The sequence below is a fragment of the Ruditapes philippinarum genome, unplaced genomic scaffold, assembly GCF_026571515.1.
Source record: "Ruditapes philippinarum isolate M1 unplaced genomic scaffold, ASM2657151v2 ctg75_1_1_1_1, whole genome shotgun sequence".
Classification (NCBI taxonomy): domain Eukaryota; kingdom Metazoa; phylum Mollusca; class Bivalvia; order Venerida; family Veneridae; genus Ruditapes; species Ruditapes philippinarum.
The window spans coordinates 2,961-125,975 of record NW_026859947.1 but is presented as its reverse complement, the minus strand read 5'-3'; the positions used below and the strand labels follow the sequence as shown (position 1 = coordinate 125,975).

The following is a 123,015-nucleotide window of genomic DNA, read 5'->3' as shown; positions in this document are numbered from 1 at the left end:
GAAATACTTAATTTATAAAATAGAGCAAGTACAAAGATCAGCTGCTAGATACATTTTTAATGATTATGACTATATAAGTAGTGTCTCAAAAATGATAAATGATCTAAATTGGCAAACCCTTGAACAGCGTCGAAACATCAGTGCTGTAACATGTAGTCCAAAAGGCATTTAATATTTAAAGACGAAATACCTTAAAGAACCTTAAAGAACCTATTCTTGAAGTCCACTATTCTCATCATGGACTATTGGAATTTTGGAGATTTAAAAAGGACATCCCGATCATCAATAAATAATGGATAATACGTCGTATATATAACGTCATGGTAACAAATGGGTTCAACATGGTAATTAAATGGACATCACATTTTAACTAATGGGTATAACATGGTAATAAAATGGGTATCACATGGTAATACAATTGATATCACATGGTAATTAAATTGATATCACATCTGAACTTATGGGTATAATATCGTAACAAAAGGATAATAAACATCGTAACAAATGGATACTTAAATGAAAAAGTTCTTAAAATTTAAATAAGCCCGCTAAGCAATACTGCACTTCAGTTCTATATGACTTATTTCATAGGTCAAATTTACATTTTTCTTACGATTTTCTTGAAATATATTGGCTTACCTGGAGGCATGCCGTCATTTTTATTAGTTAAAAACAATAACTGTTCATTGCTATTGTGAAAATGAATCATTTAACTTTTTGTTTTAAAAGTTCCTTTAAATAATGTAATTCCAGGTATCCTGGCCATCATTATATATAATGTGACGGATTCCTTCATTATGACCCTTAAATGACAGTTTTACATTGTTCCACCCTGGAAAGTTCAGTATAAATGAAATAATCAGTGGACGTCAAGACAAACATTGAATAATTATAGCACTATGACGGTCTGACAACCTCATGTACAAATAGTACATAAAAAGGGAATGCTAGAAATCTCATCTGATAAAGTGTGTCGTTCATTTTTTAGTCATGAGACAAAAAGTCATTTTGACATTGTGGTCAACAAAATAATGAAGAATGTGGATATCCGCACTCAACTCGTTTATATAAGTGACGCAATCAGGTCAACTAATGAATTCAAATATACCGCTTGCCGCTCATAACTGTCGGTTCGAATCCCGCCGGGGACTTTCGATTTTTTTTCATATGAGGAAGCTATCCAGCTAGGTTACGGAACGGCTGTGGTTCAACCCAGATGCCCTGAAATAATGCTTGGAAGGACACCTTATAATTAGGTCTCTCTCCGCCGGTAAAGCTGGAAAGTCACCGCATGGCCTTTACTTTGCTGTGCGACGTTAAACCTAACCACAAGCATAAATAATTAGATCATATAACAAATAATTATTACTTTATAAATAATGTCAACTTTATGAATAAAAAGACCAGCATAATTATAGAAAATCACATGTGCCGAGTGCTCAAATGACTCCCCTTAAAAATAACCTACTAATGATATCATGTTAGTAACAAGAAAATAACATATGTATGTGTATGTTTCAATAGGTTTTCACGAATGATATTCGTAACTATTGAAATTGTTATCATGTATATATGAAATAGCTCTAACTGATCAAAAAGTCTTGGGTATTTGCATAGATAACAACTTAAAATGGCACTTGCAAATTGACAATGTTTGTAAAAAACTTAACGGAAAAATTGTCTTATTGAAAAAAATATCGCATTTTTTGCACTTTGATATGAAATTATTGTTTTACAATGCATATATATTGCCCATTATGGACTGTTGTTGTATTATATGGGGTAAAGGAAACACAAACTACATAAATAATGTTTGTAAGTTACAGAAACGAATTGCTAAAATCATTTTACAGCAACCTCAAAGATCTCCGTCAACACATCTATTCGAAACTCTTAATTGGTTACCGTTCCTTGACAGATGTAAATACCACACGGCGGTGCTTGTTTTTAAAACTTTAAATAACATGGCACCGACTTATATGACAGAACTGATGACTTTATCTGACAACAAAATATATAACTTATAAGATCTAGGTCACGGAAAGATATTGTATTATGGACAAGACCTAAAACAAATTATATTAAAGACACATTTTCTTATTATGGCATGAACATTTGGAACAATATACCTTTAAATATTCGTAATGTTAATAACCTTAAATGTTTTAAAGAAAAATACAAAGCATATCTTGATGTTCATATGAATGAATGAGTGAGTGAATGAATGAATGAATAAATATATGAACGAACGAATGAGGCAATATACATATATGTTTAAACAAAAATTGTTGAGTGTCAGTCGAAAGTATATGAGTTGTATTATTCTAAAAATTACATATTATACATTCATTTTTCTACCTATGCATGTCCTGTTGTTGTTGTTGTTGTTGTTGTTTTCTATTTCAGAAGGCCACTTTGGAAATAAGATATATATGATTGTTATTGTATGTTCTTAATGTGTAACCTTCTTTAAATAAAGATATTATTATTATTATATTATTATTATTATATCTAGTTGGTAATTGTGTAAGGCCGTTTTTGTGTGTGTGGTTTTTGTTGTTGTTTTTTTTTTGTCTCGTATTAACAACAATTAACACACACATACTAATATTGAACTCTGCTATCCGAAACTTTATTTTCATATCACGTAGTACAAAACATGTTAAAGTATTATTTTGTACAAAATTCCTAAACATATTAATACTTAACAATATATTACAAATTGTAATGTAAAAATCAATATTCTTAACAAATATATACAATCAATATTCTTTTCAAATATACGAAATTAAATTGTAAGTACAGTTTGTTCTATCATATATGAAATAACAATTCATTAGCAGAATAATTTTAATTAGTGCTCGCCAATTTTTTTAAGCCAATCACCGACGAGGATTTTTCAAATTTTCAGGTTTCAAATCTTAATAGAACAGATTTTATATAAACTGGACGTTTTATATTATAAAACGCAAGTGGGCGGAGCACTAAGCCGGTTAGAGTGCATATTGGATGTTCTTCGTAAATAAGAAAGCTACAGTCGCTTCGCAAGCTCCGCTCCTTTTTAGCTTTCTTATTTACGAAGAACACCCAATATGCACTCTAACCTATACATAAATCATAACTATCCAAATACTAGTACTCTATGTATTTCTAAGAAAATACGAATACATGTGCACAAAAATAATGAACAATACGATTGTTTTCTTTTTACCTCGTTCTTGGTAAAAAGAAAATTTTGGCGTTAGTTATTTTGTTTAGTAGACCTACATAATCGTGAATAGTGACCAATTTTCCCGCAGAAATGAAATTACATGTTGCGTGTTTAGCTCTACATGTTTTTTTCTGTTTGTACAAGAAGTATACCACAGCAAATGCGTATATATGATAATGTTGAATTTGTATACCCTTGAGATTACTCTGAAGTACAAAATTCTGAGGCGGAACATTTTGCGAATGATAATTGTAGTTATTGTAATAATCATCATGTTGTGGATAATAATTTTGTTGTAGATAATTTCTAAGGAAATTTGGTCTGCTATATTGTACATATGATTTTTATTATCTCTATACCTGTAACCATCTTGCCAGCTTATATCTTTTCTAGGATTATGTTGCATTTGTAATTGTTCTTCATTACTATTTGTACGAGAAACTGCATTAATTGATGCGATTTCTCTCTTTAATGCTTGTATTTCAGCCACCATTGTTTCTTTTAAGATTTCAATAGTGGTTCATGCTTGTGTTGCCAAATTTGTTTTTCTGCGTCTTAATTCTCCCGTCACCGTCGAATTTGTCTCCTTCGGTGTATATTATAACGTTGGTTGGATCTCCGCGAAATTACATGTTCGGGATTCAAATTGTCAGTACCGTTGGTCCTCGTTGTAGAAGTTGTTAGTTGAGTGGAGACGATTGTTACCCCTCCCGTTGTACTTGTGGACGCAATACTGTACTTCTTGGTAAACTTCTTGGTGTAGTTAAAACGTCTATTGTTGGATTGGATACTCCCCTTGGAGAAAACGTCAAGTTGCCGACCGGTCGTAACTCTGGCGGAGGCTTAGTTCTGTTTCCGACAAGTAGTTAACTGGTGTTGACATAGCAGTAATAAAAAAAAGTCCTATCCTCTAAGAATAATGGTTCTCTCCGAGTTTCTGGTTGTTTTTATTTTTGTTGTTTGTAGTTTTTAATAATACACTCTATATTGTTGTGCTGGCTCTTAATTTGAGTTTATTATTTAAGGGAATAACTCGGGATCTGATTCTTAGAGAAGACTGGCATATATTCTGAAATTAGAACAAAATATTGAACTCTCCTATCCGAAACTTTATTTTCATATCATGTAGTACAAAACATATTATATTTTTATGTTGTACAAAATTCCTGAACATGTTAATACTTATCTATATAGCATAAATTGTAATGAAAAGTTAATATTCTTATGAAAAATATAAAAGTAATATTCTTTTTCAAAATATACGAACGTTAATTGTAAATATAGTTTGTTATATGAAATTATAGCAAAATATTTTTTAAATAAATCATAACTATCCAAATACTAGTACTGTGTGTATTTCTAAGAAAAAAATGAATACATTAAAATAATAAACAATATGAACAGATTTTTAATTTCCCCACTTATAAATTTTGAAGAAGAATTTTAGTTTACCTGAAATAAGAACAAAGTATTGAACTCCACTATCCGAAACTGCGGTTTGCGGGAAGCGGGTTCAATTTATACGTTTTCCGAATCTTGGTGAAACATGAATCCTAATTTGGGGGAAACGTTTGTATTACTTGACCAATGGTCAGGTACTTCATGCTCTTAGAAATGTATACAATATCTTGGTTATTATGTCCAGTTTGTATGTCGATTTATTATTAGTAATAGGTCAGCGTGTAAAAGAAACATCATTTATGAATGAAACCTGTGCGGGTCTTGAACTTCTGACAATTTTTACTTATAATAACAGAGAGGAAGGAACAATATGTTTATCAGAAAATTGGCCTGATATGCAAGATTCTGTATTCAATATTTCAGCACCACAGATGTTTTTACATTGTAACAAGTTTATAATCAGCAGTGTACATGTACTTCTATTCTGTCCAGGGACAATAGTTCTTTTAAATCTCGAAAGGATTTAACGACCATAAAGTCTATTTAAAATTTTAAAAATTCTTGTATCAACATTTTTTGTTTGCTTTTTCACTTCACCAGTCCTGATTATATGATTATTTAGGGTCAATTTATGAAAGAATAAAACATTTTGGAGGGAAACTTATTTATACAAATATGATCTGGCATTTAGGAACGCGGTCTGTCTGCCTAAAGAAAGAAAAAAAGAAAGCTTCTATTTATGGAATAATTGTCAATTTTGGAGCATGAATTTGAGATACAAATCAAACTATAACAGAGAGTATAAATGCACGCGAAGCACAAGTTGGCGGGAAAACGGGAGGCATTCTTTTCTTTAATACAAAGTAAATACACTTGAACAAATTAAGTACATCGGCTTTACCAGTCTTTATCTTTGTACAAATTAGATACTGTAAATACTAGTATCCGGGGAGTCACCCTGATATAATCACTAATCAGAGATTAGTTGTTACTTTGGATTGCAAAGGAGAAAATATGACCGCCAAAACAACTTCATAACCTTGTATAGGAAGCTTAAAATTCCGTTCTGTAGTAGTCAAACCAAGTGCACATATGAAATAACAAAAAAGGTGAGAAATGCGAACCATGGCATCTATCTTAAAGCAACATAGCTAATTTTCATGAAAATTTGAATATATATACTTTAAAGAGTAAAATATTGGGAAGTGAACAAAATGAAGTGAACAAATGAAGTAATTTACACACATTACAGACGGCACTTATTATCTACATATAATAGATTACAAAAAAAAAAAAAGAGGTAAAATATGTAAAAATAGGCCTCACAGCGTTTGTCACGCAATAGAAATAAGGTGATAAGTATACGAGCAAAAATTAGTCATTTAAGTTTCATTTTGGTGTACGTAACAAATGGAACAATACAAGCATACGTTAACTCTGTCACTGGATGCGTCTAGAATCTTCGTATATAATAGAGGAGTAACCGCTTTGTATTGTGTATATTCTAGGGTTCACGAAACAAGTGTGTGGGTGGGGTTTCCAAATATAGTTTTAACCGTAATAAGTATAGTTGTAAATATAATAATGATTTTTGGGTTTTAAAGAAAATGGATTGTTCAGTTGAGATTTGATAAAGTACTGTTATATCTTCAGTTCTCCACTTACAGCCAGAGTAAATTTTGTTGATTTATCTGATGTTTATTGTAATATCATGAATATTTTGTGAATCAACTTAAGCAGAATCCATTTGTTCATTTTGGGTGTGTAAAATCAAAGACGTTAATTATGTCTCTGGTGAAAATTGTGTAAAAAGAATAATTTGAACATAATATAGTGATAGAAATATAATGTTAGCAGAAAAAAGAAATTTAATTTAATCTTAAAGAAAGTTGGTATGCTTTACTTTAGGTCGCGTCTACACCTATGCAAGTATCATATTCTCTTGTATTGCATAGTGTAGACACCCTACTTGAATGATTTTTAAAGAGAGGTTACGTGACATCCATGAAGATAGTTCCTTGCAAGAAAATTTCACGTTCTATTTTTTCTATAAGTTTGTGGCTGTCAAGGTTTGACACAAAATATGTGCCCCGAAGTTGTGATAGTGCTGTTATTTTTATTATTTTCTTGATTCAGTGTACATGACCTGTGCATTTCAGAAAATGTTTACAATGTCTCGTCAAAACACTGATAACAAAAAGAAGAGCAAAAAAAAAAAAATCAAAAAAAAATCTGTTTTTCAAAAGTAGAATCAAAATGGATTTTAAATGATCTTGTTCATTTAGTTAATAACTTTCATGAAATAAAGAATTTGCATCAATTTATAAGCTCAAAATATTTTTTTTCTTACATTTTCCACTTTTTAAAAAGAATGTACATGTTTCATTTACTTAATTGCATCATTTTCCCGCTTTTTTATTCACTCAATTTTCAGAAACATGATAGTATTGCAAAGACAAAGGTATAAATCCTGGGCAGTCTTTAGTAAGACATTTCAGTAAAAACTGTGCCTGATTATATGTTGAAAGGGCATGCATTTATATAGCTTATCTAAATGTGACATCTAAGAAACTCTGCGGCCTAAGTTGAATAAGAACTAATCTTTTGTAAATAGGAAAATGCACTGTATCCCTTTACAAGGTGAAACTAAATACAAAGCCTACCTGATAAATTAATTTGTTATAAATCTTTTCTACAAACACAGAGAACTGATAAGATAATGTTATCACAAACAGTCAACGCTTCTAATGCTGCGATAAATATATAAAGCGTAGTAGTGAATAACTTCTAATATGAATCCTTGTAGTGTATATATTCCTGTGCTCTGATAATCTGTTTATTTAATAAAAGTTGTACTGCTTTCAGGCCGGTTTTGTTTTATAATCATAATCGTGAAATGTCCTGTTTTCTATACAAAAAACGTGGCATATAATGTTTTTCTATGCAAAAATGTGACATGTTTTTTTTGTAAAAAACGTGACATGTAATGTTTTCTATGCAAACAAGCAACATGTTTTCAATTTAAAAAGGTGCCATATCGCATCGTTTACGTATATAAACACTGTGGACGCCATCAGCAAGATTTTAGACAGGACATTCAATCAGATACGCATGCTATTCTATTGCTTAATAATACATAAAACATATTTAAAATGTGATATAAATTTAATGCACTTCAGTTTCATTGAGATAACACAAAATGGACTGATTGAAGCGGCTCGCGCAAGGCCTACACACGCAAAACCTACCCCCACTGGAGATGGCTGGATGTAGGACAGTTTCTGAGATAAGATATGATGATATAAACTTATGACATCAATATAAACGATTTTTGCGACAGAAAGGCATTCAGGCGCGCATGAAGCTATATATCGTACAGAGAAATTAAACCAAGCGTTTTCAGACGAAATAACACGCAAATTTGGTCCAGTGAAAGATAAACATGTCAGGATATATTGAAAATTGTTCACACAATGCCCTCAATGAAAAATGCATATCATTGAATCATATTGCATTTATTTTCTTTTAGACGGGTATTACAACATCCTACCCGAACACTTGGCATTCATGTCCGTCGCATTCAGTGCCTACATCACTTTGCTTTTTTGTACTGTTTTGTTAATTGGTTAGAATGAATTTATCTTGAGTGTCAAATCCACCAATAAATATACCATAATAACCCATTAATTAGAAGTGCATTTCATTGTAGATATGAGAACAAGGCACCGGAGAGGTTGTTAAAATTAATAGGCAATAAAGTGCAGATATTTTCCCCAAACTGTATCTTTGTATCTCTTAATCAGGGACAGTAAAAACAATTTTGATATACGATTTCTTTAGGACAGCTTGGAAATATCATTTTACTTATGCCAATTTTCTATACAATGTGTGATATTTTGCAGTAATATTAATGAATACGTCATTTGAAAGAGTACTTTAAATTACATTTTTTGTACTTGAGAAAAAGGTTGAAATCAGCGAATTTCGCCTGATCCTGTATATTTCAGTACAGGAATTGACATCATTTCATATCAAAAATCAATGAACTGCATAGGCTATTGTCTGATCTTTTTTAAAGTTTTTGGTCATATTAAATTGATACTGGTACCCAAAGCCCAAGTTATTTCCTCAATCAGTTTATTTATTATTGGCTGTATGGATAGATTGACTATTGGTAAAGGTGTCTGCCTCTCAATCCAGGTATCATGGGCTCGAGCTCTACTGATATCATGACCATGTTTCCTCATAGCTTATTCGAGGAACCTGCCTAGTGTATGGTTACAAGAAGCGCTCATCTTTTCATCATTATCAAGCTATAAATATATGCATAAACTTACCATTGACTGTAAAAGAATCTATTATACTAAGGTATATACAAAACCATATCAAAAACAAATTTGTTAAATCAAGATTCAGTATGACGATAAAAAGAAAACAACAGTGTTGACAAAATCATTTTTTTTATTTTTGTCTTTGTTTGCAGCATGGTCTGATCACCCTTGTGCTTTGGCCCCCAGTCATATATGTACAAGGTAATCAGCGTAATGGCAGAGCAGTCTACCACAGCTCTGAGCCGTGCCAGAGGCGAACACCCGGGTATCACAAGATATGCTGTACAAAAATAGGACAGTCACAATCGCATACACAATCATCTAATACAATCTGTATAGACTAAAAACCAACAGTTTTGAGTTGAGCTAACAGAACGAGGAGAGACAACTCTTACATGGTAAGTCAAATAAATACACTCATCATACACAGAGTTGTCTCCCCTGGTTTCTGCTGAAAAAGCTCCAAAAATGTCTTACAAAGTATTATCACAACTTTAACAATGACAAGAGAGAACAAGATTAATTTCCCCTGAAACGTGATCTACTTCACACATGTTATGTTTAACCATATGGCTAAATGCTCCATTATGTTTGTAAGCTCAATACAATAGACAAAAAAATAATAATTAGAGAAGAAGAAAAATACATAGTGTGTACGAAATATTTCAGTCAGCAACAATAATAGAAGAACTTCGAGGAAAACAATGAATTAAAGCTACCAAGTTCAAAAAAAAAAAATATTCTAGAAGCTCTTGCGTCAATTATCGTCACACATTGGAATGTTTACTACTTGGATATATATGGAAGCCTTGAATTGCTCATGAAAATATATCGGTTCATATTTTTAACTCATTTCATCTTTTTTAAAAAATATTTTACAATAAAGCACTCGTTATTTTATCTATTTAACAATTGGAATATTTTCCACAAATATTATCAATACAAATATTCTCTACATCTGTACAAAAATCTATCAAAACATTGATAATTTGCATTATTGCACATTGTATCAAATCACATGTTCATAAAGGCCATATATTTGTTATACAGTGTTGATGATTATTAATTCCCTCATATACAGTTCTAGTCTTCATGTCTAGTATATATATAATTATATATATATATATATATGTAACATTAAAACCAGAAGCACCTTGACAAATCTCATATATCAATACATTACAATAAAACTTGAGGAAAGAAAAAAACAAGAGTAAGAAAAAGATCTTTCTCATTCTTTTCTATTAAAGTGTTGGTACACCGATTTTCGTTTTTTTTGTACTCGACAAAAGTCCCTCAAAAATCAAGATATAAGCAAATGTGGGGATGACTTCACACTTGGGTAATTGTACAGGCAAAAACAGGATTGGAAGGAGAAATTGAATATAAAGATGTTCCTTGAATACCAAATAACTACTGTAGAAACTTGCCCTTGTCGCAAGTATTAAGCCTAGCAAGCCTACAACCCCCCATGAAATCTTACTGGACTCTAATACTGTCCACTGCCAGATTTAATTAGCACTTTGATATAAATACACTCATATTAACAATGGAGACTTCCAAATTTAACCCTTAACTTTCTGAATCCAAAACGAGATTAGCCTTTGCCACTGGTCTCGTGCCGGGCCAGCCTGCACCTCAGTGTAGCCTGCCCTGGCTCTTTTATTGTTGGTTAATTAGCTTCAGAGTCTCATCTTAATATCCCCGAAATTGAAAACAGACAATTCCAAAAATAGAAACTGGACAAGTCCATTTATGTAAATCAGCAGGCTATGGTTTTAACAATGGATAATTCCAATTTAAACACAAAGCAAGTCCATTTTTGTAAATTTAACATGGTAAGAAAGGGTTCAAGAATCATTCAGCAGGGTAAAGAGACAGAGGGGAGAAAATATCAGATCTTTTGACTGTCAATCATTTTCACATCAACCTAGAGACTTCAGTAAATACAATAATATAACAGGGTGTTAAATATATAAAATCTAAAATGTACAAAGTACACTCTGCCATATCATCATATAAACTTCAAGTCTCAAAGTTTTGAGCACCAATAATTACCAATTATACAGGGACCCGCTACATTTACATCTCCCTAATCATTCTTTCCTATGAGGTATCCATTTTCTTATATTGTAGAGATTTAAAACACCTCAAAATTTATACCAATGTTATTATTATTCATTACTCCCCCTAACACCCACCCCCATCTTCTATCTTCAATTACAAGTAATATCTGCATTGTGAATAAGCTATAGGGTATAGAGCTATAAACTAGTGAAATATCCAAAATAATTTTTCAAAAGCTGGCAAAAATCACATTTTCAAATAGTGTTTAGAAAAAAGAATAAGCACATGAATTGTAAATGTTTGCTTATTTGTATATCCTACAGCATAGCATGTTTTAGTAATTTAGCAATGATTTTACACATACACATCCAGTTTTATCTGAATTTTTCATTAATTATTTTTTTACCACGTTATTTTGAGATGATTTCCGTCGTAGTACAATTATTTTTCCCCATTATAGCTTTATCCACATTAAAGGAAGTTTTTGGCAATTTTAATCGTGTACATGTGAATTTTATACATTTTTGTAAAGTCTGACTCTGAAACTGCATAAGTTACAGAATCACTAAATTATATATCTTTAAATGTACTTATTAGTAGCCTAACCCAAAACCTGCTGGAACCATGTGGTTAGCCTAGGCTAGCCTTACAGTGTCAGGCCAGTCTGAACATCACTGCTCTATACTATTGTTAGCTCAATTTTTGTATTTAAATATTGAAGTCCCTAAATTTTCAAAATGGTTTGTTCCAAATTCAAAGCACCATTCCACAAATATAGTAGGTGAAGAGGTTTAAAAATATAGACTGTATTTTTTCTCAGGCCCATGATTTTATTTTCTTGTCTCGTGACTTACAGGTTTTGGTGTGAAGCTGCAATTGAAACAAGAACAAAGGGGAAAAAAGGTTTGGTTTGATTTATCACATGACAGGAAAACGACATGGAAAAATATCCCAGTTAACAGGTCATGAACTTATCAAGAGTAAAGCAAAATAGACTGTCATGAAAGTTTCAACTACAAATATCAAAAATCTACAATCAGAATACCCTGAAGAAAAAAAAAGACAACAATATGACAATATAAAAAAACCTTTCATTTTCTTGTTCTAATGAAGACAATTTATAAATAAAATTTTCAAAGATATTAATTTTCAAAGATATTCCCTCATTTACTGCTGAATAAAACGCAATTTGCATAGCAATCTTGGTCAACAGTTTACGTTAACAGAAACTATAGTAACAAGTTCATATACATTTTTGTCTGCACTGTCAACATAATTATAATGTCATTACAAAGGTATTTATAAACAATTAAACTGTCAACGGAGGTGACAGAAGAATCATAGGCGCTATTCCATGACTAGCTACAGATATTCCTTCGGGAACAAAACGTTCAGATATTTCCAAGTTATTCGTGTGATTCAAATGGATTGATGAGAAATAATAGCCATGCTTTTATTGCACTTGGAATAAAAAATGCATTTTACGATGGTAAATAACTGGAAATATCCGAATATTCAGATTCTTTCTGACCTACTTCTATAACACTTCTAAATAGTTCATACTTTGTTCATTAGCAACACTAACTTCTGTCAATTCTTTTACAATCTTTGCTAAGTCATCATCGTAAAAAAAAAAGAATTAAAAGAATTTTTTTTCCAGATATATCACTAAAAAAAACAAAAAAACAACATTTTGTAGTATTTCAAGTAACAACGTTCAATTAAAAAAAGATCCATTTTGGTTGTGTTAGACAACAGTTACTCAGGTTGCTTACTGACAAAATAAAATATTGCTGGCAATATAAACTTAACAAAATCTACCAGAGAGGTTTTACCCTATCACAATCTTGAAACAATTACACATGACATGTGAACAGAAACAAACTGAACAAGTTTATTATATAATAATTATATAGAAGTAGGGTTGGGGGAAGAGTAGAACAGGACTAGATTTTGTAGCTGGAGTACTTCTAAAATAGGTCTAACATACATTATCTGTATATATTTAATATATAGATAGTTCTCTGAATGCTGGTTCCCATTCTGGCAGCACTATTTTTGATAACCGGTTATTTATGCAATATTAAATGATAGTCTCTCCTTGACAGAGACAGTCTCTGCAGTACGTCATGAAAAGCATACACCTTCGTATATATATTTCGTCAGCTAACACAATTATCAGTCACACTTCAACACTGTATAAAATACTGTTAGTAGATGAGTTGTCTCGGACCAGAGTTTCCTTTATTGAGATCATGCCATTCAAGCCTCCACGTTGTATGAATAAATGCTTTCCCGGTTTTTTTACACAAAATGTTATCACGTCTACTCGACACGAAAAAATTTCAGTAGAATGTGGATCGTAATTTATATTCCTCTCCTCTTTGAAAAACACTCAATTCACACAACTCGATCCTGTCTGGCAAAAGTAGCTCTGGTGATTTAAAGACTTAGCCATAATGTACTATTTGACCAACACAATGGGCGTCTATGAAATAACAACAGCATTGATAGCTTTTGAATGATGAACAAAATATTTCTCGTGACATTATTTTTGGCAATCATTTGAGGTAAAAAAAAAATTTAAACAAAACAAAAAAGGGAAAAAAATACCAAAAAGAAGTGTCATATGCAAGAAGATCTAGAGTATTTCTTTTGATTTGTTATTATCAGTAAAGTTATCCTGGAGCAAACAGGTTCTTGCTCAGTTTTAGCCAACAGTGAAAATATGAGCAAGGCACTTGAGATTCTATATGTTCATTAAATATCGCACAGTAAGTGCCGTCACAAACAATGGAGCATCTAGTCAAACTTCAAACCAGTGCCCAATTCAGATGACTAACTTTTATGTATTAGAAGGTCACTGTTGCCATATTGTTCCCTAATGTTTAAAATCCACTGAAGTTAAAAATACGTCTTTTATTTCCCCCATATAACACCATGGTTTTGTAAAGGCTTCAATTCTAGCCGTGATTCAATTTAAAAAGGTCAAGAATTCAAGCTTTTTCACAACTCAGATCACAGTATCAAGTCAAGCACACTGATTGGTTGGGATGGATAATTCCCATGACAACAGAACAAAAATGTGAGCACAAATAGAATGCAGGTGTGTGTGTAGATCACTATGGTAACCATGTCTCCCTGCCGTCAATCACACCAAGTGTCACCCAGCAGTGATAACACTTTTCAATTTTGTAGGTTGGCACTCATAGTGCCTATATAGATCTTTTAGTCAATTCAAGTCCCGATCTTCCAAATACCGGTATTCAAATGTAAACCCTTCCTTTTTCCTTTGGCCCCATTTCTCATAGTCAAAATAAATATATGTGCCCTGAAAAAGAAAACGAAATTTATTCAATTTGCCAACAGAAACAAATTTGCAAACTTGTTGATTTAAGAATTTATTAAAAATTGTGTCCCTTAAAACAATGGAAATAAGCATGAAGTACGCATGTATTTTTTAATTTTTTTTTAAAATACAAAAATGAAGTTAGAAAAAAATGATATGAGATATATTTAAGGAAAACACTTAACAGATTTTCATTTAATTCTGTTCAGACTTGTCTCTGATTTCTGTTCAGATTTCTCTAAAAAATGTCACCCATCAATTCAGTGCAAAAACTGATGCTACAGATAAATAGAAAAGCTGTCCTATCGAGTCAGAAATAATTACACAATGCCATTCTTGTGCTTAAATCATGCATGTGTAAAAAATAAGCCAAAAATCTCACTTAAACTGGGTTTTCTGTGTCATAGAAGAGGCATTTTTCTTATAATAATATAATTGATCAGTTTAAAAATGAAGTAAATGCCACAAATACCTGTTCATAATCTTCATTTATTGTCTTTGGTTCTTCATGTCGTTGAAACCACATCATATATTTAGTATGAAATCGCCATGACTGTTTTTTCAATGCTTTTGCTGCCAAATATTGAGCCTTGGTACCCTGGAATATTAAATTTCATTTACTAACTCTTAAATTTTATATACATTTATTGGTGTACCTGTAAGTATTATGGAATCAGATATATATTTAGCTGATCTGCTTCATTAAGTTTTTCCAAGTTGCAAGCAAAAATGTTCCAGTAATATTGTTTTTAAGCTTTACCTTTAAAAGTCAATCAGAAGTGTCTATGAGCTTAATTTTAGAAACAAGTAGGAACAACTACCTCCAGTAAGCTTACTTGACAGCTTCCACAGGTGCAATTATGAAATTGACAAAACTTAATTTAAACCCACAGTAATTAGTGGGCATTAAACAAGATGAGTTTTACCATAAAGCCATTTCAGTACATGACTCAACAACACTAGATAAAGTAGATATCATATAACAACCAGCTACAAACAGCGTCATACTTCCTGCTAATTTAAAAGCATAAAGTTAACTAATCCGATGTTATTGTTCAAGTTTTTACTTACCTCCATATAATAAAAGATAAAAAACAGAGTTTCAGTTGATAATCTTTGAAAGAATTCCACTGAATCTGCATGTGGTGGAGGTAACTGAGGATAATACGGTGGTGTGGGACACGGGTTTCTCGGCAAATAGTGCCTGAAAATATACAACATAGTCTATTAAACAATTGGAAACAATCTGATCAATCCCGTGAGCATGATTATATTAAAAATTAATTACAATAATCTCAGCAATTTGATCCAGATTTTATATAAGAATATTTCCAATGTTTTCAGTTCATTACTCAAAATTTTTCAGGCACAAGTGGGCACATGAGTAGAACCACAAATGTCCTTTTCACTAGCTGGATAGCTCCTGACATAAAGATATCAAAAGTTTCTGACAGGTTTCAAATCAACAGCAGTGAGAGGCAAGTTGTTCAAAATGAATAAAGTCAAGAATATCAATTTACAGCATTTGTCAATAAGTTATCTCTTTACTAAACTTACCGTAATCTTTCAGAATCTGACGGATGTGGCAGGTGATGGAATGCTGCCTCTCCCATGGTAAGCTGATATACATGTTCTTTCACTAGAGGAACGGGACCAAGCGGCGCCACACCAAGTAACCGATTGAGGTGTATCGTCGTGGTCTGTGGCAAAGGTTGACTTGATAAACTTCCGTCCTGAGAACCGGGACTCGGTTGAGGTGACAACTGCGACACTGAACTGTTGAATGGCACTACAAGATAAACAGATATAAAGTTACTACATATGGTATCAAGTCATATTGTCACCAAGTATATTGTCTTTGAAAAATATAGGCAGACTTTTGGAAAGGGCCAAAAAGACTGTCTGACAATGCATGTAATCAAAGGAAATTTTTTTATTAAAAATCTTAAGTGCCTGGTGTTATTATTATTATTTATGTTGATTCTATTGTGTATAAATATTTTTAACAGAAACTTTCATACATGTTTTCAAAACAAGTATCATGTAAAAGTCTGCATATGCCTGGTAAAGAGCTCACAAAGCTCAGATACAAAAACCTATCACACTCCATACTGAAATAATCAAGCAGACTAACATTGTTGTCAATCACTTTTTAGGCTCATGATCGAGTTGTGCAGCCTAACTCAAGTAATGTATAACATTTGGGGTTGAATGTTACCTTTTGTGTCGGATGACGTTGAGTCTGTAGATGATGGTATTTGGTCTTCAAGACCTGCGTTCATCACAGCCTGCTGTGCGATTGATTTTAAGGATGACATTTCTTCTGATAACACATCCTGAATGAAGAACATTTCTATTAACAAGAGAAATCATTGATAACTTTATTTCATACCTTATTAAATGAAACCAATCATGTGATCTCTAACCATAAATCATTTTTGGCTCCAATCTTAGCATCATTTTCCTTTTTCTGAGACCAAACAATTCCCATCAAAGCACTATTGTACTCAAACTAGCCTTATTTTCTTTCTTCCAAGTACAAAAAAAAACAAGAACTGCCACTATCATGGCGTGAATACCCCGCATACCACTTTGTCAGAATCAACAGTGGCCATTTAGAACTCAAGGACAACCTCCCTGCCAAATCTGAGGTTACTAAGCCAGTGCATTGCTAAGTTATGTATTCTACATGCTTCAAATGTGAAAATGTCAAAATCAATACACTCTGGACAGGCATTCTGAAGCAATTGAGGTGGAAAGCTTTATTTTGACAAGGTCCCTGTGACCTTTGACCCAGTGACCTCAAAATCAATACGGATCATTTACTAATCATGACTAACCTCCATGCCAAATATGAAGACTGTGGGTCATAGGAACCTTAAGTTATTGGGCGGACAAGCTTTTTGAAGTCAAGGCCCCTGTGACCTTGACCTTTGACCTGGTGACCTCAAATCAATAGGGGTCATCTACTAATCATGACTAACCTCCATGCCAAATATGAAGACTGTGGGTCAAAGGAATCTTAAGTTATTGGGCGGACAAGCTTTTCGAAGTCAAGGCCCCCGTGGCCTTGACCTTTTGCCTGGTGACCTCAAAATCGATAGGGGTCATCTACTAATCACGACTAACCTCCATGCCAAATATGAAGACTGTGGGTCATAGGAATCTTAAGTTATTGGGTGGAAAAGCTTTTTGATGTCAAGGCCCCTGTGACCTTGACCTTTGACCTAGTGACCTCAAAATCAATAGGGGTCATCTACTTATCACAACTAACCTCCATGCCAAATATGAAGACTGTGGGTCATAGGAATCTTAAGTTATTGGGCGGAAAAGCTTTTTGATGTCAAGGCCCCTGTGACCTTGACCTTTGACCTGGTGACCTCAAAATCGATAGGGGTCATCTACTTATCATGACTAACCTCCATGCCAAATATGAAGACTGTGGGTCAAAGGAATCTTAAGTTATTGGGCGGACAAGCTTTTTGAAGTCAAGGCCCCTGCGACCTTGACCTTTGACCTGGTGACCTCAAAATCGATAGGGGTCATTTACTAATCACGACTAACCTCCATGCCAAATATGAAGACTGTGGGTCACAGGAATCTTTAGTTATTGGGCGGACAAGAAAAAACCGACGGACGGACGGATAATCTGATTCCAGTATACCCCCCTTACAACTTTGTTGTGCGGGGGTATAAAAATAATATCAAATCCATATTGTATTCAAGGAAAGAAAATTATGTCACAATGTTAAACATTGTTGTTATAAAAGAAAAAGGTCATCCTTCATTAATAAAACACTGTTTGTCTATGGACTCTTACACATCTGCAAAATATGCATTGAACAAAACTTATGCCTCATGCCTCCAATATAGGTTTCACAGCTGTGTACTAATCAAATAGAATTTTATATTGTACTCACTACTATATCATGACTGCATGACTTGCTTACTTGCTCTCAAATCTCATACAAGAGGGCAAAGATGGCCCTAGATCGCTCACCTGACCCATCAAACATATCTGAGTAACTACTTACACAAACATCCTGACCAAGTTTCATGACAGTCGAGTCAAAAATGTGACCACTAGAGTGTTTACAAGGTTTTTCCATATTTGAGCAGTAAGACCTATTTTTTGACCCCAGGTGACCTATATTCAAACTTGACCTAGAAATCATCAAAACAAACTTTCAGACCAATTTCCTGGATATTTGGATCAAAACAGTAGCAACTAGAGTGTTCACAAGATTTTTCTATTTTTTGCTCCAGTGACCTAGTTTTTCATCCGAGATGACCTATGCTCAAACTCATCGGAGCAAGTACCTAGACAAGCATCCTGATCATGTTTGATGACAATTGAGCTAAAAATGTTACCACTGGAGTGCTAACAAGGTTTTATCCATATTTGGGCAGTGTGACCTAGTTTTTGACCCAAGGTGACCCATATTCGAACTTGACCTAGAAATCATCATAACAAACTTTCAGACCAGGATATTTGGATCAAAACAGTAGCCACTAGAGTGCAAAACAAGATTTTTCTGTTTTTGGCTCCTTTGACTTAGTTTTTCGTACGAGATGACCTATGTTTGAACTCATCAGAACAATTACCTAGACAAGAATCCTAGACAAGTTTGATGATGATTGAGGCAAAAATAAATGTGACTGCTAGAGACTAGAGTATTTACGAACAAATGTGGATGGACAACGAATGACCTACAAGGGACATTAAACGATCCTTAAAGCTCACCCTGAGCAAGCTCAGGTAAGCTTAAAATCAAAACTGGAAAAATAGCAGATTGAACAAAATTTGCCAGTTTTTGAGCATACATTAACAATTAATTAAGTTCAAAATGCAGGAGTCTGACTTTAAAACAATTAAAAGTTACCCTCTGTATCATCATTCTTAGTTCCATCAACTGAACATTCTGAGAATGTTGTCCCAACAGCAGTAAACTTTCAACACGAGAAAAGGTGACTTGGTGTTTCTTCCGTTCTTTCTTTAGATTATTATATTTAACAGGACAATTCCATTTCATGAAATTGTTTGTTTTCCAATTTCCAATTTATCACAAAAATAAAATGATTTTTCATGGGAAAGGGCCCCTTCCGACAAGAGCTCCTTCCAACAAGAGCTGTCGGGAGGAGCAACACACTCAAATTTTCTAAGTACTAGATAGTAAACTGCAATTTATCTAATGGAGATTATTAGAATGTCATTTTGACCCCAAAATGAGTATGGGGTTAAGACTAATCAAGGTGCATCTACATAAAAAGTTTGAAGTTCTTCAGTCAATAAACTTAGTCAGTCAATACACTTAGATTTAATGGCCAAATTTATGTTTTCTTATTGTAAGTCTCAGTAACCTTGACCTACTGACCTGAAAATAGGTGTGGCAGGTAGAACTCAAGTTGCATTCTGAGCACTTCAATTTAATCACCAGTTTTAAATTTTATGATTTGTTATTACAGGATTGGTGACTAACTTTTTTTCTGAAAATTGGTGTGTCGGGTTAAACTTATCATTTACATATTAAGTTTCAATGTAATAGAGTTGTAATTATGAAAGTGAATGATCAAAATCAAAAACCATCCCGAAAAGTTTGCAACTGAAAAGTTTGCAAGCAGAAGCTTTACCTTATTTTAAAATGAAATATACATGTATTAATAACATATGGGTAATCTAATCTACAGAATCCCAAACTATTTTAGTTGTCATTTAACACAAGCAAACTTCCAATTTCTATCATTTAAATGACCTTCACCTTTTCCTGCACAAAACAATTTTCCTTATGAAAAAATAATGATTAAACATGTGTAGGTGCATTATGGTGACCTTGACCTTTGTCCTCTAAGTAGGTCTGGCAATAAGAGCTCATCAAGGTGATTAGGAGGTTTAAAAGGACTTTGTGTTATGGATCAGGTTAAAATTTGGGAGAGACAGTTATACGAACTAAAACAATATGCCATCTGCCAAGTGCATAAAAATCAAAGGAAAGAAAATCTGTTTTCAAAATCATTATCAAGACAACACACAAGTTATGACAATCATGTCACAAGCAGACTGTAAAACTTAAAGAAGTATGGTGACTTTTCAGCTTTAAAGATGGCTCAGAAGGCCTCTCACACCATTTCGGGCACAAGTAGGCACCTTTTAGAATTACCTTAGCTTTACTCATGGGGAAGATCTCAGGTGACCTCAGAAGGCTCTGCCATTATTTCAGGCACCAGTGGACATCTGCTAATAAATTTCCTGAGTGGTTCACTGTACTATATATTCATAAGCTTACCTTATGTAAAACTCCTCCAGCACTTAAAGGTCCGTTCATTACACCTGGCAATATTTCCGTCTTACTTGTACTCAAACTGTTCATTGCGTTTGCCTGAGATGAGGGTAGCGTCGATGATAACGATGATGATAATGAAGTGATTAAACTATTGTTGTTGCTGTTTACTGCACTAGACGATACTGGTGATGACAACATCGGAGGCGAAACCGATTCCTTGCCATGCCCATTGTTGAGCATTGGCAATGCCCCGTGGGGCAGGATGGAGGGATTTCCTACACTGTTTGGTGAGACAGAGTTCACTGAAGTGTTTATTGATGATGTTATACTGTTCACTAACACACTGCTAGACACACTGCTTGAAAGTCCTGATACATGATTTGTTAATGAATTTGATTGGCTCTTTGTAGTATCTGTGAACGTAAAACAAAACATCCCGTTAATAACAAGCCCGTATAGGATACACACATACATTAACTGTTAGGAAAAACCTATATAACAATGACTAACCCTCAGATATATATATATAGAGACAGACTGGTACATCAACATTGTGTTAAGACTTACAAACAATGACTCAAGGTCAAGTGCATCACACATACTAGTAATATATATATATAACAAGATTGATATTGTTCTTATTTCCTGTTGCGATTTCAACTTGAACGGAAATTGTTTACATACTATTCAAACCAACTTGCTCGAACAGTTATCAAAAATCTTTTCTAAAACAAATAACTAGGAAATATATGTAATAAAAGTAATTTAATATAAAATGTTATAATCAAATCATTCAATTCAAATTATGGGACTGTAGAAAAGATATTGAAGATTTCATCAGAGAGCAGAAATTAAATTGGTGTAAATTTTTAAATAAACAACAGTGCCTCAGCAAAGCTGACTTCAAATATGATTTTCTTAAGTACATGTTAAAGACATAAAAAAACATATGTATGTGACATTTTTTTCAAACAAAAAGCCCTGCTATAGTATGCAGATTATGAACCCTTTACTTGCTGGAACCGAAAGTAATTTACCACATGCCAGCCTGTGCAGCTGTGCAGTCTGACCAATTTCTATAGTTTTGGTAGCTGTTTTTTTTTGTATTTTGATATTGAAATCCAATGAAGGGGAAATCCATTACACAAATTCAGCAGGTTAAGGTTTAAGTTACTTCTTTGTTCTTAGGAAATTTAGTCCACACTGGCACAGTACAGGACATTTGGCACCATTCCTAATACTGACATCAAGACACTAGATAGAACCACCATCATCCTTATACCAGCAAATGGTATAATAAAATGTTCATAATTATGGTATATGGATCCAAGTCTACATATTAAAGGGCTAAATGACTTGAAGTCTGTGACTTTTACCACTATGCCATAGAGGCCCTTAAGATGATGTAAAATTAACATGGAATTGTTATTGCAGACATGTATTAATGTGCGGTAGTTTAAGGCTCATGCAATGTATTCCCACGATAAGCTAGCACAAAGTATAATAAGCTGAACAACTTCCCTTGTAGTACTATTTTTTTTATATATAAAATGTTAAAGTGTATAAAGCTATATATATTTGCTGTGATTAAAATGATTCCAAAATACCTAGAATGAAAGAAATTTGTCAAAATATTTATTGAAAGTGATTGAGAGCATGATCGAAATCTTCGACAAATCTACTAAAACAGCAGGGTAATATTTTATTCCAGAACACCTTAGTCTGTGAACTTACATGTCATATACATTAAATTACAAAGACATTTTACGTCACAAATCTTTCAAGAAACGACCATTTGGTAATGAAAATAACATGAATTTACTGTTTTTAAATTTCTATATAGTGTATTTCATCAGATATAGCTTTATACACTTTTAGCTCATGCTTAATTCATATTTGTGAGCAATTATTATTTGCTGATATGCTTCACTTTGAACATTTAGTTCAGTTGTGTTGGAACTAAATTTCATACTCTGACAGTAACATAAAAATCAAACTGACATTATAACTATAGTCATGATGACGACATTAGTGTCATTTACTTAGTTTGTGACATCACAGTCATTACAGATGAAGACAACCCTTTCAACAGTGTTCGAAAGTTAAACACAAGTACTACAATAATGGAAATAACCAGCTTTAGAAAGTCACTAAACTAGTATAGCACAAATTTTTCTGTCAAATTTAGAAATTAAGGAAAATCTTATTGAATATTCTAGACAGAAAATAACACAGCATTAGTAAGTCTGACAAAGTACTCAAGAAGAGTTTCACCAGTCTTTTAACACACCTTTTTATAAATAATGGACAAATAAAATATTATGACTATTAATTTTATAAAAATGTTTCCTTTGATATAGCTTTATACCCAGTTAGACACTTTCACAACAGTTTGTTATTTATATATGTAAGTCTTAAGCTGAAAAACTCCACAATGTCATTTGCTCTTCTGTAAACTATATAACACTTAAAAAAAACAACGCAAAAAAAACCAAAAGAAGCCCTGGGGGGGAATGAAACAAAATAAACTACATGGAGAAAGAGGAAGGAAAACAGGGGTAGATAATGCATGATGGTATGAGAAATGGAAGACAGGAGTAAGTCATGCACTAGGTGTCTTACCGCTAGTCGGAGAGGATAATTCGCTAAAGTTAAGTTGCCTCATTGTCATAGCAGCTGTGGAGGAAGGGGTGCGCTGCCATACAGAGGGTGGCACATTATTTTGTATTCGTGAAGATATAGGGGAACCTAAAATATAACAGTAGATACATAGGTTGTACACCAGTTTCAAGGGAGATAGTCCAAGCTGTTACCTGCTCTCAAGTTTTTGCTTGCCCTATATTTGGGTCACCTCTCTTTTTACATAAAAATAGCTTTTTATTTTCAAAACCTGCCTGACAACAGTCACACTTTTAAAAATCTTTTATTGCAAATTTTTGAAAGAAACAGTCCCTTGAAGCTTTTTATTATTTATTTTCTTAATTTTTTTGGTTTAACTCTTGTGCTAATCTTAAAATTTCTTAACCAGATCGCTTAATGGTAAAGGGGAAATGTGACCCAATCATGTTTAATACATCAATAATTCCATAAAAAGTTGGACAAACTGTATATCTACAAAGGTACGTGGTAAGATATAGTAAGGACATGAACAACTTGGAACTACTCCCTGAAACATTATATACAGAGATAGACAATATTCTGATTAATTAACTAGAGCATGCAAGTGAGTACAAACAGTTTCTTATTAAAAGCACCTGCTTAATCTGTGATAAAATGTTACAACAACTTTAAAAGCTTTCCTATCAGTATTTTCTTTGAAAATAACTTATAAGTTTTTGTTTTACTCTGGTATTTAAAATCCAATTATAAATACATGTCATTCAGAATATAATATTTCAATGAAACAAAACCCGTTTTACATGCTACCAAACTACATTTTTTTACACATCAAAATGATCTACTGGTATTTAAAGAAAAATAGAAACTGAAAAATAATAAAGAGAACTGGCAGGTAACCAACACATCATAAGTATATGTTACTATCATCAAAATATGACATTAACACTTGATATCTCAACTTATTTTACAAGCAAATTACATTATAGCATTTCATTGTTGAAAAAACTAAGGTTTGGCAAAAACATTAATTCACAATGAAAAATGTCAAGGAACACCTCAAAATAGTACCGTTCCTTTTTTATACCTATAAAAAAGTTGTTTAGAGTATTTAAGAGAAATTATGACACTGTTCGATCTTAAAATAACTGAAAATGACTATTTTCATACCGTGATATTTCATCTTATATAACTTTCATGTTCTGTTATTTTAATATGCTTCTTTCACAGACAAAATAATGATTCAGACATGCTGTGTCAGACCAGCATTTGAGATTATGTGATCTTGACAATTATTATTGGCTACATTAATTCTTAAGTAAAACGAAGTTTCATCGCACCAAACATTTATGCTAAGTTATTTCAAAATTCTCTATCCATTCACATTGATATTAGATTTCTGAGTTTTAATTCTATATCTCTTAATAGACAAAGCTTCCATAATAAAGCTTCCATAATAAAATTTGTTTTTTAAAATGTACATTTAAAACAAATATTTGTAAAGCCCCTTATATATCATACAAAGTGTGTGTTGGATACCTGCTAAAGGTCTAACAGTAAAGCAATAGCGACCATATCTGTATATCTAGCGGAGGACACCCTACACCAAGTGGTTATAAGTGTCTTGTTACGTGCTTACTGTAATACTGACTGTATACAATACCTGAATTACTATTTTGTCCGTCTAACCAGCCATGAGTGGGCGGAGTTGCATTTGGCAAGTGATTACTATTTTCTATACAGTTGAGGGGTGGATTGCTGAAAATATAGTCATAGCTGTTGCTATGAAAATAATGAAAAAGAGATTGAATCATTAGCGTAACAAGTAAGTTTAAATTCATTTCTATGTTAGATAATGTAATTTTTATCACTGTGGCACATGCATAATTAAATAACATAGATACAGTATACTAAATTTTGGCGCCTAACCCATTCGGCCTACTTGTTACTAAGGAAAAGAGAAAAAACTTTATAAATAGAACATTTCAAAAAAAAATTTTGCATATGCAGCTTAAACAACGAAGATTAAATTTACTATGATTTTATGTTCAAAAACATTTTTGTCCCCATTTGGATTTGTAATTGGACAAAAAAAAATAATATAAAAACTTCATAAAGGAGAACCATCATATGTTTCGTTCAAATTGATGACAATATGCTACATGAAAAAAGTTCAAATGGTGGTCTGCCAACTGGCATGTTATACTTTTTTTTTTTAATTTACAGTTTTTGATAGGTTTTGGAATAGTTCTGAAATTGTTAGTTTCTTAAAAGTGGTTTTAACTACAAAACAGCTGTATTTAGATTTTTTTTTGTCATGAAGCAAAATAAAACAACATATTAATAACATAAATATCATTACTTTTTCTAATTTATCTATATGCTAAATAAACTTCATCAAATATGACCATGTATCATTGATCCAATTTTCAGTACCAATAAGGATCCAATTTTCATTACCAATTAGTACAACAACTATCACACAATGTGTATTTAGTGACTTAGTCACCAAGTTTTCCAATTTTTTTTATCAAATCAAGAAAACGACCTAGACATTGCTCAGTGCGTGTTTTTTTTCCTATAAATACTCACATTTTTGTAGGTGTATTTGGTAGTTTACTTGACGAGCTGACCGATGATGATGATGACGATGATGTTGCACTGTTATTTTTGTTTCTCTGGAAAATCACAATTAAACAAGTATTAAATACAATTCAGATATACTTTTATATGGACAGAAGGTTCTCTTTTGAAGAAGCAATTGTTAAAAATTTAATATGTCATTCTTCAAGTCTTAAGTAAATTTACAGCTGAAAATCTCAATCGGCAAATTCCTAACGTTTTTAAGCAGAATAATAAACTTAAAACTGACAACTCCCAGTTACAATATAACGTTAATTGATATTATACAAACAATGCATGAGGCTCTCAATTCAATTGTAACTACCTTATCTGACTCAATTTAATATGATAAAATCAAGCTATACTGATGAAGGAAGAACTAAGTATTATTATTATTATTATTATCATTTTAGTTATTTTTGTCTAAATTCAAGATTCACTTACATTATCTTCATTAGATTTATGCTTTTTCCTTTCATCATCCTGTAAAGAAATGGAATGGTTGTGTAAAAATTCAGGTAAGAAAAATATAATTACAGGTAATACAAATCTAACAGCTGTAGGCACATGGTTAACACAGTTTAACAAGCAGCAATAAGTTACCTAAAAATAACAAACAGGCCTGTCTGTTTAAAATACATACACACTCTCCATTTTGCATAACCATTAATCTAATAAGCATGTCCTGCTTTAAAGTTTGAATAGTCTACCAGTGGTGTTACGGATTTCAATCTCAAAATGACAAAACTGAACAGCCAACAGTATTAAGTTAATAAGTATAGCAAGACCGCATGCATATAGGTACAGTCAGGTCTGGCTCTATTCTTAAAGCATTGGCAAGTCTTCAATGCCACTAACCACTAGCACTCATTTATATCTCGTTCTCATAAGTTTTAAAAAGTACAGTTTTTACTTACCTTGGAATGATTCGTTATTCCTGGACTAGGTGATGGTGAACTGGAGTTTGTTGACGTTGGCGTTGTTGATAATTTGTCGGAAAATCGGTCTTCGTCATGAGGGGGCGACGTCGCCGAATGTAACGTTGGATCTAAATTTAACAAATTATTTGACATTCTCAAAATAAACTTTAAAGCATGTAAAATTTACAATTCATTACTAAAGAATGTAAAGTTTTTACTTATCAATTTAACATTGAGGTGATAAAAATTATAGTATAATCATATACAATTTATGTCTGCTAAATAAAATAGAGGCATTTTGTAAAAACCTCTCTCCAGATAAGCCAGTAAGAATATGAAGACAACATGATTATACATCTCAGACTTATTTTCAGTATATTTCACCAGTTATATAGCTAGGATAAAAATATGAAATAATTACCTAAATCATCTAACTCTAATTCATCATAAATCATCTCATTTTCTTCGAAATCGGGGTCTTGATTTGAGTCCACATAGTATTCTATGTCATCTCGGATTCCTTTGATCTGAAATGGATATTTAATAGTCATAAATTTTCTTTCCATGACAACAATTACTACTTTGTTCTAGTCTAGACATACTTTTGTGACATAACTCTTTAAAATAAATAGACTTCTTTAAAAATAAAATTTATGTCTGAGAAAGATAACTGATATCTGAAAATAAATCACTAAAGACTGTATTTTGATGGAAAATGTTCCATTACATTAAATGTATTCTACTTAGTTATCAATTACAAAAATAACTGTGTACAAAAAATGATTAACAAGATCAACAAGGAAAGGTGGCATTCAATGAACGCAACCCCTACACGACCCAGCAACCCATGTTAAAAACCATGACATACTAGTTTTTAAACTCTGATCTACGTAGTTCGAGGAAACCAGAAAATAAAATACCAATATTTGGCAGTAAAAAGTTTTTTTAAGTATTCAATGAAACAGCCCTCCCCCGCCCCCAAAAAAGAAACACTATCAATTTCTCAAGTTAAATTTACTTTTAATATTTATGTGCTGATCCTTCTGTTGTTTTGATAAAACAGATGTTTTGATTTTGAGTACTTTTCATCAATGCTGTTTGTTAAGGTTTATCATATCAACACATAACTAGGTCAGCTATTAAAAACAAACAATTTTCAAGGCCATATCAAAATATGTGCAAATAAAAACAAGAGCCCGGTTTGAGCCGGGTGATGCTCCCCGAATAGGTTTTGGACACAGGAAAGTACACCTCTTGTAGTTTCAGAGTTATGTCCGTGGAAAAAGTTCAAAGTGCAATAATTCTAAAATTAGGCAAGGCAGAGTTACAGTTCTTTGCACTGCACTTCTAATCAATGTGATCTATCAACCTACAAAGTTTCTTGATGATATCTCTTATGATTTCCGAGTAATGTCCTGGACAATTCAAAAAGTAAAAATAAACAAAGGGCAATAACTCCAGAATTAGGCAAGGTAGAGTTATAATTCTTGTGCACTGCACATCTACCCATTGAGATTTATCTACCTACAAAGTTTCATGTTGATATCTCTTATAGTTTTACAACTATGTCCTGGATAAGATTTTTCTAAAAGGGGAGATTATTCAAAAATAAGGCTTAACAGAGTTATGGTTCTTTTGCACTGCACCTCTACTCAATGAGATCTATCTACCTACAATCATTCATGTTGATATCTCTTATAGTTTTAGAGTTATGCCCCGGACAAGATTTTTCTATAAGGGGAGATAATTCAAAAACCAGGCAAAATAGAGTTATGGTTCTTTGACACTGCACTCCCCTTTGATGCCCTCTACCACTGTATGAAGTTTCAACAAATTATCTCCAAGGGTTTTCAAGTTATGTTCCAGACAAAGTTCAAGTTCAAAGTATTAAAATAAACAAAGGGCAATAACTCCAATTAGGACAAAAAGAGTTATTGTTCTTATGCACTGCACATCTACGCATTGAGATCTATTCACCTACAAAGTTTCATGTTGATATCTCTTATAGTTTTAGAGTTATGCCCCGGACAAGATTTTTCTATAAGGGGAGATAATTCAAAAACCGGGCAAAATAGAGTTATGGTTCTTTGACACTGCACTCCCCCTCAATGCCCTCTACCACTGTATGAAGTTTCAACAAATTATCTCCAAGGGTTTTCAAGTTATGCTCCGGACAAAGTTCAAAGTATTAAAATTAACAAAGGGCAATAACTCCAAAATTAGGATGAAAAGAGTTATTGTTCTTATGCACTGCACATCTACCCATTGAGATCTATTCACCTACAAAGTTTCATGTTGATATCTCTTATAGTTTTAGAGTTATGCCCCGGACAAGATTTTTCTATAAGGGGAGATAATTCAAAAACCGGGCAAAATAGAGTTATGGTTCTTTGACACTGCACTCCCCCTCAATGCCCTCTACCACTGTATGAAGTTTCAACAAATTATCTCCAAGGGTTTTCAAGTTATGCTCCGGACAAGACAACGGACAGACAGACGGACAGACGGACAAGGCGCCGACTATATGCTCCCCCGAAATTTTTCGGGGAGCATAAAAATTGTAATTATCAAGCCCGATGTTAAATTAGACATATTGTTGTATGATACCATATTGTATATATTACCTGTTCAAGAGGCAGCGCATCATTATCCACCATTCTCATTATTGTCTCAAGTTTTTGTATGTGATATGTGTGTTTGTCTTGGGCCGCTTTTAAATGTTCATAGCGATCACCCTTCTAAAACAAATTAAAACTTGCACTTCACAAAGTTTATAAAATCTTTTATTTCTAATTATTTTAACGTTCTCACGGCAAAGGCTATATATGTACTTATTGTTCCAGCAGTTTAAAGGCCCATTATACCCCAGAAATGCTTTTATTTCTTATTTTCTTAAGATTTTTTTTTTTTTGGTACCCCAAAATAATTTCCAAAAAGTTACTCATTGGCAAATAACCTGAACCATATTTTGCTTGTTGCTTTTCTGGCAATAAGTACATGTACAGTAATACAGTAGTTTATATAGATGTCAAAATACTACTTTGTTTACATTGTGCTACTTTTATGACAAATAATTTTATAATCAGGGCTACATTCTTAACCATGCTCTAAATTTTTACCTGAATCATATTTGCTTCTGTTGCTTTTTGGCAATAAGCAGTTACAGTAATATAGTATTTTATATGGGAAACAAAATACTACTTTGTTTACACTGTTCTACTTATATGACCAATAATTTCACATCCAGGGCTAAATTCTTAGGTGATAAGCCTCTTACATTCTCAAAACTATTATCTAAATGTTATTAAACTCATGTTTGCCTTTTCTAAAGCAGAAAAAAAATTGCTTCTGAGGCATAATATGACTAAGAAATAATAATAATAATAAGAGTAACTATTTTTAGGAAAATTTCTCATTTCCTTTAAAATTGAAATATCGTTTTCATTAATTACCAGAAAGGAATATCTTAGACATTAGATTTTAGAGAGATATATCCTGTTGAAGATCAATTTTCTATCATAGGTGTAACAAAACATCCTAATAAGCACATGATAGTGTTTATTATCTTGGAAATATATTGATGGAAATTTCCGAGAAATTCTTCAAACATACTTACGTCTTTGTCCATTTTTTTCTTTTTATTGCCTGTAGAAAGTTGTTCGATTTCGCTCTCAAAATGGTCTGTCTGAATATTAAGAGAGTCTATTTGTTGCTGAAAGTATAAAGGGCTCTTTTTCAATTCATCACATATTTTCATATGTACATCAATATGTGGGAAAAGCACCTATTTTTTGCACATTAACATCTGCAGAAGCACAAGGATGCACTTCAAGCGCAAGCCCGCAGGGCAATGGATTAAATAAGTCCAAGGGCTTCTTCAGATGTAATTCAATACCAATATTTTGCATACAAAACCACTGCTTGTGCCATGCTTCCCGCATGCTTGAGCGAATTGCTATGTCATTTGACAGTTTTGTTTTGCTAATGAAACCACTTCAATGCATTAAGCTGTTTTTCCATTGAGTTTTTACATCCATTTTTTTAAACATTAATGTTAACATTAATATCAGATGGGTTAAAAATTGGCTTACTAAAAGGACAATTTTTTTTTCCATACAAGCATTTTCAATGGGAAGTGCATGGTTAAAGCAGCATTGATTTAATGATGGCCAAGTCATCAATTGTAACCAATCTCTATAATGTTATCAGATTCATTTCAGCATATTGACATTATTGTTAATGAAATTCTTTGAATTAACAATGAACAACACCAAATTCAAGGTACGGCATGGCAAATCTATAATTCATATTTTGCACTGATACTCAACAATTACACATAGAAAATATAGGACCAAGTAGCTGTTAAGGTGGAAAAATCAATTGTATCTGTCTTTCTACCACAAGTAAATTTATAGTAGTTGTGAAAATATATTTCACACCAATCATTTTAGGACCTATTTTCATCAAATGGTGACAAACATGTATTTGAGGAATTCTAATATGCATTCCATAGATTTTTTATGAGGTTTTTTGTTCTTAAAAACTTGCAAATAAATTAAATAACAATCAGAAAACATACTGAAATCCAGTTTGTGACTTCTTGTTTTTCTTTAGCTGCAGGATCAAGTTTAGATGCTGCTCCAAGACCTTCTTTTGAATATGCCTTGGTTTTTGTTTCTCGTTCCACTACCTTAAATCTCTCCATTTGCTGAAAAAAATATAAAAAATCATTTAACTATTTTTTAGCATTTGTCATATACTCAGGCAAGTATTTTAAATACCAAACATGACCTATTTACAACTGAAGTCAATATTGCATTGAACTATATACAAAGGACATTGTCCCCTTCAGCTGAATGTCAAGGTCAGTGCTGCTCAGTTTACTTTTAGAAACAAGACAACAATTAAATAGCAATTGCTTATCTCTTGCACTAGTAACTTCACAGTGTCAGAAATATTAAAAAATTTAAGAAAGTTTAACCATTGAACCACAAATATGTCTCGATCTTGATAAAACTGGGAGAAAAAAGTATAAACGTCTCAACTGAAAAGGGTATATTAACCTCTCAAATCCAAAACAGTGGGTTTGACTCCTACCATAAGCCCTCATATGACAATAATGACATAAGTATTGTTTGTTCACTTCCAGGCATCAAACTTTATAGTGCTTTCAAATTAGATATAAACTTTGCATTATTAGCTTCCTAAGCATGTTTCGAATTACAGGAGTCTATGCATCGCTTATCTCCAGCAAATGAGGTGGTTTTGACCCCTGGTGTTGATTTAACTATTAAGTTTGTAACACCCAAGGTTAGCCAAAATCATCTTTCCTGTTTTGGCACCATATGACCTAAACTGTGTTAGCGCGCCATAAAACCAAACAAAAAACCTAAGTATGTTAAAAGTTTAAACTATGCTAAAAAGCAAAGTCTTACAGTTTCTATCAATTTTCTGTTGTCGATAAGAATTCTCTTATCTTTGATGTCGCTACTTGACAGCCAGGTTTTAATCTGATCACGCTGGCGCTGCAACTTCTTAATCTCCTTCTTGAGGTCTGCTTCATATTTCTCTTTTTGGTTAGCATTGGCTGAACTATATACCTGTAAATAAAAAGCATTTTGTCAATGATACAATACCCTATTTGATACAATAATGTCTCTCTTTTTCTCATAAATTTGGGACATGGGAACTAGAAAGAAGACTTTAAACAGACATAAGCTCATGTATCTTAGCATTCAATGCTTGCAAGAAAGGAAGAGGTTAAAGGTTCTTCAAACAAAAACATTTGACAATAGCTAGATGACAACAAGAACGAAGGAGAAAAGTGACAGTTTCAAAATATATGATTAATGTATTAATGACCAAAGACCTCATCTGATATTAAGACTGAGCATATCATGTAATATGCATAATTGTTACAATGCAAATTTTGCCCAACAGAAATATATAAACTAAAGAAATTCACTACATGCTATACAAGCAAGAGTTAACATACTATAAGATCCAATTCTATCAAATTAACCTAACCAGAATTTCCAAATTGTCTCTGATTTCCCTAGATATACATTAATGACAGTTATTAGTCATAAAATCAGGAGCAATTCTGTTTAATCAGTAAGGTGCTTAAATTTAGCCTCAAGTAAACATAAATCTGTATGTGCCAATATCGACTACAGTTCAACAAGGAACCAAATATTGAAAAATCAATGAATCTTAAGCAGGTCTGTAATTTTTTCCCCCAATCATTCCATTCCATTAGCTTTGCCCTGAATTTGCTGAATTACTAAACTTGACTTGTCAAGCTTCTATTTTTCTGACTGTCCACTATCAATTTTTGTGAATAAAAAAAAATAATTTAAGTTACACTGCACAAATCGAAAATGTGCAAGCTGACCTGGCTCTATACAGGTGGCAAAGGCCAATCTCACCATTCCATTCCCCCCCCCCCCCCCCCCCCCCCCCCCCCCCCCAAAAAAAATAAAATAAATTAAATAATATCTCATTTGTGATTTTAAAAACAAGCAGAATATAAAATACCAATTAAATTACCGTGTAATTTCTTCTTTATCGATTAAAGGGTTCTTAAAGAAATCTTTGATATAAATTTAGATTTATTTTCAAGGACTAATTAGTATTACTTAAGGTCTAAAATTTTCTTCAAAAAATCCTGTAAAAACTTGTACTTGACCTGTGGTGAATATGAATCTATACTGAAATTGGTCAATGTTTATTAAATAAGCAGAAATAAGCAGAAATGACACAAGGTCTATAATGTATTTTCCATTGTAAGATTACTGAAAACAAAAACATTCTTTTGATTTCTGCTTGAATCAAGAAAAACAGAGAGAAAACTACAAGTGAACACATAAAATTGTCTACAACACCTTTTTGATACTTGCTTTCGACTTGAAATGGATAAATAAGCAATGACAAATATTTTTAGATGAATCTGGACGCATGCTGCTTTCAAGTTATATAATGATCAAATTTGATATTTCAAAATATTGAAAATTGCTACACACTCTCTCTGTAAAAAAAGATTCTGTATAATAAACCTATTTCATTAAATGAATGAAAAAAATACATAAACTAGAAATGTGTCCATAGGACACGGATGCCCCCACACGCCACTGTTCTGTCAATCTTATGACTCTAGGTCAAATATTTTTGGACTACATGTGCCACAAGGTGAAAACTAAAAATCAACAAAGGGCCATAATTCTGTTAAATTTGGTCGCAGCAAAAATTCCATCCTTTACTACCATCTACACATTAAGGTTGTTAATCCCTGTAAGTTTAAGCAAAATCTGCCATCTGGTTTAAGAGGAGTTGCGTTCACAAAATTTCTACATAGTATATAATGAAAAAATCAACAAAGGGCCATAATTCTGTTAAATTTGGTTGCAGCAAAAATTCCTTCCTTTACTGCCATCTACACATTAAGGTTGTTCATCCATGGAAGTTTAAGCAAAATCTGCCATCCGGTTTAAGAGGAGTTGCATTCACAAAATTTCTACATAGTATATAGTGAAAAAATCAACAAAGGGCCATAATTCTGTAAAATTTGGTCGCAGTGAAAATTCCTTCCTTCACTACCATCTACACCTTAAGGTTGTTCATCCCTGTAAGTTTAAGCAAAATCTGCCATCCGGTTTAAGAGGAGTTGCGTTCACAAAATTTCTACATAGTATATAGTGAAAAAATCAACAAAGGGCCATTATTCTCTTAAATTTGGTTGCAGCAAAAATTCCTTCCTTTACTACCATCTACACATTAAGGTTGTTAATCCCTGTAAGTTTAAGCAAAATCTGCCATCCGGTTTAAGAGGAGTTGCGTTCACAAAATTTCTACATAGTATCTAGTGAAAAAATCAACAAAGGGCCATAATTCTGTTAAATTTGATCGCAGCGAAAATTCCTTCCTTTACTACCATCTACACATTAAGGTTGTTCATCCCTGTAAGTTTAAGCAAAATCTACCATCCGGTTTAAGAGGAGTTGCGTTCACAATATTTCGGGACGTACGGACGGACGGACTGACGGACGGACGGACTGACATACTGACGGACGGACGGACAAGTGCAACGCTATATGCTCCCACATTGTGGGGGCATAAAAAATCTGTTACGATCTGTATTTGATCTCTTATGCAGAACTCATTTCAGGGTCATATACTTTGATATAGCATTTGTAAGGTAAAACCAATTATTTTTTCATAATTCCATTAATACTAGTTTATATTATAAAACTATTTTTTAAAAGAAATTATGCTTCAGAAATTATCTTTTCTAAAATTATTGTTTATAAATTAGAGACTTGACAATCCCCTTGGCTTAAACTGTAAACTATACATTTACAAGAAAATTTGAACAACATTTTACCTTCTGCCAAATGTCTTCAAACGTGTCCACTCCTTCTTGAACCTTTTTTAAGCATCTGTCAATTTCACCTGCAATGAACAAAGCAAGCTTTTTATTATATATATTAATATATATATACATACAGTCTTAGAAATTAACGCCAGTCTGAGGCCCGAGGCCACTAAATTTAGCATCGGTCCGGTGATTATTGCAAGGTTGGTGGTATGACGGGCCAGTAGATTTTTGGCAATGCAAAAATATTATAAGAAAAATTCCTCAAAATAATGAAGCAGGGCTCTCTGCCAAACTGCTACCCTCAACATATATGACTCACAAGATCTCTCTCATACTGACCCTAAAATTGTCATCTCCAACCCTTATAATATTAGAGTGTTAGACACATGTAGATTTCATGAAACATTAGAGCATTGATAGAACATTTCCTAAAATCAATTTACATTACATTTAGCCTAAATTTTGTTTACATCTGAATCATTCATTCCAGTCAAAACAATAACATGTTATTTTTTGCATGCCCATATAACCGTCTAATGGTGGCAAAACAATATCTCAAATACATTTAATATGATAAACAGCTGTGAAATCCTACAAAGTGAAATCCTTAAAGTTACCTCCCTTGACAGTATTTTTGAAATAATTGACAGTAAATTTTCATTCTTTCTAGCTGTTTCGGTGACCAAACTGGTAATCTACGAAAAAGGGGAAGATCTTTAACTCAAAGACAATATGTATGTAACTGAACGACTTCCGTGCTGCTGACATTAAATCAGAGAGAAAGGACAAAAACAACCAGGGTATGTGCAATGCGTACTGTAAATATGCATAAACAGCGTACCTTGCAGCTTACGATTCCCTGCCATTGCTATGAATACTGTGAGAAAAGTGGCAAATGCATGCTAGAAGAGCCCATAAAAGCTCATAAGACAATAAAGTGTCTGGAAAATTGGGGAAATCCTTTCAGTTTTTTTCTTGAACAAAATCAAAATGGCTGCTTTTCGACCTTATAACTTTCACAAACGAAGCTTCCATTGAAAAAAGTAAACCGATTAGCATGTGGATTTCTTTTCACTACTTCCCAACATTTTGATAATATTTATAACATATTTTATTTTTGATAACTTTCTCTTTACAGCATTTAATAACTGTTCTGATTTATCAAGAAATAAACAATAGTAAAAAGCGTGTATTAATTTATTCTAATCTTATTCTTGATATTCGCCGGAAGTTGACATTCGGACAAGTTTGTTTACGCATGTTTTGGAACTGTCATTTTATGCATTTTCATTTTTCACACAGAGTAAGTAATTAATAGCTATGTAACCCATGGTCACCATTTTTGCAACATATTCATTTCTTCTAACTGTTTTCTATGGTAAGGCGTTATAATCATCGGTTAGTTTTGTTAAATTAGCCTGGTGCAGTCTGAGCAAAGTGAACTGAATTTATTTTGTGAAAACTTGAGCTTAAAACAATACTAAATTTCCATCAGATGTTATGTTTAGTCAAAATTATGAGCATTTTTTATATAAGACACAGACCACAATGTAATTTTGAAACTGAATGGATTTACAATCAATCAGTAAGACTAATCTTATAAAAAAGCTTTATAATTCCCAACTACTTAAATTAATCTTGTATCCTTTTTGATATACCATAGAGGTTAGTGGCTACATCCTTTTTATTGTCAAATGTTCAACATTTCCCTTGTCATGTTAAATCCTGGTTTGGACGTAGACAGTTTTGTGCACCATAATCATAAATCGTAAGAATGTTAAAATTGTTGTTTAAATAGGATAAATGAGGATGAGGAAAGATTAAAATTTAAAATCAAGGGAGCTGGAAAACTAGGGTCAGGTGAGACATGTAGCCTACAATTCTTGATAAATTTGCATTTAACTGATTTAAGTTTATGGGGATAAGTGGTTCCAATGTTAAAAAGTCATAGAGAATTTATAAAATTAAGTCTCAAGTAGTTCTAAATAAACTATAGGCCATGGCATGACATTTAGTGAGGGGCAAGCAAACACTTTTTGCTCAGGATAGCAACCAGACAATGGTTAATCATGTGGGAAAGGGACACACTAGCATATATTTGTCAAGGTTCAACTATTTTGTGCAGGCAATCTATTTTGGGGGTCAATGGTGCAATGCACACCCTAGATTGAACACATACTGTATACACATGGGTGATCAAGTGAATAGAATAAATATAATATCAAGAATTCTGTCATATTTCAGGATGTCATCTCGTGGCCGTCAGCCTGCTGACGACTTCAACCTGAGTCTTACAGGCTCAGGGATACACTCAGCAGCGTCAACCAGTAGGAGCAGACCTGGATCAGCCAAACAACTAAAGAGGCCAAATTCTATGACAGATGTTTCAAAAGAGGTATAATTTTACTAATGGAAATAACATGAAATGTAATTTGATTAAAGAAAGCTGTTAACACATAGAATTTAAAAAATGTGTCTTTATATGACATATGTTCATGTTAACCCTGGACTACAGGTTTCCAATAGAGTAACCAGGAAAATGTCAAAAGAAAACAAAATGATGCTAGATTTAGAATTTACATAGGGTTTGTAATCCTTAAGTCTTCATACCTATGTTTAAACAGATTATGAATTTCACTATCTCTTTTCTAGAGCATGATTACACTATATTTCACTATGTTAAACAGACTGATTACACTTGTAATTATTTCACTATTTATTTTCTAGAGCATGATCACAATGTTTAAACAGATAGATTACGCTGTTATTTCACTTTTTCTTTTTTAGAGTAAAACACAGTCTGCAAGAAAAAAGTCAGGCCAGGGTAAGTTTTATACATTTATGCTTATGTCAAGGTTTTAACATCTCTAGATACACACAATAATTAAAAAGATTACTTTGTAGAAAATCTTGCTGCTTGGTTGTAAAATTTTTTAATAAAAGTCATTTAAGAAACTAGGTACTAAGGGGTAAACATATTCTATCAGTAAAAATATGGTCCAAGTTCTATTAAAAAAATCAAGAATGCATAGGATGAGTGATTTGATTTTTTTATTCAAAGAGACAGTCATATATTCTAGTTATTGATTACATATAGGCAAGTATTTGATTCTAACAACAACATACATAGGCAAAACAGGGGAGAAAATGCACCAGATCACACTCACAAATCACACCAGAACTAAAATGGTGTCATTTTATATAACTTTGAGCAAATAATTTAATAACTAAGTAGATGTACTGGGTTGTAAATAATACCATCCATCATCATGGCATGTTCATCAGTATCTTTTGCCGCCACATACTGTTACGGCACTTGGCCATATTTTTTTAAATTTTTGTGTAATTATGTGCTGTAATGTTATTTGGTTAACTGTAATATGCATACACTCTTTAAATTGAATATATATTTGATAATTATTATTTATGCAGCTGAAGGTGGTGGTTTTAGTCACAGGAGTGGCTACTCTGATATATCGTCAGTAAGCACCAGTAAACGTGGGGCTGCAGCTAGAAAGGGAAAATCTCCTAGGTAAGTAGGGCCTATATTGAGAAAAAAGTATAAAAAACTTTTATTAGCAGTAATGTAAGGATAATTTATAAATCTTTCCTATTTAGAAGTTGGTTCCTATTTCTAATATTGAACTGCTTTCACTAATTTCTGATCTTAGCCATTGCGTTGAATTCAATTGAATTATTATAAAATAAAACATTTACAGTTGAGATTGATGAAATTTGAAAATTTGGATGGAATTAACAATAATGTTTTGACCATGTTTTGCCAAATTTTGTTTATTGTCAATTTGTCACCAAGGCTATTTATGCAGCTATTAAACTGATCAGACATACAGAATAAGAATATTTAAATTATTTACATTTTTAAATTGAAACTGGAGTTCTATATTCAAACTAAAATTACAATATTTCTGCAGCATGTGTACATTTTCTGTTTTCAGTGACGATTTTCTTGCATTATTTGAAAACTCAACACAGCCTAAAATCAAGAGTGGAACTAGCAGTAGAAAACCAGCAGGAAAAGTGTTGTGGGGAGAACAAGGGAACCAGGTAAGATGGGTGGCTGTACATTGCCCATGCTTGGTTTAATACAGGGAGAAGCACCTAGATTATTCCACAGTAGCCATATAACTAAAATTATGTAAATGTGACAACAAAAAATAATAATAGTACATGTATATTGTTTTACTGAAAGAAGACTGGCTATTTAAGCATTTAGAAGCTATTATAGAGATTCATTGATGGTGTTTATTATTTTATATTTATAAATTTTATTGACTAAAAGTCATTTAAAAAAATTGGGTCAGTCCTCTCAAAAAACAGTAACAGTATCTTTTAAAGGTACAATTGCTTTGCGTTTAAGGTTATACACTGTTGATGTCAAATCTAATAACATGATATGAATGCACAAAAGAGACTTCTCACAACTAAGAAATTCTCAATAGTTTTATAAACGATTTTATAATTTAAATTTATGAATTTTCAAAACTGAAATTTTTTCAAATTAATAATTTTAAAGAAATATTCTTTAAGCAAATTCAATAATTGTGTTATCACTGGGTAGATTGACAATAGAGACTCCATTAATTTATTTCGTTTTGTTAATTTCAGGCTTTGAAAAGTAGATTTGTTGCAAAACCAGTGAATTCAAAGAAAACTGATGCAGTTTCTCCCAAACTGGATGGTGATGAGGAGGAGTGGCTTACAAACGAATCAAACACACATTCAATATTCCAACAGAAAAGTGCCAGAAGTAGTTCCGACGAGGAAGTGTTTAGTTTTCAAGATAGACTATCTCAATCTCTGTCTCAGAAACAGGACTATACAAATATGGGAGATAAATCTGACCGGAGAATGAGTCCTAGAAATGTAAACAATAATCATTCTCGAAACTCTAGTCAGAGTGCTATAGCAAATAACATGACGCTTCAAGGTATGTCGAAAGGCGTGAAAGTCGGTTTATCAGATCTAGAAAATTCTTACCAAAATATTAAACATAAAACACCTGTTAATCAGACTCGGAAATCTCAAAGTGGGTCAAACACTGGTGCTAATTCATCTAATTCAATTGTTGAGGACCATATAAAAAAAGTGAATTTCGCAGCAACGAAAATTCAGCGTTGGTACAAAAGACATAGTGCTCGAAGAAAGGCCGGTCAAGCGGCAATACAGAGACTGTTGCATTCAAAGAAGCAGGTGTTCGAAGAGCAAAGACTACGAGAGTCACAAAATGATTTTTTCGCAAAAGAAATGGAGGAAAAAAAACTTGAGGAGAGGAAAAGAAATCGTGAGGAAAAGGCTAAAATAGCAAGACAAGAAGCTATTAGAGTAAGTTGTCTTACTAATTTTTTCTGATGATATTTACTTTAAGATCGGATTTCTATGAATTTCATTTTCAGTTCATCTTTTTAAGTACATATTTTGATTTTATAATTGTTTCAATAGTATTCTGGCATTTTGTTGAATGGAATGATCTCTGCAAAGAAGTGAAATTATTTTTGCATTTCACTTGAAGGTTACATGTATATTGATAGTACAAAATAAGGGAACTTACTGTTTCCAGACCATTATTTAATTTGGCCTTTGTTCAGCACAAATCTTTCAAGTCTTGTTTCTATTGCGTTTCTTTCCCATTCAGTGATGGAAACAGATTAACTTCTTAAGATAAAGCAACTCTATAAATTTGATACATATTGATTATAAGGCAAAAATCTGTACTTATAGTCATAAAAACTAATTTTATCTTCATTTATTGTGTGTGTGTGTGTTTTTTTCCCCTTATTATCTTTCTTAAACTTGTGTAAAATCTGTATATCAATTGACTTGATTTAATGGCACATTATGCTTCAGAAACAAATACATTTTTACATCATAAAAAAGGGCAAACATGAATTTGATAATGTTATGGTTTTAGAGAATTTTCAATGCTTGTTACTTGAAGAAAGTAACAGTAAATGTGAAATCATTTGTCATAAAAGTAGCGAAATGTAAACAAAGTAGTATTTTGACTTCCATACAAAAATCCTTATTAACTATAACTGTACTTATTGAAAAAATGCAACAGGTGAAAGAGGTAGTTCAGGTGATTAGCCAATGAGTAACTTTTTGGAAATCAAAATTAAAATGCATTTGAGAAATAAAAATAAAAGCATTTCTGAGGCATAATGGGCCTTTAATGGTTTTGGAGATAGTTTTGAGTGTCTACATAAGTTGTGTCATGTCAGAATGATAAAGATGTTTGGTTGAAAGCAGTAAGGTGTTGAAAAGGCTGATTTCTGATTGGTCAGTCTTAATGTTGTCATATCTCGATGAAAAATTTAATAACCAGCGTCACAGTTTGTTATATATCAGGCTTCGCGAAACTGCTGAAAAATTTGCCTGACATTCGGTCAGACAAACTTTCAATTCTTGTCTGACCGAAAGAACTTTTGTCTGACCGAATTTTGTTTCCAAATATATGTATATGGTATACTGTGCCTTTTAGTTCACGGTACTTAACACTTTAAAACAGTAAAGAAGACAAACAATAAACTTACACTACAAAAACTTTCATAAACTGTATCATTTAGTCATTTTTCTGCTATATGACACAAGGAAACAACAATAATTATATTCAATCAAAATAAGTTTCAATTTGTCAGATGTAGACCGTGTGTCGGCCATTTTGAAAACAGTGTGTCATCATTTAACTTGCGGTAATTGTGTTTTATTTCATTTTTTTTTCATGTTTCAGTTAAAATTTCTTTATGTTATTTTGCATAATTTTAAATATTAAAAGTATCTTTACATTGTAACTCAAAATTTTTTTTTTCAACAAACAAGAACATTTAGAAAATGATGATTGTTTCAGATGTATGCACAAATTTAATGGACTATTGTTGTTTTTTGCAGAAGTTTGTAAAATGTTGTTCAGTTTTACATAAATAGAGGATATTGAATGAGTGTAAGTTCAATACTGAATTTATTGCACGAGTTGAATAAAATTATATTATGCGAGCCTCTGGCGAGCATAATATTATTTTATTCAACGAGTGCAATAAATTCAATAATGAACTTACACGAATTTAATATTCTATTTATCACATACCCAAAATAAAGACTGTTTAAAGTGAAATAAGAGTCATTTTTCATTGACGCGCCTATAGTATAACGCTAACATTTAGCGCGTCTTTACACTATGTTTGTATAACGCTAATGACGTCACGTCAAAATATATGCACGGCCGTGCAATACCATATTTACGGAGTCACAAAATCGGCACGGGTGTGTGATAAAAATCTATAGACTTAAATTATTTTGCACAAAAACTTTGTTGTTAAGGTGTTTGAATAAAATATGTCAATTCTGACCAATCTTAACACTGGTCACATGAAAATATGCCATTACCGTGAGATAAGTGATGACGCCGAATTAGTGATGTTGAGTATAATACCTTTGTGTTTTTTTTAAAGACATAACAACTTTTAAAGATTTGCAACACAATTTTATTCCCTTAAATAAAACATTAGTCAGATTGATGGACTCTGTCTGGAAATCAAAACATTCATGATCAAAGCGGACATAAGGTCCGGAACTCCGAAAAAAATATCGGACCGGCCTGATTTTTGCCGGACATGTCCGACGGTCCGGCAACTTTCGCGAAGCCTGATATATGAATGATATTACATCACATTGCAGGAGTTACAGAGAAAGAGAGAAGAGAAAAGAGATGAAGTTAAACAGAAAGCTGAACAAGAAATTGCTTTTCTTCAAGCAAATGGAAAAATCAAGAAAACTGGACTTGGTAATTTTTTGCCCATTAATTTGAGAACTGATATCATTAGTGTCAAGCCAGCTTAAACTTTCTGTGCAGTCTGACCAGACCCAATACAGTGGCTGCCCAATTCTTTGACTTTGATATACTGATTATGTACAGTTCCACATTCAAGGCAAGGCAATGTGTCATACAGCTTTAGAGTTATAAGAATGAAAGAAGACCTTTCATTTCAGATTTTGTAATGAAATGATATTATGCATTACAGTTCCCCTAATTCTACAAAAAGTATTGCAATATAATGTTCTATGTTAGGTACCAAATGTCACATGGTTATATAAATTTGCAGCCTGACTGGGACTCGAACTGGGTACCAACAAAATACCATTCTAGGGCTCGACGGAATGAGCTGTCTTATAAGAGAACTGTTCTACACTTTGACAGGAAAAATTTCTTCTTAAATCAAAAGGGTGAAAACTTGAAGTCACATAGCCTCGCATAATTTAGTTTAGCCTATCAAATTACAACCCAGAAATCAAAATTGACATGTCACTGAGAGGTTCATGTGTTCTTACATAGATAATGAATATCATGAAAAATGTAAAAGAAATATATCACAAACTGGTTCAAAATTGAAGAAAGTTAAAGAAAATGATTTCTGTTGAAATGATATTCTCATAGAATTACGTCATTTCCTTTATGTATCAACTGATGAAGCTAATAAAGCAAAACATGTTTTGATATTTAAATTTGTGTTGGTTTTTGATCTAATTGTCCTACATAGAATTCATTATAATTTATATGTATTAAATATATACATTGCAGGAAAGAAGAAAGGTGGCAGTAAACCACCATCAAAGAAAGCCACTGGTGATAAGGACACCAATATTAATACGCATGATGAAAGTAGTCCGGAAAGGGATCACAAGGAAAGTAACAATGACAGAATACAGGATGACAGTATGGAGGAATATTACCAGGTTCTTTCTTAGAAATATTTACTTGTTGAATCAATTTTGTATCTAGGCAGTAATTTTGGATGATTTAATGTAACATTAATAATGAGATAATATTGCCTTTGAGTCCTTTACTGAAAAACTTTTTTGAAATTCATGAGAATTTTTGAAGAGGAGTGAATAACTTTACTTAATTATGATAATAGTTCATGAATTATCTTGCAAACCAAGAGGGATTAGCAAATGAAACCTTCACGTTTTTTAACATAGACTTTGTTATTAGTGTAAGTAAAATTTTATAAATTAATTTGCTATGAATATTCATGAACTGAATTAATTCATTTATTTCACTAGAGCCATCTTAGAGATATAGAGTCTCGGCAAGCAACTGCTCGAGAAAATGATGGTGCTAGCAATGTGACAGCCAGTGAGGCCGCTACCAAGACAACCCTGGATGATTTGTTTGAAACCCTGAAGAAGCTGGAGGAGGAAGAACAACTTGCCAGTGCCAGACCAGAGAGGAAAAATGCCTGGTGTAAGTGCTATTAATAGGTGGCATACAAATTTTCATTTCATGATATGACTTTTGAAGAGCATTGTCGCAAGCTTATGTAATTCCTTGGTATATTATGTAATTTTTAAATACCAGAGTTTAAATTAAATATTTTTCAATACATTTGTTTAGTAGAGCTTATAATTTAGTTTGGCATGATAAAAGATTTTATTTCTGTGCCAAAAGTTATTACATTTCTATTTAGTTTAATTTTTAGACCATTGAATATAAAGAGCTATTGTTTTCATTCAGTATACAGCAAATATGTCATTGATGCACTTTGGTTAAGCTTTTTGTACTGTTTTACCCTAATTTTTCATTGACACCATTGTCTATTGAGATGTTGCCTTTAAACTTATAATAAACACTTAATATTACTTGACCATTACCCTCGTTTGCAATTTCACATGATGATAATTACTTTTATTTTTGGAATAAAGGATTCATGAAAAAGAATGAATTATTGTGGCAACATATATTGATAACTTTACAATGTTTACGTTGGTTTTCATTTTTGACCACACAGTGGATGACCTTGAGAAAGGTGACAGTGATATTGATAGTCATAGTTTAAATGCTGAAAACCTGCAGAGATTTAACAGTCAGAAAGTGGGGATACCAACCAAGGAGAGCCTGCTGTCTGATGATAAGATGAAGAGCATCATGTCCTTCCTTGATGAGGTTCAAGTCTCAGAGAGGCTCAGTACTGTGGACCAGGTAGGTTCTGTGTCTGGAGTAGGAGTTTTAGGGCCAGTCACATTGTTAAACATAACTGAAGTTTGGTTTATACTGACAATATGTAGGCTCAATTGTGAAACATAGGGTAGTAACTTGTATCAATCACTCATTAGTCAGGAATTAACTAGTAGATTTCATATGAAGTACCTGATCATGGAACTTTAACCACAAAGTCACTGTTGTCAATATAGGCAATTTCAAATATTGTTTAAAAAAATAGAACAAGTTTTACATTTTTCTAACCTTTTTGATGTATCTTCAAGAATACTTACTTCTACAGGAACAATACAACAAAATTGTTGACTTATTCTATACAGGAAGTTGGCAGGGCTTTGTTGTAAAGAAGAAGTTGACTTTGGTACAAATCAACTGTAATATATAGCCTACAGAATATGAAAAGAACACTTCTTTTATCTATTACCAACAGTAGGTGAATATTCCTCAAAAACAAGTATCAAAGCAATGTTTTCTAAATAAAAGGTATTTCAGGTATTGAATAAGAAAAAGTCTGTAGATATCTGTAGATATCTGGTATGATTTGAATTTCAGGAGATTTCAAAGCTCAATGCTGATCTAGAGAGATCTGGTGCGATAGGTCCAAGTGCTGAGGAGCTGGCTGAGTTAGACCATGCTAATGAAATGGCTTCAGAGGTCACTAACACTGTGATCAGCCAGAGGCTTGAACTTGATGAGAAAAAAAGAACAGTTTCCATGTTACAAAAAGCCCTGGTAAGGTCAACTTTAGTTTAAAAACAGTTTAAAGTAAAAAGAATGTAGGAGATGAAAGTATTTCCTGCCAACTCTGTTTATTTGAGAGTCATTTAATTGCAATAAGTGACTTTAAGGTTTTTATTAGACTCTGTCATTGAAATTATTAATCTTCCATTTTAACCCTTAACCTGCCAGATTTTTTTAATGGAATTGCCCAACTTTGAATAAGGAACAGTCCATTTCAAGAAACAGTCCATTTTAAGGGCTTTCAGTATCAAAATCAGCATGGCCAATTGGTTCACACATTAGACTTGTTATCTAACGATTGCTGGCTGTGTGTGTTCAAACCCCGTCAGGGGTAAGTCGTTGTTTTCTTGAGTAAGAAACTTTACACTCATTGTTTAATACTGGTTGGGTTCAAACCTTGTCAGGGGCATGCCATTGTTTCCATGAGCAAGAAATTTTACACTCATTGCTTAGTACTGGTTGGTTCCTGGAATGATTCGAGAGTGTTTCAATAAGCTTATAGCTTTCAACACAATCACATTAAACTAAATTAATATAAACTAAAATGCAAAATAAAAAAATTGAGACACCAGGAGTATAGAGCCTGATCAGACTGCATGGATGTACTGGCAGATCTGATGCTATACTGATCAGTTAATCACAATCAGTTTGAAGAGATTTAGGGTTAAGAATTGAGACATTGATATTTCTTGTAGAACCAGCAACGTGAATTGACTATAAGACATGCCAGGGAGACAGATAAGGAAATGAAAAAACGTATGGAGTTACAGAAAGATGAATATGAAGAAACCATTAAAAGACATCTCTCATTTATAGATCAGGTAATTTTATCATAAATCTGTTGATTCTGTTACTCTAAAAAGACCATTATTAACTAAAGGGATTTTAACTATCAAATTATTGAAATTGATTTGTCCTCATTAAGGTAAAATGGTTAGACTGCATGTACTAGTAATAGAGGCCCATATTGATTGAAGATGATGCTGTTCAAGTATTACTTTTTTTCCTGACAAAGACCTTCAAACTTACAAAGGTTAAGTTTCTTATGCAGAATGCTAAATTGGAATTACAAATGTAATTTAAATTTGTCTGATTAAATATTGCAATACGATTTGGTATTGTATATTGTAATGCTTTCATCCTGTTGTAAAATATATTTGGAAGAAGCAATTGCCTGATGTTTGTGTGATTTTATATTGAAAAATATGTTGTGTCTAGATATATTATAATTTTTATGAAAATAAAATGGTAAATATTAAATTTTCTTTCAGTTAATTGATGATAAGAAGAACTTGAGTGAGAAATGTGAAAATCTTGTGAAGGAGTTAAAACAGATTGACAAGAAATACCAAGATCGACTAAAGGCCATCACTGACAAGTAATTTATACATGGTTGTAAATAGACTTAGTTAGAATCATATAAAATTGAATATATTGATCCATAAGAGGACACTTTTTTTCCTGTGTTAATCATTTAAAAGGAAAGAAAAAAAACAAGTAAATCAAATGAAGCTATAAGTATTTAAGAGTAAGATCCCTTTGCTTAAAACTAATGTGTCATTTTAGGTTAGAGTAAGAAAAGTGACCAATTTCAATATTTGGTTTACAAAGTATTTCTTTGATGCAACCTTCCTACAGAAAAAAAACTCAGATCTCTGTTATTTGATTGGTCAGAAACTGTTACAAAATGTACACTGACCAATGAAAATCCTGAGATTTGAGACAGAAAGAGGTTTTTATAACCTTGAGGCCAATTCTGCTTGGTTCTTGTAAGCCACCTTAACATTTATTAATATAATTTGCAAGATCTTGTTTCACAATCAAGCTTAAATTAACATGTTTTGAACTATGTTTGTATGTTAGTATAAAAATCACTTACAGTATGTTGTATATGATATCAATACAATTATTATTTTCATTTTACAGACACAATATTGACATGCAAAAATTAAAAGACATGCATGAAGCTGCTGAGAAACTTCGCAGAGAAAAATGGATTGAGGAAAAAACAAAGAAAATCAAGGTATGTTAGAGGAGAATATTTCTATTCCTTAAAAAATGTAGACTGTTGATCATGGAACCTGTTTGTGATTTAAAAAGAACAAACACAAAATTTGAGATTTTCTGTTTTTGTGCTTAACTATACATGTTATTATAACTGTCTTTTGCATAGACTGAACAAATAATAGAGGCTTTCACATTAACTGATGTTGAAGTTACATCTTGGTCCAGAGGTCACAAGTGTGATACTTTCAAGTATATGAAAATTGAAAGGTTGTTTATATGATAATAAATGCCATAAAAGAACATAAACCTCATCGAAATATGCTGACTGTCTTTTTCCCTGTTTTGAAAACATGATGTCATAGCGTGTTTTATTAACATGCTATCATAGTATGTAGATATTCATTCCATTCAATAATACTATGTCTTGGGATGACCTGTTTTTAGCCTCATCTTCATTTTACCATGTTGTAAGTACATTTTTGGATGAATAACTAATAGAGATTTCATTTTGATATCAAATACTTTAATATCAAATTTTTAATTTCTGTCTATAGGAAATGACTGTTAAAGGTCTAGAACCTGAGATACAACGCTTGATTGCTAAACATAAATCAGAGTTAAAGAAAATCAAGCAGATCCATGAGGCAGAGCTACTGGAATCGGATGAGAGGGCAGCACAGAAATACGTCCGGATGACGGAGGAGTTACGAGATCAACTAGCTAGTGAGAAAGAGGCGGCTTGTGCCAGAGAGAGGGAACTAGCTAAACAAAGGTAAGATACTGAGAGGTGTGTACATAAAATACTAGGGTGCAGGGAAGGTAAGTGGTTCCATTCTGATGCCAACTTATGTCGATAATTTCTATTTTGTTGGACCACTTGCTTCAACATTAAAGCTGGAAAGTCATATGAATTAAAAAATGTTGATATGACCTGAAAACTTAACAAAATTGTATAAAAAAAAAATGAATTTCTGTGTGAGCTACCATGGACTTTATATATAAAGTTCTTTTAAACTTATACTAACATAGCCTTTTTGAGTGTAAGGGAAGGATATTGCTGAGGAAATTCAGCTTCAAGCCTGTAGATAGGCAAATTTAGAACATACAATGGGCATAACATTTTGTATTTGATAGTTATTTTCCTCATGCAGATTGCATACAAAGTGACACAAAAAAGTTATGCCTGTTCAGTGTTATAGCATACTAGGGAAAGATATGCTATTGTTGACAGCTGTTAAACTGTTACATTTTGCTATGAATAAAAAACAACAACACTTCTCTATTTTCTCTTTACTACTTTTATTTATGATAATTTATACTCAAATTAAAATTACAAAACAAGAGACAGGAAATCGATTTTAAAGAAACAGACTAAATGAATTATAATATAGTTAATGTAGGAATAAAATGCATACATGTTAGAAACCATCAAGTGTGGCGTAGCCCGAGCCAGTATGCCCTCTTTCTTGGTTTTGGCTTCTTATCTCCTATAACATCATACTTACTAGATTCTGAACCAGAAAGCCATGCTCTTTAAAGTTAAGGGTAGTGTAAAATTACTTTTCCTGTTTTATTATGCATGTAAAGAGAGGAGAGCTGTGCAAATCAAGTGGCCGTTTACTAATTAGCTCCTGTTGAGGGCCCTACTTGTTGATATGGGAGCTAGATTTAGTCATGGGGTAATTTACTAGTAATTTAGATCTTAGCTAAACCATGTTTACTATGTAAACTTCAATTTCTATGAAATAGCATATTACAATGTTTAAAACACTTACCAAGTGACTTTAGATTGAGGCCGTATTTTAGATAACCATTAATTTTAAAAACTTTCAGATTTCCACAACATACATTACCTGTAGACTTACATGTCTAGTTTGTCTATGAGGCCCTTTGAAACTCACAGAAAGCACTAGTCCAGATAACAGCAGCTTTGTCTGTCTTTGTGTTGATTCTTGTTGCAGATCTAGATGAATTGGCCTCATGTGTTGTTGTGACATCTGCTTCTTCTGTAGATTTCTCTTGAACCTGAAAAAAGATCATTGATTATTACAAAGAAATATTTTTTTTTCAAAATTGAAGAAAACATTGTTTTTATATTGTCTAATTATACCCCCAAAAACGAAGTTTGGGGGGGTATATAGGAGTCACCCGGTGGTCGGTCGGTCGTTCGATTGGTCGGTCTGTCGGTCGGTCCAGACGTCCGTTGCATTTTCCTTGTCCGGAGCATAACTTGAAAACTAATGGTTGGAATTCAATATAACTACATACAATGGTCAAGCACATTGAGAGGAAGTGCAGTGCACAAGAACCATGAATCTATCTTGACTAATTACAGAGTTATTGCCCTTTGTTACTTTTCCTTGTCCGGGGCGTAACTTGAAAACTACTGGTTGGAATTCAAAACAACTTCATACAATTGTCAAACACAATAAGGGGAAGTGCAGTACACAAGAACCATAACTCTATCTAAAGTTATTACAGAGTTATTGCCCTTTGTTGCTTCTCCATTGCTTTTTTTTTGTCCGTTGCATTTTCCTTGTCCGGACCATAACTTGAAGACTAATGGTTGGAATTCAATATAACTACATACAATGGTCAAGCACATTGAGAGGAAGTGCAGTGCGTAAGAAACATAACTCTTAGTCTATCTTGACTAATTACAGAGTTATTGCCCTTTGTTACTTTTCCTTGTCCGTGGCATAACTTGAAAACTACTGGTTGGAATTCAAAACAACTTCATACAATTGTCGAACACAATAAGGGGAAGTGCAGTGCACAAGAACCATAACTCTATCTAAAGTAATTACAGAGTTATTGCCCTTTGTTGCTTTTCCATTGCCTTCTTTTTTTTTTGTCCGGACCATAACTTGAAGACTAATGGTTGGAATTCAATATAACTACATGCAATGGTCAAGCACATTGAGAGGAAGTGCAGTGCATAAGAACCATAACTCTATCTAAAGTAATTACAGAGTTATTGCTCTTTATTACTTTTCCATTGCTTTCTTTTGTCCGGACCATAACTTGAAGACTAATTGTTGGAATTCATTATAACTTCATACAATGGTCTAGCACATTGAGAGGAAGTGCAGTGCACAAGAACCATAACTCCATTTTGACTTATTACAGAGTTACTGCCCTTTGTTTCTTTTCTTTGTCCAGAGCATGACTTTAAAACTACTGGTTGGAATTCAAAACAACTTCATACAATGGTCAAGCACAATAAGGGGAAATGCAGTGCACAAGAACCATAACTCCATCTTGACTAATTACAGAGTTATTGTCCTTTGTTACTTTTCCATTGCTTTCTTTTGTCCTGACCATAACTTGAAGACTTATTGTTGGAATTCATTATAACTTCATACAATGGTCAAGCACATTGAGAGGAAGTGCAGTGCATAAGAATCATAACTCCATCTTGACTAATTACAGAGTTACTGCCCTTTGTTACTTTTCCTTGTCCAGAGCATGACTTGAAAACTACTGGTTGGAATTCAAAACAACTTCATACAATGGTCAAGCACAATAAGGGGAAGTGCAGTGCACAAGAACCATAACTCCAGCTTGACTAATTACAGAGTTATTGCCCTTTGTCACTTTTCCTTGTCCAGAGCATAACTTGAAAACTACTGTTTGGAATTCAGTACAACTTCATACAGTTGTCAAGGACATTAAAATGAAGTGCAGTGCACAAGAGCCATAACTCAATTTTGACAAAATACAGAGTTACTGCCCTTTGATACTTTTCCTTGTCCGGAGCATAACTTAAAACGTACTGGTTGGAATTCAAAACAACTTCATACAATGGTCAAGCACAATAAGAGGAAGTGCAGTGCACAAGAACTATAACTCTATCTTCAGTATTTATAGAGTTATTGCCCTTTGTTCTTTTTCTTTGTCTTTCTTGACTTATTACAGAGTAATTCAATTAAACTTTATCAATGGCCAACCACATTGAAAGGAAATGCAACATACATGAACCACAATTATCTTTAATTGCCCACAACCATAACTCTATGTTTCAATTCTTTTACAAGGTATTCTGTTACTAGTAACATCCTCATTTCCGAAGCAGACTTGTGGGGGTATTAATCACATTTAGTGATAGTTCTAGTTTTTGATTAAGATAATTTTGTGTGTGTTTTAAAAAATGATACAATTAATGTTACTTTTTTTAACCTAGAGATCTAAAAATAAAGTGACATAAAGTTACAAAATAAAGATTTACCTGTTGTTTGGTGAAATTGTAGAAGTGTGCATACATGTCCCGGACTCCTTCTGTAATAGAAAGTTCTAGAAGCAGACGTAGATTATCAGACTGGTTTGATGCTAAAAATATCTTCTGGCTTAGACTGGTCACTCTGTTATCTGAAATTGTATTATATGATGTACTGTTTATTATATAAGATAAACTTACAGAAATTGATTATTTCTTGCCTAAGTCATTGGTACAGAGAAAGGCCAGTCTGTACATCTGTGTAGTTTGACATGGCTCTGTACTGTTGAAAGTTCAGTTTTTGTAATTATGTCTCTCATATTGTTTTTGTCTTACTCTGTCCGTCCGTCCACATTCAGCTTGTCCAGCTTTTATGTGTCACCATGCTGGCAGGATTTCAATGAAACTTCATAGGAGTGATCAGTACCATCCCTAGTTGTGCATATCGCCGGCACGTTCTGCTTCGCTGCAAAAAATGGCCACGACAGCTATAAATCATAAAATGGAAAAATCTTGTGTGGCTTTCACAGGTCAAATTGCTGGTGGAATTTCAATGAAACTTCATAGGACTGATCAGTATCATCCCTAGTTGTGCATATCGCCAGTTCTTTCCACTACCCTGCACAAAATGACTGCCAGAGCTAAAAATAGAAAATTTTTGTCTGGCTTTCACAGGTCAAACTGCTTGTGCAATTTTAATCAAACCACTGGATTGATCAGTACCATTCCTCGTTGTGGATATCGCCTGGACTTTCGCCTTCCATGAACAAAATGGCTGCCAGAGCTATAAGTAGACAAATCTTGTCAGGCTTTCGCAGGAGTGATCAGTACAATACCTAGTTATGGGAGAAATATGTTTTTGTGACAAAAAAACCTTCTAGTTTCATATTGAAATCTCTAACTGTTCCAAACTCAAAGTAGGGAAAATGCATTACACAAACCTGCATATTTAGGGTTAAAATATGTCTCATAAACTATGGACAGTTATTGAAATGAAGGACAAGTATATGGTAAAACTATGGACAGTTATTAAAATGAAGGACAAGTATATGGTAAAACTATGGACAGTTATTAAAATGAAGGTCAAGTCTATGGTAAAACTATAGACAGTAATTAAAATGCAGGACAAGTCTATGTATGGCAAAACTATGGACAGTTATTGAAATGCAAGACAAGTCTATGGTACAAATTTAGCATAGAAAGGGTAAAACTGTAAATAATGTGATGATAAAAATGTGTATAAAATACTTACTAAGAGAATCTAGTTGTTGCTTTATGTTGTTTTGGACAGCAAGAAAGTTTTCCAGCTCTAAAGCCATTCCTTAGAATTTTATTTAGGACTAGCAACGCTGCACTTGGTGATACTTTAAACTTGGTAAATATTTGAGAATGGCAGTGTTTGAAACTAAATTAGGATATTTATATATCTCTGTAGATAGAAATGATTAAAGAAGGATGGAAATGAGGAAAGTGATAATTAGAATAACACATGTAGGAACACACTTTTTGGTGTTATATGATAATACAATACAAGATCAAAGATGATGCACTGATAAGATTTGAATAAGATAAAAGACCTTCCTTATTCAATTATAGGTGATAATTGATAATAATTTGAAATTAAATTCTTGAAAAGATCACTTACAGATAGTAAGGTATTTTTAATTAAGAAAATTGATTGTATGAATTAAATAATTTAAATATGTACTTGTTGCAAGTGAAACTAATTTAAAGATAGTTTTGATTTTCAGATAGCATTACCCAATAATAATAAATCATTTGAGGTCAAATTAAACAAAAATTATGATGTTTCTGATGTTGTAGATAACTTACATAAAAGCTTTTTCCTGTCTTAATGCTTTTGCAACTTTTTGTTACACATGTTTTTAAAAGGAAATAATTATGTATGGGAAGTATAAGTGTGGGTAAAAGGATTTATTATGGTGCTCTGATTGGCATATATTTGATTGTTTTCATCAAAGCATTTTCATTGATAATGGTGTACTTTATATGCACATACTTCTAAGAATTGGAGGTTTATTGCTTTGCACAGCATCTGTCAGTCTGTATGTTGGTAATCCACACCATTTCCAATCAATAACTAGACTGAGAATGCTTTGGTCCTCACAAAGTCTTATGGTTAAATGTGGAGGTAGGTCATGACTATTAGATGACCCCTTTATTGATCAAAGGTCAATGTGTCCCTTACCACAGAAAGTTTGTCTGGCTAATAAAAAGAGAACAGTTTGAGTCCTAATATTTGATGTGCAGATTGGTAATGACTAGAATTACCCCTAGTGACTGTGTCTGGTGGTCAAGGTCATTGTCATCGTGGCCCTAGCATAAAAATGTATGTCAGACAAATAAATATAAACTTTTATGCCTACAGTCCTGAGATTTGGTATGCAGGTTGGTCATGATTTGCAGATAACCATTAATATTTTTTAAATATTTTGGTCAAAGGTCAAGGTCATTATGTCCTTCATTATGGCCTTGACCCCTCTGTAGGCTACCAATTACTAGAGAACGGTTTGGCCTATTGTCATAAGATTAAGTGATGAAGTTGGTCAATGTAATCACAGCCAAATGTCACTAGTCGACTATAAGTCAAAATTGCAAAGTCATATTTTACGTAAATCATATAAAGCTATATATCAAATTGCAGCTAAATGACATCACTAGACGTTGACAATAACATTATTGTCTCCATTTAAACCGTTTTTGAACAATACACCAATATTTCGGACACAACCGTGCAACCAGTCCCCACTCTATTTTCTACATGTAAAAACGCAATTCCAAACCATGCCATTGTACCAACCCGCAATAAATCGATAAAACAAATCAACAGTTGTGTCTATATATTATATATACAGTATATATTTTTTTCTAGAATTACTTTTTACACTATCCCAACACTGTGCTGAGTCCCTGTGATTGTATTCTAACCAAAGAAATCTTGTTTCTAATAAAAAAAAAACGTTTTTTCAGTTATAGAATCAAGAAGGCTTTTTTTTTTATTTGTAAGGTTAACATGTTTGCATTACAATGATGATGGAATTTCATGGTTGCAGTGACTGTATTAACAGTCCTGATTTTAACAAAGTTAACAGAGAAGAAGTCCACTGGTTTTCATAAGGGGGCACATCTGTATCAAAAACATCTCTTGTATTTCTAATTTTGGATATGATTTAGGAAAAATATATGTATAAAAAGTAAGAGTTGAACTCTGTTTAGAGATTATTGATTTAACAGGTAACTTTTTAGGGTTTTTCTTGTTTCCAGAGTTTCTGATTTCTGACTATTAAGTGCCCACTCTCTTTTAACAATGTCAGGTTTTTTAGTAACATCAGATATCAAAGACCATTTGTAAACAATCTTTTTTTACGTAATATTTTAATTATAAGTCATTGTTTTGGTTCATTGTTAAAACTTTAACTGGATGTTGCTACATTAAACATTATTTTCAATTGTAGGGGCCATTTATAAACAATATTTGCACACACACAAAAAATGAATTCAATAAATGGATATTTTCTTCTCTTTTTGTCGGATGGGTGGATTGGGGGGAATGGTTTTTAAGTAACACTGACAGTGTCTATGTCTTTAGGAAACTATCCTATGGATTGCTGGAGGAACATCCTATATTAAACAATGTGGATTATTGCTGGTAATGGCTTTCATCAAGGTTCTACCAACAACTAGTTGGACACATGAATGAATTTGGTGGGATTTTGGGATAGACATGTTCTCTGGTACGCATATTACATCAAAATCAGACATTTGAAAGACACAAAAAACATGTTTATCTTTTCTGCTGTTTTTATTAAAACCATATCTTTAAGATAAAAACAATTTTTAACATTTATAAAAAGGCACTTAAGATTGAAGCACATCAGTATTAACAATATCTTTGTATTAAACTATCATATGCAAAGTTTTCTCATTTTAAAGCTCAGTCTACGAGGCTCTGTAGAACTTGCAGAAAGCACTTGTCAAAATAACAGCAGCTTTGTCAGTCTTTGTGTTGATTCTTGTTGAAGATCTTGTAGAACCAGCCTCATGTATTGTGACGTCTGCTTCTTCTGGAGATTTCTGTAGGACCTGAATAACAGAGATTAATAATTACAATGTACATGTATTTCAAATACAAAATCATTTCAGAATGTAAGATGTGTGTTTAGTGCATTTTCTTTGTGTCTCTTAAATTACAGTGAAGAAAAGTTGGTTATGAAACTATTCCAAGTATCAATGATTTTATTAAGATTCTTTAATTTTTTGTTTTAAAATCCCCCAGATAAGCCAAAAAAATTTTTAATAAACAAAATTTAAAAAATTTTCAAAGATTTAGCAAATTAAAAAAATTCAAGTAATAATATACATTTTTTAGATTTTATGGCTATTTTAGTATTTATCACATATTTCTACTAATGATAAAAAGTAAAAGGGGTTTTGCATATTTTGTTCTCTTTTTGGTAATTTAGATGGATTGTAATAAGTAAATAACTGTCACTGTTCACATCACAACATTTACTTCTAAAACATTTTTCAAAATGTTCATGAAAATAAGCATTTATCTGGAGGCATGAGGCTTTAACACTAGTACTGTTTTTATTCAGTCAACCAGCTTAGCTCACAATGGAGACATTTATTCCTATGATTAAAATGAAAAGGAAAATTTACCTGTTGTTTGGTTAAATTGTAGAAGTGTGTATACATGTCCTGGACTCCTTCGGTAACTGATAGTTGTAGAAGCAGCCATAGATTATCAGACTGGTTTGAAGCTAAAAATATCTTCTGGCTTAGACTGGTTACTCTGTCATCTAAAAATAGATATTAAACAACATTACAATATTATCAAAATAACAAGATACTAGGCTTACGGATTTTTTATGTTTTTCCGTATAATATTAGATATAAAATGAATAAAATACAAGATTTAACCTTGATACCCATACACCTGGACATTTATAATATTTACATTTAATGCCAATACAATATTCTGTTCTGTATATTTGAAATTTTTAAAAATCCTTGCAATGAACAAGTGTGTATAATTACTTACTAAGAACATCTAGTTGTTGTTCTGCCTTGTTCCTGACAGCAAGAAGGTTATCTAGTTGTAAAGCCATTGTTAGAAATTTTATTTTAGCACTTGTTGGTAGTTTTAACTTTGGAGAATATCTGAAAGTGACAATGTTTTGAAACAAAGTCCAAATATTTATACCCCTCAACAGATTGAAATGATTAAAGAAAGATGCAAATAAAAAAGTGATAATTAGAATAACACATGTAGGGACACACTTTTTGGTGTTATGTGATAATACAATACAAGATCAAAGATGATGCACTGATAAGATTTGAATAAGATAAAAGACCTTCCTTATTCAATTATAGGTGATAATTGATATAGAATTTAAGGTGATAATTGATTAAATTCATTGTATTTTGATAGATCAATGGGAAGATAAGTGCAATGTTAATTGATTGGTTAGGATTTTAATTAATATGTACTTGTAACAAGTGGAATGAGTTAATTTTAAAGGATATTGCATTTTTTGATGAAAAGATAAAATATTCCAAATAAATCAAATATGTATTATATGAAAGAAAAATCAGAAAAAAATACGTAACAACCTGTAAGTGAAAAAGATATTGTCCCTATTATAGAAGGTGTATCCTAATAATGCATTTATCTTAACTTGTTTTCTTTTCTAATTTTGATAAAAGACATAAGTAAATTCTTCACAACCTTATGGATTATTCCAATTTCTCAGAAGAACAACTAAACAAAACATATTTTTAAAGATATTGTCTTACTAAGCATAGGACTTTATTTTATTTGCTATTTTCATATATGTACAATATTCTAGAAATAATGTCACTTTTTAAAATTAAACTGTAACTAAATACAACCTAAAGAAATATAACGTAATATAAACTAAAGCCCTCCCTTCCAAAAAAAAGACAGGATGGACAAAAGCCCTTTACCCTGTCATTTTGTGTGAGGGCTTTTACCAACCCTGTCAATTTCACAGGAGGGCTTTTGTCTGCCCTGTCATTTTTGAACGGGAGGGCTTTTGTCATGGAAAGCTTTTGTCTGTTTCCATTGATATTTACTTCTTTTAATGATGCGTTGTTTAAAGAAAAGAATAAATTGATTATTTTATTTCAGGTACGAGAAGCAGATACAGTCGGAAGAAGAGGCTTATCAGGCCCAGCGTCGTCGTCTGCTGACAGAGATCCAGGAGGAGAAAGACCGTCTGGCGGGACAGGCGTCTCGTCAGAGAGCTGACCTAGATAAGTTACAACAACAACTCCAGGATAAACATTCGTACGCTCTAGATGCAATGAAAACAGAGTTTGATAGAGCCAGAGAGGAGCAAGAAAATAGGCATGCTGTAAGATCATTGTTTCACTTGTATCTGGTAGATAGGAATATTAGCAAAAACCCTGCTGTAATCATGTACAGGACATGTCATGCTTTTAATTTTGGAATTGTCCATTATAGTGAGATGAATTTCAGTGTGTCAAAGAAGTAAGAATGAATGAAGGGGAGCCATGGCATAATCCAATTTTAGGTGCATGTCTCCACCCAGTGATATATAGTGGATTCGAGCTTTTCTAGGGTCATTATCATGTTTCCTCACCACAGATAAGTTATTGTCTGGACAAAGTTATTTTAACCAGTAGCCAGTAGTATAATAAAGTTGAAACAGTGTCAATTTAAGTTAAACATAATCCATTAAGTCTCAAAAAGTTACCAGGACTTCACTGAATGTTCATTATTATGGGATGAGCTTTTAGGTCTTTGTGCCTTTGGATATTTTTTCCATTTATTTGTTATACCCCCACAAAAAGGTTAAGGGGGTATATAGGTATTAGCTTGTCGGTCAGTCAGATGGTCAGTCTGTCGGTAGGACGTCCACATCATGGTTTCTGGGCGATAACTAGACTTTGAAATGAGTTATTGTAAATGATATTAAGCAACATTATGTGGAAACCTCTGTTGAGATTGCATTTGGACCCCCTGAGGCCAAGGTCACTGTCACTAAAAATAGAAAAATGGTTTCCGGACAATAACTAGAGTTGGATAGCAAGTTTATATAAAGACCCCCGTTGGTATTGCATTTGGACCCCCAGGGGTCAAGGTCACCATTACTAAAAAATGAAAAATGGTTTCCGACAAAACTAGAGTTAGGAATGAGATATTGTAATCAAACTGGTTGGATAGCAAGCTTATATAAAGACCCCCGTTGGTATTGCATTTGGACCCCCAGGGGTCAAGGTCACCATTACTAAAAAATGAAAAATGGTTTCCAGACAATAACTAGAGTTAGGAATGAGATCTCTACCGGAACCATATATTGCTTAATTTGTGTTATTTGCATACATCCTCATGTTGTATTTGTAATACCTTGAGTGAAAATAAAGTTTTCTGTCTGTCTGTCTGTCTGTAATCAAACTTGATGTATCGCAAACTTATGTGAAGACCCCGGTTGGAATTGCATTTGGACCCCTGGGGCTAAGGTTAAGGGTACCGTAACTAAAAATAGAAAAATGGTTTCCAGACAAAAACTAGAGTTAGGAATGAGATTTTTAATCAAACTTGGTGTATAGCATGCTTATAAGAAGATCAAGGTTGGGATTGCAATTAATTGAAATAATTCTTTGTACACAGTTGATACTTCATTTACTATAGGTTGTATTCAAATTTTTCTTCTGACCACTTATTTTCCAAAAAGTCAAAGTTGCTGGTGGAGGTATTATGTTAAAAAGAATTTTACATTTGTTGCAACAGTCCTGTTTTATAATAATATTTTCTTATAATTGGTTTTATACAAGTTTGTATGAAAAGATAATTCATGTCAGTTCGTTATATATATGAGCTGCGTCATGACAAAACCAACATAATGGGTTTGCGACCAGCATGGATCCAGACCAGGCTGCGCTACCGCGCAGTCTGATCAGCATCCATGCTGTTCACTTACCAACTCTATTACAAGTAGAGAAACTGATAGCGAACAGCATGGATCCTGATCAGACTGCGGGGATGCGCAGGCTGGTCTGGATCCATGCTGGTCGCAAACCCATTATGTTGATTTTGTCGTGACGCAGCTCAATTATATTATATTGTTTCAGACTGAAATTCGAGAATTAAAAGAGCGTATGGAGATTGAGAAGCAGACTTGGGAAGAGAATTACCGCAAAAAACAAGAGAACTATCTGATGCAGAAAGAGAGGGAGCTGAAAGATGGGGTGAAGAAAGATAGAAACAAGGAGATAGAGCTTGTAATACGACAACTGGAGGAAGATGCTACGTCACAAAGGGAAGATTGTGAGAGAGTGGCCGAAAATAGAATCAAGTATGTAGATTTTCTATAACATTTTCTGTTTAAAATGGAAACTTTTCTTGAAGTAACATTTTAATTGATTTTGTTGGGCTATGTTATAAGAAAAAGCGTATTCTTCCTTAAAAAAAAAATTAAAAAAAAAAAGAATTAGTTATTGTTATTTTTTGTTACATCTTAATTTTATTATGCCAAGTCAGTTGCATATAAAAAAGTGCTAAAACTAACACCAAACTTAATATATCAACATAATTTTAAAGTTACAGAATGAAATTCGTAAAAGTTAGATATAAATTCTAATATTCACATGCCATCTAAACATGATATTTCATATGAAAACAAATTCAAATGCCTGATAGACTTTTTATTTTTATTCCAAATAGAAATTTAATCGGACTAACACCAATCTATTTAGTAAAATGTATAAGCAATATGCCATTCGGTTTGAGCACTATTTTCAAATTAGTAAACTCCAACATGCTTATAATCCACAAGGTATGTCAAGTCAAGTGCATTTATTCTGGCACTAGCTTTATCATGGACAAAATGAAAACATATATTTAGTATCTTACCTTATAAATGAAATTAAAATTTAAGGAATATCCCAGGAAATGAAATGTTCTACCTGGAAGAATCTGTTTCAAATGTCTAAATTTTTCTAAGCACTACTTATAGGGAAATGCTAAAAGTTAACTTGAGTAATATTCCAAAAAATATTCAAAGTCTTGATTGCAATACAATAGTATTTTTCACATGGTTAAATGCACAGATGTCAAGTAGGTTATGCTATTGTAACATGTTAATTACAATCAAAAGTGGCATTTTTCAATTGACTTCTTCTGTGCAATTAATTAAAAGTGGCATTTCAGTGCAATATGATAGAATGTCAATATTATAAGGTGTTTGAAGTGCAATTAAAAGGGGCATTTTATTATTTGGTGTGACATAGCAGAAAAAAAGTCATTTATGTATAGTTAAAACATATTTTTTCCCTTTCTTTTTCACAAAGTGTAAAAAGCAAATACATTGTATAAAGAAAAAGATATAAAAATACATTTTTGAAAGAAAAAGGGTTGGACCACAAGTTCATATAATATTAGTTATTTATGTTATGAAATAAGATTTTATTTTGTGCTTTTTCTTAGTGTTGGGTAGATTTAAGAAGTCAACTGTTTTTAGCCTGTCTTGTTGAGTTTTATTTGTGTCACAATAATTATGTGTGTGACTTAAGATTAAGTGAAAAATACTGATAATTTTCTGATTTTGGACTGGCACTGTTGTTGTGGCGTAGGCATGCCACTATCACAGATATGTTTCAAAAAGTTGTCAAAACTGTGCTGTAAAACAACTGTCCCCACTTTGTAAGATAAGTGTTCCCCTATATTAACAGGAGAATTAGAGAGAAATATGAGTCAGAGATGAGAGAAGTTGAGAGATCAGAGAAACAGGCGATGGATAGATACAATGAGATGAAGGTATTATACATAAGTTAACACTAAAAGTTTAAATACTTCATGTCTTATCAGACTGTTTAAAAAGTTCAAAGAATGGTGAAGCTCAACTACTTATGGTATTGAAAACATCATAACACTTAGTTAAAGTTTTCAGTGCAATGATTATCTAATTAACCCTTAGCCTGCTGGTAGCAACTGATTCTACCCATGTGACCATTGTAGACCAAGATCATTTAATTGGCACATCTGTGCTATCTTATCATGGTTTGCATAATTTGCTATTTACCCACTACATTTTGAAATTTTCCCTAAAAATGATAAAGGGTTAAGTCCAAAGTTAAGAAATGGATAAGCCCATTTGATATATGTAGCAAAGTTAGAGTTAAGAATCATTATATGGATAATAAAGACTTCTAAAAAAGGTTACTGAAATAAAAGGGAACTGAAACAGGTTGATGATCTTTTGTGATATCCCTTGGAATGACATTGTACATGAATATAAATTTTAGAAAGTAAAATAATTATACGTATATGTTGATAGGCACGTCTTACAGAAGTAGATGGTGAAAATGAATGTTTTAAAGTACAGATGAAACAGAAAGATCAGGAAATAAAAGAATTACAGAAGGTGAGTTATAACCTTTGCTTATTAAGTATATTCAGAGTTGCTGCACTTATGCCAGTATCTGCATCAACATCCACATCTAGATTTCATAAAGCTTTTATGCAGTGACAGTGATGAGCAGTAGTTGAACATTTAATTTTTTTAATAATAATAATTATGCAATGAATTCAATATAAAGGAGTTTTATTGAATTAAGTTTTGTTTAGTGTATAAATATTTGAATGAAACCTTTGGAATTTTCACTTTCCAACTTTGATTTTATTGCTTTTGAAGGATCTCCCCTTTTCCAGATTATTATGCATATATAATTACGTAGATGATAATTTTTTCATGGTTATTATTTGACAATTCAAATTCAGTTGACAGACAAGATGCACAAGGAACGTGATAGAGTATCGGACATTATTCGTCAGGAGTTCGCCGACCGACTCGTGTTTACGGACGAGGAAAATAAGCGTATCAAGACGGAGATCTCCGAACTGAAGGCTCGTCAGAGGATAGAACTTGACAAGGCAAAAGATGAAATTGAAAATATCAAACATCAAAAAGATGAGGAAATGGAGGAAGTTCATAAACGGTAAATCTTTCTCCTTGATCTCCTATAATTATGATCATGACTTTTTGTTCATGTTTTAGTAGACTGTTTATAACACTCAATTATGATAAATGATTTCAAATTGCTTGCCTTCATATGAAATTCCCAGATGTATAATCTTTCCATTTTCATTTTTTTCAATTAGCAATATCATTTTATTTGATTATGGGTTTTTATGTAAAAAATAGAATGATGTCATGGATAAAGTTATGTACCCTATCTTTTAGGTGGTCCGACATATAGATGAGTAAATACAGTAGTTAAAAAGAAGGGTAGTAAGAAATTTTTGAAGATTGACTTTATTTATGCTAGAAATTTTGAATATGTTTAGGTTTATCAGATAATATACACCAGCCATACAAAATTAGGTAATGAAATTTTGGCACATGGAAATATATAAGAACAATGTCGCAGAAATCTGATATTCAAGGTTATCAGTAATAATGTGTATTGTTTGTAAGTGAATGTAATATACAATGTACATATATTTACAGGGTAAAGCAAGCAATAGTTAAGAAAGAGGAGGTTGTTACTCAGTTAAAACAACAATATCAAGCTGCATTAAAACGTGCTGATCATCTAGAAGGACTTTTACAACAACAACGTAAACAGTTGCTAGGTAACAAATAAAGATCTCGATAAACTCTATAATCTCTCGATATAACAGTGATACTGCTACCAGCGTCATACTTCGAGTGCCATTAGAAACTGTTATGACTGTCTCAATGATGTGAACTGCCGAGTAATGGTTGAAGAGAAGATAAAGATCTCAGTGAGGAAACCATTAACCCTGGTTGCAAGCCCTCTGTCAGAAAATAATACACAAACACAAGAAAAAAATTCTTTTGATCAAAATAATTCTACATTTGGTGCATTTTTTACTGGTGTAAAGTTAAAACTGTGGACATTAAAGCTGAATGATATGTGACTGGACTGAAATACACACAAATGCAGGGTCAAATCAAATTTTGACAAGTAGTCTTGGTAAAACCACCGATGAACAAGATACAGGAAATAGACACATAATGTTTAATATTTCCCTGTTGTTCTTCCATTTGGAAAATTTTTAGATTTAGATTTTTAGATTTGCACAAATGCAAGAATTGTGGGATATTTTTTATTTGAACTGATATTATCTACACACACATATATAGATTTAATTGATTTTAAAATTGATTTTAAAATTTCAAATTTCAGTTGCCTATTATTTCCATTTAGATCATCATCGTTATATAAAACATATATTTAAATTATTTTCATTATTTTTTCATTAATATATAAATTAACTTGTATTTGATTTAGTCCGTCCCTTTTGTTTTGCATAAATTTCATGTAGTTATTTTGAAGACAGCTTTTGTAGTTTTGGTGCAAAAATGTTGTATTTTATTTTTTTGAAACATTACAATCGATTTGTACCAAACTTGTACCAAATTTGGCTATTTTTATGCAGTTGTATGCTTATTAGTTGTACATTTTGTTCAGCATTAAATTAAAATCTGCACTCATTCCGTCTTAGGCAAGAACATTTTTACATTGTCAATTACATGTACCATGTTTTTTTGTTTTTTTAATTCAAATGGAACAGTTTTACCAAGTTGTTGGCCCTTGTCTAAAATAATGCATAAGAAAAGTCTCTTGGGTGTTATTCTGTATCAGTTAAGCTGGAAAATCGCCATGTGACCATGACTGCAATGGTGTGACTTATAACCAAACAAATGACAAAAACTAATGATAATGATATTGTGAATAACTCAATTTGCTTATAAAGACAACAGTCCATTTCGGTCTGTATACAAAATACTGTAAATTTAAGAATAGGGCATTTCTCTTGTTGTAAATAGAAGTCCTCGTTTGTTTTTTTGGTTGGGTTTTACATCACATCATCATTGTCATATGGCAACTTTCCAGCTTACTGTTGGAGGAAGACCTCGGGTGCCCATTTTGTGCATTTTTTCGGGCACAAAGAGGCACCTGAGTAAAACTATCGACATTCTTTATCTGTAAGCTAGCTGGGTAGATTCTTCTTGTGAAAGAATCCAAAGTCCCTGGCGGGATTCAAACCCACATTAGTTGGGGGCAAGTAATGGAAAAAATAATGCAAATATAGTAAGTTTAAACAACGGTGTGCAATATATTATTTGTGGCTTGTAATTTTATTTTGCCTTGATTTGTTTTGCTGTTGCATATTCACTGCACAGACGAAAGCTCAAACTTATATTGAATTATGAATTAAAACACAGAAAAATCAAAATATGTTAGTATGAAATAAGAGTTATAAATTTTTTTTAGAAATCTTATCAAAGATTATTTAAACTTATCTGTAGTTTATTTGCTATTTATTTAAAACAAGCATTTAGAATATTTATTTCCTTTACATGAAGGAAACATTGTTACTGTTTCCTGAAATAAATACATGTATATTTTTTTTACAAAAGTTATAGAATCTCAAATTGTTAATTTACTGTCATATCACATTATATATGTAATTGTGAAAGGTTCCGATTTTTTTTAGAAGTTACACTTTTTAAAGGAACTCCACTGAGGTCCAAAGCCTAAAAATATAAAAATTCAATTTCTTACATAGATCAGCTGGGAGCCTTGGGCACTAAATGCAAAAGATAGTAAAGAAATATACTCAGAAATAAATTTGAAATTGTATGGTTATGCTATTCTTAGTCCAATTTGAGTGAAAAGCGTTGCAACGCTTTTCAATTAAGATCATATTTCACAATTTAAATAATTATTCTAGAAAAATCGAGTGATCAAATGATCTAAAAGTTTGCATACAATGTTTTGGTTAAGAACTACACCAAATGGAATATTAATCTTGAAAAGTTATTTGTAACCCCATCATGTCAAGAAACTTCAGTGGAGTCCCTTTAAGAGCCAAGAATATACAGTTGTGAACAGTTCTTAATTATTATTGTATATTAATGGACCTTGTGGTTTTTAGCAGTGAAAAGTTTAGCCCCTGCCCGTTCTGTTCATTGCTAGGTCAACTTTTCACACTCAAAACTTTGTGTTCTTTTGTTTTAATCAGGTCATCCAGTGACTATGTAATATCCAAGTAAAGTAAATGGATAGGCAGTCGGCTTATTTGCATAAAACTGGAAAGATTCAGAAATTTACGTTGGCAGAAGTGTGAAAATCTGTCCTATTATACGAGTCAGACATAATGTACACAATCAGTCGCCGTCAGATTAAAAGTTATGCAATTTACATCATGGCAATTAGTAAGTTTTGAATTATTAAAACATTGGTATTTTAATTGTTTTTATATTTAAATATTATCACACAAAATACACGTTTTTGTTAAATCATTTTTAATCTCCCCAAAAAAATCATGTTCTTTAAACAGATTTTTGAAAATGTTTTTGTTTCAGTGATAATGCAAACTGACTAAAGTGAGGCAAAATTGGAAAATTTCTTCCTCAAGTTGTCAAAATGTAATAGTAAAATCTTGGACATTGTATTGAATCCATGCTGTTGAATTTTACATTAAGTTTTGTTTTTCTTTCCTACATATTATTTATATAAATATGTGCTTTGTTTTTGGTTGTTATATAAATGTAGATTTTATTACGCTCTTATAAGAAATAGAATTAAACTTTTAAACAAGTTTGCTTATTGTTGTTGAAATTTTTATGCCCCCACAAAGTGGGGGAGCATATAGACCCTTTCATTTAAGCGATAACAGAGTTACTTCCCTTACCGGATATGACGTAAATGGGGGATAAAACTATGCATGCCGCATAGAAAGTTAGCTTATTGAAAAGTTAAATACGTAAATACTGATCGTTCAATTATGATTATAACATGTAAAAATTCACGCATGCATACATTAATTCAATATCAAGACAATAGAAAAAAATACAAAAGCAAAGATTGAGATTAATTCTTGCTACCACGGATTTATAAATCCGTGTCACTACGGAGTGAAACAGCGAAATTTCAAAATGAATAAATTTATTAGATCTAGATTTTCTAAAATGCCAGGATAAAAACCTAGTAACTAAATCAAATTTTAATATTTCATAAACACACATACACACTGAAATTGCCTATTATAAATATAAATGGCCATTTTCTAGTTTTCTGTGTTATTTTCTGTCATTTAGAAAATTCCTGCGTATTTGTGACAAACCTTTAAAAAAGATTGTCAATGTCTTTTAATGATTGTTTATCAAGCTGTAATAGAACAATAACAGAATGCATTATGTCAATACTTACTGATTCTTTTTTCATTATGCCGTATAAAAAATAGTTCAAAGAACCAGTGAAGGATATAACTGTACTGGGACATACGATATATTATATCCCAGAACTGTATAAATATTCCGGAAAGAACGAAAACCATATGGCATTGACTTTTATAATTTTAGATTCGCAACAGACGATAATAAGATCATTTTGATATTAAAAATCTATTCTTTAAATAGTAATTTATTTCATAGATAAATAGATGTGTATATATATGCGCCACTGGGCCGTAACATATTAATTAACAGGGTACATATGTTGTATACACAAGCGGCACTTGGCTGTGATATCATAAATCACCAGGGTGCATTTTTTAGAGTTACAACATTACATCAGATTACGTCACTTTTGTTAGTTGTCAAAATATTTATGGTCCGAATTTTGTTATGGATCATCCTAGGGACTTTATTGTTCATGTCTTACTGATTTGATAATCGATCCAGAGTCTTACCAACTGGCACAGTCAAAAATACATAAAATTATAATTCAGTTAATAGCGAATTTCTGTGAACGTGTTTTACAACTTGCTATTGTTGTTTTTGTGATTTTTTTTAATATTTGATAAGCAGAGTATGAATTAAAAAGTATCAAGTTGAAAATATTACTTTACCAGCTTAAATATATTGGCGCGATGTACGATTTTTTGAAAGTGCATTTTTTGCCGACACAAATAGTATACAGTCATGTACATTCAAAAGAATTTTTGCTTTTTATGCCTTTACATTTTTTTTTGAAATTACATAGATTTATATTGTTTTCTTTTCTTTGATTTAGTAATGCTTAAATCAAAATGATTTTTAATTAACCGGTATCTTGCAATGAATTATTACGCAGCCGTTTTTCGAAACTACAGAATCCTTACATTTTTGAAACTCAAAATATATTTTGGGTATTGTATATTAGCAGAGACATAGATACATTATATCTCTGGTATTAGCAAGTTAATACGATTTAACTGCCTGGTAAAATTTTCATTATTAAGAATCTAACGAATATGGTAATCATGATCAGTTACCCAGGAATATGGTCTACTATTAAAACAAATAGTAATCATATTTATTCATTTCACCATCCTTTTTATGTAATTATCTTATTCAATTACACAAAATTTTGGCAATTTCAATCTGCCAATCTTAAAAGAGAAAGGAGTAAGATCTTTATATCCCTCTATAATTGTACTTAATCGTATCGGCATTGTCCACCGTATCCCCCAATGACGTCATCCAAGGGCGACAACTTGAATACGGTCTTAAATGAAAGGGTCTATAGCGTTGCACTTGTCCGTCCGTCCCGAAATCTTGTGAACGCACTCCTCTTAAACTGGATGGCAGATTTTGCTTAAACTTCCAGGGATGAACAACCTTAATGTGTAGATGGTAGTAAAGGAAGGAATTTTCGCTGCAACCAAATTTAACAGAATTATGGCCCTTTGTTGATTTTTTCATTATATACTATGTAGAAATTTTGTGAACGCAACTCCTCTTAGACCGGATGGCAGATTTTGCTTAAACTTCCAGGGATGAACAACCTTAATGTGTAGATGGTAGTTAAGGAAAGAATTTTTGCTGCGACAAAATTTAACAGAATTATGGCCCTTTGTTGATTTTTTCACTATATACCATATAGAAATTTGTGAACGCAACTCCTCTTAAACCGGGTGGCAGATTTTGCTTAAACTTCCAGGGATGAACAACCTTAATGTGTAGATGGTAGTAAAGGAAGGAATTTTCGCTGCGACCAAATTTAACAGAATTATGGCCCTTTGTTGATTTTTTCACTATATGCCTTAAAATTTTGTGAACGCAACTCCTCTTAAACCGGATGGCAGATTTTACTTTAACTTCCAGGGATGAACAACCTTAATGTGTAAATGGAAGTAAAGGAAGGAATTTTTGTTGGGGACCATTTTAACCTAGCAGCAGTACACATTCCTGTCAGGGTCCATTTTAACCTAGCAGCAGTACACATTCATGTCTGGGTCCATTTAACCTAGCAGCAGTACACATTCGTGTCGGGGGTCCATTTAACCTAGCAGCAGTACACATTTGTGTCGAGGGTCCATTTTAACCTAGCAGCAGTACACATTCGTGTCGAGGGTCCATTTTAACCTAGCAGCAGTACACATTCGTGTTGGGGGTCCATTTAAGCTAGCAGCAGTACACATTCGTGTCAAGGTTCATTTTAAGCTAGCAGCAGTACACATTCGTGTCGGGGGTCCATTTAACCTAGCAGCAGTACACATTGGTGTCAAGGTCCATTTTAAGCTAGCAGCAGTACACGTTCGTTTCGGGGGTCCATTTTAACCTAGCAGCAGTACACATTCGTGTCGGGGGTCCATTTTAACCTAGCAGTACATATTCGTGTCGGGGGTCCATTTTAACCTAGCAGCAGTACACATTGGTGTCAAGGTCCATTTTAAGCTAGAAATAGTACACATTCATGTCAAGGTCCATTTTAAGCTAGCAATAGTACAAATTTGTGTCAGGGTCCAATTTAATCTAGCAATAGTATTGAGATAATATTGCACATTGAAAGAGACAACATTTGGATTTTACTAGAATATGATAAGCATCATTTTCAAACATGCTGAATTTCAATACATTGAGATCAACCATTATTTCAATACGGCTTCGATAAATGCTTAATTTTAATCAACAAAGGGTCATTACTCAATAATCATTTGATTTGGATACAGAAAAATCAGCATTTTCAACATTCCCTTCATATTTGGGGATAAAAACATGAATAACAACAACAACAATTGAAATAAATTGAATCCTTTTTTTATTGAAAATTTCCCTCTTTTTATGTATAAATATATAAATGACAAAGACAATAATAAGGTCTGCACTTAAATTTTTTATCATCACTGCATTATAAAAAAGATTATCAAGAGCAAACTTCTGATTAGTATAAACAACTGACCTTTTATTTTATAATACAAATGTACATCTATATATCAGATATTTTGCTACTACAAATCAACAATGAACACCGGTAAAAATTTCATTGTAATCAATTTATTAGAAAAATATAATACTTTATCTATTTTGTGTGATGGAGAAAAAAAAAAGAAAAAATGAAATCAGTGCAGTGGTTAAATAACAAGAAAACAAAAGTGAATTTTGGAAAGACTGCTAAATTTTAAAAACAAATGTTTGCGAGAAATTCAAAAGTATTTTCAATGGCAAAAATGATAATTAATATCTGCCATTAGGCACTAGAAATATCATAAGTTTAGCAATTCTATCAATATTGTCTCAGTGTCTTTTACAATTATCTATACACTATCTATAAAAAATGTTTTTTTCTCCCTACTTTGTACACAAAGATTTCATTTTCATATAAACAGTTTAAGAAGAGTTAACAATACATCGTATATAAAGAAATAACAAATAGATCACTACAAAATATAACAGAAAGTAGGTACATAAAAAAATAAATGCGTAAATTTTGTAACAGTTTGTAGAGTATAAAATATAATCACAGTCTAGATCTGGTAGAATTCTTGTATACACAGTGTGGCCATACCAAGTGATAAATGACATCATTTATATTCTAGCATATCAGACACGATTATCTACTGTTTACCCTGGTGCTAGAAATATCTGTCTTACACCACCTATGTAAGGCAAGTTGCATGCTTTAAAATGACGTCATTCCCACTTTTCTTAGGATGTCATTTTGCCTATAATTAAAATTGTAAATTCATATGCTACTGTAAGAAAAGTGGTAAATGAAAATGTAAGTTTAAGTAATTTCTTTCTTAAATATGATAAATATGCAAGAAAAAGAATCAAACACCAGCTACTGTACAGATGGGAATATCTAAACCTTAGGTATTTGTTTAGTGGAAACCATAACCAGTTACCCGCAAGCTAGATGTTCGAGTCTGTACCCGTAGCTAGTGTAAGATCTTTATATTATAAACATGCACAAGTTTTGTTTCGATTTTATGAGAAAACCAAGAAAAATATTTAACAATTTTAATTGTAGTAACACATATTCAGCAGAAACCTCTTCTCTACTGTTTAGTTGGTTTTACTGAACATTAACACAGGACAGGTCATATGGTGCTGAAACAGGAAAATGTTTTTGGCTAACCTCAGGTGTTACAAACTTCAAAGCAATACCATGGGTCAAGACCACCTAACCTGCTGTAGCTAAGAGTTGCATTGTAATTCGACCATAAAAATAATGTCATACAACATGTGGTATTTTGTCACTGTGCACAGGGACCCTCTTTTGAAAGCGTTCAAAACAGACAGCAAAAATATCATTGGGGATGAAAGAACGTAACAAAAAACAAAATACAGGATAACTTTAAATGTATAAAGAATAAAGATATGCAAGTTTGATATTTTTTCTATATAAAAATACAGTTCTATCAAAATCAAATGAAATAGGACATAAATAATTTGCATGGAATAGGAAATAACAATTTTTTTCTCTCCATAGAAATAACACAGAATAATCGATTTTTATCACTTATTTTGATATAATCTGATAAAAATTATCCTTTTGTTTTGATGAAATAAAAATTTAAATTAAGTATGAAAAAAATAAACCAGACTTACAGAAGAGACATATATTAAAGTTATCTAAAAATAGTATAATAACCTTTGGGAATAAGAAAAATTTAAAGCCCCATGCTACAATAATAAAAAGAATAAGGCTAAAAATATATACATAAAGATCTAATCATATATAAACTAGTAACAAATGAGTATTCTAAGTAGCGTTTCTAAACTATATGAGATTCAAAAATATTCCATATACATAAAGTACTACATGTATTAATAAACCCTCGGTGTTTGAAAACAACATTAAAACAACATAATGAAATCAGCACCAACAAAAACAACCTGCTTAATTTGTGTAATGGGTTTTCCCAACTTTGAATTAGGAACAGTTCATTCAAAATTTAAGGGATTTCAATATCAAAGTACAAAAATTGACCTATAAACAGTATAGAGCCTGGTCGGACGACATATATGAGCAGGCTGGCCTGGCTCTATACTGGTGCCAAAGTCTCGTCACTCTAAGTTCAAGCAGGTTATGGGTTTAAATCATATTTATCACCATGATAACATTTCAGCTCATTAACTTTGTTCACATGCGTGGAAATGTTTCCACAGAACAACTTCATAAACATTTGTAATACTTGTAAACAATAAAAGCAGACGGCAAGAAGGAAATGTCGTAAAACAAGGTTAATTGTTTACATTCAAAACAACCATACAATTATAGAGGCTTTTTGTTTGTTTCAGTAATAGATCTAATTTACTTCAATGAGACTGAATGGGCACCAGATGCAATATCTTGTAGAGTAGTGTAACCACAAATGAAAATATAACAGCTTCTCTAAAATACAATTTGATCTTACATGTTAAACAAACAAATTTTCTCTTTGAATTCGGCCAAAAGAATGGCAAAAATACAAACAAAATGAGAAAAATCTATCAAATTGACAAAAAAAAATTTCTTTCACAATTCTGTAAAATTAAAATGTAATTCCCAACCATTAAATGGTCAAATTCTGAAAGTAACATGTTCCTATGTAGTATTCAATAATTGATGTAAAATTTCTAACAAAACAACAAAAAAATCACAGGAAAATCATAAACAAAACTCACAGAACGTATAACATTGCAATTGATGTGCAGAATCCGATCTGTTAAAAACCTTTGTGCATCAGGAAGACACAAAAATTCGAAAAAAAAATCACAGATCAATTTACATTTACATACCAAATATAAAATATCACATATCAAGACATTGCATAGTTGAACAATCCCCCAACTACGGGATTTGGGACTTCTGAATATAAAAAAATAGTTCAAATTTCATATTAAATACTTTATGCAAATCAGTGAAATACAGTGTTGTTTTTAACATATCAGTGAGATATATTTGATATCATCTACTGTATATCACTAACATAAAAAAAATCTCAGTTTTATTTCTCAAACGGCATAAAATATACAAAGTATGATAAACAATTTCATACTTAAGTAGAAGTGAAAATTACCCTGCAATATGTAAAATGAATTTCTGCCTTTTTTTTCATTTCCAATGTGATACAATAGTATTCAATCAAACTGGAGAAACAGATACAATAACAAGAAATATATGCAGATATTTTTCATTGACAGATTATTAAATAAGGCAATTCATGGTAAAATATGGGTAAAATTTCATTATTTTTTAACCAGACCAACATCTTCACTTGAAAATTCTTAGATCACAAAACGCTACACATAACATTTCTCCTTTGCTTAAACCTTTCCTTCTATTTTTAGGGAAATCATTTCAAAATGTCTTAAAATTTTTGAATAATGTTAGTGCTAATTCATTTCAAAATAAACCACAATGGAATAACTACTTATAAATAATAAATTTGATAAAAACAACCATTTTAAATCCCTCAATTAAGGTACAATGTTTGTGAAAATAACTAGCGTAAATACTGTGAAAATGGTAAATATTTAACAATTTTAACTATAAATACATTGCATCAAAATACATTATGATTATCGATGAGTTCGGACATTTTGTGACATGAAAAGTAAAACAACGAACTATGTGTATTCGTTATCAAGAAGGTTTTTCTCTTCATCTTTACTCAGCATTCCTTTGTTCTGCTTGCTGGGAGATGGTTGCCGAAGACTCACAATGTATTTCTCAACCTAAAACAGATGTTAAAATACAAAGTAAAATTTGTTTAATTTAATCTAAAGCAAACTAGTAAATTCGGCCCGAAGTCAGATCGGCCCCAAGTCAGATCGGCCCCAAAATTAGTCAATTCGGTCCAAAATTAGTCAAATCGGCCACACAACAATATTAAAAAGTCAAATCGGCCCCAAAACTAGTGAAATCGGCCCCAAAACTAGTCATATCGACCTCAGAACTAGTCAAATCGGCCCTAAAGTTAGTTTTATGAAAAATCCTATTTTGGTTAAAATAATGTCATTCGCCAAAAATTACAAGGTTATTAACTGAGAATTGCACTTTAACATAAATGTACCAATTAAAAATAATTCATTACAAAATTGAGACAGTTTGATGCTTGTGATAATTGTTATTAATATAATTATGCAGGTGTGCTATGGTTGTTGATTGATTTCTACATTTAATTACAATTAAATATCTGAACATATAAAGGTCGGTCTACGTTTTGAAGATAAATAATTATGTGAAAAACAAACAATTATCACGTGTCTTTAATTAATTCAGTCATTGTCTCAAATAATCATGCATTGAATTCGGCTTTTTTAACAAACAATTTTGCGTGAAGTGAATTTAATCAGTTATGTATAAAAATGTTGATTTTTTTAGCAACAGTCAAAAATGTATTTTACTAATTTTCTAAATGCATTTTTTTAATAGAGTAGTTTTTAATTTAAGTTATAGTTTATTGATAATAATAAATAGAGATGCAATGCTACTGGATTAACGAATGATTGATGCAATTAACGATAATGTGAATATAACTGCTTGACTTTATTATATCATGATTTCTTGGTGCATGCATTATAATAAATATACATGTATATGTATGTTGAGATGATGGGTATTATGCCCCAGCCAGAAATAAAGTATAAATAAAGTCCGAAAAATACTTATTTTTAGAGATATCCATCCAATTAAAGAGTGAGACGTTTAATAAGGTAGCATGTTGTTCACACTTTATATTAGCTGTTTATTAGTTACACGTGTCCGACACATCTGGATAAATTATATATTTAATCAATCTAAATTTAATTTCTTTAAATTAAAAAAACTATAAAAGAACTATAAAAGAAATTATATCACCAACAACTTAAGACATCCGCGTTTTAGACTGTGGTGTCTTTAAAGCTGAAGTTATCACATTTAATTAAAAAATGAGTAATTCTACTTACATTGATTCCATCTCTGTGTATAAAATCATAATTAACAAAATTGAAAAAAGTCTTAGTATAATTATAAAAAAAACATATATATTAAACTCTTGATAAAAATGACTTCAAATGAGTATAATAAATTCGATTGATTATTATATGTTTTGTTCTTGTTTTCTATGTAATCCATTGTTTGTCATTTGGTATTCCCATCCACACGATTGTTTTTTATCAACATTTAAAAAATAAGAAAATGAATAATGAATTAAGAAAAAAAAAATGGGGCCGATCTGACTTGAGGCCGATTTCACTTGGGGCCGATTTGACTATTTTGTGGCCGATCTGACTTGGGGCCGATCTGACTTGGGGCCGATTTGACTGTAAAATGGTGTAGCTCGGAAATCATTTTGCTTATACACCTGTTAATTGTTATTCTGGCCCTGCCTCACCAAGGAGTGTGGGAGATACAGGGGGAAATAAGCCAGGTTTTTACCTGCACTGCCAGGTCAATGTGGTGGTTTAGTTTGAGCCAACATATAAGGGACATGTCCTACCCACAATGCAGAGGCATTTTGCCGAGATTTACTATCTGAATGTCCTGAAGTGCTGGGCCTTGACAAATGGCTTAATATGTCATGGTAGTACAGTATTTCCTATGGAAATTAATAAGAGTTCCCCAGTTCTGCACTAAGGTAACAAATCATCTAAAAGTCCACAGCAGAGGTTTACAACTGACTGGTGCATTATGTGTGCCTGTTTGAAGTTCTAACCTATATTCATTTATTTATTTTTTCCAATGGGGTTAAAAAAAAAAATTTGTGGAGGAAGACCATAAGTGTGCATTATTTCAGACATGAGCAAGCACTAAAGCACACGGGTTAGAACTACCAATCTTCCTCTCTATTTGTTAGTTGTCAAGCTTATTCTAATAGAAGAATTTCACAGCAGTGCTTCCTTATTGATTTGATGGTGACAGATGTCTAGCAATATTCACACTGGTAAGTAAACAAAAACAAGCAAGACCCTTACAAGATTAACTATAACTGTCAACTGGCCATAATAATTGTAAAAGTCATATGACCATCACAACAAATTTGAATGCTGTTAATTTCTATTACCTAACCGGTAAATACAGGCTAAATATGTGGCTGTTATGATATTCAATTACACATTTAGGTCATACATATATTATAATGACATGCGTCATGTGATAAACTAGGGAAACCATGTGATAAACTTGAGCAGTTGTGTGATAAACAAGGGTTATTGTAAGAATATCTTGATCTGCAAATTTTCTTGGTCTAAAAAAGATTTTGATAGGCCTGGATCAATCAAGACATTTAAAACTGAGATATCTTTCTTCAATATCTAAAAAGGTCTACAGTAAAATTATTGAAAAAAAAAATTGAAATACCCCTTGGAATTTTTGTTTTAAGATATGAGAGATAAGAAAAAAGTCTCTTAATAACATATTACCTTCTGTCTATTCCAGAAGATGAAAAGACAAATCAAAACCAGACACAAAGAAACAAGTAACGTCCAGCTGTACGCAAATCCATCCCCACCTAAGTTACGACTTTTGTTGGAAACTGAAAAAGAATACACATAACAATAAATATCTTATACTCTATAAATATTATATGTTAGGTACATGTACATAATTATCAATTCATTAATATATCAATACATAAAGAAAATGATGGAAGAACAGAAAACTCACCTATGCTCAGTTCTGAATACATGGGACATTAAGCTCACACAGGAAAATAATTGAGGAATTTTATCAAAAGTGTCTGAGAAAGATATTAACCTAGCCTATGAACCATTGATGGTTCTAATGGGATGTCTGCTAGTGCCTGACCTACCTGGGGTCTCCCATCAATAGTAAAGGTGGAAGGAATCCTGGGTTTGAGCCCCATTTAAGTTATGACCATTACATACATATGACACCAGTACTGGTTAGTTCCAAGAAACATACTCTAAACTGAATTTTTTCAGTTGTAATTAAAGGCACATTATGCCCCAAAAACAGAAGTTTTTTGTTACAAAAGGAGTAAAATGTTAACAAAGTAGATGTAGTATTTTGACTTCCATACAAAATACTTAATCACTATATAATTGCCAAAACCAACCGACTGAAGCAAAAGATGGTTACAATGAGTAATTTTTTAAACCGTGACAGGACACCAAAAATTGTTTGAGCAATTAACCCTTCCCCCATGAGCATATTGTGAAAAATGGCCGTTTTCACTGAAAAGCCTCCTGTTACAAGTTCAAACTGCTATGAAACTATGAAAAATGCTTCAATACTAATCAAACTTGGCACAAATGTTGACTGGACCACTGCCTTTGTAACGACATGCTCAGTCTTAAATTTCCTGTTACCATGGCAACGAGGGGACATCTCAAAATTGCCAAAATCACTATTTTGGCCTCGATTTTTTCCATCAAAATTTATTTCAAAGTGCTGCAACTTCTTAAGGGATTGAGATAGAGTCAAAGGCTTTTCAGCGTTGGTTACACGTTACATTATGATCGACCTGGGGTCATTTTTAGCCTCTCACAAGTCCAAAATTTTCTTGGCGATGAGGGGGACTCCGCCCCCCTTCAAACCCCCCTAACAGAAGGGGGAACATCCCCCTTCTGGCAACCCCCTGATGTATCTTTTGGATGGGGGGCGGCGCCGAAAAAGTGCTCATTTTTTTTAGCAACATTTCTCAAAAGAAAACATGGGTTTGGGGCCCAAATAGGACATTTTTTCACTATTTGAGGCCAAAAAAAAGGGGGGGGGGGTCGAAAGTGCGTTGTTTCGCGTATATATGTGGTAAAGGGTTAATATAAAAGCATTTCTGGGGCATAATGGGCCTTAGTGGTAAAGTTCTTATGACTTTATGTCAACAGCCTTAACCACATGGCTAAGGAGGTCCCATGAACATTTTATATTCCAAATATAAGAAATCAGATAAAACAAGCAATTATCATAGTATTGCAAGCAATCCATAAGTCCACTACCGGTAAGAGCCCAAGCAACATTCTGAAGGGCCATTGGCCATTCACTTATGTTCCTATTTTAAGTAAATTTGTTGAAAAAGTTCTTTAAAAGTGATCACAGGAAAGTTTTTATGTACAGACAGACGGACTGAAGGACACTCTAAAGTTATTTTCTAAACATCCCTGTTATCAAAATATAACATTTTTAAAATCCTATCATGATTGAAGAAGTTGGAGTAAAAATTACCAATTTCTCAAAAAAAGTCCAAGTTCAAAAGGGGTATAATTCTGGAAATAGTCTTGCTAGAGTATTGAACACTCACAAATGTTGAGTGATAATAAGAAACATTTATATGAAGTTTGAAGTAGATACATTCAAAAAAAGAAGTTATTAAAAAAAAACAATGTTTTTTTTCATGAAAATTTTAAGTTTAATGGAGGTAATTCTGATAAATTTTGTGCTAGAGTTGTAAACCTTGTCACATATGATGTGGTTGATGACAAGCAACTTATATTTAAAGTTTGAAGAAAATACCTTAAGAAATAAAGAACTTATAGTGAAAAAACTTAAAAACTAGAATCAGAAATCTTGAAATTCAGTCTATTTGTTGCCATAGCAACCAGAATTTTCAACATAGGAAGATAAGAAAAGGATGTGCATAATTTCCATACTGCCATCTACCCATATGTCAAATTTCAAAAAAATATTTTCAGTACTTTCTGTGTTATCACTGGATCCAGGTTATGTGTAAAATTTGCCATATTTTCAGTCTATTTGTTGCCATAGCAACCAGAATTTCCAACATAGGAAGAAAAGAAAAAGACGTGCATAATCTCCATACTGCCATCTATCCATATATCAAGTTTCATAAAAATATTTTCAGTACTTTTTGCGTTATCGCGGGATCCAGGTTATGTGTAAAATTTGCCATATTTTCAGTCTATTTGTTGCCATAGCAACCAGAATTTTCAACATAGGAAGAAAAGAAAAAGACGTGCATAATCTCCATACTGCCATCTATCCATATACCACGTTTCATGAAAATATTTTAAGTACTTTTTGCGTTATCGCGGGATCCAGTTTTGTGAACGGACGGACGGACAGACGGACGGAGGGTAAACCTAAAGTCCCCTCCGGTAAACCGGTAGGGACTAAAAAAGGTTACAAAACAGCCACAGGGCAAGTACCAAAAATGATCTAACAACATGCTCTGAAAAATTTATACTATTCATAATTATTAAAACAAGAGCGATCAGTAATCACATGTGTCGCCTCATCATGGCCAATTTTATGTTGGGACAAGTTTTGTGACAGACGGACAGTACACAACTAGACTTGATACTGATCATTCCTGTAAAGTTTGGATAAAATTGCACCAGTAGTTTATGAGGAGCAGTCCGGACAAGCTTTTGTGTATCTGGCAACACACAGAAAAAAACACCTTTTTATCAAAGGGCCATAACTCGGCCAAAAATCATTCAACCGGAAAACCCGTGCAATATGCGCAAGGACTTGAGCTACACATCAATCCTGTAAAGTTTCATTGAAATTGCATTAGTGGTATAAGAGAAGTAGTCCGGACAAACTTTTAAAAATAAAAATTATTAAAGGGCCATTACTCTGACAAAAATCATTGAACCGGAAAATACTGACAATATGCACAACTAGACTTGGTACTGATCATTCCTGTAAAGTTTGGATGAAATTGCACCAGTAGTTTTTAAGGAGTAGTCCGGACAAGCTTTTGTGTATCTGGCAACACACAGAAAAAAAACCCTTTTTATCAAAGGGCAATAACTCGGCCAAAAATCATTTCAACCGGAAAACCCGTGAAATATGCGCAAGGACTTGAGCTACAGATCAATCCTGTAAAGTTTCATTGAAATTGCATTAGTGGTATAAGAGAAGTAGTCCGGACAAACTTTAAAAATAAAAATTATTAAAGGGCCATAACTCTGACAAAAATCATTGAACCGGAAAATGCTGACAATATGCACAACTACACTTGGTACTGATCATTCCTGTAAAGTTTGGATGAAATTGCACCAGTAGTTTATGAGGAGTAGTCCGGACAAGTTTTGTGACGGACAGACAGACAGACGGACAGACAGACGGAGAAGTGATCCCTATATGTCGCCACTACTCCGTAGAGGCGACACAATGATATTTTCATATTTAATGACTTGTATCTGAATCAAAAGGTAGCATTTAAAACCTATATTGTATTTCCTCATACATTTGCTTTCAAATGAACTGTTCCGTTTCAATAAGTAAATGGACGTTTTACATTTCAATTTACTGTATAACATTTCATCACAACAATATACATGTAAGTTAAACTATGTTTACTTCCTCCAGTTATTCTATGACAAAATTAAAAATCAATTTACATATCAATACTGATGACTCATTACATCAGGAGAATTTTAGTCATCTAAAATTGATCATTTTACCCATTATCTTCTCACTTTGTGTAATGGAATTGTCCTGCATTTAGATTGGAATAGTCCATTCCAATTTTCAAGGGAGTACAATATCTGAACATAAAATATCAAGCTATCAATTATGAATAACATAGAGCCTGGTCAGACTGCATGGCTGAGTAGACTGAGCCGTCTCTATATACTGGTAGCAAAGACTAATCACAATCAGTTCCAACAGGTAAAGGGTTTAACATGTTCTAAATTTAAGAAATAACCAATATCAAAGTGTTATTTATCAATTATTCAAATATGGGCGGAGCTTTGATGAGGGAAAACAGTAAATTAATGACTGCACAGCTCAAGATGACAGCAAAATGCCATTAAACTTTAACTCAGATAACAACAGATGTGGCACTGATTAAGTTACCATCAGTATTTTGCTTATTTCATTAAATTCAATTAATGTAGATTACCGTAAAATTGAATAATTTCTTGAGGCCAACATTCTGTGTGGTTAATTATTTCTAAAACTTTTCCTTTCAATATTGTTAAATTGACAAAATACCTAGTTATGTGTACTTATCTTAATTCTAAATTTATTTTTGCAAAAAAAAAAACAACAAAAAAACCTTTCAAATTAGAAACTAGTAAACTTTAATCCCTCACTATAATATCTGATTTTACAGGCAGTATCCAGTATAAACCAGTATTTGAATGCAAAGGATGACTAAGCAAATGATACACACAACATAAATAAAGGAGGATTAAGGTTGAACTAATATAAATGGATTGAATTTCGTATTCCAATATTATAACACACAATAGTGCAAAAAATCAACCAATTTAGCAAAACTGTCGGAATAAGAATGTTTTAGGTTTTTCCTAGCTAATCTGGGGGTACAAACAAGCTTTTACAGATACAGCTCCAAATATATAAGGGCCACAGGTTGACTTCTCTTTTGTATTATGAAGCTATAATGGTAAAAGTTTCTTCGCACTGGTGGATTAGCTTGGAAAAACCCACATTTGCTGAGTTCCAGTTAACATCTATTCCTCTCTTCCTGGAACTAATCAGTTCTGGTGAAATATGTCATATCATAGCCCTGACCTAAGAACTGTAAGGCTCAAACCCACAATCCCTGGGGTGAGAAGCAGAAATCTTAACCACTAAAGCCACAGCTCTTCAAAATTACAAAAATACTCTATCTCAATAAGAAACACTCATAAAATGAAAATTATTTACCTTTAGCACCAGCAAAAGGTCCAAAGTTGCTGTCAAAATGATGAACACTCTCCATCAAACCTTTCCCAGCATCAACACTGTCCTCAGTGGTTTCTTCTATGAGAAATAAAAAGAAATATTTATATTTTTTTATTCTGGTGAACTGATAAGAACAAATTTAAGAATTCTACATGAAGTCAATTCAGGTTAAAACAATATTTATAATTTACTCCTGAAGTTCAGAGTATTTCAACACACCATGACCTTGAAAAAGATGTGATGTCTTAAGCTGGCTTACTTCTTTCTGAATACAATGAGTATGGCAAGGGCTGCGTTAATGTGTTTAAGTTTTCATGAGTGCAACACCTTAAAATAGGGTATGACATTTTGAAATAAAAGCAAATTAAAATGTAATTTTGTCAATAATGTAGCAAATAAAGTAGAAATATAATCAAACTGCTGTAAACCAAAGGGGCCACAAGCACGATTTAGTTTATACATATTTTTTTAGTCTGTGTAAGAAGCTACATTTGCATAAGCATAAAGACAACACTCTCAAATCTTTTCCTGGAACCAACCGGCACTGAGCAATGAAGTTAAGCTTCTTGGCAAGAAAACGGAACTGCCTGCCCTTGGAGGGGTTTGAACACATACATTCAAGGGCAAACATTAATTTCATAACCTTTCAATAATGGTTTTAGTGCATGTTGCATGCTTATGAAAGAGAGATGGCTTCCTTTCAAAATGCTATATCACTATATCTGTACTAATTGACAAATAGCAACAGAAGCAAAAGATGGTTCAGGTGTAATATTTAGTCTGGCCAACATGTATCTTTTTGGAAATTATAACTGGAAAACAAAAATAGAAGATTTTATGAAATAAAAATAAAAGCATTTCTGAGGCATGATGGGCCTTTAATTGAAATAACTGCTTTTCAATACTTCTCAAAAATAACAGTTGTATTTATTATCATCATGGTTTATGTCAATAACATTGTCATGTGACATGAAACATCTGAATGTTTTCTTCTAAGCATGCCAATTCTATACAAAAAATAGAGAAATACAGAATCCCTAAAGAAAGCCCAACACAACAAAATTGAAAATGTTGCAGGCTCGATTTGATTGAGCCTGTTCATGGACGGTACTGGAAAGTGCAAGTTACCATCCACGCCCCCTAGCACCGGCTTAAGCAGAATTCAACATTTTAACACTAAAATGGTGAAATTTTGAATTTAAAAACATCCGCAGATGTGTTCATACGGCGGTTTTCATGGAACCTTCAATGTGACACAGTAGTGTCATTCCATGAAAAGCGGCATATGGTCCCCAAGTTTTGCAAAGGAAGAAAAGATGGGTTTTTAATTCATGAAAATCTGCCATGAATACATATTGTATGTGCACTTAAACATGGGATTTACATAAACACATACACTGAATATTGGGTTATGTAACTTTCAGATATCAATATTGTCCAACTTACCTTAAAGCACACTCCCCAATGCCATTTAGTCTTTAAAATATACAATGTGAAACCTAAATATACGGTGTATTTTTTAATTTTTCACTTACAGAAACTAGAGCTGAGACATGCTTTAAACAGATACATGTAAAATGATATCAAAAGCATTCAATGACCTATTTCATGCTGGCCAAAATCAAATGATACAATTTGTATATGGTCAAAAATAAAACCGATGGTTATTTCTACTTCAACCAGCAACATAAATCATAACAAAAAATATGAAGGCATTACAAAAATGCTTATGAAATATGCAAATCAAGTGTTTTTACCTGCAGTGGAAGTATCTTTCCATTTTTTTGTTGTTGTTGTTGCTGTAACACCCGGTGTTTTTCCCTCATTTTCCCAATAGTCCCAAGACTCATCATCTTCATCATCATCTTCATCATCATCATTCAATTTGTCATCATTATACTCGTCATCATCAAACCAATCATCCTTATCATCATTATCCCACCATTTTGTATTAAAAATATCACTGTTATCATCATCCATGTCATCATCATCATCATCGTAATTATAATCATCATCATCCTCATAATCATAATCATCATCTGATGATGATGTGGTATCTTCGTAAAAGCCATCACCACTGTCTGTTCCAGTCTCTTCTGAAGCTTGCCCTTGTGTGTTCCCTTGTGTTATTTGGTGTTCTAGGTTATTCTCAATGTCTGTCTGCTCACCTTTCTGCTCACCTTGCATTGCATGTATGTCTTCAATTTGAGGCACACCTCCATTTGAAAAGATTTTATTTTCAGTTGCAGGCAAGTTACTGCCTAAATTTTCAACATTATTCTCCATTGCTTCATTACCTACCCCTGGAACATCATTAACAATTGGCTTCTGTTCGACATTTACAGACCCTTGTACTTGGCTTTGGAATGGGCCTACATTTGCATCTATTGGATTCTGAACAGGTTCATAATTGTTGTTCTGTGATTGGACAATATTTTCATTTCCTGGAGCTTCATTCACAAAAGGTTTGGCCTCATTTGAAGACAATGAGTCTTGCTTTTGTTCAATATTGCCTTGTGAAGGACCTTCATTCGCTGATATTGGATTCTGAAAAGGGGCATAATTGTTCTGTGATTGACCAACATTTTCATTTACTGGAACTTCATTAACAACAGGTTTGACCTCATTTATAAAACCTTGAGTGTTTCCAGTACTAGTTTGTGATGAATCTGTATTCACATTTCCCAAGTTTTCAGAGTTTGTAAGACTTGCAGCACCATTTACAGGAATCCCATCTTGTTGAGGTGCATAGTTATTGACAAGTGGTAGAGCACTTTGTTCTAAACCTGCCTCTGATACTGGAGGAAGACCATTGCCCTGGTTTTGCTTTTCAGTCGAAAGAATTTCATTTGTATTTGTGCCAATGCCATTTGCAAAATTCTGACTTGATTCCCTGTCACTGTTATCTGTTTGAACTGGGTTATCTACTGCCTGAACAACATTTTCTGGCTGTACTTCATTACCAAATGAAGCAGGTTGATTTTGGATGTTAGTATTTATAGTTTGTTGTGTGTTGAGATTCTGAGGATCCGGATCAGACTTTGGAATACTTGGGTCCAACCCATCATTATCTATTATAGGTCTTCTTTCAACATTACTAGGGTACTCATTTTGAACACCTGCACCTGAAATAGAAAACTTAAATTTTTTATCTAAGAATAGGTAAGTTTTTCTTCTTCAATTATAAACTGCTATAACATAACAACTGAGAATGCAACTTCATGTTGTCCTAACCATTTTACCACACCTGTACCAATGAGATAAAATATTCAATGAGAATAATATTTTAATAATAAGCCTCTTTTTGAATGACACATGTTGTGATATACATACAAAATGTATGAATGAATAATTGGCAATTGTACTGAGCCATTTGACAGGCATTCAACTTTAACTTTACCAAAAAAGATAAAACAGAAGAGCACTTTTTCAATGAAAACACGAGAAAAAAGTAAGGAATACATGTTTGTTTTACAAAAGTCAATTTAAAGGGAGAAGTTTACAGATCAAACATCTACTTATTTACCATTTTACCAAAATAAACTGACTAGGGACTGTCATGTTATGTTTTTATTTGGAACAAATTTACAACAAATATTTTTATCAAATCATTTTTTTTTAAATGTTTGTTGCTATTTAACAAAATTGTTTGTTTTATTTTTAGTCAAACCAATACTTTGTAAGGGCCATATGGTGACTCTCCAGCTGTAGTTTAGAGGAAGACCTCAGGTGCCCCTCCATAACATGAGCAGGAACCTGAGTAAAACCACTGACCTTCAATAAGCTAGCCTGATAGCTTCCTCACAAGCTAGTAGTAGAATCTGACATCTCTGGCAGTGAGTGACAAGTGGTTTGAAGATCCCAACAAAATACAGTAGTTAAGATAGAAGGGATAAGATGGATTAATCATTAACAAGCACCAGTTGAACCGGGTGATGCTACCTGAATAGGTTTTGGACACAGAAAAGTATACCTCTTTCAGTTTCAGAGTTATATCTAGGAAAAAGTTCAAAAAGCAATAATTTCAAACTTAGGCAAGACAGAGTTACTGTTCTTTTCACTGCTCATCTACCCAATGATACCTATCTACCAACAAAGTTTCTTGTTCGAATCTCTTATTGTCAGAGTTATGTCCCGGACAAAGTTCAAAATGTAAATATAAACCAAGGGCAATTACTCCAAAATTAGGCAAGGAGTTACGGTATTTTTGTGCACTGCACATCTTGCTAATGAGATCTATCTACCTACAAAGTGTCTTGTTCATATCTATTATACTTTCAGAACTATGTCCAGGACAATGTTCAAAGTGAAAAAATGGACAAAGGGCAATTACTCCAAAATTGGCCAAGGCAGAGTTATAGTTCTTTTGCAATGCACTTCTACCAAATGAGATCTATCTACCTACAAAGTTTCATGTTGATATCTCTTATAGTTTTAGAATTATGTACCGGACAAAGTTCAAAGTATAGCAAGAGCTGTCGGTAGGACAGCACGCTCGACTATTCTTAGTGCTTGATAGTAAAAGAGCCTTGATAATTTTTAAATTTTTTAAGTTCACAAAAGGGCTAATTTTTTTTATAAATTCATGTTATAGGCCTTAGAGAGAGTCTAATTATACAGTATTGGCTTGACTATTCGGAAGGTAATGTCACAAGGGTGTTTTATTGAGTATAATAATACTAATTACCTATGAATACAAAACTTTGACAGAAAAGGTACAAAGGCTTGTTATTAAGATGTTTTATCAAGTAAATCACTGCTTTATTATTATAATGCATAAAATTGTCCCAAAAAAGGCACAAATCCTTCAGTAGTTATTGAGATAACAGCTTCCAAGCAAAACTTTACCATGAATTTCTAAGTTGAAAAAGGGGAGAAAAATCAGCTTAAATGCAAGATAGAATTATGGATCTTTGTCAGTGACCTACAATTATGACCCTAAATGCATATGTGAAGTTTTAAATAAATATCTTTAATAGTTATTGAGATATGTAAAACTTGCATGTAAACATTAACCAAAAGACTAAGTAGAAAAGGGGATATGAATCAGCCTTAATGCAAGATAGAGTTATGGAACTTGGTCAGTGACATACAATTATGACCCTCCAATTATGACCCTAAGTGCATGTGTAAAGTTTCAAGTAAATATCTTTGAAGACCTTTAACCTTTAACCAAAATTTCTAAGTTTCAAAGGGGCAAATAATTCTGCAAATATTGCAGGCAGAGTTATGCAATTTTGCAAACTGATGTACATTGTTACTATAAAAAAGTATTTTAAATTTCAATTGAATATCTCAAGCAATAATTGAGATATTTGACTTTACAAAAAAAACTTTAACCAAAATTTCTAAGTTCCAAAGGGGCATAATTCTGTCAATATTGTAGGCAGAGTTATCCAACTTGTCAATCTGATGTACCTTGTTACTATAAATAAGTATTGTAAGTTTCAATTGAATATCTCAAGCAATAATTGAGATATTTGACTTTACAAAAAACTTAAACCAAAATTTCTAAGTTAAAAAGGGGCATAATTCTGTCAATATTGTAGGCAGAGTTATCCAACTTGTCAATCTGATGTACCTTGTTACTATAAATAAGTATTGTAAGTTTCAATTGAATATCTCAAGTAATAATTAAGATATTTGACTTTACAAAAAACTTTAACCAAAATTTCTAAGTTAAAAAGGGGCATAATTCTGTCAATATTGTAGGCAGAGTTATTTAACTTGTCAATCTGATGTACCTTGTTACTATAAATAAGTATTGTAAGTTTCAATTGAATATCTCAAGTAATAATTGAGATATTTGACTTTACAAAAAACTTTAACCAAAATTTCTAAGTTAAAAAGGGGCATAATTCTGTCAATATTTTAGGCAGAGTTATCCAACTTGTCAATCTGATGTACCTTGTTACTATAAATAAGTATTGTAAGTTTCAATTGAATATCTCAAGTAATAATTGAGATATTTGACTTTACAAAAAACTTTAACCAACGCAGACGCCGACGCTGACGCCGAGGTCGGGGCGACTACAATAGCTCTCATATTCTTCGAATAGTCGAGCTAAAAATGTACAAAAGGCAATAACTTCAAAATTAGGCAAGGCACATTTTTTTTTAAAAATCCCTTAACCTCTTGGTATAAAAAGGCATATATTAATATATTAACTCTCAACTAACAAACACTACAAATAACAGAAAAATTAACAGATTTTGGTTGTCCTGTCTATTAGGAAGCATAAAGATATACATGAACAAAATTTTTGCCCCTTCAGATGCATAAAAACATCTTAATGAACATGTGTTGTTGTTTTTTATCTACATTTGTATTTACACCCAATAGTCAATAAAGAAAATGGCAATTCCTCATGCACATGATTTCATATTCCTTGTATTATTTACCTACACTGTAGTGGTAACATCTGGGGAGACATTTCATACTGTATACAAGTTACGTGACAACTTTCCTTCAGATTTGATCAACATTTGGCATTATACCACAGCAATATCACTTTGTTTAGCATTAAAAAAATATGAGGCTTATTCTGAACTAACTTTTTTTGTGGGGGACCCTGTCCTAGAAACACCATTTCTGTTTATGTCCCAAAGTAATTTGAGATGTCGGTTAAGAAAGAAAACAACTAGACTGTTATAAACATTGAAGAAAATTTGTATATGTATCTACAATTTTTTTTCAACACACAAGAAGGTGCATCAAACATTATTCTGTAATTACAAATATAGGCTGTTTACAACACATTTTCCCAATTCCATGGATGTGTTGAACAATAAATTAAAATATCCACTGGATGTATTGAACAATAAATTAAAATATCAACCTCGACATGCAATGATTTTTCTTTTTTGAATTTTCAAAACAAAACTATGTTTTTTTTTCTGAAGGGAAATAAAGAAAAAATCTAAATTCATATATAAATACTAAGTAGCCACACATGTTATCAAATGAAATAAAATTATTTTCTACAACTAAATAATAATTTTACATTCAAGATACATTATATATAAACAGCAGAATACAGAATAACTACAGGCTCTCCTCTATCTATAGTTGAAGTAAAGTGTCAGCTTTCTATGTCTTTCAGTCTACTATATAATTTATCAACAAGCTGGTCTAAGTTAGTTGCTTAGTTCAAGGAAACAAATAAACCCCTTGGAAATACAACATTTTAAGAGGAAAATATGGCTTTTTGGGCAACGGAAAATCTACTTTAGACTTTTTACACTTTGGAAAATAACAGCCATGTTATAGTCCAAAGTGTGAAAGGACTGAAAGCAATATTTGATTTTGTGCTTTTAACACCTTTTTTCTACAAGTAACATGATCCCCAATAATGCCAATTATACTTGTTTGACATTTAAATTTACCTTGAGCAGGAACATTTACTGGTTGCATCACATTTGTTTCCGGAGTTTCTACACCTGGTAATGCCTGCCAATTTGACTGTGTATCTTCTTGCCCTCCCAGTATACCTTAAATAAAACAATTACTTTAAAATAAGGAGAGGCTGAAAATGAATTTGTTATCTTTCAAATACTACTAAAGTCCCTAAAATGTACAGTATCAAGCAAAATAGCTCTTATATATTTATAAAGTTCATCCATTTCAAGATATATGACATTAGTTAAGATATGACATGCATGACATCATGCAATGTCATATATTTGAAGTGTACATTGTGTATTTAATATTACAATTTTACTCCAAGTGTAGTGAAGCATACTGGGATCCTTCATATTACCGGAGAAAATAAAATGTAACTTTTGATATAATTTTTTTTTAAAACCATATAAAGAATGGAATTTTACCCAACTGATTTTGGACTCTTCATACATGTAAATGTTACCTTATCAAACACAAACTGTAACATTTTAACCATAAAAAACGTGCCTACAAAGTGGGGCATTATAAAAGAAAACTAGAAATGTGTCCATAGGACACGGGTGCCCCCACACTCCACTGTTTTGTCACTCTTATGACTCTAGGTCAAATATCTTTTGTGCTACACATGCCACAAGTTGAAAACTAGAAACTTTTACTAAGTAAAGGGCAAGAACTTTACAAATACTGTAGTGTTTTAAGACGCTGACAGGTGCACGCAGTAAAAATTTTGTCTAAAAAATTTGGTTCCAGTAATCACCGCATTGCGTAGTAGACACCAATATGGAGGCTGATTACACGATTTTTACACGGGATTTGTTTAAAATTGTTTAAAATTTGAATCTTTAAGTTGGTTTTAAGAAGGAAAATATATAATTTTGGTAGGATTATGAATACCAATCCAGTGTTGTCATTTAGAGGCAGCTGGAGGCCAAACTGACTGTCCCAAATGTATTTTGGGTTGCCTTAAAACCAACAAAACACTCTTTGTCATATATAATGAAATCAAAAATGACCGCCTCAAAGCCATAACTAACCTTCTTCAACAAGTCTTTATGACAATCCTGCCAATCATTATTTGTAACATTTTACATAGGGAGTTTAAATGATTGTGCATGTTTATTGTTTTTCATTTTGCTATGGACTTTTAAATAGATATCTTTAGACGTTAAAGTGGATTTGACCCATGTAAAAAATAGCTTCAAATCCGCGGTTACGTCTAAATATTTGGACTAACCACCCGGTGGAAAATTTTGACACCGGGAACGGACATACCCATAATTTTCGTACTTGGGTGTTGCATACCTTGTCTATAACTATCTATCTATCTTCCATTAATGTCAAATGCCTCGCGAGGACATAGATATGACTCTAGACTAGTCACTTCAGAGAAAGCTATGAGATACAAGGGAATCCGGGAACCAGTCCCTAGTTCTTATTGAAAAGACCCCTTGGTTCTTTTACATGCCCAGTGTATAGCAATGATACATGCCAGGACTGCCTGGATTTCTTACCAGTACACCCCTTGTTACTGTTAGGTAGGAAACACTGAAATGTCTCTGAAAAATCCCAATAACAATATAACAGTAAAAAAATTTTTTGCTTTTTAAATTTTTTTTTTATCATAGATCTAGATATTTTAATGCATAAATGAAAAGGTTAAACACATTTTAGGTCAAATCAATGCCACTAGCACCTTTGGTCTTATTTAGTCATATTTGTTAGACTCATCAAGTTGATGTAACCAGTGTAAACTGGTATTAATCTGTTATTAACAGACTTGGTGTTAAACTGTTAAAGTGTCAAAATTCATGCAGTTGAAATTCTGTCTCATAATTTAACGACGACAGATTTGGAATCGTATAAAAAATTAATTAACTTACTTGCAGCTTTAACATAGTTAAAACCGTTTAAAAGAATGAAACTCCACAGGAGAAAACCATTAAGGTTCCTCATCGTGCACAAAACTTTTTATGACGTTTCTTGTTTTTCTACGTTTTCTGGATTGAGCCAAATGAAACGGTGCATATAATTTTAACACTTTGTGTGATATAAAATGCAAGGTTAAATACCACCAATTTTAGCGGTACATATCAAAAATACGAAAGCAATTCATATTAACGAACATGTACGAGCATTTCTTATTTTACAAAAGTTGTTGTATTTTCTCGTGGTAAATAAGCCTGTATTTTATTTCAATAATGCACCTCTAGAAGCTGTAGATGATTTTAGTTATTTAGGTGTGATATTCAACTTTAATGGTAAATTTAATAAAACAAAAAGCACTGTCACTAAGCTAGGAAGGTTATGTTTAGTATTTTAACTAAAATTAAGAAATTGTGTTTGCCAATTGATATTCAGTTACAGTTGTTTGACAGTATGGTTCAGCCAATATTATTGTATGGGTCGGAGGTGTGGGGATTTGAAAATAATTCTATTATTTCTCAGTTTCAAAAATATATACTTAAACTTAAGATGTCAACTCCTTCGTTTACGGTCTTGGGAGAATTAGGTGCATTTCCTATTGAAAATGATATTACTTGCAGAATTTTTGGAGTCAATTAGCTAATGGTAAAATATATGTGCTTCTTTGTACCGCACTACATTATGTATAATCTTCATGAAAAGGGTATTTTACATTGTAATTAAGTGGATTGAGAAAGTAAAATCTACTTTGAATAATATTGGTTGTTCTGATTTTTTGATAACTCAGAATGTTTACAATTTTAATATTTTTAAATATGTAATAAAATCACGATTACGGGATCAGTTTTTACAAGTATGGAATAGTGATGTTTTTGATTCTGCTAAGTGTTTAAATTATAGAATATATAAAACTCAATTTAAATTAGAACATTATTTACTATGTTTACCAAGAAATTTAGCAATTACTCTTTGTAAATTTAGATGTCTCAATTCTAATATTCCTATAGAGAAAGGTCGCTATTTTACGGAAGAGCATTAGTGCCAGGTATATCAGTAATTATTATTCAAGGTTTCCTAGTATTTTAAATTTTCAGGCTCTAATGTGTAGCGACAAGATATACTTTATTTAATCTAGCCATTTTTCTCAAAGCAATAATGCTGAAATTTCAATATGTCATCTTCCTTATTTACTTATTTACTTCTATACCATGTTTGTATTATTATTTTTTGTTTTGTTGAGTGTTCACTCTTATGCCCTTAAGGGCCATGAGTCTTTGTTTATAAATAAAAAAAAGTAAATAAACCTGACAATGTAGAACAATTTTTAGATAAAAATAAATAGATCTGTTTCATTAAAATAGTTCATGCTTTAAGTTCTGTAATCATCCCAGTTAATTTTAAAAGAAAAAAAAAACATAACTTCCATGCCACATGATATAATTTATAGGCCTATTGTTTATTTTGTTGATTATTTAAAAACATTTTAAAACAATGGATATGCAGAATAAGCAAAAAAAAAAAAAATAGAAAGAAATGTAATCCTAGAGAATGCCGCAAAACGCCAAAATCAAAAACGTTGCGGGTTCGATTTGATTGAGCCTGTTAGTGGACGGTGCTTGAAAGTGCAAGTTACGGTCCACCCCAATAGCATCGGCTTAATCAGAATTTCAACATTTAAACACGAAAATGGTAAAAAATTTGAATTTAGAAACATTCGTGGAACAATTACTTAATGTGACACTTTTGTGCCATTCCATGAATGTAGCATGTACGGTCCCCAAGTAAAAGAAAGCTTGTATAACACTAAACAAAATGGAATTTTGAAAGGTTATCAGATGTTATGAAGCCTGCATATCACAAATAAGCAGTCCAAAGACCAATTTAAAAAGGTGGCACCATATCCTTAGGGTGACTATATTTCTCATGTATCTGACGGCCTCCGATGTTTTCGGGTAAGAGGCAGCGTGAAGTTTTAAGATGTGAGGCAAGAGATCCAATGCGCTTACGTTTTGGCTGGGTTTTAAGTCGCTGTCATGGTTGCTGTTGGAGGAGACGTCAGGTGCCCATGGTGCCCCTCTCTGCATTATTTCGGACACGAGCGGGAACTTGGGTTGATCTACCGACGTTTCTAAGCTAGCTGGATAGCTTTCCCACATGATAGAATCCAAAGGCTCTTGCGGTTTAAAACCTACAGCGGTGAGTGGAAGTGGTTTGAAATCAAAGACCTTAACCACTCGGACACGGATGCGCCTAGGAGAAATGAAAGCAAATAATTATTATTGCTTACACACAAAAAAAAAGCGTTGGCATAAAAATACCTCCAAATTGAAGGATGAAGATTATGTTACACATGTAATTAAAATCCTAATATCACGTGTTTCATATGTTGCTGATACTATTCATTATTCGATGTTTTGCATGCGTGCGACTTAATTATTAGATATGATTTCAATATAAACTTTTACTTTTGCTTTGCAAAATATGTGCAGACGAGATAGGCAAGAAAATATATTTGGTGGATATAGGGAACTGTTATCGAAACATGCATACAATAATTTTCAACAGGTTGATGTGAATGGTTCGAGTTCGACATGCCTATCGAGACCTCCAAATATAAAACATCTTCCCCAACCATAGGTAACTTTCTCCCACAAATTATGGATATTTTACGACCAAGTATAAATTTACATTTTAAGTTCATCTAAAATACGTACAGCAAGCCATGGACTTTCATTTTTCTATTTAGAACGACTATATGATTTGATTTTATAGTTTTATACGGGGTGTATGAATGGCTATCCGTTATATCAATACCTTATACTAGTATAACTTCTCCGTTTGATACATCGTCCGCGTTTCAAACTAGAAACAAAAACGCCGATGGTTGATATTGCCAAAATGTATACCCCATGCAGTCATTCATGCAGGGGAATAAACATGAGTTGTAATTTTAATATAAAGTCACCATTTAACATTATATATATACATGTAAATAGACATAAACTGAACGATATGAACAGTCAATATGCATTTTTTCTATTTTAGGCGGGTATGTATGCTATTTTTCGTCTTGCTTTTAGATTAAGATTTAAGCCTTGTTTTGTTGGTGCTGAAATACACATTATTTAGTTTAAATTGCGTGCATGCGTGCGTGTATGTGTGTGAAAAGCTATTTATATATTTACCTTACAATTCATTCAGTAAAATATAGATGTATAGCTAGCTATACAAGTTGCTGAGGGGATTATACGGGAGAATTTAGTCTGAATGAGATAAATATATGACCCGAGGAGTTATATGTCAGGAAGGCTATATTATCCCGTATATCCCGTCAACAACTTGTATAACGAATTTATAATATCGCAAATTATTATTGGCGACAAATTCATGAAAAAGCACAGCAACTTTAGATTTTTTTTAAAGTACGGGAAAAAGTCGCACGTCATCAATAGCTGCGCTAACGCTGCATAATCAGTAAAAAGTCATCATTGCGGTGTAACTTTTAATTATTTTTTTCTTGAAGTTTTGACATTTGAATCGAGAAAGTATACCATATCAAAATGTAATTAAAATGTTATGCACCAACATAGTTAACCGTCTCCGATGTAGAAATACATTGTTAGTTGTGCGTGCTTCTGTTCTCCACGATATATACGTCATGGTATGAAATGTTTAATCCATTCAGAATTCGAGAAATTTAATTGCAATGTTATAAAAACTATGGTCTTCTGCTACCTACTTGATACATAAATGACATGTAGATGCATATGTATTCGCAAATAAAAAAATCTAAGGCAAAACCCGCGGGCTTACGAAATAAAGCATGGCTTACTCTTCGCGCTCCGATTTTACCCCATTTTCCGGAGATCCCGTTATTCCGATTTGGCTTTTGCTGTAGCCCGACCTCTCCTTTTTTCGGTGGCCCAGCCTGAAGTGACTGAAGTCAGGAGAGGCACCAGATTTATAGGCCTTAGAACATGCGGCTTTTCTACGTGCAAATATTTTACCATTGCCTTATTAAGTTAGTTCAAGTTTCTTGAGCCACCGCCTGGCGGGGACAACGCTCGACAACTGGTTTAAACCACGGATTTATATTACAATATAAATCCGTGTTTAAACAAATCATTAAAAAGAAAATTAAAAAAAGTTTTCCCTTTTTTATTTTAATAGACCTGTCTAATCACACTCTTTGTTTTGTTAATCCACTGATTAATTACCAAGTTACAGTTAATTATAGCAATTATCAGAGAAAATTAATTAATTTGACATTCAAGGCCAATATTATAAATGAGCCAAGATCAATTTGTGTTTGATATACATGAAGGTCTCATCCTAAAGAATGTTGTGTCTTAATATGAAGTCAATCCATTATTATTAATAAAGTTTGAACATGTTTAAAAAAAACATGACAATTTCATTAATTTGATCTGGACAATTTGAGTTTGATATACATAAAGGTCTCATCCTAAAGACTGTTGTGTCTTAATATGAAGTTAATCCATTCATTAACATCAAAGTTAAAGCCAGTTACAGCAAAAAAAACAGAAAACTTTACCTTCAAAGTCAAGGTCATTTATGAGTGAAGGTCAAGTTTAGTCTGGTAAACTTATGGGTTGTTGTGGCCAAGTTTGAAGACAATACACCAAGAACTTAAAAAGTTATGCTCAAAGTTAAAGTTTGCAGAAAGCAAGGCCCTCCTGTACTTTTTTCTTCAAAACTAGAACTCCGCAAGTGTCGCCTTGTGAACAGTATAGTTGTCACTTTCTTCTTAAATGTAGGTTATTTATAAACACTGCTAAAGGGAAATAACTAAAAAAATAAGAAGTGCAGAGTACCAGTTCTTGTGCACTGCACTTCTTCTTAATGAGATCTATCATCCTATGAAGATAATCAAGTCCATAGCTTTTATAGTTGAAGACAATAGTAAAGTATGAAAATTAACAAAGGGCAGTAACTCAAAAAATGGAGTACCGGTTTTTGTGCCCTGCACTTCATCTCGATGAGACCTATCATCCTATGAAGTTTCATGTCCTAAGCTTTTATAGTTAAGGAGAAATGGCTCTGACAAAAATAAAGCACGACTATTAAAAAAAGGGCAATAACTCAAAAAAAAGAAGTGCCGAGTACTGGTTCTTGTGCACTGCACTTCTTCTTAATGAGATCTATCATTCTATGAAGTTTCAAGTAAATAGCTTTCATTGTTTAGGAAAAATGGCCCGAACAAAAATAAAGTATGAAAATTAACAAAGGGCAATAACTCAAAAAATAAGAAAAACAGTGGGCCAGTTCTTGTGCACTGCACTTCTTTCTAATGAGATCTTATCATCCTATCAAGTTTTCAAGCCCATTGGCTTTAAATAAATCATGAGAAATGGCCCAGACAATAATAAAGTATGAAAATCAACAAAGGGGCAATAATTCAAACAAGAGGGGCCATGATGGCCCTAGATCGCTCACCTGATTTATCAAACTCATCCAAACAATTACCTAGACAAGGCATTCTGACCAAGTCTCATGACAGGTGAGTCAAAAATGTGACCACTACAGTGTTAACAAGGATTATCCATATTTGAAGCAGTGTGACCTAGTTTTTTACCCAGGTGACACATATTCAAACTTGACCTAGAAATCATCAAAAAAAATTTTAGACCAATTTCAAGATACTTGGATCAAAACAGTAGCAACTAGAGTGTTAACAAGATTTTTCTATTTTTTAGCTCCGGTGACCTAGTTCCACATGCGATTTCGAACTCATCCAAGCAATTACCTTATACAAGCATCCTGACCAAGTTTTGATGATAAATTGAGTCGAAAATGTGACCACCTAGAATGTTAACAAGGTTTTTTCCATATTTGGGGCGGTGTGACCTAGTTTTTTTTCGTCCAAGATGACCAAATGTTCGAACTTGACTTAGAAATCATCAAAAACAAACTTTCAGACCCAATTAACAGAATATTTGGATCACAACAGTAGCCACTAGAGTGTTAACAAGATTTTTCTATTTTTAGCTTCGTTGACCTACTTTTTCATCCGAGATGACCCATGTTCAATTCTTCCAGCAATGACCTAGACAAGTTTTCCTGACCAAGTTTGATGACACAATTGAGTCAAAATTGGGACCACTAGAGTGTTAACAAGGTTTTTCTATTTTTAGCTCCTGTGACCTAGTTTTTTTCATCCAAGATGACCCATGTTCGAACTCATCCGAGCTATCACCTAGACAAGCATCTTGATCAAGTTTGGTGATTGATGATTGATGCAAAAATGTGACCACTAGAGTGTTTAACAAGGTTTTTCTATTTTTAGCTCCGGTGACCTACTTTTTCATCCGAGGTGACCCATGTTCACACTCATCCGAGCTATTCAACTATAGATAAGCATCCTGACCAAAGTTTGATGATGATTGATGCAAAATGTGACCGCATAGAGTGTTAACAAGGTTTTTCTATTTTTAGCTCCGGTGACCTACTTTTTCATCCGAGATGACCCATGTTCGAACTCATCCGAGCATATCACCTAGAACAAGCATCTTGACCAAGTTTGATGATGATTGATGCAAAAAAATGTGACCGCTAGAGTGTTAACAAGGTTTTTCTATTTTTAGCTCCGGTGACCTACTTTTTTCATCCGAGATGACCCATGTTTAAACTCATCCGAGCTATCAACTAGATAAGCATCCTGACCAAGTTTGATGAATGATTGATGCAAAAATGTGACCGCTAGAGTGTTAACAAGGTTTTTCTATTTTTTGAGCTCCGTGACCTACTTTTTCATCCGAGATGACCCATTTTCGAAACTCATCCAAGCTATCACCTAGACAAGCATCTTGACCAAAGTTTGAATGATGATTGATGCAAAAAATGTGACCGCTAGAGTGTTAACAAGGTTTTTCTATTTTTAGCTCCGGTGACCTACTTTTTCATCCGAGATGACCCATGTTCGAACTCATCCGAGCTATCACCTAGACAAACATCAATCCTGACCAAGTTTTTGATGAAATGATTGAGGCAAAAATGTGACCCTCTAGAGTGTTAACAAGGTTTTTCTATTTTTTTAGAGCTCTTGTGACCTAGTTTTCTCATCCGAGATGACCCCATGTTCGAACTCATCCGAGCTATCAACTAGATAAAGCATCCCTGACCAAGTTTGATGATGATTGAGGAAAAATGTGACCGCTAGAGTGTTTAACAACTAAATGTGAACGGACAGACGGACGGACGACGGACAATTCATCGATCCTAAAAGCTCACCCTGAAGCATGCTCAGGTGAGCTAAAAAATTAGAAAATGGAGAGTACCAGTTTTCTTGTGCACTGCACCTTTCCTAAATTGAGATTATCAATCCTATGAAGTTTCAAGTTCATAGCTTTTATAGTTGAAGGGAGAAATGGCCCCTGGCACCAAAATTAAAAAGTATTGAAAATTAACAAAGGGCAATTTAAGCCTCAAAAAATTTAAGAAAATTGGGCAGAGTACCTTGTCCTTGTGCACTGGCAGCTTTCGGAAATTATTGAAAGAAGCATGCCATTAACCCAAGTTTTGAAAGTCAATCTGACTAATAGTGACCTGAGTTTATGCTTACGGAAACAAGTTTTATTGGGACGCCAACGCCGACAAACAAAGCAGGACGCCAACAAAAGTAAATACCCCTATAATGTCACCTTTTCAAGGCGGACACAAAGCTTTCTTATGGTCCACATGGGGCCATTATATAGTTACGTGAGAACTTTTAAAAATACAAAAAAAAACAACATGTTTTATAAGCTTCTTTATTCATACTTTGATTAAAAGTAGTAATATTAACCAGTCGTATACATGTCACATAGTGAGGGAATTAATATTTTAAGACAGGAAAAGCATTCCACATTTTAACAGAGACTTTGAAAAATAAAAAAACTATATATGCTTTGTAGTTATGTACAATTAAACAATAGTGACAGGCAATAATCACATATGATAAAAAAAGGACATGGTAAATTATTATACTTGGTAAACAAAATTGCAGTACGTTTATGCCAGCTTTTCTTACCACTGGATACCCAAAACTGACTTTTTTTATTCAGCTCACACAAAGCAATTTTATTTGGAAAATAAACGGAATGAAATTCCTACATATCTTTCTATAAAGAGATGAAAAAATGAAAAATAGTGCAAAAAATATAAATGTACTTATAAGAACAAATCTTCGAAGGGAATTTACTTTTGCAAGAAACAAATACAGAATGGTATAAGTCTCGGTTAATAAAACTATAGAAAAGAAATACAAAATATTCTTCAGCAATATTCCCAATGCATTACTTCTATGGTACATAAAATATTTTGTTCTTTTTCAAATAAGAAGAGATCTTGGGCAAATTCATCATTTCTTATTTTTTATTTAAACAAACCTTTATTTATTACATAAAGCACCCTTTATTGGCGCAACTGTAAATATTCATTTTACAGTCAACCATAGTTACATATTTCAATGTTAACAAGTTTTAAGTTGCTATTAATACCACTGAATATGTTTAAAGAGATTCTTATCAATACCTGATAAAGTTGACGACAAGGAAATCAATTACTCCAGATATTAAATTGCATATATCAATTACCTAAGCTCAAGTTACATGCTTAACACAATTAGCCACTTTAGTATTGTACAAATGTATATACTGTATATTATTCAATAATGCACAAGTAAAATAATCATACTTGGCACTATTTATTTTTTTTTTACAAACTCTGCTTAAAAGGTATACTCAATTACACGCTTAACAACAATAGCCACACACTATTGTACAACTGACTACAAAAAATATTAAATTTTACTTGTTACTATTTTGTTCTGTGTGTTAACTTTTTCTCAACCAAACTCTCTCTATTGTACAATAAAAAATGTTGTAAGCAATAATGTATTAATACACAAGTAACCTAACTCATGATTTATGCTATTTTTTAGCATACACTTGGCATATTACTTGAGTCTAGATTGCACAGAAGCACTAGCTTTTCTAAGTATTGCTATTTAATGGATTTACTAATAAGAAAATCATTTTCAAAAAATACTGATATGTTTTATACAAAGGCCAAAAAAAATATTCACGAAGCAGGGGGTTTTAAAAAATCACATATGGCCACTTTTTTTCTTACAGCCGACAAAGCAACACACATGACAAGTGCCTGGAGAAGTAACTGTGTATATTGACTATATTGGAAATGAAATTTAACACAGTAGTTCTTCATGACATTTTTCATACAATCAAATATGTATCAGGGAAAGGTCTTCCGTCAGAAAATCCATTATCAAAAGGTATTATGCTAACACTAAAGAGCATTTTTAAATACACATGAAAACAAACAATTACCGTCACGTATCTATTCTTTTAGAATATACAAATGTTAGGACATCAATGCTAACACCTTGAATTCTATAATAAACAACCAACAGGTGTGTTAATTTTCCAACAAAGGGGGGGGAGGGGGGCCCCTTTCTTATAGATCAAAAAAATGTTAAATCCATTAAAATAAAAAAAATGTTTTTTGGTTTTGGGGGATTTTTTTTCCTCTGGATTGTATAAAATTGGGAGCTGAAAATTTTAAAAATCATTTCCCTTTCATTTTTGAAAAAAAATTCTTTCTTTTGGGGTTTTATTCCTTTTTCCCTTTTTAAAGGGGAGGGGGGGATTTATTTTTAAAAAGGTGCTTTAATTAGATTAAAATAAGGTAAAAAAAAGAAAAAATTCATTATCATATCTTTAGAAAGATACAAAGGTGCATCAAAAAGGCCCTAACAGAAAGGTGGTGAACTTGACTTTTTTTATACATGTTAATCATGAAATTCTCACAAGTTCTCAACAGTGGGCAGGTCAATTGAAATATGTGCTATAATCAGAGCCAGTGACCACAAAATTCAAATACATGACAGAAGTATCTGAACACCTTTAACAGTTGATGACAAATTAAGCTGTATGCATGACATAAACCAAGAATTATGCCAACACAAATGCAACTCTATATGACAGATTGAGTAGGATTGCTTCCCTTTATATCTAATAAGAAGTTAAACATGAACAAAAATTACATGTAATGCTTATAGGAACAAACACACAGTTTACAAGGCATTTAAAATATGGATTTCAATAAAATTATCATTTACACATACAGCAGTAAAATTTCACCTGCAAATTCTACATGTTCGTTAGGGACTTTTTTTTTGAGTATTTTCGTAACTTTGAATTTCTTTTCCGACGCTTTTTTCCTATTATCCTTTACAAATACATATCAAACAAAGTTACTTCTTTGTTTATTTAACATAAATGCAATAAATGGGAAATGAAAAATAAACAACTGACACTACTTTCAGGAAAGCCATTAAACACAATTACATGTAAGTAACCATTTGCTTTTTTCTAAAGAAATAAATTTTCCAGTAAACATCATAATATTTACAATTGTCTTAATCAGGAACAATCAAGATAAAATTGTGCTCTTTGTGTCAACAATTAAAACTTCAGTGAAAAATCTGTAAACAACAACTGTTACAAACATCATTTTAAACAAGAGCTGTCAGTAGAACAGCCCGCTCAACTATTCTCAGTACATGACAGTAAGAAATGGGGCACAACTCTGTAAAAAGGTAACTCAAGAGTTATGAAACCTGTGCCCATAATGTGTAATAATCACAGTGTATGAAGTTTCAATCCATTTCTTTCAGTGGTTTGGAGACACTAACTTCGTGCAAAAACTTAACTTAATTGTGACTACAACATCAACCCTGGGCTGACTATTCATAGAATAGTCAAGCTAAAAAGTAGTGCCAGAAATTTTTTCTTTTCTTTAACTGCTCATATATTTAAAGCCCTAAAACAGTTTGCATTTAAAAGAGTATAACCACATAGAATATGGCTATAAAAATACATCAACAATAACTATTTCTTTGGAAGCCTAACATCTATTGTATGTCAATGTATCACAGCAAAAAATTAACAAAATATGGATGTCTGTATGAAACAATTCTTAACTAACATTAATATTTATCTTTAGCTTACCTTTCTAAAATATTTTAACATCTTAATACTAAATTCTCTTATACGTTTCTTATTGCTTAAGTTTGAATGTGATTAAACGATTTTTCTCACTTCACTAAAATATATCTAGAAATGTCCATCAACATCTTTTCTCAACAATTAACTTTAACATCTAGAAATGTTTATTTACCTCAAGAAAAAATAAAACAAATATCATTTAAAGGTTTCAATTAACGTCTTACATTTAACTTCACATCTAAAAATATGTTGTCAAATTACATCTAAAAAGTCAAATAAAAATTTGCATTTAAGACACTTAAAATTGACTCAAAAACAAACATAAAATTTATGTAAGCTAAACAATGAAATTCAAACATTTAAAAACACGACTTTTTTTTGTTGGGTTTTAAGCACACAAAAAAGGTAAGTCATACGGAAAAATTTCCAATTTTTACTTTTGGGAGGGAGGTCCCACTACTTTTTTTCGGCTTACCGGCCCTCTGTAAAACCCAATTCGAACAAAACGGATAGCCTGCTCCCCAAAAGTTTTTCAAAAACCCAAAAGGGGACTCAAACCACAGCAGGGGGCAAGGGGTTTGAAAGCCTGGAATTGGGTCCAGAACAGAAAAGACACCAAAATCGTTTTTATTTAATTTTCATCGGGGAACATAGGCAACACTTTTAAAAAATTCATACAACAAATTTGAAATTCTGAAAAGCCTTTTAAAGCTAATTTTTCTTTTTTTAAAAAAACTTGTTTTCAATTTTGAACATGTACATTGCTGATTTTAGGATTTTAAAAAAATCAAAAAATCTGAGTATCTAGTAGTAAAAAAGCCCAGTCAGTTTTTTCATAGTACCACTGATCACAGTTCGACTTTCAATATTTAACTACAGGTTATTTATGTTAAGGGGTTAATTGTCAAAGTAAAACCATTTTTTCACTTTAAAGTAAAGGGTACATACATTAGATAGTTCAACAAATCAAAAAAAAATAAAAAAAAACACAATCACAATCTGTAAATCTCTACAGAAATTAAAATCTGAAGGGCCCTAATAACACACATTAACTAGTTGGGAAAAAAGCACATTATTTTTTTATATAACACACACACATTGGCTCATTTTCATCAATGTTTAAAGTCTAGAAGGGAACTGTCAACTTATTTTTTGGGTACCAGTACATTCTATTGTATATTACAGGCATAACACAATGAAAATTTGGGATTATGGAAGTGAGTAATTGCACCAAATTGATCATGCACTATATCAAATTAACTTTTCAGGAATTGACTGTAAAACTACAGGAATGGTTAAAAAATTTTTCTTTTTCAAGTGTGAAATCAAACGATTATCAAAATATAGACATTATAAACATTGCTGAATATAAGCCCGACATACAGTTTTAATTCCCTCTTCATAATAATACACTATACTTCATAATCAATTACACATATGTTGAGAAAGTTATATGCATATTTGTGTTATTAACCCTCAATCTGCTGAAACTAAATGATCTGCCTTTGCCACCTGTATGTAGTCAAACAAGCCTGCATGTTTGTGCATTCAGGCCTTCCATTAGTGGAAGTTTCGGAGTCATTAGCTCCTGATTTCAGCTTGTGGCTTTAAAAAATGCTTCCCCTTCTTTACCTATATAATGTGACTTCCAATGTCAGACATTTTGCAGTCTGATTTTCGATTTTTGAAATTTAATGTAGGCTATGTGCATTCTTTCCCAGCTCTTTACTACTGGCTTATCAATTTAAAAATCCTCAATTTATTGTCCCCAAATAATAATGGAGCTGATTACCATGATACGCTGGGCAAGTCCATTTCCAGAAATTCAGGCATGGGTTTAAGGGTTAAAGTAAGTTGTATTTAAAGTGCTCGTATGAGATGAAAACATAATAATAAAAATTTAAATACGCACATAATTACAATGGTGGAGCTTCAAAAGATTTCAGAATGTATGTCAGAAACAATTGTAACGATTCTCAATCATACCCAATTATTCCAATTGATCACTGTGCATTAATCTGAAAATTATGACAGATCTGGCATTGAAATTCATTCAAGCACATTGAATCTCTTATTGCTACTATATATCCCAATGTCTATACACAATTTTGTATCCAATTAGACCACCCTCAGTCGATTTTTTTCCCTGTATTTTACAAGCCAAATAAAGGCCGTTTCCCCATATCCCAAAATAGGTATATTTTCCCCCTAAAAAATGCTAATATTTTCCCCTATAATGCCCTGTGCACATTCCTTCATGAGAGCAGCTAGCTTGTATCAGCTAGAGACAGAAAGCTGTCCCTATAGATAAGCCTCTGCTGTGACCCATGCATGTAAAATTTAACTGAAATTGAAAATTTTATAAAAACATTTCATTTCTCAGTTGTTTGAATTTAAGTTTTCCCTTTTCTGATTTCACATGCTTATATTTTCCCCCTTCAGAAAGCCACAGGTTGTTTTGAAAATTGGAAAATAAATCACTGACCCGTTAAATATTATATTAGTTACCAGTACCAAGCAGACGCAAACTTTCTCAATTAGGAGGACGGTCCGACATTTTTTTACATTTCATAAACAAAGAAAAAGGAACTTATTTTAGTTGGCATGTGTGTCACAGGACTTTCAAATCTGATCTGTTTCTTTAAACCATCTAATATTTTATTCAAGGGTGGCCTTAGCCTGTTTTCTTTTTTCCAATTTAGAATAGATATATTATCCTTTTATCCCTCATATAACTCAAAAGTTGTATAAGAATAAAATCTTCATAATTATGAGGGTGTTTTCCTTGTATATAAATTTGCAGTACGAAAATATTCTTAAATTTAGCATGACCAATACACTCACCCACAAAACAATATAAGACTTATTTTAACAGCATCTGAGACAGTCAAGTTTTGCCCTTTTGTTAAAAATTGTTAACAAATGTAAGTTATTTTTTCCCCATTTTAGTTTCTAAACAAAGCAATGAGTAACATTTATCTCCCAGTTTATAAGCAACATTATTACAAATTTGTTCAGTCAACAAAATTTAGCTTGCCTACCGTAATTAAAAAAAACAATAATTGTAAAAGAAACATGGGATCAAAAGCACTATCACACATGAAAAAAAAACCTCGGCAAAATTATTTCTGTACATCTATACACACAAAATATAGAAAACAAAGTGGTCCAACAGTTTTTTAAAATATCATATTATCAGACGGTGCTTAATCGTAAGCAAGTCAAATATCCATCGCAAAAAAAAAAATGGCATTTAAAAAAAATGGAATCTCCTTTTTACTTCCTCATCGGTCTTACTCGTCAGCTTGTCAATGAGCTCCTGGAGTGCGCGCGAGCTCACGACGTTCGATAAGCATTAAACTCCTGCACGAAGTAGATAAAGTGTTTGAAAGATGTGTTCAGATGAGCCTCCTCGCTGAGTTGCATGACCTCTTTGAAATGTTGGTGATAGATATGTGCATACACACGAAACAATCTTTTTAATATTGTCTTTGCTATGGATAGAAAATTCCGTGGAAATGGCACTCCTGCAACGGAACAGATGAAAAAATTTGACATTCTGTATATTTGGCATTCATATAAAAACAGGAATGATTTTATCAGCATTTTTCAAGTTATTATACATTGATTTGTTAAAATGCCATTTGCCTTTTATCAATTCATAGTTAGTATTTATTCATTTTGCCTTCAAAAAGTAACTAGAAATGTGTCCAAAGGACACGGATGCCCCCACACGCCACTGTTCTGTCAATCTTATGACTCTAGTTCAAATATTTTTTGGACTACATGTGCCACAAGTTGAAAACTAAAAATTCAACAAAGGGCCATTAATTCTGTTAAATTTGGTTGCAGCTAAAAATTCCTACCTTTTACTACCATCTACACATTAAGGTTGTTAATCCCTGGGAAGTTTAAGCAAAATCTGCCATCCGTTTAAGAGGAGTTGTGTTCACAAAAATTTCTACATAGTATATAATGAAAAAATCAACAAAGGGCCATAATTCTGTTAAATTTGGTTGCTAGCAAAAATTCCTTCCTTTACTGCCATCTACACATAAAAAAGGTTGTTCATCCTTGGAAGTTTAAGGCAAAATCTGCCATCCTGTTTAAGAGGAGTTGCATTCACAAAATTTCTACATAGTATATAGTGAAAAATCAACAAAAAGGGCCATAATTCTGTAAAATTTTGGTCGCAGCGAAAATTCCTTCCTTTACTACCATCTTCACCTTAAGGTTGTTCATCCTGTAAGTTTAAGCAAAATCTGCCATGCGGTTTAAGAGGAGTTGCGTTCACAAAATTTCTACATAAGTATATAGTGAAAAAATCAAACAAAGGGCCATTAATTCTGTTAAATTTGGTCGCAGCAAAAATTCCTTCCTTTTACTGCCATCTACACATTTAAGGTTGTTCATCCCTGTAAGTTTTAAGCAAAATCTGCCATGCGGTTTAAGAGGAGTTGCGTTCACAAAATTTCTACATAGTATCCAGTGAAAAAATCAACAAAGGGCCATAAGTCTGTTAAATTTGGTCGCAGCGTAAATTCCTTCCTTTACTACCATCTACACATTAAGGTTGTTCATCCCTGTAAGTTTAAGCAAAATCTGCCATTCGGTTTAAGAGGAGTTGCGTTCACAAGATTTCAGGACGTACGGACGGACTGACGGACGGACAAGTGCAACGCTATATGCTCCCACATTGTGGGGGCATAATAAAATTTGCATATTTAACAATGAAGATATGACATGAATGTAGTTTGTGAGTTGTGTGGCAAATGGAAACTAAAGCTAAGATTTTGAGGTACATGTGTCTAATTTCATTCAATTTCAAACAATTTTTTATACATGTATACATAATTTTCAGAAACAGCTTAATAATTTTTAAAACTTTCATATTATTTCTTGTTAGCAAATACATGTATCTATTCCACTGAGGAACTAAAAGGCAATGTGCAAATGGACACCTTATAAAAGATCACAACACTTGTATTGTGATATCACATATATGTAGTCAAATTTGAAATTGCATAAATAAATTGCAGTCAGCTACCAGACAGAAAAATCTGATTATAATATACCAACTTTTCTGTTGGTTTACTGTCCATAAAGAACCCTTTGAAATATAACGTCTTACTGACAATAGTATTAATTGGCAATATGAAGAAATGCTTACCAATCACTGGCTATATTAATAAATTTTTTTTCTATAAATTCTATTATATTAACAAAGTAAAGTTTATTCCAGAATAAATGTCAAGAGCCCAATATATGCTATAGAATACTTACCAATTTTGGAAGGGAAGAGTGTTTCATCATCCAATTGATCTTGGACCCAAGACATAAGATAATCTATATACTTTGGTGCTGAACATTTTATGGGTTTCTTGACTGTTTGTCCGTCCGCCCAATGATACTCATATTTTGGTCCTGCTGACATCACTGGGCATGTTTCCTCTGTACAGAATTCTGTGATTGTGCCATACAACATGTTGATCTGGTTGAAGAAATCCACAGCTGTAAAATAAATTATTCATGTGTAATCTGATTCAGTTTCAGCAGGGAAATAAATCTTAAAATTGTGAGTTTCAGCAGGGAAATAAATCTTAAAATTGTGAGCTCAACACAAACTGCAACACAGGAGAAACACTTGTAACTATAAATGTGTTCATAGCGCATTAATGCCTCCACTTAATTTGCTGTCATAGTGGCTTATTTACAAATGTAAATACATGTACTTATGCATAATTTATGAAAGTCAAACTAGAGTTATATTTATAAAGTCAATTAGTGATAATGATTATAGTAATAATACTTTAACCTTCTATATTAATAATAATACTATAACCTTCTTAGTAACAAAACTTTAGCGTATTCATTCTCAAGTTATTGATCAGACAAGTACAAGTTGACTTATTTTTATACTGTACTTCTGGACTGACTCCATCACAGTATACTCTCACTTTTTAAATTGGGTTGGGGGGGGGGGGGGGATAGGGGATAAAAATATAATCTGCATAATTTTCATAAAGTACCGTTTTGCACTGACTGATTTCCTCAGGAAATTTTATCATTTCATAATGACCAAGAGTTTTAAGGAAGCTGCTATTCACAAACCAACATAGACATTATGTACATTGACTTTTGTACATGTATGTATTTAGTCAGTAGGCAAGTAAAACAGTGTTTTGAAATTTACATTCCTAAGGAACAAGAATTATCAGCACCAATTGCATTAGCGATTATTCAAATGACAATGAACATATAAATGTCATAAAAATGTCAAAAATAGAATGGACATCATCACATGTATCAATTTAATGAACATGCTTAAAATCATTCCTATTTACTGAAAATTAATCACTTACTGTTGACAGCAACCCATTTCATTGAGATCTTCACCTTCAGGCAGTGCGACTGCTAACCTAAGATTTCCACTACCTAGAGTGACAGCAGCATGTTGCATCAAATCATACTGATGCGTCCCCTCTGGTATATTCTTCTTTGGCTGAATGTTTTGTTGCTCCGACTGCCACTGTAAACAAATTTTTAAACCAGTAAATAATTTGGCATTTAATATAATAATAATGAATGTAGAGATACAAATTACAATGGCATACCAGCAATATATGATAACAAGTTTTTTCATTTCCAGCAGTGAGCACTTTTTGCCCCTCTAAAAGAACTCTTTCCTACCATTCATAATATATGATTTTATACTAAGCAATGTGATATTCTCCCATGACAACAGGACTGAGCTTTGGATATTGAGTTCTGGTCATTTGTATCTTACAGCTGATTCAGAAATCATGTTGGATGCTTTAAAAATTGGTCACTTCCGTAGACATTGGTAATTACTGGTTCTAAATTACAAACCTGCCCAGTACAGTGGAACCTAAAATATGTGTTATATAAACTATCATTCATTTAAGTGTTTTGTCTTTCTTGTTTTAATCATCACAAAATTTATGCAAAATACTTAAAGAAAAAATGTTGTTTTATTGTTGTTCTTCTTACTTGCATCTATTTATAAAAATTAATGAGAGCTACAAGAAAAGTTAGAAATGGCACTTCCCTTCAGACCATTGGAGAAATATTTGCACAAGACAGGAAGAATTGAGTTTTAAAAGCATATTGATATTCTAAATTGTGTTATTCAGGTTGGTGCCTTTAGTTTTGCCAGTACTTAAGTTAATATTTCTGTAATTTTGTAATAATGAAAACAAATTACTCTTACTGGTATTACCTGCTTTATCTTTAATTTTAAATACATGTGACCATAAAGTAATACTCAACAATCCAAAACAATTTGATTAATTACGTCAACCCATATTTGTTTATAGAATAGGTGGCGATAGTAGATGCCAACTGACGTGTGATCACAAAGTTGCCAGCAAGGATGTGGGTACCCACAGCGAGTACTATAGATTGAATTCAATGAATAAATTGATTTAATAAATTTCATCAAAAACAAAATAGCGACATTTCATTAATAAATTGGGTTTTATATCAACTCCAGGTCTTATTTCGGTGTGTCCAGACAACCAAAATGAGTTTTATTAGCATAAAAATGGGTAACCTCATTGTGGCGAAATGGGATGTACAATTTCTGTTTCTGTCGGATCATCCGTACATTAATCCCGAATCAACAAACATGACAATAATTAGCAGTCCTAATTTAACAGTATATTATTTCCGCATTGTAACGGATGTTTTCATACAAACAGGGTGTCTGTTTGACTCTTGAAATGACCCTTTGACCCTTCAAATTTCCAAAAGGCCTGATTTGACCCTCAGGATTTTAACTGGAGTGTCAAATTTTGTTAAAATCATGGGGATTTTGCCTTGTAGTCGGTAAAACTTAGTCAAAATGACCCTCGGGATTTTATGGCTAGTGAACACCCTGTACAAATTTAATCTTTTTACGAGATTACTTTCACTGACCCCAGGCTTAGTGCACCGTGAAGCTAAAACGGTTAAAGTGTGTTTGCACAAGAAAATATCATATTTGCTGTGTTCCGGATAGCAACTATAAAACTGTGACGTAAGGCATACACAAGCTGATTATAGTCTTCATTTGCATGTTAAAATTCGTATACGAACTTTAGTGTTACCGTGTGGTTTTCCGTTTAAAATCCTAATTTATTAACATTTTTTCATGAGATTTACAACAATACTGTTAAACAGGTTAATGAAACTGTAGAATGTTTGATTTTTAGGCGGACGGCAAATTTATTTTTACATACTTATTTAATGTAGCTTTAAGAGTATAGAGGAATTGATTTGCTCACAAATCCCAGCATAACAAACCATGAAATAATCCACTGATGCCAATGACAGTAGGAAAGAAACTCAATTTTTTTGAATGAGCTTGCCTAGTTTGAACGGCTTACAGACACTTCACCCCCCAGACACTTCACCCTAGGCCCTTTTTTGCAGACACTTCACCCCTCAGACAGTTCACCCCTCATTTTAAGAAATTTGATTGAGACACTTCACCCCTCATTTTTTTTATTTTGTGTTTAACAATTATTTATGTAGATTATGTTAAATACATTCAATAGTGATTGAGTATGTTTATTGTTTTAACATATTTTATTATTTTATCATGTAACTGACAAAAGACAATAGATATATTGTTGTTTTTGCCCTACAAAAAAGGCTCATATCACAAAGTTAATAGTATAAAGTATTTTTTTTTATATATATATTTATACAAATTTCAATTAAAGTAAAAGTGATATAACTAATTGAATAATCTTTCTTGTGGTGTGTGAACCTTTGTGTGAATTTTCCTTTGATATATATAATCTCTTTCACACATACTTTGTGTCTTTATTTGACAGTATCTTGTTTAATGGATTGAAAGCAAAACAGGAATACAAAGCTGTTAGTTAGCTGTAATGAATTATGATTATTGTATTAATTATCATGTATTATTAGTTTAAGTAATTCATTTTCTTTTAATGTTACTGAATAATTTTGTTTAATTAGCTCATATTTTTGAGGGAATCATAACTGTAGAGTAGCTTCAAGTTTATTAGCATCATCAGCAAATCATTTGCTAAATGGCCATTTATAAAGATAACACATGATGTATGGCAAAGACATACAATACAAAATAGTAATAACAATACAAACTCATACAAAGACTTTCAAGAAATTTTAAGTATAACCCTTTGTCTAATAAATTTTGAGTTGATTTAATTCTTGAAGTTTTGGTACTTAAGTTTGTTTTCAGTTTGATCCTTACTATAAACACACAACGCCAGTGTTAGTGAGAATGCGTTTATTAACGGGAAACGGGAAACGATTCTCTGTACAAAAGAGAATAAAAATAAATCATTACATAAAATACAAAGATTATTATATCAAAACATACAAATAAACGTACGACCATCAATCAAAACATTTGTATTTACCTCTCACATAAATTAAAACATATTTTACTTAAATAGAGCTCTAATTACAGTACACTTAAATAATCTTATTTAAGATACATTCAATAAAATCCAAATATAAATTATCATTTTTGTTTTTAAACAAATAAATAAACATACCAACTATTGCGGCGTTTTAAATGTATCGTCGTGATGCTTACAAACTGTATGAACGTTTGAAATTGTTATGATCATTGCATTTCAGTTTGAATGAAAATATAACGTAATGCGGCGTCTTAAGCCGTGCCAAACTTTAACGTTAAACTTGGTAACAAAAATGTCAATAAATAAGAAAACGATATTATGTGAATTAAAAAGACGTAAGAGAGAGAGAAAAAAAATGTAAATATATAACAAAAATATAATGTTAAATCTTTATAAATTCAAAGAAGAATTTAATACTTACCATATAATAATCATTGAGTTACATTCATTTGGGAATGGTTTGTGCTTTAACCTTGTGCTTAATTTACATAACTGGTGCTATTTATTTGTTTAATAAATGACATTATGAATGATCTTTGAATAAATGCAGGATAATTGTGTCTGATAATGATGATATATAATTTATACTTACTATATTTTATAAAGCAACTGATTCATTCATTTATATTCATTTATATTCATTTTATTTATTTATTTATTAAGAATAAATTTAATTTTCATACAATTATACCATTTTAATTCAATTATCTAATCAATTGTGAGATAACTGTTGAATAAACAACTTATCAACATGTTGAATAAACAAGGTGACATGCAATAAACATTTATAATGGATGAAAGTGCTGTGATACATGTATATCATTTGGCAATACAACCAATTAACCTAAATCAGATTTAAACTTAGTAAAAATGAAGGTAATAAGCAAAATTTTTAATCAAATAATACTAAAAATAATAAATATAAACATATCTAAGCATTTTGTTGTTGACCAACTTGTTTTATTTACTTTATAGAAAAAAATTGGATGAGGGGTGAAGTGTCTTACTGATTTTTGGGGGTGAAGTGTCTTAAGGAGTGAAGTGTCGGGGGGGGGGGGGGGTGAGGTGTCTTGCTACCGTTTGAACTTTATACAAAACACTGCTCACTTGCAAATTATGTACGTTATGCAGCAAACATTAAATTGCATGTACATGCATAACAAAGAGTGATAATATTCGCATATTATAGAACTGTCACAGTCTGTGATGTAATCATTAAGCTGTGCTCAGACAAATTTATTGAATTTTTCTTTAATTTTGAATGTTTCTTGGTAACGGAATCAAATTATGAGTTATGAGTCACATACTTGTTGAAAATTTCTTTATCCTGTAAACTGTTGTCTTTGACATTACTATGTGTGATTTTATACTTGTTAAGTGACTCATACCAATGCAAAATATCTGAGTGTGTCTTAAGGCCCGTATCCTAAGGTAACGATCAACTTGTTGTAATAGATTTTTTTTACAAGTCCAGGAAGTAAAAAGTAGAGATAGATTAACACAAAAACTTACAAGAGGAAGCTCATATTTTCAGCAGATTATCCAACCAAACGCTAAATTAATTATCATTTAACAAAATACAAATGATCTGAATCAATAATTTTATAAAATAAGTCCGATGTTTATAGATACATTCTTTGTTTACATTTTACAGGCAAATATGGCGTTTGACAGTAGACCGGAAACAAAGTTTGGTTGCTATACGGACCTTTTTAATAAAAATACGGCGCTTCATGGTTAAATGGATATAAGCTTAGCTCGGGTGTCCTATGATAATTCATCATCAGTCCAATAGAAAAGAACAGTTAAAGCAAATAAAACGTCACTTCATGAAATATAAGGCGAAAACTATTAAAAAATATTTTAATTGTTAACCTTTGATTTATCTTCCAGGGAAGACCCGTTGCTGATTTGAGAGAACTTGTGGGTCAACCCTTTTGCCAAATATGTCATGTCATTATGTTGTGGCTGTTTACATGTATGTATATGTCTTATTTTTGGCAATAAAATATGTTTAAATCAAATCAAAAACTATTTTACCTGAACTCGAAAACTGCGAGGATAAGTCTACCTTTTGGATTGACATGACTGACCGTATATATATGCCCTTTTTGAAACTGACTCCTGCTAGCAGGAAGACATTTTTCTCTTCTACATTTACATCTATATGATACTGCTTAACAATCAATTCTGATTATGACTAGCAGGTGCGTTAATAAAAGACATTACATACATACAAATTTAAAAAGATAAAAGAATAAAAGTTCTACAAGACTATTAATTTAAAAGACATAGCGTGCAATTTAGAATTTGTAGAATGGGTCAAGCCTCTCAGTAAAGATGTTAAAACTGGGGCTAGACTGAATAGTCAAAGGAAGGCTATTCCAAAGACGCATGCTCCTAGTGAAGAAAGAATTTTGATGGTATTGTGTCTTCGAGTAGGGTAATCAGGTAGTTCAGATTTCTTGTTTGAGTAAGGTGTTGGTGGTCATCAAAGACAATGTTGTTTTGGAGTTTATTCAAGTAGGTTACAGCACCGATGTTTCGACGCTGCTCAAGGGTTTGCCAATTAAGTTCATTTATCATTTTTGAGACACTACTCATAATCATTAAAAAATATATCTTTCTATTTTCTTTCTACATTATCATTGGACACGTTCATATAAATATATTTTTAAATTTAATTTTTAAGTGCAAATGTTTTGTATCAGGCGTACTTAAAAACCATTTTTAAGATTTTTATAAATTTACTCTGAATTAGATAACTAAAACTTATAATTTATGTTACGTACTTGATTTAAAATTACATATTACCACGGACTTTAATTGACATGAAATCTTCAAATGACTTGAAATTCATACAATTGTATGAATAAATACATATATAATTGAAAGAAATTAAAAATGTATTCAAGTATGTAAATAAATGTTTTCAAAAAATCTACTGTTTCATATTGTATGATTCAAAATCACTGTCACTATTATTGTACTCACTTTCTGTAAAATCCCCCAAAAGCAAATTTAGGTCTAGGTCAGAAAAATTGATAAAATCCTCATTTGAATAAGCCATCTTAACATAGACAAGTACCATGCAATAGTAAAATATAGAACACAAAATTGTGCTGGTAATAGCATTGATACTTAAGTACTGTTATTAACACTTACTACCTGAATTTTAACGTTCCTTCTTTAATCAAGAAACTTCAAAGAAATTTATTCTTTAATTAAAAAGTTTTAGGCACGTTAATTTTAATGAGGTGTTTATGAATAATTTACACTTACCAGATAAAAAACGACCGCTCAATACCGACTCAAACTGTGAATGCCTGTATCAATATCAATTATCCCAAAAATGTTATAATGACTTCCAAAAGAAATAATAGGGCCTGTTTTTGTATTTAAAATATGATTGAAAAAAAAGTCAAGTAAACGCCCGTGCTTACCAAAAAAACAATACATGTATAGTTGAATTGTTCTACGATATTACGGAAAATAACTGCATCAGGAAAGTACAAATCCAACTATTACTCGTACATCCCTTAATAAAAGCAACTTCAACTTCGCTCATTAAATAATAGAAGCCGTGGTATAGTCTGAAATGGTATTTTTTTAAATATCCGTAAATCAAGTTTAATGTTGTATTTGAAAAAAAAAAAGATTTTAACCGTTTGTACACGGCTTTGTCTTAATCGTCGGTATGAAGGGAGACGGGCTAATTATATATGTATATATTATTATCTAATTGACACCTATATTTGTAATAAAAAATAAATTTTCTCAAATATAATCTACAAATTTCCAAAATTGGATAATAAATGATACGCCAACAATACTTTTTGTACTGTAGGTATCAATTTCGCACCCCGAAAAGTTAACGGTTAACTACTCCGAGTTTTCGTCGTATTTAATTTCTTAATCGTCGGTATGGACAGAACATATATATTTTTTAAGATAAAAATAGATGATTGCAATTAGGGACCAATTTTCTCAAAATGTTCCTTTTAATTTTCAAAATCGGATAATAAATGTTAAAGCAGCAAGACTTTTTGTACTGTAAGTATCAATTTCGCACCCCGAAAAGTTAACGGTAAATTACTCCGGGTTTTCGTCGTTTTCAATTTCTTAATCGTCGGTATGGACAGAGAGTATATATTTTTTTCAATAGAAATAGATATTTGCAATAAGGGGCCGATTTTCTGAAAATGTGTCTTTTAATTTTCAAAATCGGATAATAAATGGTAAAGCAGCAAGACTTTTTGTACTGTAAGAATCAATTGCGCACCCCGAAAAGTTAACGGTAAATTACTCCGGGTTTTCGTCGTTTTCAATTTCTTAATCGTCGGTATGGACAGAGAGTATATATTTTTTTCAATAAAAATTGATATTTGCAATATAGAACCAATTTTCTTAAAATGTGTCTTTTAATTTTCAAAATCGGATAATAAATGGAACGACAACAAGACTTTTTGTAGAGAAGGTATCAGTTTAGCGCAGGTATTTTACGCTTAACTCCGATAAACTAAAAATTATTGATCGGTTTCCCGATATCGAGTGTACAGGTACACGCGCGACAAGATATTTTAACGTTTTATATAGGTTTACTAGGAGTGTCCGATCCCTGTAATTTAAATCCGTGATATTACATGTATATGTTCCATGTTTTTTTTTTAATGCCTAAAAAATGTATAAGAGAAATGTGTTGATTTAACATTTCTCGTGCACATGAATCGAGAAGACACGGAGCTATTTATGATGAAGGCAAAATTTTCAATTTTGCCGTTTTGGGTTAGTCCCATGTATTTGATATGTTCGTGTATTCCTAAATGAATACCTAATAAGATCGCCCTTATGTGTTATACCTTATGATTCTTTGTGATTCCCTTTTAGTTGCGGTTTTGCTCCTTATGTGCAAAGCTACCTGTACCGCCAATATCCTAAAAATATAGTCATTTAAGCATACTGTTTTCTTTTACCAAATTTTTATCAGTTACACATGTATTTTTTCATACTCTGTTCGCGTACATTTTAATAAAAAAAAAGTATTTCCGTAATCTATCAGTGGTTTCATAAGATTTTTGAAGTAACACATACATTGTTGTCCATAATTCTTTTTAACAGATTTATGTGAGACTTTACTTTTGTTTAAACATATTTATTTTTGCTAAGTTCTTGAAACTTATATTAATCACTTTCGAGTCCGCTTCCTGGAACCAACCAGTTCTGGTGTCACATGAAGAAACATGGTCAATATCAATTTTTAGACTAATGTGATGGTCAAATTTCAAAGTAGATGTGAAATTTATATCTACATTTCTAAAGATATTTTTATGTCATTTTCCCCTGTCAATGATTTCAATGTCTACATTGTTGTCTTATAATTATCTACTACACAAACTTTTCTATCTCCAACGTTTCGAGGGGTTAAACCCCTCTTTATCAAGGAGTGACTGTTTATTTTTTATATAAATCACATATTTATCTTCTTACATGTCTTATCTTTAACTATGTTATGCATACAGGAATTTTTTTTTTTTGATTTTTTTTCCCTGTATGCATAACATAGTTATAAGACATGTAAGAAGATAAATATGTGATTCATATAAAAATAAACAGTAACTCCTTGATAAAGAGGGGTTTAACCCCTCGAAACGTTGGAGATAGAAAAGTTTGTGCAGTAGATAATTATAAATTAACTGTTTCCAGATAGAATTTACATTGTTGTCATCTATGTTGTATTTCGTAGATTGTATCAAAATTGCTGCTTCAAGCATGCATGCATGACATTGCATTTTTATGGTTAGTTATGAGTGACAAGTTATTTTGCTCCTTCTAAACAGCGTACTTAAAACATTTAAAAGAGTTTGTTATCTGCCAAATTTTTAATAACCCGATATTTTTTGTATCATCAGCAAATAGTTCATAAACTTTATTTATTGCATTAGGAATATCATTAACTACCAAAGCATCTCCCGGGGATCGAACCCACGCAAGAGAGGTAACTGGATTAGAAGTCATCTAAATTTTTGTGGCTGTGAACACGGATTTATATTACATTGTAATATTGTGACCGAGCGAAGCTTCTTTATGTTTTATGCTAAGGCCTGAAAGAAAATTTCCTTGCAGCAAAAGTAGCGTGCACTGTCTGAAATTCATTTCATACGTGTATTCGTATTCGATTGGCAAATTATATGTTTGCTACAGTCATTTTGCGATACTGCATGCGTGCTCAATTGATTTTAAAATAGTATATCTCATTCTTTTTGAGTTTATGTTTAGTTGTACATAATTTTAAGTTGTATTAACACTCTTAAAACTACTGAACATATTTCTTGAAACTTTAATCAAATATTAGAATCTAAATTTGTTTGGTAAATACATAATTTGTAAACATATAGTTAGATTTGTTCCTGTGCTTCATCTTTATCCCCTCTGATTGTAAAAAAACAAACAAATACAAAAAAAACACTTTTGAGCTTCATTTGCTATAATTATATGTAATTTTAGAGCATATTTGTAGTGGATAAGGTGAATATCTGTCTTAAAAGTAATTGCACTTTCCGTGAAAAGTTACTTTTTAGAAGTTTGCAGGGGACCAGTCTATGCCCACGCTTTCAATCGCATCTTCTCGGGCCTTTCTGTGTTAATAATAGCCGAGGTGTGCCGATTGTCAGGATAATTTGTACGAGCAATAACTTAGTCTTTTCACCGCTGAATTCGCCTCGCCATTTTGGTTGTTCAAAATCTTGAAATTTTGGCAAAAGAACTTGAAATATCTCTAAAACAGCATGAAGTCAGGTAATTCAAAATGATCAAAACAGTGCATTTATATTTTTTGAAGAGAATTATATGTTGCACATGTTAAGTTGAGACAACATAAGTTTCATTTTGACTGCGATGCCGATGGTGCTTTCAAATTCAATAGTTATCACGCAGTTTTGGTTTCAAAATTCCTTATATCATAAATTATTGTCAATGTGTATTGAGTTCAACAAATACTGCACAAGGTGTTTCACACTTATTCACAAATAACTTGACGGTTTGACCCTTTTTCACTGCCTAATTCTTGGCCAAAAACTTTCAGTTTCGCCTTTCGCCTTCCTATCTACTCTCGAGAATCCGGGTCAGCTCGGCCCTAAAACGTACTCGGCCCCCGAGTCAGCTCGGCCCTATTCCAACTCGGCACGGGTCAACTCGGCCCATTTTTTAATTATTATGCGGAAAGTCCGAGCGGGGCCAAAGGCCCCGCGAGGGCTGTAGCGCTCTTAGATAACATGTATGACGTGTATCAATTCAAATGAAATCAAATTAAAAGTAAATGAAAATTTCAAAAAAATATATATCCTATACCTAATGAGGTGTGAAAAAATCCACAGGTGCTAGTGGCATTGATTTGACCAAAATGTGTTTGACCTTGTTATTTATACAATAAAATATCAATATACTAAAAAAAAAAAAAAATTAAATTTTTTTTTTTCACTGTTATATTATTATAGACAAGGTATGCAACATTCAGGTACGAAAATTATGGGTACGCCGGTTATCTGTGTTAAAATTTTTCACCGGGCGGTAATATCGTCGGATTTTTGCATGGAATCAATGCACAATATATTTTTCTATTACAATTTACTATTTACAGATCCCCAATTAACCACTAGTTAATGTTTTAAAGCCCGAAAGTAAGAAATCACCCAGGTCCGAAAGATGAGACCGTCATGACATGTACATTGTTACCTGGAATTTACGCTTGAAATACATCAACAATGAGATCAAACGGGTCGAACACACATGCAAACAACTGGATTTTACATACTTTTAAATGGTTTTATCCTCCACGAGTCGAACTTAGTCCTATGAGCCTGTATTTAAAGAAATATCCTACATGTAGACGATATTTTTAGAAGGTAATTCCTACCGGAAGTATTCTCCGGCTTCCGTTTCACATACATTGACAAAGAGCGGAACAGGGAACCAAGCACGTGTTGCGGGAGAACACTTCCGATTTAGGAATTACCTTATACATGTAGAATTTTTCTTAAAATACGGGCACATAGGACTTTGTGCCACTCGTGGAGGATATAACCATTTAAAAGTATGTAAAATCCAGTTGTTTGCATGTGAGTTCGACCCGTTTGATCTCTTTGTTGATGTATTTCAAGCGTAATTACCAGCTTGCAATGTACATGTCATGACGGTCTCATCTTTCGGACCTGGGTGATTTCTTACTTTCGGGCTTTAAAACATTAATTAGCGGTTAATTGGGGATCTGTATATAGTAAATTGTAATAGAAAAATATATTGTGCATTGATTCCATGCAAAAATCCGACGATATTACCGCCCGGTGAAAAATTTTAACACAGATAACCGGCGTACCCATAATTTTCGTACCTGAATGTTGCATACCTTGTCTATAATAATATAACAGTGAAAAAAAAAAAAATTTAATTTTTTTTTTTTTAATATATTGATATTTTATTGTATAAATAACAAGGTCAAACACATTTTAGGTCAAATCAATGCCACTAGCACCTGTGAAAAAATCCTTAGTTAACAGGGCGGGGCAGCACGAAATACCCAAATATACCCAAATACACCCAAATATACAAAATATTGCCCAAATATACCCAAATATTGCCTAAATATACCCAAATATTGCCGAATTATACTAAAAATAAATGTTTATACTAAAAAAGTGCTGTTTTAATCATGAATACAATATACACTTTCACTAAGATATAAACAAAAACATACCCAATATACATTTTCCTATCATTGTGTTTTGAACATGTACTCCATTAAAGCTATTTTTTAATAACATGGACATTTGTATATGATATGTAATTTCAACAAAATTACACCTTAAAAATGTAGACAACAAATATCATATCTTGAATTAAAATTGCAAGTACATTCATGAAGAATCTATATTGTAGATAAGCAAATGTCACAACTTTATTTTCTTACAACATCTTTAAAACTGCCCATTTCAACGGAATGAATGAAAGCTTTAGCAGGCTAAGTCATATTATTTTATAAATATTTATTTATTTCTCATTATAATCTATATTTTATACAAACAAAAATAAATATTGCTATATTTGGGTATATTTGGGTATATTTGGGTATTTCGTGCCGCCGACAGGGCGCCGCCATTTTGAAATACTTTTGAGCTAATATCAAAGCGCTTCTAATGAGCGTCTACATAATTAAGACTATTGCTAGCGTCTGCTAAATAACACTTCCGGTGAGAGAATTATGTGCAAAATCAGAAAGTAAACATGCATTTCATTGATAAGAACTATAGTAACGATTATAAATATAGAAAGTTACTTTAACATATCCTTTTTGATAAATTAGCACATTAAATATAACATCAGTGTTTCTGCCAGAGCGTGTTTTTGCGTTTTTGGCGCACTATTTTCAGCCATGACGCAATGAAATTTAGTTTGTGCGTATTTTGTGACGCAAGAATTTCACCGTCACTGATTTCAACACAAGTCAGATATACAGACTATAAACCGTCAATTCAGTATAAAAATGTACGGAATGTTTACCGTGGGCTCCACTATAATTTTAATGAGAAATGAAATTTACCGGGTCCGTGGTCCGGCAGTTAGCCAATTTCAACTAGTTAATAAACGCTTGCATTTATACGTTACTGCATATATTGAAAGCGCCCAGACAAAATTATTTATTTTGTTGTCGTCATATTCTGCGAACGAATAACTGTCTGCTGGAAAATGCAGTCTGCGTATATGTTAGTGTTCATCTGTGCTGTTCTACAGAAATTAGAAACTTCGAAGGGAGCGATAGCGACAGGAGAATGTTTCTAATTTCTGTAAAACAGCTAAGGATGAACACTAACATATTTAGTGTCAAGCTTTATTTGGCCTTTGATTACGTCACTAGGCGGTACTATGAAGCACTATGAAAAATAGAAGGCGACTATGAACGAATTTCAATATAGTATCGACTTTCTTTCTTCTATGAAAATTAAAACACATAATTTTTAAGAAATACAGCGTTATTATTGGATGACAAATAATCCAAAATAGCAGAGATTGACCAATTTCTTCACCAAAAATATACAAAATATTGTAAATAAAACTTATAAAGTGTTACCTGTTTTTTTTTTTTACATTTTTGTTAAATTTATTGGCATGACCCTTATGAATTTGAAATGACCCCTAAAATATCATACAGGGGGTCATAAAAGACCCTCAGAAAATCAGAGCTGGCAGAAACACTGTAACATTGAAACAACAACTGTGATTAGAGATTAACAAAAAAATGGCGAAAATCCCGAACGCCGACGCATGCGCAGTGGTCCCCCTTTACATTCGGAGATTTTCGGAATATTCCGAGCGCTCCGACGATAGGTTGAACACCACCAATTTATTTGTTTTGTTTACGGTACAAAACACCTGAAAGAAATATCTGGTTTATATCTACACTAAACATGTCATGCTCAAATCATAATTCATAAGAGCTTTCCGCGCCATAGGTAGCACCTAATTTCATATTAATATTTAGTTTTGTGTTATCACTTTTTATTGTTATTATCAGTCTCCGTCCGTCCGTCCTTCCGTCCGACATTTTTGTCCGGAGCATATCTCTAAAAGTATTTGAGTTATCAACTTGAAACTTCATAGGTGGATAGATCTCATTGAGGAGGAGTGCAGTGTACAAGAATGATAACTCTACCTTGCATGATTTTTGAGTTATTGCCCTTTGTTATTTTTCAAAATTGATTTTTGTCCGGAGCATAACTCCAAAAGCCTATGAGATATTAACATGAAACTTCATAGGTGCATAGATCTCACTCAGGAGGTGTGCAGTGCACAAGAATGATAACTCTACCTTTCATAATTTTTGAGTTATTGCCCTTTGTTATTTTTCATACCTAATTTTTCACCTGAGTAGAGCATAACTCAAAAAGTGTTTGAGATATCAACATGAAATGTCATAGGTGGATAGATCTTATTGAGGAGGAATGTTGTGCGCAAGAATGATAACTCTTCCTTATACAATTTTTGAGTTATTGCCCTTTTTTTTTCATGCTATTTTGTCCAGAGCTTATCTCAAAAAGTATTTGAGGTATCAACTTGAAACTTCAAAGGTGGATGGATCTCATTGAGGAGGAGTGCAGTGCTTAAGAATGATAACTCTACCCTGCATTATTTTTGAGTTATTGCCCTTTGTTATTTTTCAAAATTAATTTTTGTCCAGAGCATAACTCAAAAAGCCTTAGAGA

At 32.5% G+C, this 123,015-nt stretch overlaps 4 protein-coding genes and 1 pseudogene across 8 annotated transcripts; 1 reads left to right on the top strand and 4 right to left on the bottom strand.

Moving 5' to 3' along the window:
- Positions 1-9,055: 9,055 nt before the first annotated feature.
- Positions 9,056-36,205, bottom strand: LOC132758370 (CCR4-NOT transcription complex subunit 3-like). Of its 5 annotated transcripts, none has more exons than XM_060749986.1 (18): positions 36,014-36,205; positions 35,179-35,246; positions 32,234-32,398; positions 31,378-31,506; positions 30,415-30,510; positions 29,423-29,536; positions 27,220-27,325; positions 26,796-26,926; positions 26,323-26,361; positions 25,849-25,934; positions 24,920-25,038; positions 23,263-23,388; positions 20,644-21,053; positions 16,578-16,695; positions 15,917-16,148; positions 15,431-15,563; positions 14,832-14,957; positions 9,056-14,341 (listed from the first exon to the last, which is right to left on the bottom strand). In XM_060749986.1, the coding sequence occupies exons 1-18, from the start codon at positions 36,036-36,038 to the stop codon at positions 14,243-14,245; spliced, it is 2,322 nt and encodes a 773-aa protein (XP_060605969.1). In that variant the 5' UTR covers positions 36,039-36,205; the 3' UTR covers positions 9,056-14,242. The 5 variants fall into 5 exon arrangements, with proteins under 5 accessions (XP_060605969.1, XP_060605971.1, XP_060605970.1 ...); XM_060749988.1 differs by having other exon boundaries at positions 24,920-25,014; XM_060749987.1 differs by having other exon boundaries at positions 29,423-29,533.
- A 167-nt stretch (positions 36,206-36,372) lies between these two features.
- On the top strand, positions 36,373-64,223 carry LOC132758369 (centrosomal protein of 131 kDa-like). Its single transcript, XM_060749985.1, has 21 exons — positions 36,373-36,475; positions 37,417-37,567; positions 37,960-37,996; positions 38,605-38,704; positions 39,129-39,237; positions 39,799-40,515; positions 42,865-42,970; positions 43,766-43,920; positions 44,251-44,431; positions 44,976-45,166; positions 45,737-45,916; positions 46,621-46,746; positions 47,197-47,303; positions 47,852-47,948; positions 48,487-48,704; positions 58,324-58,549; positions 60,291-60,514; positions 61,890-61,974; positions 62,495-62,581; positions 62,938-63,155; positions 63,668-64,223. The coding sequence occupies exons 2-21, from the start codon at positions 37,418-37,420 to the stop codon at positions 63,801-63,803; spliced, it is 3,450 nt and encodes a 1,149-aa protein (XP_060605968.1). The 5' UTR covers positions 36,373-36,475; position 37,417; the 3' UTR covers positions 63,804-64,223.
- LOC132758383 (uncharacterized) lies at positions 55,886-58,058 on the bottom strand. The gene is made up of 3 exons (XM_060750057.1): positions 57,214-58,058; positions 56,832-56,971; positions 55,886-56,252 (listed from the first exon to the last, which is right to left on the bottom strand). The coding sequence occupies exons 1-3, from the start codon at positions 57,278-57,280 to the stop codon at positions 56,109-56,111; spliced, it is 351 nt and encodes a 116-aa protein (XP_060606040.1). The 5' UTR covers positions 57,281-58,058; the 3' UTR covers positions 55,886-56,108.
- A 5,971-nt stretch (positions 64,224-70,194) lies between the features above and the next one.
- On the bottom strand, positions 70,195-91,432 carry LOC132758367 (protein PFC0760c-like). Its single transcript, XM_060749984.1, has 6 exons — positions 91,275-91,432; positions 89,379-89,483; positions 83,750-85,117; positions 81,975-82,070; positions 76,793-76,905; positions 70,195-74,122 (listed from the first exon to the last, which is right to left on the bottom strand). Exons 1-6 carry the CDS (start codon positions 91,345-91,347, stop codon positions 74,015-74,017), a joined length of 1,863 nt encoding a protein of 620 aa, XP_060605967.1. The 5' UTR covers positions 91,348-91,432; the 3' UTR covers positions 70,195-74,014.
- Positions 91,433-104,960: 13,528 nt separating this feature from the next.
- LOC132758382 (MOB kinase activator 1B-like) lies at positions 104,961-113,450 on the bottom strand (annotated as a pseudogene).
- Positions 113,451-123,015: the final 9,565 nt, after the last annotated feature.

Coding starts and splice junctions, on each gene's coding strand:
- LOC132758369 (XM_060749985.1), top strand. CDS start 37,418: ATGTCATCTCGTGGCCGTCAGCCTGCTGACGACTTCAACCTGAGTCTT. Junction 37,568..37,959: donor TGACAGATGTTTCAAAAGAG/GTATAATTTTAC, acceptor TTTCTTTTTTAG/AGTAAAACACAGTCTGCAAG. Junction 44,432..44,975: donor AGAGAGGAAAAATGCCTGGT/GTAAGTGCTATT, acceptor TTGACCACACAG/TGGATGACCTTGAGAAAGGT.
- LOC132758367 (XM_060749984.1), bottom strand. CDS start 91,347: ATGAGGAACCTTAATGGTTTTCTCCTGTGGAGTTTCATTCTTTTAAAC. Junction 89,484..91,274: donor TAACTATGTTAAAGCTGCAA/GTAAGTTAATTA, acceptor GTTTTATTTAAG/GTATACTGGGAGGGCAAGAA. Junction 76,906..81,974: donor ACCTTTTGCTGGTGCTAAAG/GTAAATAATTTT, acceptor ATTCTTTTTCAG/TTTCCAACAAAAGTCGTAAC.
- LOC132758370 (XM_060749986.1), bottom strand. CDS start 36,038: ATGGCAGGGAATCGTAAGCTGCAAG. Junction 29,537..30,414: donor AGAAAAAAATGGACAAAGAC/GTAAGTATGTTT, acceptor AATTTGTTTTAG/AAGGGTGATCGCTATGAACA. Junction 26,362..26,795: donor GAATAACGAATCATTCCAAG/GTAAGTAAAAAC, acceptor ATTTCTTTACAG/GATGATGAAAGGAAAAAGCA.
- LOC132758383 (XM_060750057.1), bottom strand. CDS start 57,280: ATGGCTTTACAACTAGATAACCTTCTTGCTGTCAGGAACAAGGCAGAA. Junction 56,972..57,213: donor ACAACAACTAGATGTTCTTA/GTAAGTAATTAT, acceptor ATCTATTTTTAG/ATGACAGAGTAACCAGTCTA. Junction 56,253..56,831: donor ACAATTTAACCAAACAACAG/GTAAATTTTCCT, acceptor TCTGTTATTCAG/GTCCTACAGAAATCTCCAGA.